General features: G+C 44.7%; 5 protein-coding genes and 3 long non-coding RNA genes across 10 annotated transcripts in view; all 8 read left to right on the forward strand.

Annotated features, from left to right (window-relative positions):
* Nucleotides 1-1,575: 1,575 nt before the first annotated feature.
* Nucleotides 1,576-6,655, forward strand: LOC120910128 (zinc finger protein 614-like). The gene is made up of 4 exons (XM_040322001.1): nucleotides 1,576-1,688; nucleotides 1,794-1,937; nucleotides 3,023-3,167; nucleotides 5,163-6,655. The coding sequence occupies exons 1-4, from the start codon at nucleotides 1,656-1,658 to the stop codon at nucleotides 6,140-6,142; spliced, it is 1,302 nt and encodes a 433-aa protein (XP_040177935.1). The 5' UTR covers nucleotides 1,576-1,655; the 3' UTR covers nucleotides 6,143-6,655.
* A 2,824-nt stretch (nucleotides 6,656-9,479) lies between these two features.
* On the forward strand, nucleotides 9,480-81,406 carry LOC120910545 (zinc finger protein 850-like). Its single transcript, XM_040322300.1, is given in 15 exon segments — nucleotides 9,480-9,504; nucleotides 9,608-9,751; nucleotides 9,853-9,973; nucleotides 10,193-10,290; nucleotides 10,404-10,538; nucleotides 39,362-39,503; nucleotides 42,184-42,266; nucleotides 59,296-60,852; nucleotides 60,854-60,892; nucleotides 63,903-63,949; nucleotides 73,053-73,095; nucleotides 73,198-73,272; nucleotides 73,381-73,521; nucleotides 73,834-73,978; nucleotides 79,760-81,406. Coding segments are annotated over 14 exon segments (4,335 nt in total). The 5' UTR covers nucleotides 9,480-9,504; nucleotides 9,608-9,658; the 3' UTR covers nucleotides 81,376-81,406.
* LOC120910278 lies at nucleotides 36,234-37,451 on the forward strand. Its single transcript, XR_005741483.1, has 3 exons — nucleotides 36,234-36,376; nucleotides 37,245-37,336; nucleotides 37,423-37,451. It is a non-coding gene; the product is annotated as an uncharacterized LOC120910278 (long non-coding RNA).
* A 5,955-nt stretch (nucleotides 81,407-87,361) lies between the features above and the next one.
* LOC120910077 (zinc finger protein OZF-like) lies at nucleotides 87,362-109,999 on the forward strand. Of its 2 annotated transcripts, XM_040321934.1 has the most exons (4): nucleotides 87,362-87,508; nucleotides 88,052-88,196; nucleotides 92,376-92,511; nucleotides 108,696-109,999. In XM_040321934.1, the coding sequence occupies exons 1-4, from the start codon at nucleotides 87,485-87,487 to the stop codon at nucleotides 109,939-109,941; spliced, it is 1,551 nt and encodes a 516-aa protein (XP_040177868.1). In that variant the 5' UTR covers nucleotides 87,362-87,484; the 3' UTR covers nucleotides 109,942-109,999. The 2 variants fall into 2 exon arrangements, with proteins under 2 accessions (XP_040177868.1, XP_040177867.1); XM_040321933.1 differs by lacking the exon at nucleotides 92,376-92,511 and having other exon boundaries at nucleotides 87,470-87,508; nucleotides 108,551-109,999.
* On the forward strand, nucleotides 92,516-93,889 carry LOC120909791 (zinc finger protein 551-like; the record flags this gene model as incomplete). The annotated part of the gene is made up of 1 exon (XM_040321523.1): nucleotides 92,516-93,889. A coding segment is annotated over one exon (1,224 nt), but the record flags the coding sequence as incomplete, so codon positions are not given.
* Nucleotides 110,000-113,628: 3,629 nt separating the features above from the next.
* The window catches only part of LOC120909992 (gastrula zinc finger protein XlCGF57.1-like), a 33,559-nt gene continuing 3,008 nt past the window's right edge, over nucleotides 113,629-144,179 (forward strand). The window contains exons 1-6 of one of the 2 annotated variants that reach the window (XM_040321809.1): nucleotides 113,629-113,669; nucleotides 115,016-115,150; nucleotides 116,450-116,614; nucleotides 116,724-116,873; nucleotides 121,172-121,343; nucleotides 125,557-127,722. In XM_040321809.1, the coding sequence (XP_040177743.1) occupies nucleotides 116,501-116,614; nucleotides 116,724-116,873; nucleotides 121,172-121,343; nucleotides 125,557-127,400 (2,280 nt within the window). In that variant the 5' untranslated portion in view covers nucleotides 113,629-113,669; nucleotides 115,016-115,150; nucleotides 116,450-116,500 and the 3' untranslated portion in view covers nucleotides 127,401-127,722. Of the gene's footprint in view, nucleotides 113,670-115,015; nucleotides 115,151-116,449; nucleotides 116,615-116,723; nucleotides 116,874-121,171; nucleotides 121,344-125,556; nucleotides 127,723-144,179 lie in introns of those variants that run through there. The other variant, XM_040321810.1, reaches the window with a different exon arrangement.
* LOC120910309 lies at nucleotides 134,429-136,951 on the forward strand. Its single transcript, XR_005741516.1, has 3 exons — nucleotides 134,429-134,523; nucleotides 136,696-136,830; nucleotides 136,921-136,951. It is a non-coding gene; the product is annotated as an uncharacterized LOC120910309 (long non-coding RNA).
* On the forward strand, nucleotides 137,931-138,111 carry LOC120910313. Its single transcript, XR_005741520.1, has 2 exons — nucleotides 137,931-137,971; nucleotides 138,071-138,111. It is a non-coding gene; the product is annotated as an uncharacterized LOC120910313 (long non-coding RNA).

The raw sequence follows: 144,179 nt of genomic DNA on the forward strand, positions 1-144,179 counted from the left end.
AAGAAACCTATACCTGCCTTCGCTACTAAACTACTTTCATCCTCTGCAAAACGGATAAGTCGCCATTGTGTCACTTGTAGTGCTTTAGAATTCTCTACTACATGTATTGCATCTAATCAAATTGCTGTAATCAACTCTGGCTTACTATGTACAACTATACACCGTGAGATTGTCTGTCTGTTATATTCTCGGCTGCTTGCTGTGCTTATCTTAAAGGGACATCTACTTTCAAATTATCTAACCTATAGTTGCCTCTCATATGCAACTATTATTACCTGAGCTATATTGCCTCTCATATGCAACTATTAATTGTCTTAACAACTCCTATTTACTACGTGCTTGACATAAGTTCTTACTTGGTAACGGGCCAAGCCCTAAGTTACTGAACATGTTCCCTCTAAACTTTTCTATGCTAAGGGTTGTAGCTATTACCATACCTGCACCCTTAGTGGCGTAATACACTACTGTATGTTTAACTGTTAATCGCTTGCATACAGCTGTGCATTGGAATTTCTTGGCCAATCATATAATTTTAAACGCTAAGCTCTGGTCGCATGTTGTAATGCGTCCATCCTTAGTAGCTCAATGCCTTACTTTATTTGAGAGAGAGATGATGTAGAGAACCCCCAAACTCCTGTTTGCGGGGAGTGACGGCTGGGGACCAATACTGAATTCTCACATAAGGAAGTACATTGAAAACCTTGCTAACCGCAGTTGTGGTTCACTTCCGTTTCACCAGAGCCGTTACAGTTAGGGAGTAATATACTGGAAAGAAAAATGGACATGGGTTAATGATAATGCCCTTGGAATAAGAGAATGTCTATTTTCTATTTGTATTGCATGCTATGAGCATAAGTCTTGTGACTACCTATCAATCTGATACAAAATATCTGATATGTATTCAAGATTGTAATAAATAAATCATCTACTCTACCTTAATTTCTATTGAAACAAGAAAAGCTGCTCCAGGTGAGTGAGTTTCTGGTTAATCCCAACACACGCTAGTCAAGTGCTAGCCCAACTCGCATGCTGTGCAACGTAAAGAAATTATTCCGGACGGCTGCACTTCCAAAAATCCTTTTATTGAGGCTTCATATGACAAGTGTTTGACAGATGGAGCAGGGAACAAAGAGGTAGACGCATTTCACGCAAATATCCACGCTTAGTCATTACCAGCATCTACCTCTTTGTCCCCTGCTCCATCTGTCAACCACTTGTCATATGAAGCTTCAATAAAAGGATTTTTGGAAGTGCAGCCGTCTGGAATTATTTCCTCACCTTAATTTCTATGTTATTATTCTCTCCTGACATGGCCTTCCCTCATTTAAAGTCCCACAAACTCCTCTTTCCTACATAGAAACAATGTATTCAGTCAGTGTGTGTGTTCCCTACAGATGGATCCAGTAATGGGAACCCACCAGAGAGATGTCCCCGTCCTCTGTATTCCCAGCTAACAGTGGGGCCCAAACTGTAGGGTGGTGCACATTATTGTAAAGGAGAGATCAGTACAGAGGGGCCACCTAGATCCCCCCCATCATCTGATAAACACATAGAAACAATGTATTCAGTCAGTGTGTGTGTTTCCTACAGATGGATCCAGTAATGGGAACCCACCAGAGAGATGTCCCCGTCCTCTGTATTCCCGGGATTCTACAATGGAAGATCATAACTATGTACATCATGATCAGGTAGATCGAACTGGAACTCAAATAGAATTCTGCACTTTGAGATAACATTCTTCTATCATCTCGTGTTTCTTTTTACAAATCCATTCTTTCATATTTGGGCTTCAGGGTGAAGATCCGAAAGACATCAAAGTTGAGGTTAAAGTGGAAAAAGAAGACAAGTCCGGGGATCAGCAGTCTATGGAGGAGGGAGATCCTCTGTATTCCCGGGATTCTACACAGGAAGATTACACCATCCCTCACCATCATCAGGTAGGTGGGCATGTAGACCTAAATACTGTATGTATTCAGTTTTAATTTAATTGAAATTAAAGGTTCAAAAGAATACATAAACAGGTGAAGGAACATTGGTTTAGCACAAAATCATTGATAGTATGCCAATTAAAACACCATCTCTCACCATGATCAGGTAGGTGGGCTCAGTGGTTCTGAATTTGTTGGATGACATTCTTCTACTCGGTCTTTTGTTTTTTTATTGCTTAACTTTTTGCTGCCCAGCTGCTGTGAATTTACGCCTGGTACACACGACCGGATTTTCAGCAGACAAAGCGTAGGACTTCTATCCGAATGGTGTTGGCCAGGAATTTTTCAAACGGCACACAATTGTCGTTCAACAAACGCGAGAACTACGTGTTTTTTTAGCTCTTTAGCGCCACCCTTTGGGTACCTTCTGCAAATGTCGTGTTTGGTGAGCATTGATTCTGAGCATGCGTGTTTGTACTTTGGACTTTTGTCTGCACTGTCACACACGATCGGAAAATCCGACAACAGACAATTGTTCGCCAAAAATTTTAAAGCCTGCCATCCAAAATGTGGCCGCTGAAAATCTGACAATTGTCCGATGAAGCGTACAAATGGTCGGATTTTCCACCAACCGCCTGCCATCACACAATTCCCGTCGGAAAATCTGATTGTGTGTACGAGGCTTTATTTGTCAGGACAACATGTTTCAGAGGGCGTGGCCTCCTTCCTCAGATCCGCTCCCTGTTATTCAGAGAGCCCTTTTGTAGCTGAAATTAATTGGCCTGGGTTTTTTAACTTTATAATCAAAATGTATCAAACTTCAACTAAAAAACATATGGATGATTTATTTTTTTCCCATCAGATTATAATTACATATAATAATCATAAATTTCAATAAAATTGGATCGGTAAAAAATAGTACTAGGGTTCTATAAAAATGTTTTAGGTTCTTTCTATATACATGCATATATATGTACACACACACACGTTAATTATTTTATCATATTTCCCATAGTTTTTAGAATATATAACTTTCACACAAACCAATTAAAATACACTTATTGGGATTAATTTTTTCTTTTATTTTGGTGTAGAGTGAAGAATGGAGTAATATAAAAGCTGAAGTTAAAGAAGAAGAAGTAGTAGAGACGTATGTGGAGGGTGATCAGCCGTGCATGGAGGAGGTTGTGATGATTATGAAGAGTGAAGAGGAAGAAATTTCTCTCCCTGTCAACACAGGTAAGTATAGGCACTATGGAAGAATCGGGTCACAATCTAATTTTATGTCTGAGTATAAGGATTGTAGTTTAACCAGATTGGCTCTGGAGCACATTTTTCGTTTCTTGCACACAGGTGAATATCTTAATTTTTTGGGCAATAAAATAACTTAAACTCCCAAAGTTTAAAACAGAAAAAAAAGGAAGATGGTTACAAATTTTTCTGTCGCATAATATTTGAGCAACTGTTTATTAAACGCAAAGTTTGCAGTAAAATTTATTTTATTTTATTTTTTCTGAAACACACACACAATATAATACACATTTTATTGGTAAAATAAAAAAGACGGGGTTGTGTTGAGTGAATAGATATCAAACATGTCCAAAAATTGCTTCCCCCGTGATATCCCTAAAAAAACTACGGTACCCAAAAATAGTGGACTATTTCAAAGCATTTCTAACTGATCAGTATTGAGATAACCGGGAGCTCTTGTGTTAGAATTATTGCTTTCTCTCCGACATTTGCGGTAGTAAACCGTCGTTTACATATGTCTGCACACCCTGGGCATGTATTTCTACATGTATGTGAGGCGGGGGGGTTAATGCAATTATTATTTTTTTCAATACATTTTATTTTTTTTACTTATTTGCTATTACAGGGGGTTAATAAATCCTCCATGTAATAGCATTGGGTAAGTGACGGGTCCAAAACCCCAATCCCCCCCCGCCCTGAAAACCATGTACCTGAGCACAGATCGGCTTGGTTTGATGTGTGCCCTGGCTGTACCGGCCAGGAAATGGTGGATCTAAAACATCATCGCTTACATTTTTTTTTGTGTACAGGTGAGATTGAGGTATGAATTTCCCTCACTCTCTCATCCCATCCTGGAGCTGGCTGTTGTATACCTGGGCTCCCAGTAAATCGGGAGATCCCGGGAACCATAGGAGGGTGGTGGGGTGCCAGCAGGGAGGAGCACTGCACCGCCTGCTCTGTGAAAGTGTTTGGTGGCTCTAAAGCCGCTGAATCATCTTCACTTTCAAGTCAGGGTTTGGCTCTACAAACGAAGCAAAAGCTGATGGCTTCAGTAGGCTGGAAACTCAAAGCTTTGCCTGTAGGAGTGGGCATACCCTAGTGGGGTCTTCAAAGTCTAGGCACCATAAGAATGGACCACTACCTCTGGACCTGTATAGCAGAGGTGAGCGCCCATGCAGGACCAAGTGCCCAAAGCCACATTACAGGCAGTCCCTACACAGCATGGTTCCCAAAGTTTAACAGAGGCTGAACCAATATAGATGCGCTGCCTCCATTGTTGTGTTAGAAGATAGTAAATGTTGATTGAAAAATCACAAGATAAAACAACAGTTAAAAAGCAACCTCAGTCCCCTTTTTAGTGGCTCCGCTCCCCCTGATTTGCAGTGCCGCTCTTGCTCAGATGTGCCAGGAGGAGATACTGTACACCATATGAAAGGTCCATCTCCATTCCTCAATATAACGTCATGTTCCCAACAAATGCGTTCAGTAAGGAAAAAAATTGAGGAGACTTAGAGGATGACCATAACAACATCATCGATGTATCTACTCCACAGCTAAATGTTCCATATAAAGGAACTATCTCCATTCCTCAATATAACGTCATGTTCCCAACAAATGAGGAGGAGATACTGTACACCATATAAAAGGTTCATCTCCATTCCTCAATATAACGTCATGTTCCCAACAAATGAGGAGGAGATACTGTACACCATATGAAAGGTCCATCTCCATTCCTCAATATAACATCATGATTCCAACAAATTATGTGACATCTCTTTTACTTCAAAATAGCTTGTATTAATGCACAAAGAAACATTACCCAGCATGTCGTAGTTGTTTTGGATGTTTAGTTTCCATGAACTGTTTTTTATTTTCATATTTTTATGTTACAATTGTACCCAGTTAAAGCTAAGAACTCCAGTTATTTGTGAACTACTGACATTTGTTACCTTTTTTTTATTTTTTTATAACTCTTTCCAACAGATGGATGTGATGTGAGGAATTCCTTGGAGAGACATCTTCTATTATCTGCTGATTGTAAGTCAGAAGATAATGTCATCACACAGGATCCTCCAGGAGGAAATCCAAATACACAAAATATACATCACAGACCTTCCTGTCCGGAGACATCAATGGATCCCTCTGATCAGGGGGAATCTTCTCATCAATCACATACTATGATTGCATATATCTATTTAAAATCTCACACCGCAGATAGATCAATAGATTCTTCTAATCCCAAGAAATCTTTACCCAATGAAGGAGATCACCGAAATGACAATCTATTCTCATGTTCGGAGTGTGGGGCATCATTCACTGTAAAGAAATTCCTTCTTTTACACCAGAGAATTCACACGGGTGTGCTTCCTTATTCATGTTCAGAGTGTGGGAAATGTTTTGCTTTTAAAGGAGACTTTTTAAAACATCAGAAAATTCACAGGGTTGAGTGTTCAGAGTGCGGGAAGTATTTCATAAAAAAAGCTGATCTTGTTATTCATCAGAGAATTCACACGGGGGAGCGTCCTTATTCATGTTCAGAGTGCGGGAAATCTTTCACTAACAAAGCAGGTCTTGATCAACACCAGAGAAGTCACACAGAAAAGCGTCCTTACTCATGTTCAGAGTGCGGGAAATCTTTCACTCGCAAACGAGACCTTGTTCAACACCAGAGAATTCACACAGGTGAGCGTCCGTATTCATGTTCGGAGTGCGGGAAATCTTTCACATATAAAGGAGTCCTTGTTAAACATCAGAGAATTCACACAGGTGAGTGTCCTTATTCATGTTCAGAGTGCGGGGAATCTTTCACTCAAAAATGGATCCTTACAAAACACCAGAGAGTTCACACGGAGGAGCATCCTTATTTGTGTACAGAGTGCGGGAAATCTTTTACTCATAAAGGAGATCTTGTTATACATCAGAGAACGCACACAGAACAGCGTCCTCCATTGCCTTCGGATTAAGGGAAAAGGTTTATAGATAAAATAAATCTACTTGGACAACAGAGGAAATGCAGCTGCCGATTCTTTGGACAAATGTTTTTACTAGTGGAACTTATTGATCCATAACACAACTGTTTAATTTACAAAGGGGTGCGTCATGGAAAAAGTGGTATTCAGTTTATAGGTGGAGATGGTTGGCCGGGTCTTCGGCAATGCTTGTATTTTTTTCAGACTCCAATGATGTGCCTGCCACAGTTCCTGATCCCCAAATTTTTTTTTTTACATTTTGCAAATTTAAAGAGTGGTAGCCCTTCATAATCAGTTACTGGCGTACACAAAGATATAAGCATGTCACATATTTTAAAGCCTCAGATTTTCCAAGAGGGGCAGCTAGGCCAAGTAGTGTACAGAGCACATCACCATACATTGGGGTCATAGTGAAAATATTTGAGCTTTTAGGGTGATGGTTTAATATTTCTAGGTCTTTACACACACACACATGAACTTTAATGGCATCTTAGTCCGTAGAGTTCAATATGAAGTTGGCCCTCCCTTTGCAGCTATAACAGCTTCAACTCTTGTGGGAAGGCTGTCCACAAGGTTTAGGAGGGTGTCTATGGGAATGTTTGACCATTCTTCCAGAAGTGCATTTGTGAGGTCAGGCACTGATGTTGGACAAGAAGGCCTGGCTCGCAGTCTCCATTCTAATTCATCCCAAAGATGTTCTATCGGGTTGAGGTCAGGGCTCTGTGCAGGCCAGTGAAGTTCCTCTACCCCAAACTCGCTAATCCTAGTCTTTATGGACCTTGCTTTGTGCACGGGTGCGCAGTCAAGTTGGATCGGGAAGGGGTCATCCCCAAACTGTTCCCACAATGTTGGAATCATGAAGTTGTCCAAAATGTCTTGGTAAGCTGATGCCTTAAGTGTTTCCTTAACTGGAACTCAGGGGCCAAGCCCAACCCCTGAAAAACAACCAAACACCATAATCCCCCCTCCACCTAATGATTTGGACCAATGCAAAAAGCAAGGTCCATAAAGACATGGATGAGCAAGCCTGCACAGGTCCTAACCTCAACCGAATATAACACGTTTGGGATGAATTATAGCGCAGACTGCAAGCCAGGCCTTCTCGTCCAACATCAGTGTCTGACCTCATAAATGTGCTTCTGGAAGAATGGTCAAACAATTCCATAGACACACTTCTAAACCTTGTGGACGGCCTTCCCAGAAGAGTTGAAGCTGTTTATAGCTGCAAAGGGTGAGCCAACTCTATATTGAACCCTACGGACTAAGACTGTGATACCATTAAAGTTCATGTGCGTGTAAAGGCAGGCGTCCCAATACCATGTAAATTGTCTAATCTGTGGATAACAAACTAGCAATTGTGACAATTGAAGGACAATTTTATCAATGCATGACAAGAATAAAGCAATTGTAGCAATAAAATGCAGGTACAATAACTGAAGTTCCGTCTCTTTTCTTTGTGTCTTCTGCTGAATGTACTGTATATGAATCTAGAATGTAATGTGGATGGTAGAGGAGAGCTGTTGGAGAATGTAGTATTTATGTGGAAGAGAACTGTCTGAGAATGTAGTGTGGATGGTGGAGAGCTGTCGGGAGAATAGAGTGTGGATGGTGGATGGGAGGTGTCGGAGAATATAGTGTGGATGGTGGATGAGAGCTGTCGGAGAATGTAGTGTGGATGGCGGAGGAGAGCTGTCGGAGAATGTAGTGTGGATGGTGGGGAAAGCTGCCGGAGAATGTAGTGTGGATGGCGGAGGAGAGCTGTCGGAGAATGTAGTGTGGATGGTGGGGAAAGCTGCCGGAGAATGTAGTGTGGATGGTGGGAGGAGAGCTGTCGGAGAATGTAGTGTGGATGGTGGAGGAGAGCTGTCGGAGCATGTAGTGTGGATGGTGGGAGGAGAGCTGTCGGAGAATGTAGTGTGGATGGTGGGAGGAGAGCTGTCGGAGAATGTAGTGTGGATGGTGGAGGAGAGCTGTCGGAGAATGTAGTGTGGATAGTGGGAGGAGAGCTGTCGGAGAATGTAGTGTGGATGGTGGGGGAGAGCTGTCAGAGAATGTAGTGTGGATGGTGGGGGGAGAGCTGTCGGAGAATGTAGTGTGGAGGGTGGGAGGAGAGCTGTCGGAGAATGTAGTGTGGATGGTGGAGGAGAGCTGTCGGAGAATGTAGTGTGGATGGTGGAGGAGAGCTGTCGGAGAATGTAGTGTGGATGGTGGAGGAGAGCTGTAGGAGAATGTAGTGTGGATGGTGGAGGAGAGCTGTCGGAGAATGTAGTGTGGATGGTGGAGGAGAGCATTCTATGCATTAAGATAAAAAACCTTCTGTGTGCAGCCACCCCCCTCACCCCCTAATACTTACCTGAGCCCCATCTTGACCAGCTGTCCAGGACTCTCCCTCCTGATTGACTGAGGAACAAATGAGAGTCTGACAGACACATAAACACACAATGCAAGGGAGGGAAAAAATGATGGAAAGGAAAAACACAGCAAGTGACATACCTAATTAAGTGTTTTTAGCTACAATTTTTAAAGATGGCTACAGGATTTTTTTATTTTTTTTGTCACTGCAGTGTTATCTTATAATATTCACATACTCAAAATAGACGGGACTTTACTTTAATGACATTACTCTCAAGGTAGAAATCTTCTCCTATTTTGTTCAGTGGAAGAAAAACAAAATTCTCTGTGAGCTATGGAGACAGTAAGAGTGTGATTGTACAGACACAGGAAGTGATACCACAAATGTGGAGGAAGTGATGTCCGGTGCAGACAGGAAGTGATAAATAGACAGGAAGTGATGTAGGAAACTAAAAAGGAACTTCAGGGTGAGAGGTGAGTTATAAGGATATAGAGAGCCGACTTTGGAGCTCTCCATGAGAAACAATTAGAAGAAGATTCTAGAAGTCATCAATAAGATCATTGGGCTGTTGACAGAAAGATGAGCGGTGGTGGGAATTCTGGGACATTATCCAGTAACAGACAAGGGATGTGTCTGGATGGTGACGGTATCATTGTGTGTGTCAGGTTCCTATAAGGTGTCAGGATGTCACTGTCTATTTCTCCATGGAGGAGTGGGAGTATTTAGAAGGACACAAGGATCTCTACAAGGACGTCATGATGGAGAATCAGCCGCCCCTCACATCACCGGGTAAGAGGAGACTTTATTGCAAAAGAGAGAGCAGTACGGAGGGTCCACCTAGATCCCCCATCATCTGATAAACACATAGAAACAATGTATTCAGTCAGTGTGTGTGTTTCCTACAGATGGATCCAGTAATGGGAACCCACCAGAGAGATGTCCCCGTCCTCTGTATTGCAGGGATTCCACACAGGAAGGTCACACCATTCCCCACCATCATCAGGTAGATGGGACTGAGCAACTAGAACTCAAGTATAATCCTAGTCTATGAGATGATATTTCTTGCTCCTTTTTTACATTTGTATTCTATCATCTTTGGGGTTTAGGATGAAGAACTAAAAGACATCAAATGTGAGATTAAAGAGGAAGAAGAAGAAATGTTGATAAGTGGACCTCTGCAGTCTGTGGGAGGGCCTCTGTATTCCCAGAATTCCATGCAGGAAGATCACACCACCCCTCACCATGATCAGGTAGATGAAAAAAACATAAAAGTGGCTTCAGACTGTATGAGATTATACTCTTCTCAGAGTCTATTGGTCCTCACAAGATTTCTTTCTGTTTGTTGGTTTAGCATGAAGAACATATGTATGTGAAAGTTGAGGAAGATGTGATGGGTTATCAGGAGTATACAGAGGAAGTTGGGATGATGGTGACAACTAAAGAGGAGAAATACTCTCTAGATATCGGCATAGGTGAGTAATGGACACTAAATACAATAATAGGTTGAAGAATGAGGGTATTACGATCTCTACAAGGACGTCATGATGGAGAATCAGCCGCCCCTCACATCACCGGGTAAGAGGAGACTTTATTGTAAAGGAGAGAGCAGTACGGAGGGTCCACCTAGATCCCCCCCATCATCTGATAAACACATAGAAACAATGTATTCAGTCAGTGTGTGTTTCCTACAGATGAATCCAGTAATCGGAACCCACCAGAGGGATGTCCCCGTTCTCTGTATTCCTGGGATTTCAAATGGGAAGATCATAACTATGCACACTATGATCAGGTAGATGGGACTGAACAACTAGAACTGAAGGAGAATTCAATGCTTTGAGATAAAAACATTCTGTCATCTCTTGTTTCCTTTTACAAATCCATTTTATCGTATTTGGGGTTTAGGGTGATGAACTGAAAAACATCAGAGTTGAGGTTAAAGTGCAAAAAGAAGAGAAGTCCGGGGATCAGCAGTCTATGGAGGGAGCTTCTCTGCATTCCGGGAATTTCGCACTGGAAGATCACACCATCCCTCACCAGGTAGGTGGGCATGTAGACCTAAATATGTATTTTGTTTTAGTGTTTTTCATTGAAATAAAAGGTTCAGAAGAACAGGTGGAGGAACATTAGTTTACCATTACGATTACTGATGTATACCAGTCGTTGATCGGGTGGGTGGATTTGGAATATAGAATGCAGAAACAGTTCTGAATTTGTAAGATGAGATTCTTTTACTTAGCCTCTTGTTTTATTGCTTCTATATCATTCAATGTTGTATTAATAATTACAGAACTGCTTGTCATTTGTGTCTTTTATATCTGTCTGGAGTTCAGCTTTAATAGAAAGTTTCTTTTGGGGTTTAGGGTGAAGAACGGATTAATATAAAAGCTGAGGTTAAAGAAGAAGAAGTAGAGACGTATGTGGGGGGTGATCAGCCATCCACAGAAGAGGTTGGGAGGATTATGAAAAGTGAACAGGAAGAAGTGTCTCTACCTACTCACACAAGTAAGTATAGGCACTATGAAAGAAATAGTTCACAGTCTCATTTTACTCCTGAGTATAATGCCGCGTACAAAAAACGAAATTTTTTTGTGAAGTAAAAAACAACGTTTTTGAAACTTCAATTTTCAAAAACGACGTTGCCTACACACCATCGTTTCTTCACAATGCTCTAGCAAAGCGAGGTTACGTTCAGCACTCTTTTCCATTGAAGCTCGCTTCATAACTAGCTTCTGGGCATGCGCGGGTTTAAAAACGTCGTTTTAAACGTCGTTTTTTGCTACACACAGTGAATTTTTGTGAAACAAAAAACGACGTTTTGAAAAACGACACAAAAAATTTAAGCAATGACGTTTTCCCACACACACGGTCATTTAAATTGACGTTTTTAAAAACGTCGGTTTTTTTAACACATAAAGTGATGGTGTGTACGCGGCATTAGGATCATAGTTTAACCAGTTCCAGACCACCCACCACACATTTACTGCGGCAGGGCAGCCCGTCTGTTCAAAACCACATACCTGTTAGTTGTTTGCGACTTCTGGGTCTTGGGCGCGTGTGCGCTCCGCCAGAGACCCACTCCCGCTGTGATTAGACACAGTGGAAGCCAATCAGCGGGTGCAGCAACCACAATGGCCACTGGCCACCCACGATCCTTTGGGGGAATGACAGAACGGCAGTCTGCCTATGTAAACAGGGCAGACCATCATTCTGTCACAGAGGAAAAGAGAGATCTGTGATTCCTTCTAATTAGGAACACCGATCTCTCTCTTCCTGCAGTCAGTCCATCCCCCACGCAGTTAGAAAGCATTCCCTAGGAGCACACTTAACCCTTTGGTTGCTCCTGATGTTAAACCCTTCCCTGCCAGTGTCATTATACAGTATCGGCCCATATATGATCTGAAAATTGCTTATTTTAAATCCAGGTAAATATAGCCAATCCAGTGTAGTCACAAACCACTAACGCGTTTTGGCTGAAGAAATCTTAGTATTAAAGAATTTGTAGACTATATGCAGTATGAATGTTTTTTTGATTGATTTTGGAGGGAGAACAAGGGCCCAGCTGTGAGATCGTCATTTCCACTTATTCCACCGTCGGGGGGGGGGGGGGGAGCTAAAACTCCAGTTATTTGTCATCTACTGAGATTTTTTATATTTTTTTTCCTTCTTTCCAACAGATGGATGTGATGTGAGGAATTCCTCAGAGAGACATCTTCTATTATCTGCTGATTGTAAGTCAGAAGATAATGTCATCACACAGGATCCTCCAGGAGGAAATCCAAATACACAAAATATACATCACAGACCTTCCTGTCCGGAGACATCAATGGATCCCTCTGATCAGGGGGAATCTTCTCATCAATCACATACTATGATTGCATATATCTATTTAAAATCTCACACTGCAGATAGATCAACAGATCCTTCTAATCCAGAGGAATCTTCTTCACCCCATGAAGGGGATCACCGAGGTCAGAATCTATTCTCGTGTTCAGAGTGCGGGGCATCCTTCACGGAAAACAATATCCTTCTTTTACACCAGAGAATTCACATGGGTGTGCTTCCTTATTCATGTTCAGAGTGCGGGAAAAGCTTTGCTTTTAAAGGAGACTTTGTTAAACATCAGAGAGTTCACAAGGTTGAGTGTCCTTATTTATGTTCAGAGTGTGGGAAATCTTTCATAAAGAAAGATAATCTTGTCAGTCATCAGAGAATTCACACGGGTGAGCGCCCTTATTCGTGTTCAGAGTGCGGGAAATCTTTTACTAAAAAAGGTGGTCTTGAAACACATCAGAGAATTCACACAGGTGAGCGTCCATTTTCATGTTTAGAGTGCGGGAAATCTTTCATTTATAAAGGAGACCTTGGTAAACACCAGAAAATTCACACGAATAAGCATTTATGTACAGAGTGTGGGAAACATTTCACTTCTAAAGGAAGCCTTGTGTATCACCAGAGCGTTCACATGGGGGAGCGTCCTTATACATGTTCAGAGTGCGGGAAATCTTTCACTCAAAAAGGAGATCTTGATACACACAAGAGAATTCACACGGGTGAGTGTCCTTATTCATGTTCCGAGTGTGGGAAATCTTTCTCTTTTAAAGAAGAACTTGTCAAACACCAGAGAATCCACACAGTTGAGTGTCCTTTTTCATGTTCAGAGTGCGGGAAATGTTTCACTCAAAAAGGAGTCCTCGTTAAACATCTGAGAAGTCACACGGGTGAGCGTCCTTATTCATGTTCAGAGTGTGGGAAATGTTTCACTCAGAAAGGGAACCTTGCAAAGCACCAGAGAATTCACACGGGTGAGCGTCCTTATTCATGTATTGCGTGCGGGAAATCTTTCACTCAGAAAGAAACTCTTGTTACACATCAGAGAACACACACTGCACAGCGTCCTCAATTCCTTTCAGACTGCGGAAAAAGTTTTACAGATAAAAGAAGTCTAATTAGACATCAGAGGAAATGCACGTGCTGATTATTTTGACAAATGTTGATGGTTTTTGCCAACTCATTAATCCATAACACGACTATAGGAAAAATATTTATTTTACAAAAATGTGCATTTTTGATAACGTGGTATTCGGTTTATAGGTGGAGATGGAAGGGCCGGGTCGTCTTCACTTTTTGTATTTTTTGGAGACCCCGAAGATGGGATGTTCCTGCCACAGTTTCTGCCCCCCCACATTTTGGTATCCCCATTCTTCCTTTTTTCCATTTTACACATTTAATATAAATATAACACGGAGAGTGGTAGCCACTCCTAAAAGGTTATACAATAATATAAGCTTAAAAGGGATACATTTTAATTTCTTGAGCCACAGATTCTGCAAGGAGGCAGATAGGCCAAGTGTTGTATAGCTAGCCATGTAAATTGCCCAATCTGTGGATAACAAACTAGAAATTGTGACAATACAAGGACAATTTAATCAATACATGACGAAAAACAAGCAATTTATTGTAGGAATACATTGACAATAAAATACAAAAACTGAAGCTCAGCCTGCCTTTTGTCTTTGTGTTCTACTGAAAAGCCTGGATTTAGATCGAAAGCCTCTTACACACGACCGGTTTTCCCGACAGGAAAACTGCCAGGAGAGCCTTTGGCCGGGAATCCCAGCCGTGTGTATGCTCCCTAGCAGTCTTCCCGTCAGGAAAACAGCCGGGAATCCCGACGGGAAAATAGAGAACCTGCTTTCTATTTTCTCGTCAGGATTCCCGGCAGAGGGCTTAACTCACTGAATGCATAAAGGATCACTGTAACAAAAAAATGTACCAATGCACACTTAGATTGGTAGAACGTGAAGGATCTTCTTACACAGGTGGTCACTGCAGATGGACTTTCTTGAATTTTTACTCATTGAAGAGAATGTTACTTCCACTGGTGGTCTGATGGGTAAGACGATTCTAAAGAATGCTGCAGTAAAAGCATTGGGATAAGTTGGCAAGAGAAGTTACTGCAGATAATTGGCAGTGAGCTGTTGAGAAATTAATATGGGTAAGTGCTTTTAAAGAACTTTGCATGGATAATTGGAGGAGAGCTGTTGGAGAAGGTATTGTGGATGGTGGAGGAGAGCTGTCGGAGAATGTTGTATGGATGGTGGAGGAGAGCTGTCGGAGAATGTAATGTGGATGGTGGAGGAGAGCTACTGAGAATGTAGTGTGGAAGGTGGGAGGAGAGATGTCAGAGGATGTGGTGTGGATGGTGGAGGAGAGCTGTCGGAGAATGTAGTGTGAATGATGGAGGAGAGCTGTTGGAGAATGTAGTGTGGATGGTGGGGTGAGAGCTGTCGGTGATTGTAGTGAGGATGATGGAAGACAGCTGTTGGATAATGGAGGAGAGCTGTCAAAGAATATAGTGTGGATGGTGGGGCGAGAGCTGTCAGGGATTGTAGTATGGATGGTGGAGGAGAGCTGTCCGAGAATGTAGTGTAGATGGTGGAGGAGAGCTGTTGGAGAATGTAGTGTGGATGATGAGGGGAGAGCTGTCAAAGAATGTAGTGTGGATGGTGGGAGGAGAGCTGTCAGAGAATGTAGTGTGGATGGTGGAGGAGAGCTGTCGGAGAATATAGTGTGGATGGTGGAGGAGAGCTGTCGGAGAATGTAGTGTGGATGGTGGAGGAGAGCTGTCAGAGAATATAGTTTCGATAGTCCAGAGAATGTAGTGTGGATAGTGGAGGAGAGCTGTCCTGCTCAGCCAAATATGGCACAGTGGCTGGAGAGTATCGAAGCATATGGATTTGGGATTTCGGCAGCAATCTAAGAGGTAGAGGTAGAGGTTATTCTATTTGCATTCCCGAAATAACAAGTAAGGAGTGCTTTTTCAAAGACAGCAGACATAAATATTGTATAGACATGCTGCCTAGCATGCTTGCATTTCTACTTGACCACTATGAACCATATTTTAAGTCAAGACCCAGAAAATTTGCACAGACTAGCGGCACACCACGTTAAGTGTTTTTACTAGGCCACAATGAAAGAAGGAGAGACTATGCTGGTGTTATATGTAACTTAATTAAAGTGGAATTTTCCTGAGCTAAAAGCAAGAAAAACAAAGTGTTTTTTTGGCAGTATGCTCACCTTTTTCTCTGTCAATCACAGTCAGACAGCCAATGAGAACTGGCAGGACGGGTCACGGCTCCATGCCTGAATGGGCACACAGAGCTGTGAACCGAGAAGAGGAGGATCTAGGCCATTTCACTGAGCAGGTATGTATAACATGTTTGTCATTTTTAACTAAAAAAAACAAGACTCTAAAATCACTTTAACTCCGGTTACTGTGTGTTCATGGTCTCTGTAGACAACGAGGACTCAGGCTTTTAAACAGTTGCTGGAGATCAGGTGAAAGTGTCTGAGGTATAGCTGTATCTTGCTGGTACAGACCTTCCTGGGTGTTAAGGCATTATGGAGTCCTCATCTATCAGTCTCTGTTGTTGGCTTTTATTTGGGAAGTTTCAGGTTGTCAAGCCAAAGACATGCTGGTAGGTTAATTGGATTTGTCCAAATTGGCCCAATGACCGCACCAGCCAGCAAGACACTGGCTGCAATAAGCGCCTTGAGGCGATTCAGTTCGCATCTGTAGCGCTATACAAGTCATTCACTGCATCCTGGCCAGTAAAGGAGCTAGATTAAGAACATCAGAATCTCCCTGCTCACTATGGTCATACGCATCGAAGGCCCATGGTAAGACTGCGTTTATAAGAATTGTTTAATAATAATAAGAAGAAGCTAATGTTGACCACGGTTACAAACCAATAGACTGGATCAACTGTAAATGGACAGCCCGTGTAATTGTTATCAAGGCATTTGTTTGACCCCAGTAAACATTCAAAAGTAACCTGATTTTTGTTTCTAAGCAGATTGTTGTCTGATGGAAAAAATCATACATATAATATATATATATTTATATCAAACACAACACACCCCCTCCTGACATCAACCAGGTTTTCAGAGGCGCCTCTGGCTTCCTTCATTTTGCTGGCTGTTTGGCACCCTGGTGTCCAGTGTTGCTGCATAAACATCTCCCTATTGTGCTGTCTTCCAAACAAACAATTTGCACCTCTGCCCATTGCTCATAAATTCTTCAATGTATTAAACATTTTTTACAGTGTACATGTCCAATATAGCAAGTTTACGCGTTTCAGCCTAACCGGCTTTAGTCATATGAGTATAGCCTGTTATAGGCTGAACGTGTTAACTTGCTGTATTGGACATGTACACTGTGGACATTGTTTGCAGCTGTGTGATGGAGGATCGTCCACTCTGTTATTCCATGGGGTAGTAGCAACACTTTGCTATATATTATTGTCATGAATCTGCCGGAATGTTTCATGCCCTGTCTGTCTGCTTACCTCTGGTCTGTGTATCAGCTTAGGCATCACGCTCTCACACCTGCATGTTTATGTAATCTTCTCTCAACATGGTTCCACCCAAGCCTCTAACAATAAACACTATTTAACGCTGTGTACTGCAAGCCAGCCTTGCACAAGCAATAGTGTGTTTAGGCTCCCTTGTGTGTTTCTTGCCGTGTGCTCTACGTTTGATTCCTTGTACCGACTTTGGCTTGTTCTCCTGACCATCCCTGTCTGCTTGTTCCCCTGACCTTTGGCGTGTTCTCTTGACCATTCCTGTCTGCTTGTTACTCTGACCCTTGGCTTGTCATGACTATTCCTTGATGCCCTGCACTGCTGCTTGCTCTTCATCCACCAGAGTCTGCCGTGAGCAGGAGCTGGGAGACCTGGAGTTAGCTGCAGCGAAGTCCATCCTTGCCATCAGAGGCTCTGGTGAAAACCTGCTGGCTCTTAGACTCTGTGCCCTGGGGAATCTTATGCTCTAGCTCCCTGTTCAATCCGTGTCGGGTCCACAAGCTAAGCAGTGTGCTCCTGACTCCAGCTGTGTGCATTTGTCAACTGGCCTGAGGTGACCTGACAATTATGCTGTCTGGTGCCTCATGCCCTAGATGTCCACAATAGTGCTGCTCCCCTATACTGTCAAGAGGATTGGTGCATTTTTACATATACGTGTGCTTCATTGCAATAAAGGTGTTATTATTTGGTATTAACCCCATTGTCTTGTTTTTTTTTGTGTGTATTCTTTTCACCTGAATGAGTATATTGTGCATTTTGCCCTCTGTCCATCTTCTTACAACCCTAAAGAGACTGATCTTCAGTCTGTGGATGTGATATAAGCGTTCCAGGTTTTCTGTCCAAGCAAATTCCAGCATTCTGTGAAACTATTGCACTCTGGAACAAGGTGTATCCTTTCTGCATTAGACATTCGTCTTCTATGTATGCAAGGTGGTCTCCTGGCCTTCAAGGTCCACACTGACGTTTAGGTGACTGTAACAGCAGCCAGCCTTCAATGTCATTGGACGTAAGCTTCTTTAGACAGTAGTGAGATTCAGTAACACAATGATACTGAGGGTTATCTATTGGTTTAAAATTTCTTAACTTTCTGTTTAAAGGTACAGCTATTTCCCAAGAGGTCAGGTGCTGTGTCCCCTGAAAAAACATACTTTCTTCTTTCAGTATTTTTTTCCCTAGTATTTATTGGGGGTGATAGATCCCAACTATACATAGTGCGTGTACAGCTTGTATACCAGTGTAAATTTGCTGTCCCCTCAAAATAACTCAACATACTGTACAGCCATTAATGTCTCTTAACCGCTGGCGACAAAAATGAGTACACCCCTTAGTGAAAATGTCCAAATTGGCAATTAGCCATTTTCCCTCCCTGTTTTTTTCGTGACTCGTTAGCGTTACAAGGTCTCAGTTTTGAATGGGGAGCAGGTGTGTTAAATTTGGTGTTATCACTCTCACTCATACTGGTCACTGGAAGTTCAAAATGGCACCTCATGGCAAAGAACTCTGAGGATCTGAAAAAAAGAACTGTTGGTCTACATAAAGATGGCCTAGGCTATAAGAATATTGCCAAGACCCTGAAACTGAGCACGGTGGCCAAGACCATATAGGACAGGTTCCACTCACAACAGGCATCGCCATGGTCGACCAAATAAGTTGAGTGCACGTACTCAGCATCATATACAGAGGTTGTCTTTGGGAAATAGACGTATGAGTGCTGCCAGCATTGCTACAGCGGTTGAAGGAGTGGGTTCTCAGTCTATCAGTGCTCAGACCATACACCGCACCAAATTGGTCTGCATGGCTGTCATCCCAGAAGGAAGCCTCTTCTAAAGGTGATGCCCAAAATAATAAAGGAGAACTTGGACAGCCGCACTCCAAAAACGTTCCTTTTAATAAAACTGGTCACAAAAAATACATGTCGCAGCAAAAAATAGGATAGAAGCTGATGCGTTTCACACCGTAACTCAGTGCTTAGTCATAGCTAGTGATGCCCGCAAACAGTTTGCTGAAGACAAGCAGATTAATGACATGGATTACTGGAACCATGTCCTGTGGTCTGAGTCCAAGATAAACGTATTTCTTTTAGATGTTGTCAAGCGTGTGTGGCGGCAACCAGGTGAGGAGAACAAAGACAAGTGTGTCTTGTCTACAGTCAAGCATGGTGGTGGGAGTGTCATGGTCTGGGGCTGCATCAGTGCTGCCAGCACTGGGGAGCTACAGTTCATTGAGGGAACCATGAATGCCAACATGTACTGTGACATACTGAAACAGAGCATGATCCCCTCCCTTCAGAGACTGGGCCACAGGGCAGTATTCCAACATGACAACGACCCCAAACACACCTCCAAGATGACCACAGCCTTGCTAAAGAAGCTGAGGGTAAAGGTGATGGACTGACCAAGCATGTCTCCAGACCTAAACCCTATTGAGCATCTGTGGGGCATCCTCAAATGGTGGAGGAGCGCAAGGTCTCTAACATCCACCAGCTCCATGATATCCTCCTGCAGGAGTATGCGAACATAGTAGTCAGCCATATTTGTATTCAAGTGGAAATCTCACACAAACAGGAAGTGGTGTAAGTTACAGACAGGAAGTGATGTAGGCACACAAGCAGGGAGTTTCGGGTGAGAGGTGAGTCGGGAGGAAGTAGAGAGGAGACATTGCTGGAACTGGCAGCAGAAGAGGTAATAAGATAATATTTTATATTTACACCCAGTAACCCCCGTCATGTCTGTTCTCTTCCTCCATAGTCACTGTGTTGTTTGTTATGGTTTATAGACCATTTACATCCTAAATAGAAAACCATGTATCCAACTGTCCATCCAGAGCCTCTGGTTTATAGACCAGATCAGTGGCGGCTGGTGGTTCGTTCTTTGGGGGCAGCAAACAACCAGCCCCCCAGACGGCTGTCCGGCAGCACCTCCCCCACTGTCTGCTGGTCGATCAGGCACTTACCCCATCTAGGTGGCGGGCGGCAGCTCCTGCATCCTCTTCTCCATTATTACAAAACAGATTAAAGCGCACACATACAAAAATGATATTTATCCTGCAAGGCTATTTAAAAACACCTGAGCATATTCATAAAAATATGTTGGTTTGGTCACACTATATAGTCATATAGTGCCAAGCCCACTTACTGCGACAAAGTCCCCCAAATTAGTGGGTCCTACCCTAGTAATAGAATTAAAGATCATGCGTCTCAACCAAGGGAGACAAACTCCTCTATATGGGAAAACTGAAGGGATTTCTCCTATGCACTGGTGGCCACTAATAAGAGGTAATGAGGGGGGGAGGTGAGGGGTTCTCCGGCCCAAGCAATCTGGTCAGGGTCCATACAATATACATACAAAATCATATTTGGGGGGGCACACCCTAGCTTTTCTCCATCATAGCAGCTTCCGCTGTGCGTCTCCTCCCCTCCTCCTAGGCGTCCAATAAGATCGTCTGTCCTTTCAGCCAATCTGGTGATGGGTCTCAAGACCATTTATCCAACTGTCCATCTAGGGCCTCTGGTTTATAGACCAGATATCGTATTTTTCAGACCATAAGACGCACTTTTTTACCCCAAAAATATGAGGCAAAATGTCTCTGCGTCTTATGGTTTGAATGTATATCAGGCACCGCCCCCCGCCGCTGGTAACTCCTCCCCCCCACAAGAAAGCCCCCCACAAGTTCCGACGGACGCACAAATAGAGTCCCCTATAAATCGGCATAAAGTAAATGTCCTGAGGCGGTCCCCACTCAGCTGGGATTGGCTATGCTCGAGAAGAGGAACGGTCCCTGCTCAGCTGGGCTTGGCTATGCTCGGGCGGGAGGGGGAGGTCCCCGCTCATCTGGGCTCGGGTGGGAGGGGGCGGTCCCCACTCAGCTGGGCTTGGCTATACTCGGGCGGGAGGGGGCGGTCCCCGCTCAGTTCACTTCAGCTGTGCTCGGGTTGAAGGGGGTGGTCCCTACTCAGCTCACTTCAGCTGTTCTCGGCTATGCTCGGGCGGTTGGTCTTGACGTTGGCTTGGCTCAGCAGAGGGACAGTCACAGTGATGTAACATGTAAGCAATAATGTATTAGAAGAAGGATGACTATGTCGGCAGTCCATGTCCATGTCTGCAGCAAATATTTTAGTACACCATTTGGTTCAGAATATTTTTTTTTCTTGTTTTCCTCCTCTAAAACCTAGGTGCGTCTTATAGAGCAAAAAATATGGTACATCCTAAATATAGAGCCCTTTATCCAACTGTCCATCCAGAGCCTCTGGTTTATAGACCAGATACATCCTAAATATAGAGTCATTTATCCAACTGTTCATACAGAGCCTTTGTTTTTTTAGACCAGATACATCCTAAATATAGAGCCATGTATACAACTGTCCATCATCCAGAGCCTCTGGTCTATAGACCGTATACATGAAATTGCTGTTGGGCGCCACCCAGGGCTCAAGTCCTGCGGGAACGCGTGGGAACGGAGTTCCTGCACTTTTTTCACAGGAGGAACTCGGTTCCCTTTGCAGGACTAGAGCAGCCGAGAGCAGCCGAGCCGCCCGAGCCAATCCTTCACTAAGCGGCGATGCCCAGCTCCAGTCACTGTCAGGGGCAGGCGAACCTTAGTAATCCTTTATGTTACTGGCCGCTTCCTGTATATGGATTCATCGGGTAGTGTGCGGGTATTCCGTCACTTCCTCGATGCCGCAATGTCTCCTGGGAGCTTTTGTCATTGTTCCCAGGAGACATTGCGGAGGTCTGCCGCGAGTTATCGCGGGATTTAGAAAGATTTTGCGGTTTAGTAATTATGCATATGAGCGTATCATTTTTTTTTTGGTGGGGGAGTGGATCTTGGGTGGGAGTTCCCACACTTTTTTCCCCAGGACTTGACCCCTGGCGCCACCACTTGTCTAGGAGTTCTAAAAATCAGCGAAGCCGCTATATTATCTGTCTACAGAGATCAGAGTCTTGTATGGATCACATCAGTGAGGATAGAGGAAGACTGGGAGGATAGAAAAATAGAATTCCAGCTACTAGTCTTAAAAATGTTCCTTCCCCTCTCTTAATACATATACTAGCTAATGATTTAGAGGAGAGGAAGTACTGCAAACAATGTCTGCAACATGGCAGCCTATGGGTGATGGAATTACTCCTGGCTTTCAAAGCCGTTGTTGGACACTCTCCCCATTTTCTTGCATCATGTGACTGGACTGGAGCGAGCTGAAAATAAGGAAGTACATACATCTTTTTTACACAGGTGAGTAAGTATAGGTGTTAAGAGGGGGAAGTGTTTTTATACTAGTTAGGCTTTAGCTGGAATTCTAGCGTGCTGAGCAGGGAGGTAAAGAGGATTCTGGCAGGTCCCGGGACATAACTCAATATCTCTATTAATAAAACACAGACCTGACCAGAGAGGTGAGGAGGATTCTGGGAGGTCACGTGACACTACTCTTATCTCTAATAATAAAAAACAGACCTGAATGGAGAAGAAGAAGATTCTAGAAGTCACCAAGAACATCACTGATCTTCTGACAGGAGAGGTGAGCGGTGCCGGGAATTCTGGGACATTATCCAGTAACAGACAAGGGATGTGTCTGGATGGTGACTGTATCATTGTGCGCGTCAGGTTCCTATAAGGTGTCAATATATCACTGTCTTTTCTACAGGAAGAGTGGGAGTATTTAGAAGGACACAAGGATCTCTACAAGGACGTCATGATGGACAATCAGCCGCCCCTCACATCACCGGGTAAGAGAACACTTTATTGTAAAGGAGAGAGCAGTACGGAGGGTCCACCTAGATCCCCCATCATCTGATAAACACATAGAAACAGTGGCCCAGATTCATGTAGCAATTGCGCCTGCGTAACCATAGTTACGCAGCGCAATTGCTGACTTGCGCCGGCGTAAAGAGTTCTCCTGATTCAGAGAACTCGTTACGCCGACTGCAGCCTAAAATCTGCGTGGCATAAGGCTCTTATGCCACGCAGATTTTAGGCTGCATTCTAGCGATGACTGCTAGGGGGCGCTCCCATTGTGATCTGTGTCACAACGTTGCGCGAGCCCTGCGTACGCAAATTACGTAGTTTGCGTACGTTGGGTTTCGCGTAACGTTACACATCCTAATAGCAGGCGCAGCCAATGCTATAGGATACCCGGCGTTCCCGCGTCGCCACGTTCAAATTTTACGTCGTTTGCGTAAGTGAATCGTGAATGCCGCTGGACGCCATTCACGTTCACTTTGAAGCAAATGACGTCCTTGCGACGTCATTTGCCGCAATGCACGTCGGGAAAGTTTCCCGACGGAGCATGCGCTGTACGCTCGGCGCGGGAGCACGCCTAATTTAATTGATTCCCGCCCCCGGCGGGATCATTTACATTGCGCGCGCTTACGCCGGGCAATTTTGCCGGCGCGCCCGCGCAATTTACGGAGCTACTGCTCCGTGAATCGAGGGCAGCGCAAAATATTTGCGTGGGCGCAGGGCAAATCGATTTTGCCCTGTGCCTCCGCAAATAAAGCGCAAGTCCTACCTGAATCTGGACCAATGTATTCAGTCAGTGTGTGTGTTTCCTACAGATGGAACCAGTGATGGGAACCCACCAGAGAGATGTCCCCGTCCTCTGTATTCCCAGCTAACAGTGGGGCCCAATCTGTAGGGTGGTGCACCTTTTTGTAAATGAGAGAGCAGAACAGAGGGTCCACCTAGATCTCCCATCATCTGATAAACACATAGAAACAATGTATTCAGTCAGTGTGTGTGTTTCCTACAGATGGATCCAGTGATGGGAACCCACCAGAAAGATGTCCCCGCCCTCTGTATTCCCAGGATTCCACACAGGAAGATCACACCATCCCCCACCATCATCAGGTAGATGGGACTGACCAACTATAATTCAAATACAATTCTACGCTTTGAGATAATATTCTTCTGTCATCTCTTGTTTCATTTTACAAACCCGTTCTATCACATTTGCACTTTAGGATGAAGAACTGAAATATATCAAAGTTGAGGTTAAAGTGGAAGAAGAAGAAGAAGAAGAGATGTTTGAAGATCAGTCTATGGAGGAAGGAGATCCTCTGTATTCCCAGGATTCCACATGGGAAGATCACAAAATCCCTCACCATCATCAGGTAGGTGGGACTGGGCATGTAGAACTAAATATGTATTCTAAGCTATGGGAGGACATTTCTATGTAGTCTCTTGTTTTAATGATTACTTCTACATCTGAAGTGTGGCCTTTGCTTCCTGCACTTCCCATTCCACGTTTCTAGCCCCTTTGAGCACCCTACATTTTCACCCCTATTTTTATTGCTGTTTTTTTCTTTAAAGCAATATACATTCCTTTCTTCTGTGGGTCTTAAGTCCAGTCACATGTCATCATGGGTCCTCTTCCTCCATGTGTTCCTCCATAGAGGTGGGGTGCATACCGAATAAGGTGGTGCTGTTTTTTGCTCCTGTAAGTCCAGGCTGATGTGATGATATTCCACTAGGGGATGGGTCCCGGGCTTCCTGGGCTCACAGAAAATGGGCAGTAGACCTGATTTATCTCTGCTTCCCGATCAGTAACACCTGCTGGTCTTGTCCCTCCCCCAGCCTGTGACTGGACAGTGAAAAGAGAAGCAGCAGAGTGATGAGCTTATCTCTCTGCTATCTGCATGTCACTGTCAGCTGATTGGCTCCTTGTTCTGCTTCTCTCTCTCCCAGTCTGAGTTGTTGTGTACGGGTAATGCAATAGCCTGATAACAGGTCATATTCAGGTACTTACACTGCTTACACTTTTTAAAAACACAGTTAATTTTATTTTAGGGAAAACAGAGCTGCTGTCATTTGTGTATTTTATATCTGCCTGGAGTTCAGCTTTAATAGAGGTTTTCAATTATTTTGGGGTTTAGGGTGAGAAACGGATTATTATAAAATCTGAGGTTAAAGAGGAAGAAGAAGAAGAGACGTATGTGGGGGTTGATCAGCCATTCACGGAGGAGGTTGGGATGATTAAGAAAAGTGAACAGGAAGAAATGTCTCTACTTATCGACACAAGTAAGTAACAGACACTATGGAGGAAACAGGTCACAGTCTCATTTTACTTCTCAGTATAAGGATTGTAGTTTATGGAAAATGTTAGATAATTATCAGATCTTCACATCGTCCTGTAAGCAATTGCTAAATGGTTAAATATGTGTTTGTCTAATAAAGGGTTAATTTGTGGTGTGTGAAGAGTTAACACTTGGTGCTGTGATGTGCCTTCCCCTGCATGTGTGACTTCCTGTTTCTGTGCCTTCCCTTGCATGTGTCAGTTCCTGCTTCTGTGCCTTCCCCTGCATGTGTCACTTCCTGCTTCTGTGCCTTCCCCTGCATGTGTCACTTCCTGCTTCTGTGCCTTTCCCAGCATTTGTCACTTCCTGCTTCTGTGCCTTCCCCTGTATGTTTCACTTCCTGCTTCTGTGCTTTCCCCTGCGTGTGTCGCTTCCTGCTTCTGTGCCTTCCCCTGCATGTGTCACTACCGACTTCTGTGCCTTTCCCTGCATGTGTCACTTCCTGCTTCTGTGCCTTCCCCTGCATGTGTCACTTCCTGCTTCTGTGTCATCCCCTGCATGTGTCCCTTCCTGCTTCTGTGTCATCCCCTGCATGTGTCACTTCCTGCTTCTGTGCCTTCTCTTGCATGTGTCACTTCCTGCTTCTGTGCCTTCCCTTGCACGTGTCACTTCCTGCTTCTGTGCCTTCCCTTGCACGTGTCACTTCCTGCTTCTGTGCCTTCCCTTGCATGTGTCACTTCCTGCTTCTGTGCCTTCCCTTGCATGTGCCATGTGGACATCACAGTAATGCGCAAGAGAGTTTGTTTGCTGTTATCTTGAACCACATGTGTGAGGCCTTCTGAAGTATGTGCAGTGGTTCCCCTTTTTGCCTTTGGGTTGGACATGGGGAAGTGTACCGTGCACAGTGTTGTGGAAAGCTGGTAGAGGACAATCAGTGCTCAGCACCATTTTCTTTAAAATGTCTCTGTAGCCAGTGTCACTGGCAGGTGAAAAGATGTAATACATTTGATGTGGGGCCTGAAGTAATTTAGCCTTCAGTCATGAGTGGTCACTAACACACATATGACCCTCTGATGAAGCCATTTTAATGGTGTAACGCGTAAGCAGAGCAGTTGACGTCACACAACTCGAAGGAAGTGAGTTATTGTGAGTCCGGAGCATGGCTGCATGGATATCTTAAAGTGGCCAGTTATTTAAATACTAATTATGTTTCACATTTCTTTCCCACAGATGGAAGTTATGCAAGGAATTCCTCAGAGAAGTATCTTCTATTATCTGCTGTTTGTAAGTCAAAAGATAATGACATCACACAGGATCCTCCAGGAGGAAATCCAAATACACAAAATATACATCACAGACCTTCCTGTCCAGAGACATCAATGGATCCCTCTGATCAGGGGGAATCTTCTCATCAATCACATACTATGATTGTAAATTTCCATGTAAGATCTCACACTGCAGATAGATCAACAGATCCTTCTAATCCCGAGGAATCTTCCTCACCCCAGGAAGGTGACAATCTCTACCCATGTTCAGAGTGCGGAAAATGTTTCACTCATAAAGAATACCTTGCCAAACATCAGCGAATTCATACAGGCGAGCGCCCTTTTTCATGCTCAGAGTGCGGGAAATCTTTCACTATAAAAGGAAGCCTTGTTGCACACCAAAAAGTTCACACGGGGGAGCATTCATGTTTACAGTGTGGTAAATCTTTCGCTCAGAAAGGAAACCTTTTGCAACACCAGAGAATACACACGGGGGAGCGTCCTTATTCATGTTCAGAGTGCGAAAAATCTTTTGCTCAAAAAGGAAACCTTGCAAAACACCAGAGAATTCACACAGGCGAGCGACCGTATTCATGTTCAGAGTGCGGGAAATCTTTCTCTAGAAAAGAAAACCTACATGAACACCAGAGAAATTATAAGGGTGAGCGAAACTATTCATGTACAGAGTGCGGGAAATCATTCTTTAAGAAAGATAATCTTGTTAAACACCAGAAAATCCACACGGGTGAGCGTCCCTATTCATGTTCAGAGTGCGGGAAATCTTTCTTTAAGAAAAATAATCTTTTGAGACATCAGAGATTTCACACTGGTGAGCGTCCGTATTCGTGTTCCGAGTGCAAGAAAGCTTTCAGTCATAAAGGAGACCTTGTTATACATCAAAGAATTCACACAGGGGAGCGCCCTTTTTCATGTTCAGAGTGTGGGAAAGCTTTCAGTCATAAAGGAGACTTTGTTAAACATCAGAGAACTCACACAGGGGAGCGTCCATTTTCTTGTTCAGAGTGCGGGAAATCCTACACTCATAAAGGAGACCTTGTTAAACATCAGAGAATTCACTCAGGTGAATATTCTTGTTCAACGTGCGGGAAATCTTTCAGTCATAATGGAGACCTTGTTAAACATCAGAAAACTCACACGGGTGAACATCCTTATTCATGTTAAGCGTGCGGGAAATCATTGACTTATAAAGGAGTCTTTAGCCTCCTACACACGATCGGATTTTCCTACGGGAAAAGTGTGATGGCAAGATGTTGTCAGATAATCCGACCGTTTGTACGCTCCATCGGACAATTGTTGTCGGAATTTCCGACAACAAGTGTGGGACAGCATGCTTTAAAATTTTCCGAAAACTAACGTGTCTTGTCGGATTTTCCGATCGTGTGTACACAAGTCCGTCTGAAAAAAAGTACAAACACGCATGCTCAGAATCAATGCTAACCATAAGACAACATTAGCAGAAGTTGCCCAAAGGGTTGTGCTAAAGAGCTGAAAAACCACGTGATATGATGAAAGTTGGCTGAAAAAGTCCTGCCGTGTGTATGCATACCGAGTTCACGGCCAACGCCCATTCGGAGCAAAATCCATGAAAAAGTTAGTTGGAAGTCCGATCATGTGTACGAGGCTGAAAAAACATGTTGTTTCATGTTTGTTGGACGACAATTCTTTGCCTGTTGTATGCAATACAAGTTCACGGCCAACGCCTTTCGGACAAAAGACCTACGCTTTGTCCGATGGAAATCCGATCGTGGCTTTAGATTAACACCAGAAAATTCACTGCAGTGAGCGTCCTTATTTATGTTCAGAGTGTGAGAAATCTTTCTGTAAGAAGGATAACCTTGATGATCACCAGTGAAAACACGCAGATGAGCATTCATGTTAAAGCGGTTCTCCACCCTAAAGTGGAGTCCCGCTGATCGGAACCCTCCCCCCCTCCGGTGTCACATTTGACACCTTTCAGGGGGGAGGGGGGTGCAGATACCTGTCTAAAGACAGGTATTTGCACCCACTTCCGGCCACACGCTACGGGCAAAAGACGGGTTTTTCTGACTTCCCGTCTGTCGCCCGTTGTGTGCTGGGAACACTCGGCTCCCAGCACACAGCGTGTGAGCCAATTGGCGGGCGCAGCGCGACTTGCGCATGCGCCGTAGGGAACCGGGCAGTGAAGCCGCAGCGCTTCACTTCCTGGTTCCCTCAGCGTGGATGGCAGGGAGCAGCAGAGAGACGAGCGATCGCTCGTGCTCTGCTGCGATAAGCGCTGGACTCCAGGACAGGTAAGTGTCCTAATATTAAAAGTCAGCAGCTGCAGTATTTGTAGCTGCTGGCTTTTAATATTTTTTCCCCGTGGCACATCCGCTTTAAGTGCAGGTTCAAACTACAGCGACTTGGGATCCGACTTGTCAGATCTTAAGTTGCCCCAAGTGGCTGGACATGAGAAATTCCATTGCAGTGAATGAGAGCCGTCTTAATGTACACTACTGAAGTCGCTTCGACTTCAGAAAAGGCTCCTGCACTACTTCTAGGCAACTTTTACCCATAGATTTCAATGGAAGTTGCCTCCAAAGTCGGATCTCCATCTTAACTAAAGCAACTGTACAGGAACAGAAAAAATTGTTTACCCAGGCAAACCCCTCCCTCCCACAGAGCTGATTATTCTGTGATTGGCCACAGCCAAAGTCACCTGTCTTGGAGGCAACTTTAACCACTTAAGGACCGCCGCACGACGATATACTCGATAGAATTTCACGGCTGGGCACAAGGGCGTACGTGTACGTCCCCTTTAAGAACCCAGCCGTGGGTCATGATCGTGGCGCCGGCGGTGCGCTAGCGACCTGGTCCGAAGCTCCGTGGCCGCGGGTCCCGCGGACCCGATCGTCGTCGGTGTCCCGCAATCGAGTCACAGGAGCTGAAGAACGGGGAGAGGTGAGTGTAAACAAACCTTCCCGTTCTCTGTGGCTTGTCACTGATCGTCTGTTCCCTGTCATAGGGAACGACGATCAGTGACGTCACACGTCCAGCCACGCCCCCTACAGTAAGAATCACAAACTAGGACACACTAAACCCCTACAGCGCCCCCTAGTGGTTAACCCCTTCACTGCCATTGTCACGAAAAAAAAAAAAAAACGCTGATCGCCACCATTAGTAGTAAAAAAAAATATTAATAAAATGCCATAAAACTATCCCCTATTTTGTAAACGCTATAAATTTTGCGCAAACCAATCGATAAACACTTAGCGATTTTTTTTTTCACCAAAAATATGTAGAAGAATACGTATCGGCCTAAACTGAGGAAAAAAAAAAGTTTTTTATATATTTTTGGGGGATATTTATTATAGCAAAAAGTAAAAAATATTGTTTTTTTTTTTCAAAATTGTCGCTCTATTTTTGTTTATAGCGCAAAAAATAAAAACCGCAGAGGTGATCAAATACCACCAAAAGAAAGCTCTATTTGTGGGGGAAAAAAGGACGTCAATTTTGTTTGGGAGCCACGTCGAACGACCGCGCAATTTTCAGTTAAAGCAAAGCAGTGCCGAATCGCAAAAAGGGGCCAGGTCCTTTACCTGCATAATGGTCTGGGGCTTAAGCGGTTAAATCGCGTTGTAAGTTGCTCAAAGTCGCGCTGATGTCACTTCCAAAATCGCCTTGCAAAGTCTCGCTGTAAGTTGGGTTGACCCTGTGTGAACCGGCACTTAGAGTGCGGGAAATCTTTCACTACAAAGGGAAACCTTGTTATACATCAGATAACTCACACGGGTGAGCGTCCTCGTTTCATGTAAAGAGTGCGGAAAATCTTTCAATCAGCAAGAAACCCTTGTTACACATCCCAGAAGACACACCGCACAGCATCCTCAGTGCATTAAGACTGCGGGAAATGTTTCACAGATATCAGAGGTCTAAGAGCCGGTTCACACTGCGGCGGCACGACTTCGGGAGCGACTCTGCAAGTCGTCCTGAAGACGACTTTAGAGGCGATTAGCAAAATGACTTCTGTATAGAAGTCAATGCAAATCGCCCCGAGCCACCCCCGACTTGCGTCGCTCCTACTAGAACGGTTCTATTGCATAGAATGGGACGCGACTCGAGTCACCCCAGTGTGAACCGGCTCTAATTATACATCGGAGGAAAAGGAACCGGTGATTGTTTTGACAAATGTATGATGGTTTTTACTAGTGGAACTTATTAATTCTTTGTACATATTTTGTTTATAAAGGGGTGCATGCTGGCAAAAGTGATGTTACATTTTAAGGTGCAGATGGGTGAGCCGAGTCTTCTCTTGGCTTCTTGTATCTCTTGGAGACTCCAATGGTTGGATGTGCTTACTACAGTTCTTGCACCCGCATTTTGGTAATCCCGTTTCTCCGTTTTCCATTTTGCACATTTAAAAATAAAGATTTAAAAGTTAATCGCCCCTCAAAATAGGTTATGGGGGTGCACAAAAAAAGATTTAAATTCTTGAGCCACAGATTGTCCAAGGGGGCAGAGGCATATCACCATACATTGGGGGCATAGTGAACATTTTTGAGTTTTTAGGGTGGTGGTTTGATATTTCTATATCCATAAGGAATAACTTATAGTACAGCCTTTATATGAACCAGGACTGAGCTACAGTGGAACCTCGTATTACGAGCATAATCCGTTCCAGGAGAATAATTGTAATCCAAAGCACTCGCATATAAAAGCGAGTTTCCCCATAGAAGTAAATAGAAACAAAATAAATTTGTTCCTCATCGACTTCTATGGCATGCAATACCGCATGTCGCCTGAGGTGGGGGGTGCCGGGGAGCCTCGGTAATACTCGGAAAGGCTCAGGGACAACTCGGGAAACCTCAGAAAGGCTCAGGAATGGAGTATTTCAGCGTTTTTCTGAGTATTTCTGTTCGGCTCCGGCCAAATGCAGTACTGCACGCCGCTGTGGCTTGAATCCTTCTTGTTTTGCGAGACAACACTAGCAAACTGAGTCAGGATTTTCCAAATAATAGTGCTCGTATTTTGCGAAACGCTCGTTAACAGCGTTACTAGCAATCCAAAGTTTCACCGTACTCTGATACTTGTATAGCTAGCCATGGAAACTGTCCAATCTGTGGGTAACAATCTAACAATTGTGGCAATACAAGTACAATGTTATTAATGTATGGCAATGGTAGCAATAAATAGGCAATAAAATGCAGTTACAATAACTGAAGTTCTGTCTGTCTTTTATTTTTGTGTCCTGCTGAAAGGCATGTATATGGATCTAACCTACTGAATGCAGAAAGGATACCTTACATTGGTAGAAAGTGAAGGCTCTTGAAGGACATATGTGCTCAATGTGGAAGGACTTCCTTAAATTTGTGTTCACTGGTGGTCAGCTGGGTAAAAGCACACTTAAAGCGGGGGTTCACCCGAAAAACACATTTTTAACATTAGATTGAGGCTAATTGTGGGAAGCACAATCGGGTGTTTTTTTTTTTAAATCAATGCAGTACTTACCGTTTTAGAGATAGATGTTCTCCGCCGCTTCCGGGTATGGTCTTCGGGACTGGGCGTTCCTATTTGATTGACAGCCTTCCGACCGTCGCATACAGCGCGTCACGAGTTGCCAAAAGTAGCCGAACGTCGGTGCGCAGGCGCCCGATAGAGCCGCACCTGAGTTCAGCTTCTTTCGGCAACTTGTGACCCGCTGTATGCGGCGGTCGGAAGGCTGTCAATCAAATAGGAACGCCCAGTCCCGCAGACCATACCCGGAAGCGGCGGAGAACATCTATCTCTAAAACGGTAAGTACTGCTTCGATTTAAAAAAAAACACCCGATTGTGCTTCCCACAATTAGCCTCAATCTAATGTTAAAAAAAAATTTTTTCGGGTGAACTCCCGCTTTAAGGCCCATACACACAATCAGACTTTTTGACAACAAATGTCAGACAGACCTGTTTTAGCGGACAATCTGACCGTGTGTACGCTCCATCGGACAAACATTTTCGTTTTTTTCATCGGACAAATGTTCGATGTGAAAACAGACACACTTTCCGGCAACAAATGTCCGATGGTGCAAAATCCTCCAGTGTGTGCACAAGTCCATCGAGACTAAAGTCCAAAGTACACACACCCATGCTCAGAACCAATGCTAAGGATCAGACAGCAATAGCAGAAGTTGCCCACAGGGTGGCGGTAAAGAGCTGAAAAACCATGTGATTTGGTAAAAGTGGGCTAAAAAAGTACTGCCGAGTGTATGCATACCAAGTTCACAGTTAATTGCCCATTCAGAGCAAAATCCATGTAAAAGTTTGTTGGAAGTCCATTTGCTCGCGCTGCTGTCAATCACATCCAACAGCGTGGCGCGCCGAGGGCGGGGCCGAGTGATACAGTGAGCAGCTATAGCCGCGCCCACAAGAACTATCCACCATGCGAGCTAGCTCGCATGAAGGTGGTTAGTTCTCGCAGGGAGGAACCGAGACAGCTGCTGAGGGACCCCAGAAGACCAGGTTCGGGGCCACTCTGTGCAAAACGAGCTGCACAGTGGAGGTAAGTATAACATGTTTGTTATTTAAAAAAAAAAAAAAAAAAAAATTATCTTTAGTTTTCCTTTAACCACTTAAGACCCGGACCTTTATGCAGGTAAAGGACCTGGCCATTTTTTTGCGATTCGGCACTGCGTCGTTTTAACTGACAATTCGCGCGGTTGTGCGATGTGGCTCCCAAACAAAATTGGCTTTTTTTTCCCACAAATAGAGCTTTCTTTTGGTGGTATTTGATCGCCTCTGCGGTTTTTATTTTTTGCGCTATAAACAAAAATAGAGCGACAATTTTGAAAAAAATATGTGACCTCATATGTTTTTCCTAACTGTAAGGGGGCGGGGCTGGATGTGTGACGTCATTGATCGTGTTTCCTTATATTAGGGAACACACGATCAATGAAGCTGCCACTGTGAAGAACAGGGAAGCTGTGTTTACACACAGCTCTCCCCGTTCTTCAGCTCCGGGGACCGATCGCAGGACTCCAGCGGCCCTTCAGACCGGGTTGCGCGCGCGCGCCCATAACTGGGCACTTAAAGAGGACGTACAGGTACGTGCTTGTGCCCAGCTGTGCCATTCTGCCGACGTATACCTGCAGGAGGTGGTCCTTAAGTGGTTAACTAGAGTAATACAGAATAGCCACATGTATTGTCCCCCCCCTCACATATAGTTACTGCCCATTTACCATGTATAGCAGCAGAGGCGGTAATAAGATAGTTCAAATTTACACCCAGTAAGTCATGTCTGTCCTCTTTCTCCATAGACACTGTGATGTCTTTTATCTCCAGCAGATACTACATATACAATTAGAGGGATAGAAAAATGTAACTCTGATATTATTTTACCTTTACCACGTTTCCTGTGACAGAAAACAGAACCCATTCCACCGTCACTTCTGTCACCGATGTAAAACAAAATGGAGAATTCAGTCATAGAAGAGCTGAGGAGAGACAGACACCTCACAGCCTTCACCTCAGAGTTCCCGCTTCACACCACCTCCACTGCCATTGGCTATACTCCCTCCACAGCAACCCATCACAGGGTGAGATCACAGTCACCGGGCAGAATTTGCTCTCCACAGAGACTCTCCTCAGATCTAACCACTGCAATTAGCTGCACTCTCTTCACAGGGAGGGATCAGAGTTACCTGACACCTCACCACAGTGACACATTATTATTATTATACATTTATATAGCTCTGACATATAACAAAGTGCTGTACAGAGAACACTGAACAAGTGACATCAGTCACTGTACCAGAGGAGCTTACACTCTAATGTCCCCTCCGGGCCCTCCCCCACAGTCACACACTATTATTAATATACATTTATTACATTTATATAGCTCTGACATATACCGCAGAGCTGTACAGAGATCACTGAGCCAGTCACATCAGTCTCTGTACCAGAGGAGCTTACACTCTAATGTCCCCTCCACTACAGTAGGGTGACCAGACATCCCCAGTTTCAGGGGACAGTCCCCTGATTGAGGACACTGTCCCCGGACCAAGTCTGTCCCTGGTTTTGTCCCCAGATTGGATTTAGGGGGCGGGGGCAATTTCAAAGACAATCAGTGCAGAATTAAAATAAAAAAAAATAGAATTACACACCCCCACTCCGCCGTGCCTACTAGCATAGGGGGGTTGTATTTTTCCCATTATCTGTGCCCCTTTCTGATGATCATTTGCTGGTCGGAGGGGAAGGAATATTTCTTCAGTTTCGGGCACATGCCCATTCAGCTTCGCTCGCATGTTCTTCTGCCTTGGCTCAAATCCTGGCCAGCCACCTACCCATCTCCTTGCCTTTCCTGGCGGAGTGATCTTCCTCCGCTCCCCATCCAGTAGTAGCCGGGGCCCGGAGAGTAAGAATTGTGAGGCCGGCAGCGACGGGCAGAGAGTCGCTGATTGTTGCCCCAGATTTCATTTAAAAAATCTGGTCACCTTAGCTTACACTCTAATCACACACTAGTATTAATATACATTTAAATAGCTCTGACATATACCGCAGTGCTGTACAGAGAACACTGAGCCAGTCACATCAGTCTCTGTACCAGAGGAGCTTACACTGTAATGTCCCCTCCCCCACAGTCACACACTATTATTAATATACATTTATATAGCTCTGACGTATACCGCAGCGCTGTACAGAGATTACTGAGCCAGTCACATCCGTCTCTGTAGCAGAGGAGCTTACACTCTAATGCCCCCTCCCCCACATACTATTATTATTATACATTTAGACTTATATAACACCATCAATTTACACAGTGCTTTACATATATATATATATATATATATAAAACATTCAGATCAGTCCCTACCCTCAAGGAGTTTACAATTTAGCTCTGACATATACCGCAGTGCTGTACAGAGAACACTGAGCCAGCCACATCAGTCTCCTTACCAGAGGAGCTTACAATGTAATGCCCTCTCCCCCATTGTTACATACTATTATTATTAGTATACATTTCTATAGCTCTGACATATACCGCAGTGCTGTACAGAGATCACTGAGCCAGTCACATCAGTCTCTGTACCAAGGATGAGCTCCGGCGTGTTCGCACAGTCCATGTGCAGAGCCCGCCAGGAAGTCGGCAGCGAGCTGCGCTAATCACAGGCAGGGCATTCCCGATCTCTGCAGCCGAGCATCGGGAAACGTCTACCTGCCTGTGATTAGCGCAGCGCGGTGCCGACTTCCTGGCAGGCTCTGCATATGGACTGTGCGAACATGCTGGAGCTCCTCCTTACTCTGTACCAGAGGAGCTTACACTCATGTCTCCTCCCCCACAGTCACACACTATTATTATTATACTTATATAACGCCGTCAATTTACGCAACGCTTTACGTATCTATATAATACATTCAGATCAGTCCCTACCCTCAAGGAGCTTACAATCTAGCTCTGACATATTACCGCAGTGCTGTACAGAGAACACTGAGCCATGCTGAGTGCTGCCGTATAATATTCCCATACTGAAAATAGATGGGACTCTAGATCGTTTCCAATTTTATTGAGGGGTGGCACATGGAGAAAAGAAGCTTAAAGCGGGGGTTCACCCTTAGAGGGCACTTTTCCCCCTTAGATTCCTGCTCGTTATTACTAGGGGAATCGGCTATTTATTTTAAAATATGAGCAGTACTTACCCGTTTACGAGACGCATCCTCTCCGTCGCTTCCGGGTATGGGCTTCGGGAATGGGCGTTCCTTCTTGATTGACAGGTTTCCGAGAGGCTTCCGACGGTCGCATCCATCGCGTCACGATTTTCCGAAAGAAGCCGAACGTCGGTGCGCAGGCGCAGTATAGAGCCGCACCGACGTTCGGCTTCTTTCGGCTACGAGTGACGCGATGGATGCGACCGTCGGAAGCCTCTCGGAAGAATGTCAATCAAGAAGGAACGCCCGCTCCCGAAGACCCATACCCGGAAGCGACGGAAGAAGATGCAGCTCGAAAACGGGTAAGTACTGCACATATTTTAATATAAATAGCCGATTCCCCTACACCGAACGAGCAGGAAGCTAAGGGGAGATTTTTTTTTTTTTTTAAATGGGTGAACTCCCGCTTTAAGATCGTACAGACACAGGAAGTCAGAGACAGGAAGTGATGTCAGGTGCAGACAGGAAGTGAGGTTCTAAATAAACAGGAAGTGATGTGTAGTCTAAATAGGAAGTTCCGTGTGAGAGCAGTGAGTTGGGAAGGAATATAGAGAAGACGTTGAAGCTGGCAGGGGAGGAGGTAATAGGATATTTTATAATCAGTACAGAAATATTACCTATAAAGAGAAGAGGGCCATATATTCCATGAAATAAATGTATGATATGTAAATGTATGATGAGGGGTTGTAAAGGTTTGTTTTTTATTTTCTAAATAGGTTCCTTTAAACTTGTGCATTGTTGGTTCACTTACCCTTTCCTTCGATTTCCCTTCTAAATGTTTTTTTTTCTTTGTTTTCTTTGCCTGAATTTCTCACTTCCTGTTCCTCCTCAGTAAGGTGTTCAGTAAGCTGTTCTAAATGACTTTCCACCACTCGGATGATGGTGTAAAGCTTACTGAGGAGAAACAGTTGGCAGAATGACAATCGGCTGTTTTTTTTTTATTTTATCCCCGTACATACCGTATTTTCACCGCCGCTTCCAGGTATGTCTTCTGCGTGACTGGGCGTTCCTAATTGATTGACAGGCTTCCGACCGTCGCATACTGTGTGTCACGAGTTGCCGAAAGAAGCCGAACGTCGGTGCGCAAGCGCCGTAAAGAGCCGACTCGCAGTCCGGCTTCTTTCGGCAACTCGTGACGCGCTGTATGCGAAAGTCGGAAGCCTCTCAATCAATTAGGAACGCCCAGTCCCGCAGAAGACTTTCCGGAAGCGACGGTGAAAAAACGGTATGTACGGGGATAAAATTAAAATAAAAAAGCAGCCGATTTTCATTCTGATAACTCGGCTGAATGTAATGTTAAAAAAAAATTTGGGGGTGAACCCCCGCTTTAATAAAACACAGACCTGACTGGAGAGGTGAGGAGGATTCTGGGAGGTCACATGACCTTAGTGTTCTTTCAATGCAGAGTTTTCCTCCGGTAAAGTCTGATGACCATTTTGCCATTACAGTGCCTTCACCTCATTCCCTGAAACATGAGAGAATCAATGAGAAGAAGATTCTAGAAGTCACCAACAAGATCATTGATCTGCTGACAGGAGAGGTGAGCGGTGCCGGGAATTCTGGGACATTATCCAGTAACAGACAAGGGATGTGTCTGGATGGTGACTGTATCATTGTGTGTGTCAGGTTCCTATAAGGTGTCAGGATGTCACTGTCTATTTCTCCATGGAGGAGTGGGAGTATTTAGAAGGACACAAGGATCTCTACAAGGACGTCATGATGGAGAATCAGCCGCCCCTCACATCACCGGGTAAGAGGAGACTTTATTGTAAAGGAGAGAGCAGTACGGAGGATCCACCTAGATCCCCCATCATCTGATAAACACATAGAAACAATGTATTCAGTCATTGTGTGTGTTTCCTACAGATGGATCCAGTAATGGGAACCCACCAGAGAGGTGTCCCCGTCCTCTGTATTCCCAGGATTCCACACAGGAAGGTCACACCATCCCTCACCATCATCAGGTAGGTGGGACTGAGCAACTAGAACTCAAATAGACATTATTTTATGTCATCTTTTGTTTCTTTTTACAAATCTGTTCTATCATATTTGGGGTTTAGGGTGAAGAACTGAAAGGCATCAAAGTTGAGGTTAAAGTGGAGAAGGAAGAGATGTTTGATGATCAGCAGTCTATGGAGGAGGGATGTCCTCTGTATTCCTGGGATTCTATACAAGAAGATCACACCATCCCTCACCATCATCAGGTAGGTGGGACTGAGCAATTAGAACGTAAAAGTATTTTAAGCTATGAGATGATATTTTTCTGTGTAATCTATTGCTCCATTTTATAAACGTATTTTATCATCTTTTGGGTTTATGGTGAGAGATTTCCCCCTCCTCCGTGTTCCAAGGATACCATACAGGAGGATCACACCATCCCTCACCAGGTTCCAGTTGGTGGGTCGGGGCAGGTAGACCTATATATATATATATATTCTAAGCCATGAGATGACATTCTTCTGTGTATTCAGATATAGAAATAAGCATTAAAACAAGAGAAGTGCAATTTTGCACCCCCCCCATCCCCGTTTCCAGCTTTGTAGAGCACCCTACATTTTTCACCCCTATTTTATTTATCTACTTTTAAGCAATATACGTTTATTTCTTCTGTGGGTCAAGTCCAGTCACATGTTGTCATGGGTCCTCTTCCTCCCTGTGTTCAGTACTGAATGAGGTGTTGCTGTTCTTCGCTCCTGCTGTAACTCCAGGCTGATGTCCACACCATCGGTCCAAACCGATGAAAACGGACTGAAGTTCAGATTCATCGGTCCAAACCGTCCGTGTGTACGCCCCATCTGTCTTTTGTCCTTCAGACAAAAATTAAAGAACTTGCTTTAAAATCTAACCGATGGACCGCTGACCGATAGGTCCAAACCGATGGTTAGTACACAAAAGCATCGGTTCAAAACCTGCGCATGCTCAGAATCAAGTCGACGCATGCTTGCAAGCATTGAACTTCGTTTTTTTCAGCACGTCGTGTGTTTTACGTCACCGCGTTCTGACCCGATCGGTTTTTGGAACGATGGTGTGTACGCACATCAGACCATCAGTCTGCTTCAACAGTGAACCGATGAAAACGGTCCATCGGACCATTCTCATGGGATGGATCGACCGTGTGTACGCGGCCTCAGGGAATGGGTCCCGAGATTCCTAGGCTCACAGGAAATGGACAGTAGACCTGATTTATCACAGCTTCAGGTCATTAGCACTTGCCAGTCTTGTCCCTCCCCCCGCCTGTGACTGGACAGTAAAAGATGAAGCAGCAGACTGATGAGCTCATCTCCCTTGTTTCTGCTCTTTCCTGATATCGGCATGTCTATTGCTAGAACTGCAGTACAGCTGATTGGCTCATTGTTCTTCTTCTTCCTCTCCCAGTCTGAGCTCTTATGTACAGGTACTGCAGGAGCCTGATACCAGGTCATATTCAGGTTCTTATATTGCTTATATTTATTAACAGAAACATATTTAATGATGTTTTAGGGAATGCAGAGCTGATATCCTTTGTATCTTTTATATCTGCCCGGCGTTCTGAATTAATAGATGTTTTCTATTATTTTTGGTGTAGGGTGAAGAACGGATTAATATAAAAGCTGAGGTTAAAGAAGAAGAAGTAGAGACGTATGTGGGGAGTGATCAGCCATTCACAGAGGAGGTTGGGAGGACTATGAAGAGTGAACAGGAGAAAATGTTACTACTTAGCGACACAGGTAAGTGCAGGTCATGGAGTGAAGTATGATGAGAAGGAGGAACTGCCATTAGGGTAGAGGGAAGAGTGGTTGCTGGTGTTTGGGGTTCTGCAGGTAGGGGTGGCTTGGTACTTGGCGAACTGTACTAAGAAGCTGGGTTTCTAAATGAGGGCCCACTGTAACACGAAACCCTCCTGGCACCGTGCTTTTAACCACTTCAGCCCCGGAGGATTTGGCTGCCAAATGACCAGGCCACTTTTTGCGATTCGGCACTGCATCGCTTTAACTGACAATTGCGCGGTCGTGTGACGTGGCTCCCAAATAAAATTGACGTCCTTTTTTTCCCACAAATAGAGCTTTCTTTTGGTGGTATTTGATTACCTCTGCAATTTTTTTCCGCTATAAACAAAAATAGAGCGACAATTTTGAAAAAAAATGTAATATTTTTTTACGTTTTGCTATAATAAATATTCCCAAAAATCTTTAAAAAAAAAAATTCCACAGTTTAGGCCGATTCGTACTCTTCTACATATTTTTGGTAAAAAAAAACACAATTAGTGTTTATTATTTATTAATTGGTTTGCGCCAAAGTTATAGCGTCTATAAAATAGGGGATAGTTATATGACATTTTTTTTATGTTTTATTTTTTTACTAGTAATGGCGGCGATCAGCATCATGACTGTGACTTTATGGTTAACACAACGGACACTTTTGACACATTTTTGGTACCATTGTCACTTTTACAGCGATCAGTGCTATAAATATGCACTGATTACTGTGAAAATTGCGATGGCAGTGAAGGGGTTAACCACTAGGTGGCACTGAAGGGGTTAAGTGTGTCTTAGGGAGTAAATCTAACTGTTAGGGGGCGTGGCTACGAGTGACATGACACTGATCGCTGCTACCGATGATGCTTGTTTACACTGACCTCTCACCGTTCTGCAGCACTGTGACCCGATCGCAGGACACCGGTGGACGTCGAGGGTCCCGCGGGCACAGAGCTTGCGGCAGGGGCACGCGCCCGCACGGTAGCAATGTCAAAGTGACGTAAATATACGTTACTTTGCCGAGCGGTGCCATTCTGCCAACGTATATGTACAGGAGCCGGTCCTTAACCGATTAACAATGGCATGGCGCCTCGCATTGGTGGTTCACCTCTTCGCCTTTTGGGTTGGACACAGTGAGGTTCCGAGAATCCGCCACAGAGATGTTTGACATGATTTGGCAAGTTTACGGCGATGCTGCAATGGGTCCTTCGAGGTGTTTTTAGTGGCACTTGTGCTTCAAGGGCTAGAGAACATCACTGGAAGACAAGAGATCAAGAAGACCTTCTGATTTCTTTATTATTTCTTGTGATCTCCTGAAGAGATCAAACTAAAGAGCAGTAACGGACTGAAAAGCACAAGGCTCAAAAGTGTGAATCGTCTCTCACAAAACTTCTACTAACACAAGATTAGCAGAATGAGCCCAAAGGGTGGTGCACTTGGTATTGAACTTCCCTTTTATAGTGTCGTCATACGTCTTGTACATCACTGCATTCTTGGCGATCGGAATTTCCAACATTTGTGCGATCGTGTGTATGCAAGACAAGTTTGAGCCAACATCCATAGGAAAAAAATCCACGGTTTTGTTGTCGGAATGTCCGATCGTGTGTACGCGGCATAAGAGTAAGGCCGCGTAAACGCGATCGGAAATGACATCAAGAAAACCGTGGATTTTTCCAGACGGAATGTTGGCTCAAAGTTGTGTTGCATACACACGGTCACACAAAATTCCGAACGTCAAGAAAACTGTGACGTACAACACTACAACAAGCCGAGAAAAATTAGGTTCAAAGACTCCGAGCATGTGTCGAATTGATTCTGAGCATGCGTGCCGGAATTGCATACAGACGATCGGAATTCCCGTCGGAAAATCTTGAATTTTTGCTGTCGGAAATTCTGACAGAAAAAGTCTGATGGGGCCTACACACGGTCAGAATTTCCGACCAAAAGCTCACATCGAACTTTTCTTGGCGGAATTTCTGATCGTGTGTACGTGGCATTTCTGTCTGTGTTACTTTGGAAAGGAAGATACATTGTAAAGCATCGGGAAGAACTAGGGAACAATATGTACAATGCAGTTAACCGAATGAGGTTATGGAGTAAAGCATGATAATGAGGAAGAGCAGTCGGTTTGGGAGAGGGAAAGGTGGTGGCCGGTTCTTTTCTGTAGATGGAGATAGCTTGGCACTTGGCGAACTCTACTGAGCGGCTGGCCTTCTAATTTAGGGCCCTCCTTGGCACAAAACCCTTCATGGGACCATGCCTCAAAATGTCTTTCCAGTGCCAGGACAGGTGTCACTGGCAGGTGATGAGACATAATCCTTTTAGTGTGGGGCCTGGTGAAGTACTGTAGTTTGGACTTCAACCATGAGGTGACGGTAACCCACATGTGAGACAATATAAATGCTTCAGCATAAACTGCCTACAATCCGATTCCATGTACAGTGGAACCTCGGATTGAGAGTAATACTGTTAACGAGCGTTTCGCAATGTGAGCACTGTTTCTTGAAGAATCCTAACTCGGTTTTTGAGTGTTGTCTCGCAAAACTAGCAGGATTCAGGCCAAAGCGGTGTGCAGTACAAACTGGAGCTAAAACTCCAGTTATTTGTCATCTACTGAGATTATTTATATATTTTTCTTCCTTCTTTCCAACAGATGGATGTGATGTGAGGAATTCCTCGGAGAGACATCTTCTATTATCTGCTGATTGCAAGTCAGAAGATAATGTCATCACACAGGATCCTCCAGGAGGAAATCCAAATACACAACATATACATCACAGACCTTCCTGTCCGGAGACATCAATGGATCCCTCTGATCAGGGGGAATCTTCTCATCAATCACATACTATGATTGTAAATATCCATGTAAGATCTCACACTGCAGATAGATCAACAGATCCTTCTAATCCCGAGGAATCTTCCTCACCCCATGAAGGAGATCACCGAGGTGACCATCTATTCCCATGTTCAGAGTGCGGGAAATGTTTTACCCATAAAGAATACCTTGCCAAACATCAAAGAATTCACACGGGGGAGCGTCCTTATTCGTGCTCAGAGTGCGGGAAATCTTTCACTGTAAAAGGAAGCCTTGTTGCACACCAGAAAGTTCACACGGGGGAGCATTCATGTTCAGAGTGTGGAAAATCATTTGCTCAGAAAGGAAACCTTTTGCAACACCAGAGAATTCACACGGGTGAGCGTCCTTATTCATGTTCAGAGTGCGGGAAATCTTTTGCTCAGAAAGGAAACCTTGCAAAACACCAGAGATTTCACACCGGTGAGCGACCGTATTCATGTTCGGAGTGCGGGAAATCTTTCTCTAGAAAAGAGAACTTGTATGAACACCAGAGAAATTACAAGGGTGAGCGAAACTATTCATGTTCAGAGTGCGGGAAATCATTCTTTAAGAAAGATAATCTTTTTAAACACCAGAAAATTCACACAGGAGAGCGACCCTATTCATGTTTAGAATGCGGGAAGTCTTTCTTTAAGAAAGATAATCTTATTAAGCACCAGAGAATTCACACGGGTGAGCGTCCCTATTTGTGCTCGGAGTGCGGGAAATCTTTCACTCATAAAGTAGACCTTGGTATACATCAAAGAATTCATACAGGCGAGCATCCCTATGCATGTTCTGAGTGTGGGAAATCTTTCAATTATAAAGGAGACCTTGTTAAACATAACAGAATTCACACAGGTGAACGTCCTTATTCATGTTCAGAGTGCGGGAAATCATTCACTCATAAAGGCGACTTTGTTAAACATCAAAGAATTCATACTGGTGAGCGTCCTTATTTATGTTCAGAGTGCGGGAAATCTTTTGCTTATAAAGGAGACCTTGTTAAACATCAGAGAATTCACACAGGTGAGCAGCCTTATTCATGTTCAGAGTGTGGGAAATGTTTCAGTCATAAAGGAGACCTTGCAAAACACCAGAGAAGTCACACGGGTGAGCGTCCTTATTCATGTTCAGAATGTGGGAAATCTTTCAGTCACAAAGGCATCCTTGCCAAACATCAGAAAATTCACACAGGTGAGCGTCCTTATTCATGTTTACTCTGCGGAAAATCTTTCACTGAGAAAAATGTACTTCTTAGACACCAGAGAATGCACACGGGTGAGCGTCCTTTTTTATGTTCAGAGTGCGGGAGGTCTTTCTCTAAAAAAGAGAACCTGGATGATCACCAGAGAAAACACACAGGAAAGAATTCATGTTCAGAGTGCGGGAAATCTTTTACTACTAAAGGAAGCCTTGTTATACATCAGATAATTCACACAGGCGAGCGTCCTTTTTCATGTTCAGAGTGCGGGAAATCTTTCACTAAAAAAGGAGGGCTTGTTAGACACAAGCTAACTCACACGGGTGAGCGTCCTTATTCATGTATTGAGTGCGGGAAGTCTTTCAATCAGAAAGAAACCCTTGTTACACATCACAAGCTTTCACACCGCATTGTGTCCTCAATGAATTCAGACTGCGGGAAATCCTCCACAGAAAGAAGAACTCGGAGCGAAAGAACCTGACGATTATTTTGGCAAATGTACGATGGTTTTTACTGCTGGAATGTATTAATCCATAGCACAACTGTATAAAGAAAATTTTTCATTTATAAAGGGGATGCATCCTATCAAAAAGTGATATTAAATTGGTATGTGGAGTTTTGGCTTCTTGTATTTCTTGGAGTCTTCAATGTTGGAATGTGTCTGGTACAGTTTCTATCCCTACTTTGTGATATCCCCGAGAATGTAGTGTGGATGGTGGAGGAGAGCTGTCGGAGAATGTAGTGTGGATGGTGGAGGAGAGCTGTCGGAGAATGTAGTGTGGATGGTGGGGGAGAGCTGTCGAAAAATGTAGTGTGGACGATGGAGGAGAGCTGTCGGAGAATGTAGTGTGGAGGAGAGCTGTTGGAGAATGTAGTGTGGATGGTGGGAGAAGAGCTGTTGGAGAATGTAGTGTGGATGGTAGAGGAGAGCTGTCGGAGAATGTAGTGTGGATGGTGGAGGAGAGCTGTCGGAGAATGTAGTGTGGATGGTGGAGGAGAGCTGTCGAAAAATGTAGTGTGGACGATGGAGGAGAGCTGTCGGAGAATGTAGTGTGGAGGAGAGCTGTTGGAGAATGTAGTGTGGATGGTGGGAGAAGAGCTGTTGGAGAATGTAGTGTGGATGGTGGAGGAGAGCTGTCGGAGAATGTAGTGTGGATGGTGGAGGAGAGCTGTCGAAAAATGTAGTGTGGACGATGGAGGAGAGCTGTCGGAGAATGTAGTGTGGAGGAGAGCTGTTGGAGAATGTAGTGTGGATGGTGGGAGAAGAGCTGTCGGAGAATGTAGTGTGGATGGTGGGAGGAGAGCTGTCGGAGAATGTAGTGTGGATGGTGGAGGAGAGCTGTTGGAGAATGTAGTGTGGATGGTGGGAGGAGATCTGTCGGAGAATGTAGTGTGGATGGTGGGGAAGGGCTGTTGAAGAATGTAGTGTGGATGTGGAGGAGAGCTGTCTGAGAATGTAGTGTGGATGTGGAGGAGAGCTGTTGGAGAATGTAGTGTGGATGGTGGGAGGAGATCTGTCGGAGAATGTAGTGTGGATAGTGGGGAAGAGCTGTCGGAGAATGTAATGTGGATGTAGGAGGAGAGCTGTCTGAGAATGTAGTGTGGATGTGGAGGAGAGCTGTCGGAGAATGTAGTGTGGATGGTGGAGGAGAGATGTCGGAGAATGTAGTGTGGATGGTGGGGGAGATCTGTCGGAGAATGTAGTGTGGATAGTGGAGGAGAGCTGTCGGAGAATGTAGTGTGGACGGTGGAGGAGAGCTGTCAGAAAATGTAGTGTGGATGATGGAGGAGAGTTGTCGGAGAATGTAGTGTGGATGGTGGAGGAGAGCTGTCGGAGAATGTAGTGTGGATGGTGGAGGAGAGCCATCAGAGAATGTAGTGTGGATGATGGAGGAGAGCCATCGGAGAATGTAGTGTGGATGGAGGAGAGCTGTCGGAGAATGTAGTGTGGATGGTGGGGGAGAGCTGTCGGAGAATGTAGTGTGGATGGTGGAGGAGAGCCGTCTGAGAATGTAATGTGGATGGAGGAGAGCTGTCGGAGAATGTAGTGTGGATGGTGGGAGGAGAGCCGTCTGAGAATGTAGTGTGGATTGTGGAAGAGAGCTGTTGAAAAATGTTGTGTGGAGGATGGTGAGGGGCGAGTTTCACCCATGAACTTCTTGTTCACTCCCTACTTAAAGTGACCCCCTGTGTTCCTGTGCAACTCCACCCATCCCTAATTCTTCTGCATGTTTGTACTCTCCTGTCTGCTTAGACTGCATTATCCACTGACGAGTCCTGAGTCCCAGCTCTGCTGCAGACTTCTTCCAGCATACCTATTCTTAGTTCCAGTGGGAGGGCAGAGATCAGAGGCCTCCTTACCTTAGGAGCCAGATGACAAGGATCCGGTGAAGGGCTGCTACTCCTTACTCCGGGGCAGTTGCTTCTTCTCCCGGCTGAATTGGCCAGGAGTCCTAAGACTACCTGGTCAATCGGGACCCAGGACCCGCATCCTGATTTCCCCCGGAGGGGAATCAGGAAAACAATAGCAAATATTAATTTGCTATTGTCACTCAACTGGGTGGACTCAGGGCACAGTGCAGTCCATTGAGAGCCGGTCATACTCTCCTGTTATGCAAATTAGATGCATGAATCTAATTTGCATTAGTGTGAACCTAGCATACTAAGACCAGGGTTATGGTAAGAGAGCGATACAGTACCCACAGCTTCTGTCACAAGCTCATCACTTGTGAGACTTTCCATCTATGGGAGAGGTCTGCGGAGTGCAGACACGCTTCAGTGACTCTTAGCTCTGTGTCTATTGGTTCGTAGGATCACTTACAAGCGGTCAGCTCACACTGTACTGTGTTGTATCACAGAACTGACAACCTGGAGACTTTTGCTTTTGAGACTTATACAAGTTTTAAATAAACCTTTCATTTTTTATGATTGTGGGACTCCTATAATCTTCTTTGTTTTAGCGCTACTTCAAAGGATTTTCTCAGATTTGTTTTTTCTTTCACACCACTCCTGGTGTGCATGTCCTTTTAGCTGCCAATCAATGTTGATTTTTTAATACATGATATGTTTGCATCTTTTAGTTACACTTGCTTTTAGGTGCAATCTTACATTCGGACATTTTTGGCGCTGACTTTGTTTTGTTTGTCATTAAAAAAAATGCTAACCTTTACAATCACTTTAATAGGGTGACCAGACATCCCCGGTTTCTGGGGACAGTTCCCGGATTGAGGAAACTGTCCCTAGACCAAGTCTGTCCCCGGTTTTGTCTCTGGATTGGATTTGAACAGGAACTGGGGCAATTTAAAAAAAAAGTCAGTGCAGAATAAAAAAAATCTTAATTACGCCGCTCCTACTAGCTTAGGGGGGTGTATTTTTTTCCATTATCTGTGCCCCTTTCTGATTATCATGTGCTGGTCGGAGCGGAGGGAATATTTCTTCAGTTTCGGGTGCCCATTCAATTTGCATGTTCTTCTGCCTTGACTCAAGTCCCGGCCAGCCGCCTGCCTATCTCCTTGCCTTCCCTGGCGGAGTGATCCTCCTCGGCTCCCCACCTAGTAGTAGCCGGGAGCCCGGGGAGTAAGACTTGACAGGCTGTGAGGTGGGTGGCGACAGGCAGAGAGTCGCTGATTGCCACCATTACTAGTAAAAAAAAAAAAATTGTCCCTGGATTTCATTTAAAAAATCTGGTCAACTTACACTTTAACATACTTAATTTGTCTGGGCCAGATTCTCAGAAGAGTTACGACGGTGTATCTCAGGAAACACCGTCGTATCTCTGTTTTTTGACCCGGGTATCTATGCGAGTGATTCCTAGAATCATTTTCGCATAGATACGGCCAAGATCCGACAGGTGTAAGTGACTTACACTGTCGGATCTTAAATGTAATTCGCCGCTGGCCGCTAGGTGGCGTTTACGTTCAGGTCTCATTTGACTATGCAAATGAGCGTGATACGCCGATTCCCGAACGAATTTGCGTCGCGTAGTCGTCGCTTACGTCGTTTCCGTAGGCGTAAGGTTACCCCTGCTATATGAGGGGTAACCTCTCGCCAGTCCGCCATGTTAAGTATGGCGTCGGGTCCGCGTCGTCTTTTCCCGTCGGGTACGTCGTTTTCCTAAGTCGTTCTTGAATACGACTTTACGTCAATGACGCACACGTCGGTGTCATTGACGTTTTCCGTCGTGAGCTGGAGCATGCGCACTGGGCTTTTTTTCAGCCCGGCGCATGCGCAGTTCAATCGAAGCGGGAGCGCGCTTAATTTAAATACAAGCCGCCCCTTCTGAATTACGAGGGGATACGCCGGGCCATTTACACTATGCCGCCGCAAATTACAGAGCAAGTGCTTGAGGAATACGGCACTTGCTCCAGTAAGTTGCGGTGGCGTAGTGTAAATGGCTTACGCTACGCCAATGCACAATCTACCAGAATCTGGCCCATTGTGAGTGGGAAAGTGGCCACCGTACAATACGATGGGTGGCCCTCCGGCCAGGAACAAAAATTCCTCTGGTCCTAGCCAAAAGGCTCGGCCCTGAAGGCAGGTGTCAAAAAGTGTGTGTGGAGATCAGTGACCTAAGGTGCCACACGATGAGTGCCCCTTTCAAACACTCGTGCAATGTATGGCACCCCTGGACTGCCACTCCAGGGGCACTATCTCCACAGGCTTTTCAATGGTCCCTGACCCCAGGTCCGGACCGGCAGCACCCTTCCCAGCCAGGAAGGTAGGAGAAGAGGTCGGGGAGAGCCCACTTAAGCAGGCTACTACCCACAACCTCCAACTCTCCAACCTAATTACATTCGGGAAATACTACCCGCCCCTCCCGGGAAAAGGAGGAGCAAGGGTTCTCTCCCGAACAACTGACTGGGGCAGACACCACCAAAACCAGGCCAAAGGCCAGGGACCCGGCCCTTCAGCTTCGACCTCATGCCTCTCTGTCCCGATCAGAAGGCTTCCACCTCCACACCAACAGGCTTAGCGTCCACAAACTGCCATCCCTTTCCCTCTGCCCAGGTACTGGGGACAGTCAGTTTAGCACCACCTATTGGCAACTGATAAGAACAGATTTTTTTTGAAAAGCCTATGGCGTGTGAACACACCCAAAAACTCCACCCGTTTGTTCACAAAAACGTGCAGACGGGTGCAACGTCAAGTGGTCCTCCTGTGAAGAGGGACCCAAACCCTGATCCCCCGGGGCGTTAGGCTCCAGACGGGGACTGAGGTACTGTGGTCCGAGCAACCGAAGTCGACACGGACCCAACTTCCTCGGAGGGACTACCGAAACAGAACCCTCCCAGTACTAGGTGGGGCTCCCCCGAAGGGAGACCCCATGAGAGCAGGGGAACTAAGCCAGAAGGCCATGTCCACCCACTCCCAAGACTGATAAGAACAGATACTACACTTGATCTTAGCCATGTTGGGCCGAGAATAAAGCATTCAGAAAATACTACTGGCTGATTGGACATTCGTTTACTGCTCTGCTCACTACAAACACCCTAGACAACGATAAGAAGGTAACTCAATACGCCGATCCCAAATCAACCAGCGGCTCCTTCGGGGGTAGCGCTACACATATCAAAACATTTTACAATGTGTTTACTTTGTTATTGTTCCTGTAAATTCCTACATTTCCCAGTCTGCTTTGCTGAATGATGCAGTGCTTCCTCTGTCCTCTAGAACTCTCTCTGCTCTCAAAATGGTCACTAAACAATACACACAGGCTTTGCAGAGATGCATTGTGGGTAAATGGGAGTTACTAATACAGAGAGGTGGTTTCTAGCTAAAAAAACGCTAACACCAAAATATGCTAAAAAACGTTGAAAAAGGCTGAAAACTATTGAAAAACTCACTGCCAAGCTAATGACGTTTTAATAACGTTATTTTAACGTCCAGTGTGCATGAGGCCTGAAAATAGACGTGAATTCCCCTTTAAATAAACATTACTTTTACAATGGAGATCTTTTCCTATTATATTGCGTAGAACAAGGAGACGGGAAGAGTGTGATTGTACGGACACAGGGAGTGATACCACAGCTGGGGAGGAAGTGATGTCAGGAGCAGACAGGAAGTGAGTTAGCTTATGAACAGGAAGTGATGTAGGGGGCCAGAAAAACTTCCGGGTGAGGTGTGAGGCCGTAGAGAGAAGACTGTACATGTGGCAGCAGAGGAGGTAATAAGATCTTATTTTATTTTTACACTGAATAACCCCCCCGTCATGTCCGTCCTCTTCCTCTTTTCTTCCTAACTGTGATGTTTCATGTTGAATTTATTTGGTATTTATTAACACAACACAGACACAAAACCTCCCTCACTTTTGGACAAAGGATTTACAATGAACCTCTACTTGCCTATGAGTTCTAATGACCAGCGAGGCCGCTATATTATCTGTCTACAGAGATCAGAGTCTTGTATGGATCACATTAATGAGGATGGATGAGAATCCAAGTCACATGACTGAAAGGAAAACAAACCATCTCCAGTCCAGACCATTTCTGACATTTCTCGTCTACATATAAAAATCTATTTTTATTTATTTTTTTTGCTAGAAAATGACTTAGAACCCCCAATTGTTATACATTTTAAGCAGAGGCCCTCCTGGAGAATAAAATGGTTGTTGTCACAATTTTTTTTATGACATTTGCGCTGTGATTTATCAAACGTAAATTTTCTGAAAAAATACAGGGGTAGATTCAGAGCAGAGTCCGGCCGGTCGTATCTATGTGCCTGATTCATAGAATCAGTTACGCATAGATTTCCCTAAGATCCGACCGGCGTAAGTGTTTTACACCGTCGTATCTTAGGTTGCATATTTACGCTGGCCGCTAGGTGGCGCTTCCATAGATTTACGCCAGGAATATGCAAATGAGCTAGATACGCCGATTCAGAAACGTACGTCCGGCCGGCGCATTTTTTTTACGTCGTTTACGTTAGGCTTTTTTCGGCGGAATAGTTACCCCTGCTATATGAGGCGTATCCTATGTTAAGTATGGCCGTCGTTCCCGCGCCGAGTTTTGAAAATTTTGCGTAAGTCGTTCGCGAATAGGGCTGGACGTAATTTACGTTCACGTCGAAAGCAATGACGATTTGCGGCGGAATTTTGAGCATGCGCCGTTCGTAAAAAAAAAACGTCAAATGGGCGGGGTCACAGTTAATATACATAAAACACGCCCACATCATCCACATTTGAATTAGGCGGGCTTACGCCGACACAGATACTTTACGCCGCCGTAACTAAGGGCGCAAGTTGTTTCTGAATACAGAACTTGCGCCCTAAATTACAGCGGCGTAACGTATCTGAGATGCGTTACGCCGGGCGGACAGATAGACCATTCTATCTGAATCTACCCCACACGTTAATAAATTTTAGTGCACACAAATACAATATAATACCCATTTGTTGTGGTAAAACATAAAGATGATGTTATGGCACGTTAATAGATACCTTCCATGTCACAGGACGGGAGGTAATTTAACATAGAATTTCACCTAAAGACTAACTATTCATAAAAATGCTCCCCCCCCCCCCCTTCAGACACCTATACTAACTGTTCTGGGTAGAACAACTGTATATACTTACCTAGTTTAACCTCTTGCCGCCCGCCGCAAGCAGATATACGTCTGCAGCATGGCATGGGCAGGCAAAGGGACGTACCTGTACGTCCCCTTTAAGAAGCGGTTGTTGCGGCTGAGATCTCTGTGAGCGCGTCCCTCGGACTCGATCACTATGGGCATACCCGCGATCGTCTCACAGAGACATAGAACGGGAAGATGTTAGTGTAAACACATCTCCCCGTTCTGCCTAGCTGACGCTGTCACTGATCGTGTTCCCTGTCATCGGGAACACGATCAGTGACGTGTCACAGCAAGCCACGCCCCCTACAGTAAGAATCATGCTTTAGGGAACACTTGACCCCTACAGTGCCACCTAGTGGTTAACCCCTTCCCTGCCATTTTATTTTCACAGTAATCAGTGCATTTTTATAGCACTGATCGCTGTAAAAATGACTGGTCCCAAAAATGTGTCCGATGTGTCCGCCACAATGTCGCAGTCATGATAAAAATCGCAGATCGAATAAAACTGTTATAAATATATCCCCTATTTTGTAGATGCTATAACTTTTGCGCAAACCGATCAATAAACGCTTATTGCGTTACAGAGGAGGTCTAGGGCTAGAATTATTGCTCTCGCTCTACCAATCGCAAAGATACCTCACATGTGTGGTTTGTACACCGTTTACATATGCGGGCGCTGCTCACGTATGTGTTTGCTTCTGCGCGCAAGCTTGTCGGGACGGGGTGCGTTTTCTGGCTCCTAACTTTTTTAGCTGGCTCCTAGATTCCAAGCAAATTTGTCAACCCCTGAGGTAGGCATTGAGTGAGTGAGAAATTTGTAAAGCGCAACACATGCGAACTGAATCGCCTCTGGGCGCTGTAACCATTCCTAGGGTAAGGAACCCCTTGACCTCAGAAGAGATGGGTTTTAATCTTTCTCCTGAAGGCCAAGTAGTCCGACTCCAGTCGGATGGTGGTTGGTAGTGCATTCCACAGCCGAGGTCCTTGGACTGCAAATCTTCGATCTCCTTTGGACTTGTATCGAGTAGGTTTTGATTGGTGGATCGCAGAATGCGATTGGGGTTATGGGCTTTTATTTTTTCGCGTAGATATTGGGGGGCGTTGCCTTGAATACACTTATGTATTAGGCAGAGTGCCTTGAAAGTGATTCTGTCTTTTACTGGCAACCAATGAAGGGATCTCGGTGAAGGTGAGATTGATTCCCATGTTTTTTTTCCCAGTCACTAGTCGAGCGGCCGTATTTTGAACGACTTGCTGACGAGTGATTTGGTATTTGGGGAGTCCTAGATAGAGGGCATTTGCGTAGTCGAGTCTGGAATTGATGATTGTTCCCACCACGACTGCAATGTCCTCTTTCGGGATAAAGGGGGTAAGTCTGCCTAGTAGGCGCAGCAGATGGTGGGATCCGGACTACTGACCCTATTTGTGCATCCATTGTTATGTAGGTGTCAAAAATGACTCAGAGACTTTTGACTTTGGTGCTAGGGGTGATAGTTTTGCCCAGAATGGGCGGGGGAGTCCATGTTGACGCGGGGTGATTTTTTCAGTTGGCGTGAAACAGGAGAAGTTCTGTTTTCGAGCCGTTGAGTTTGAGATAACTGTTTGTCATCCAGTCATCTATTAGAGTAAGGCATTTCTCTAGTCCAAGAGAATGATCCTTTTTGTTGCAGATGCGGAAATACAGTTGTGTGTCGTCTACATAGGAGTGGTAAAGTAACTTCTGGTTACTGATGATTTCAAAGAGAGGGCGAAGATAGATATTGAACAATACGGGCGACAAAGGGAATCCCTGAGGGACTCCGCATTATACCGTACGTTTAGCATTAGCTAGAATTCTACTTTAAACCTGGAGGTAATCTAGCTGCTTATGGGGGGGGGGGGGGGATTCTGAGAGGATCACATGACATCAGTAAATTTTAATAATAAAACACCATTGTGACCAGAAAGGTGAGGAGGATCCTGTGAGCTCACATGACATTAGCGTTTTCTTTTAATACAGTGTGTCCCATCAGTGAAGTCTGGTGACCCTTTAACCATCACAGCACCTTCACCTCATTTGGTCACACCATCCCTCACCATCATCAGGTAGGTGGGACTGAGCAATTAAAATGCAAAACCTATGAGATGACATTTATATAACCTCTTGGTCCATTTTATAAATGAATTTTATCACCTTTTGTGTTTTAGGTTGAGAGATTTCCCCCTCCTCTGTATTGTTGGGATTCCATACAGGAGGATCACGCCATCCCTTACCAGGTTCAGGTAGGTAGGACTGGGCATGTAGACCTAAATCTATATTTTAAGCTACGAGATTATATTTTTCTCTGCAATCTCTTACTTCATTTTATAAATGTATTTTATCTCCTTTAGGGTGAGGAACTGAAAGACATCAAAGTTGAGGTTAAAGTAGAAAAAGAAGAGATGTTTGGGGATCAGCAGTCTATGGAGGAGGGAGGTCCTCTGTATTCCCGGGATTCCACACAGGAAGGTCACACCATCTCTCACCATCATCAGGTAGGTGTAAGAGCATTTTTTTTTTTCACGATCGTGTGTATGCAAGGCAGGCTTGACAAGAATCACGTCGAGAAAAACGTTGTTTTTCCCTTGACTTGAAAAATGGTCGTGTGTACGCGGCTTTATGTACAGGTACTGCAAGAGCCTGATACCAGGTCCCATTCAGGTACTTGCACTGCTTAGATTTATTTAAAAATAAAAAAACCCACACATGTAATGGTGTAGTAGGAAATGCAGAGCTTTTGTCATTTGTGTCTTTTAAATCTGTCTGGGAATCGGCTTTAAAATATATTTTCTATTATTTTTGGTGTAGGGTGAAGAACAGATTAATATAAAAGCTGAGGTTAAAGAAGAAGAAGAAGTAGAGACGTATGTGGGGGGTGATCAGCCGTCCACGGAGGAGATTGGGATGATTATGAAAAGTGAACAGGAGGACATTTCTCCATCTATTAACACAAGTAAGTATAGGCACTGTGGAACAAATGGTTCAGTCTCATTTTACATCAGAGTATAAGAATTGTAGTTTAAGAAAACTGTTAGATAATTACCAGATCTTCACATCACCCTGTAGACAGGTGCTAAAAAGTCAAATATGTGTTTGCCTCCTAAAGGTGTGGAAAGGGTTGACACTTGGTGCTGTGATGTGCCACCTTCTGCTTCTGAAGTGATATACGTGGTCTGTCCATGTATGGGAGGTGATCAGTAAGGACGCCGTAAAGATGTGAACTGAACTGTGTGGTGGAGTTTCCCCTTAGCGGGACCCCAGGATGGGTTCTGAGGACTGGTACTGTGTTCTATAAGAGAGAGGGGGTGAAAATGCAATTATCAAGTAATGTGAAAAATATACTACAGCGCTAATTAAATAATCAATTCCACGTGCACCTAAATAAAAAAACAAATAATATAGCTGCTTTCTTGAGTGATACCAAATCCAAACAGTGAAACATATAAAATATAGATGCGCTAATATTAACTTAAAAGGTGATAAAACGTACAAAGAAAAACTAATCAGGGAGAATACTCCATAAACTGTGAATTACTAATATGTCCTTAATTAGTGCACAGTGATTAGCAGGATTCCATGCAGGGAAAAAATCACTCTCTTCAATCTGAATGCTAATCCAGCCCTCCACCGCTGTGATCAGATGATACAGGCACTCACAGACAGGGATTGCATGAAAGAAAAGAGAAAAAATCTCATTGCGCAATATTCGATGACAGATCAAAAAATGTAATCAGAGCATTGACATATGCACTCACGAATCCCGGCTTTCAGTAAAGCATGAAAACGCCACTCAGTATGTTGTTTCCTCAGCTCGATCCGATGCACTCGGATTCGATCGCAGGCTCCTCCCTACGCGTTACGTCACAGGCACGCGACTTACCCATGAGTAAGTCGCGTGCCTGTGACGTAACGCGTAGGGAGGAGCCTGCGATCGAATCCGAGTGCATCGGATCGAGCTGAGGAAACAACATACTGAGTGGCGTTTTCATGCTTTACTGAAAGCCGGGATTCGTGAGTGCATATGTCAATGCTCTGATTACATTTTTTGATCTGTCATCGAATATTGCGCAATGAGATTTTTTCTCTTTTCTTTCATGCAATCCCTGTCTGTGAGTGCCTGTATCATCTGATCACAGCGGTGGAGGGCTGGATTAGCATTCAGATTGAAGAGAGTGATTTTTTCCCTGCATGGAATCCTGCTAATCACTGTGCACTAATTAAGGACATATTAGTAATTCACAGTTTATGGAGTATTCTCCCTGATTAGTTTTTCTTTGTACGTTTTATCACCTTTTAAGTTAATATTAGCGCATCTATATTTTATATGTGAAAATGCAATTATGATTCCGTATATTGCACAAATGTTCCTAATAAGCATGTACATAACTGTGAATATACAGTTGTGCTCAAAAGTTTGGATCGCGTGGAAATATTTTTAAAATTTTGGCATTGACATTTAAAATATGACTGATCATGCCAAAAAAAAAATGAAAATTTTCCTATCAAATACTTACCGTAATTTTCTTTTGGATGGACGGTGTACTGAGCTGTATGTGTGCTGCACTGTATTTCCTGATATGTAAACAAATAATGCATTCTGGATGCAGGCCAACTGATCGGCTGGCCGATTAATCGATTATGAAAATAGTTGACAACTACAGTGGAACCTTGGTTAAGAGCAACTTGGTTTGAGAGCATTTTGATTTGCGAGCAACTTTTTAAAAAAAATTCTGACTCGGTTTGCGAGTGTTGACTCGCAAGACGAGCAGAATTCAGGCTAAATAGGCCCGCAGTACCTCATTTGGCCTGAGGTATAGGGGCGCAGGACCCGAACAGAGCTGAAAATAGGCCTGCAGTACCTCATTTGGCCTGAGGTACGGGGGCGCAGGAGCCGAACATTGGCCTGCAGTACCTCATTTGGCCTGAGGTACGGGGCGCAGGACCCGAGCCAAAGTGTCCTCGTTTTCGGCACTCTGGCCGAATTCGATATTGCATCCCATTGAAGTCAATGCGGAACAAATTATTTTAGTTTCCATTGACTTCAATGGGAAAACTCCCTTTGATATGCGAGTTCTTTGGATTACAAGCATTCTCCTGGAACGGATTATGCTTGTAATCCGAGGTTCAACTGTATTTTCAAAATTGATAGTTTTTTGGCCCCAGTACTGTTCATTCACTTATTAAGAAGTGCAAAATTCGGGGATCTCTTGAAGCCAAGGTCAGGTAGACCGAGAAAGATTGCAGCCACAACTGTCAGAAGAATTGTTCGGAATACAAAGAAAAACCCACAAGTAACCTCAGGAAAAATACAGGCTGCTCTGGAAAAAAGAAGGTGTGATTGTTTTCAAGGAGCACATTACGATGATACTTGGTCAAAAATGAGCTACATGGTTGAGTTGCTAGAAAGTAGCCATTATAGCGCCAGTGCCAAAAAAAGCCCAGTTACGATGTGCCCGACAACACCTTGACACGCCTCACAGCTTCTGGCACACTGTAATCTGGAGTGACAAGGCCAAAATAAAGTATTATGGTCACAAAGTGCTTTGTATTCTATAGCAACAAGAATACCATCCCCACTGTGAAGCATGGTGGTGGCTCACTGATGTTTTGAGGGTGTGTGAGCTATAAAGGTACGGGGAATCTTGTGAATTTGATGACAAGAGGAACGCAGCATATAAAAAAAAGAAAATACTGGCAGACAATTTGCATTCTTCTGCATGAAAGCGGGACATGGGACACACTTGAACTTTTCAGCATGACAATGACCCTAAGCACAAGGCCAAGTTGACACACTAGTGGTTACAGCAGAAAACTAGTGTACACTAGTGGTTACAGCAGAAAAAGGTGAGGGTTCTGGAGTGGCCATCGCAGTCTCCTGACTTTACAGTGTACTGTGATATAAGAAAGGGTGAGGTACTGTTGAATTCAGATGGTGATGGACTCTGATATAAGGGGGGGGTTGGGTTGTTTGGACATCTGCTTATAATTATGAGAATAATACAATTCTATGCCAGTTGAGGAGCGTCGCATACCGCTGGTATCATCCACAAGAAACTTTACTGGAGGCTCGAGCCCTGTACACCCGGGCCAGAATCTCGTCAGGAAAAAAAACGTTGTTTTTCCTGACGAGATTCTTGGCAAGAACCTCTTGCCGCCCGAGTGTACAGACACTCCTTTCAAAAGAACCGCGGTCAGAACCATGTCAGAACCATCAGAGCAGTCTCCAAAAAAGTTTCTTGTGGATTATACCAACCGTGCAACCCTCCTTTTCAGACTTGCATCATCTGCTGCAAGAGTGTGAGTGGTCTGTACCTGCCCATCACAGCTTAGAGTGGTACTAAACCCAGGACTCTGCATTCACTATATCTGGCCTCCCACAGAACATGGAAATGCAATAATTTTTGTAAATCTAAACTGCTAAATACCTTTTCTCATCAGCAGTATATAGCAGTGACTTCTCTCAGTGTCTGGTTAAAGCTTGTAAAGAGGAGTTTTCATACTCCACTGGTTGTCCTTCCAGTATCCACAGTAGAACCCCTGACCCTCTGTCTGTACAGTGCTGATTGGCCCTATCCTGATCACATGCACTCTCCCAAGAAAAAAAAAAAAACTCTAGCAATACACACCAAACTGAGCATGTGCAGCCTGACTCCAGTAACTCGGTCTTATCTGGACCTGTTTTGGAGTCAGTAGAGGAAGAGTAGGATCTGTGCATACAGGATCAAACAGCCTTTTTACACAATGCAGAGGATTAGCCCCTTAGGTTCCACAGTGAGAATAACTAACATGCTTTACTGAATATACAGACTGATTTTACTGATGTGGGTTTAGCAACACTTTAATGCCGCGTACACACGATCGGATTTTCCGTCGGAAAAACCTTGGATGTTTTTTCCGACGGAATTCCGCTCAAGCTTGGATGCATACACAAAAGTTCTCTGAACTTTCGATCGTCAAGAACGCGGTGACGTACAACACTACGATGAGCCGAGAAAATTAAGTTCAGTGCTTCCGAGCATGCATCGAATTGTTTTCCGAGCATGCGTCTGGTGGAAATTCTGACAGCAAAAGTCCGATGGAGCGTACACACGGTCGGAATTTCCGTCCAAAAAGCTCACATCTGACCTTTCTTGTTGTAATTTCCGATCGTGTGTACGCGGCATTAGTCTAAAGTTATTACTAAGTCCAGTAACAATCAAATGCAGAGGCAGTAATTTAACATGATACAGACTAGATACATTTATATAGTCTTACAGATACAAATGGTCCTTTTGAGGCCAACCATAATGTTGATGTAGCCCCTGGTGAAATTGAGCTTGACACCCCTCCTGTACACCATATGAAAGGTCCATCTCCATTCCTCAATATAACGTCATGTTCCCAACAAATGAGGAGGAGATACTGTACACCATATGAAAGGTCCATCTCCATTCCTCAATATAATGTCATGTTCCCAACAAATGAGGAGGAGATACTGTACACCATATGAAAGGTCCATCTCCATTCCTCAATATAACGTCATGTTTCCACAAACTGACCTGGCATCCCCATTATTCCCTATAGCTGTCATTAATGCACAATGGAATGTTACCCAGTGTGTCATAGTTGTTTTGGGTGTTTTATATCTTTTAACTGGTTTGTTTTCATATTTTGATGTTACAATTGTACCAAAATCCATACCAGAGCTCTGTGAACCTGTTGAATGTTAGACCAACATGACTCTTCTATTAATGAATTTTACAAAAGTGTTCACACTGGAGTCCATAAAGGATATGAAAATTCTTTATAATTTAAAATCCAAACAAATAGTGGCAATCTGATGTCGTAACAAATCAAAAATGCATTTTAGCTAGTGAAGACTCAGGGCTGGCTGACACCATGCCCACACATGAACCACGCATGGATTCGGTGTGAAGACTTTTTGGAGGGAGAACAGGAGCCCAGCTGTGAGATCGGCATCTCCATTTATTCCACTGACGGGGGGGAGGAGCTAAAACTCCAGTTATTTGTCATCTACTGAGATTTTTTTATATATATATATATTTTTTTTTACTTCTTTCCAACAGATGGAGGTGATGTCAGGAATTCCTCGGAGAGACCTCTTCTATTATTATTGTGCTATAGTAATTTCATCACACAGGATCCTCCAGGAGGAAATCCAAATACACAAAATATACATCACAGACCTTCCTGTCCGGAGACATCAATGGATCCCTCGGATCACACGGGTAAACGTCCTCATTCATGTGCAGAGTGTGGGGAATCTTTCACTGGTATAAGAGGCCTTGTTATTCATCAGAGAATTCACAAGGGGGCGCGTCTTCATTCATGTTCAGAGTGTGGGAAATCTTACACTCGTAGAAGACGCCTTGTTATTCATCAGAGAATTCACACGGGTGCGCGTCTTCATTCATGTGCAGAGTGTGGGAAATCTTTCACTAGTAGAAGTGGCCTTGTTATTCATCAGGGAATTCACACGGGTGAGCGTCCTTATTCATGTTCAGAGTGTGGGAAATCTTTCATTGGGAAAAAGGATCTTGTTGAACATCAGAGAATTCACACGGGTGAGCGTCCCTATTCATGTTCAGAGTGCGAAAAAGCATTCACTTGTAGAAGCAATCTTGTTCAACATCAGAGAATTCACACGGGTGAGCGTCCCTATTCATGTTCAGAGTGTGGAAAATCTTTCATTTGGAAAAGGGATCTTGTTGAACATCAGAGAATTCACACTGGTGAGCGTCCTTATTCATGTTCAGAGTGCGGGAAATCTTTCATTCACAAACAGGATCTTGTTGAACATCAGAGAATTCACACGGGTGAGCGTCCCTATTCATGTTCAGAGTGCGAAAAAGCATTCACTTGTAGAAGAAAGCTTGTTCAACATCAGAGAATTCACACGGGTGAGCGTCCCTATTCATGTTCAGAGTGCGAAAAAGCATTCACTTGTAGAAGAAAGCTTGTTCAACATCAGAGAATTCACACGGGTGAGCGTCCTTATTCATGTTCAGAGTGCGGGAAATCTTTCATTCACAAACAGGATCTTGTTGAACATCAGAGAATTCACACGGGTGAGCGTCCCTATTCATGTTCAGAGTGCGAAGAAGCATTCACTTGTAGAAGAAAGCTTGTTCAACATCAGAGAATTCACATGGGTGAGCGTCCTTATTCATGTTCAGAGTGTGGAAAATCTTTCATTAGGAAACCCTCCCTTGTTCAACATCAGAGAATTCACACGGGTGAGCGTCCTTATTCATGTTCAGAGTGCGGGAAATCTTTCACTCAGAAAAAATACCTTGTTACACACCAGAAAATTCACACTGGTGAGCGTCCTTTTTCATGTTCAGAGTGCAGTAAATCTTTCACTGAGAAAATAACCCTTGTTAAACACCAGAGAATTCACACTGGTGAGCGTCCTTATTCATGTTCAGAGTGCGGAAAATCTTTCACTCAAAAAGCACACCTTGTTACACACCAGAAAATTCACACTGGTGAGCTTCTTTATTCATGTTCAGAGTGCAGTAAATCTTTCACTCGGAAAGGAACCCTTGTTAAACACCAGAAAATTCACACAGGTGAGCGTCCCTATTCATGTTCAGAGTGCAGTAAATCTTTCACTGAGAAAATAACCCTTGTTAAACACCAGAAAATTCACACAGGTGAGCATCCTTTTTCATGTTCATAGTGCAAAAAATCTTTTTGTAAAAAAAAAAAAAAATAATCTTGTCCAACACCAGAAAGTACAATGTAGTGTATGGCAGAAGGAGAGTTGTCGGAGAATGTAGTGTGGACGGTGGGGGAGAGCTGTCGGAGAATGTAGTGTGGATGGTGGAGGTGAGCTGTCGGAGAATGTAGTGTGGATGGTGGAGGAGAGCTGTCAGAGAATGTAGTGTGGATGGTGGAGGAGAGCTGTCGGAGAATGTAGTGTGGATAGTGGAGGAGAGCTGTCTGAGAATGTAGTGTGGATGGTGGGAGGAGAGCTGTCGGAGAATGTAGTGTGGATGGTAGAGGAGAGCTGTCAGAGAATGTAGTGTGGATGGTGGGAGGAGATCTGTCAGGGAATGTAGTGTGGATGGTGGAGGAGAGCTGTCGGAGAATGTAGTGTGGATGGTGGAGGAGAGCTGTCGGAGAATGTAGTGTGGATGGTGGAGGAGAGCTGTCGGAGAATGTAGTGTGGATGGTGGGAGGAGAGCTGTCGGAGAATGTAGTGTGGATGGTGGAGGAGAGCTGTCGGAGAATGTAGTGTGGATGGTGGAGGAGAGCTGTCGGAGAATGTAGTGTATATGGCAGAAGGAGAGCTGTCGGAGAATGTAGTGTGGGCGGTGGGGGAGATCTGTCGGAGAATGTAGTGTGGATGGTGGGAGGAGATCTGTCGAAAAATGTAGTATGGATGGTGGAGGAGAGCTGTCGGAGAATGTAGTGTGGATGGTGGAGGAGAGCTGTCGGAGAATGTAGTGTGGATGGTGGAGGAGATCTGTCGAAAAATGTAGTGTGGATGGTGGGGGAGATCTGTCGGAGAATGTAGTGTGGATGGTGGAGGAGAGCTGTCTGAGAATGTAGTGTGGATGGTGGGAGGAGAGCTGTCGGAGAATGTAGTGTGGATGGTGGAGGAGAGCTGTCGGAGAATGTAGTGTGGATGGTGGGAGGAGAGCTGTCGGAGAATGTAGTGTGGATGGTGGAGGAGAGCTGTCGGAGAATGTAGTGTGGATGGGGGGAGCTTCCAGAGAATGTAGTACAGACATTGAGAAAAGAGATACAACACGGGGTGCATAGTTAGTGATGTGGACAGTGCTGAGGGAACAATGTGTGGTGAGGATGTAGATACTGATAATAATGGAATGTTCCTACCAGCGTGCCACGTTGAGATCTTTTCTGCATTGCCGTGTAATACTCCAGAAGAGACTGGATCTGGTAAGAGCTGCAAATCCTGTAGTAGTACATTCATTTCTGGTGATAGAATTCTCCAGCACTGTAGGTCGGGCTAATTAATCAGATCTGGTTTCTACGCACTGAACACTGTCAGGAAACATATGGTAGAATCCCAGACGAAAAACTGAATTTTTTTTTATTATCTTTTGATAAAAATGGAAAATAAATTATCCACCAAATAGAGCGACTATAGAAGAAGAATTTACAGTGATGTCAAATCTGTAGGTTTACAATGAAGGGGCTTGAAGGATATTCATGAAATAAGTACTGTTTTTATATTGATTACAATTTAGAAACGCTGTTAAAAATATAATATCTTCATACGATTAAAAATATAATATCTTCATACAATTAAAAATATAATATCTTCATACAATTAATGTGTGTACTATAAGAATTTGTGCATCACTTACCGTTTGTTTTTCATTCTTTTGCCATAATTATAAATAGGGATGAGCCAAACGTAGACCTGGGTTTGATTCAGCGCAGGTTCAGCAAATGTTACTGACGTTTGCATCCTGAAGCCGAACCTAATGCCACGCACACACCATCGTTTTTCGTCATGAAAAAAACACAAAGTTTTTCAGCATGTAGAAAAAAACGAAGTTTTTCCCAACTTCATCATTAAAACGACGTTGCCCACACACGGTCGTTTTAAAAAAAAGCTCTAGCAAAGGGCGGTGACGTACAACACATACGACGACACTATAAAGGGGAAGTTCCATGCAGATGACGCCACCCTTGGGGCTGCTTTAGCCGATTCCGTGTCAGTAAAAGACGATTCGCGCTTTTCAGTCTGTTACAGCGTGATGAATGTGCTTACCCCATTACGAACGCTAGTTTTACCAGAACGAGCGCTCCCGTCTCATAACTTGCTTCTGAGAATGCGCTGGGTTTTTCACGTCGTTTTAGCCCACACACGATCATTTTTTACAACCCGAAACACGACAACGTTTAGAACGTCGTGAAAAAAATAGAGCATGTTCGGAAAAAAAATTGTCCGTTTTTCAGAACCCGAAAAATGCTCTGAAGCCCACACACGGTCATTTGAAATGACATTTTTAAAAAACCCGAAAGACGATCGTGTACGCGGCATGATATCTCGGTAATGGCCATTTTCTGGGCTATTAGGCAAGGGATTGTCGAAGAACAGAGAGCTGGGTAGTGGCCTGAGAGATATGAACCAAAGCTAAAAAAATATAAAAAACTATCTTGCAGCTGGAAGAGGGTCTTTTTATGCATCTTTAGGGTCAATATTAAAAAAATAAATACAAATTCCTTCACGCTGCTTGCTTAGGGATGCCCAAAAACTGTACATGATTTCTCAGTGACCTCATATTGTGGCATCAAATTGCTTGTGTAATTAATTTTATTTGGCCTTCAGGTTTTGGCCGAGCTGAGATGGTTGTAATTGTAATCTCATAGTTATTGTACTTTATTTCTGATTATTTTTTATAATAAATTTTGCCTGAAGGAGACTTCTTCAGTCACAAAGCTTTGCTGACATGACTAGGCGACTATGCTGTGGTTTTTGGACCATGGTCGCCCTATCCACCCAGAGACTTTTGGATGGGTAAACCTTGGTTCTTTGTTTTTCCATTTCGTTGTATGGGACATTAGGTTTGTTACCAGGGTGTGTGATACGGGTCTCTTTGTGTCGTTTTGTATTATCGTTTTTCCATCACCTTGTTTGTCTACTGTACGATGTAACCATCTAAAGAAATTGTCGTTATATGCTGGATTTTATGCCAATAAAACTTTTTGTAAAATAAATTGCTTATGTAATAATTGACTTTCATTTTCCCATTGGCTCACATTCAGCAGCAGCCCAATATGGTTGATTTCCAATCCAAAAAGGTCTTCATTGGGTAGGTTTTTCAAGGACAGCGATATTTAGTTGTATCAAAACTAGTGAAAAGGAAATATATATACCAAAGGTGCATATGCAGTGCCTTGCAAAAGTATTCACCCCCCCCCCCCTTGGCTTTTTACCTATTTTGTTACATTACAGCCTTTTAGTTCAATGTTTTTTTTTATCTGAATTATATGTGATGGATCAGAACACAATAGTCTAAGTTGGTGAAGTAAAATTATAAAAATATACATACATAAACTATTTTTCAGAAATAAAAAAACTGATAATTGGCATGTGCGTATGTATTCTCCCCCTTTGTTATGAAGCCCATAAAAAGCTCTGGTGCCACCAATTACCTTCAGAAGTCACATAATTAGTGAAATGATGTCCACCTGTGTGCAATCTAAGTGTCACATGATCTGTCATTATATAGACACGCCTATTTGAAAGGCCCCAGAGGCTGCAACACCTAAGTAAGAGGCACCACTGACCAAACTCTGCCATGAAGACAAAAGAACTCTCCAAACAAGTATGGCTACTTTCACACTGCCGGGGGCATCGGCGGTAAATCGCCACTATTTTTAGCGTCGCTTTACCGTTGTTTTTGCGGCGTTATTTGGTCACTAGCGTGGCGTTTTAAACCATACCTCCCAACCGTCCCGGATTTTGCGGCAAAGTCCCGCGAGCACTACTATTTTCCTTAATTTTCGCGGCCCCCCCTATGATTGCCGCGGTAAATCCCGTGGCTCCGCGATTCACGAACCCCCCCCCCCCGCTCAACAACTCTGATCCACAAAACTCCCTCCCCGCTCAACAACTCTGATCCACGAAATTCCTCCCCCCCGCTCAACAACTTTGATCCGCGGAACCCCCCCCGCTCAACAACTCCGATCCGTTCCCCCCCCCCGCTCAACAACTTTGATCAACTTCGTTGGGGGGGGTATGCACATTTGTCCCTCATTCTGAAGTTGAAAAGTTGGGAGGTATGCTTTTAACCCCCGCTAGCGGCTGAAAAAGGGTTAAAACTGCCGGCGGCAGTTCGGCGGCACTGCCCATTGATTTCAATGGGCTGGGGCAGTGTATACACCGCTCCTATAGTGCCTCAAAGATGCGGCTAGCGCAGGAGAGGCTCTTTCAAGGCGCTTTTAGCGCCTGTGTGAAAGTAGCCTTAGGTACAATGGGCCAGATCCACAAAAGGGATACGCAGGCGTATCTGCTGATACACCGTTGTATCCCTGTTTCTATCTATGCGGCGGATTCATAGAATCAGTTACGCATAGATATTCCTAAGATCCGGCAGGTGTAATAGTTTTACACTGTCGGATCTTAGGATGCAGTACCGCGGCCGCCGCTGGGGGTATTTCTCGTCGAAATTCCACGTCGGGTATGCAAATTAGCACTTACGGAGATCCACGAAGGTTTTTCCCTTCGTTAATTCTCCGTAAGTGTTAGTTTGCCGTCGCAAAATTAGGGCTGCTTTTACAAAGTGTAAACTTAGTACACCATGTAAAAGTATACCTTCCTTTCCCGCGTTGCTGTCAATTTTTTTTTTTTAAAAATGTTTTTCCCGCCGCATCTCTTTTTTACCCATCGCGATTCACAAAACTCGGCGCAACGTAATGTAACGCAAAGCACGTCGGGAGCATGCGCAGTACGTCCGGCGCGGGAGCGCGCCTAATTTAAATGGGACTCGCCCCATTAGATTGGGCCCGCCTTGCGCCGGACAGATTTAAGTTACACAGCTGCAAGTTTCTAGGTAAGTGCTTTGTGGATCGGGCCCTTAGGTAGAAATTTTGCGGCGGTGTAACTTAAATCGGAACATTTAAGTTAAGCCCGCTGGTTGTGGATCTGGCCCAATGTTGTTAAGTGCAAGTCAGGGTTAGGTTATAAAAAAATATCCAAATCTTTGATGATCCCTAGGAGCCCCATCAAATCTATCATAACCAAATGGAAAGAACATGGCACAACAGCAAACCTGCCAAGAGACGGCCGCACACCAACACTCACGGACCGGGCAAGGAGGGCATTAATCAGAGAGGCGGCACAGAGACCTAAGGTAACCCTGGAGGAGCTGCAGAGTTCCACAGCAGAGACTGGAGTATCTGTACATAGGACGGCAATAAGCCGTACGCTCCATAGAGTTGGGCTTTATGGCAGAGTGGCCAGAAGAAAGACATTACTTTCAGCAAAAAACAAAATGGCACGTTTTGAGTTTCAGTTTTGCGAAAAGGCATGTGGGAGACTCCCAAAATTTATGGAGGAAGGTGCTCTGGTCTGATGACTAAAATGTAACTTTTTGGCCATCAAAGAAAATGCTATGTCTGGCGCAAACCCAACACACCACATCACCCAAAGAACACCATCCCCACTGTGAAACATGGCGGTGGCAGCATCATGCTGTGAGGATGTTTTTCAGCAGTTGGGACTGGGAAACTGGTCAGAGTTGAGAGGAAGATGGGTGGTGTTAAATACAGGGATATTCTTTAGCAAAACCTGTACCACTCTGTAGTACAAGTTCCCAAAAGTGGGAAACTTCCGCTTTAAGCACTCCTCGCCCCCTTACATGCCACATTTGGCATGTCATTTTTTTGGGGGGGGGGGAGTGGGGGCTTCATTAGGAGTAGGACTTCCTGTCCCACTTCCGCCTAGACCAGGGTTTGACAAATTTGCTTGGAATCTAGGAGCCAGCTAAAAAAGTTAGGAGCCAGAAAATGCACCCCGTCCCGACGAGCTTGTGCGCAGAAGCGAACACATACGTGAGTAGCGCCCGCATATGTAAACGGTGTTCAAACCACACATGTGAGGTATCGCCGCGATTAATAGAGTGAGAGCAATAATTCTAGACCTCCTCTGTAACTCAAAACATGCAACCTGTAGATTTTTTTAAACGTCGCCTATGAAGATTTTTAAGGGTAAAAGTTTGTCGCCATTCCACGAGCGGACGCAATTTTGAAGCGTGACATGTTGGGTATCAATTTACTCGGCGTAACATTATCTTTCATGATATTAAAAAAAATGGGGATAACTTTACTGTTGTCTTATTTTTTAATTAAAAAAAGTGTAATTTTTTCCCAAAAAAGTGCGCTTGTAAGACCGCTGCGCAAATACAGCATGACAGAAAGTATTGCAACGATCGCCATTTTATTCTCTAGGATGTTAGGATAAAAAATATATATAATGTTTGGGGGTTCTAATTAGAGGGAAGAAGATGGCAGTGAAAATAGTGAAAAATTACATTAGAATTGCTGTTTAACTTGTAATGCTTAACTTGTAATACCAACGGCCACCACCAGATGGCGCCAGCTCACACAAAGAAGAGCTGGGGACTTCACAAATAAAAAAAAAAATTTTTTTTTTGCCCACCTTCCAAGCCAAGTCGCCAGGAAGCTATTTCTAGTCGCCATGGCGACCTGGCGACCGGCATTTGTCAAGCCCTGCCATTGGCCACACTGAGGTGTTGGATCTCAAGAATGAGAATAGGAGTGTAGCGCTACCCCCTCAGGAGCCGCTGGTTGTTTTGGGATCGGCGTATTAAGTTACCTCTTACCGTTGTCTAGGGGGTAAAGTTGTTGAGTAGATGAGTAAGCGAATGTCCAGTCATCAAATAAAGGTTTTCTGAATGCTTTATTCTCGGCCCAACATGACCAACATCAACATGAGGTAGAGAGAAAAGGTTGATGAAGCAAGAGAACTTTGCAGTATCAGGCCTGGATATGAGAAAGAGCAATCCTGCTCTCAGTAGTAGTCGATACAGTTCGTCGCCACTCTAGCCAGAGTGGGTGAAGTGGCCCCGGACAGACTCCTGCCACGAGCCTGGCAGCCGAAGTGTCACTTTAGGTTGCTGGGAGGAACAGATCTCTGCCACAGACCCGGCTCTAAGGACCTCTGCCACAGGCCTAGTACTTGGATGAGCTAAACGGATTGAGCGAATCCTCCCTGTAGATTAAGTTGGGTCACCGGGTGACAGTTAAAGTGTACCTGTCAATGTTCCGGTCACCAGATCCCCGATGGTTTGTTCAAGCCCTTTTGGATAACCTGCCTCCGGGTTCTCCTCAAGCCGATCCCCCATCCCACTCCAGGGGCACTATCTCCACAGGCTTTTTAATGGTCCCTGACCCCAGGTCCGGACCGGCAGCACCCTTCCCAGCCAGGAAGGTAGGAGAAGAGGTCGGGGAGAGCCCACTTAAGCAGGCTACTACCCACAACCTCCAACTCTCCAACCTAATTACATTCGGGAAATACTACCCGCCCCTCCCGGGAAAAGGAGGAGCAAGGGTTCTCTCCCGAACAACTGACTGGGGCAGACACCACCAAAACCAGGCCAAAGGCCAGGGACCCGGCCCTTCAGCTTCGACCTCATGCCTCTCTGTCCCGATCAGAAGGCTTCCACCTCCACACCAACAGGCTTAGCGTCCACAAACTGCCATCCCTTTCCCTCTGCCCAGGTACTGGGGACAGTCAGCTTAGCACCACCTATTGGCAACTGATAAGAACAGATTTTTTTTGAAAAGCCTATGGCGTGTGAACACACCCAAAAACTCCACCCGTTTGTTCACAAAAACGTGCAGACGGGTGCAACGTCAAGTGGTCCTCCTGTGAAGAGGGACCCAAACCCTGATCCCCCGGAGCGTTAGGCTCCAGACGGGGACTGAGGTACTGTGATCCGAGCAACCGAAGTCGACACGGACCCAACTTCCTCGGAGGGACTACCGAAACAGAACCCTCCCATTACTAGGTGGGGCTCCCCCGAAGGGAGACCCCATGAGAGCAGGGGAACTAAGCCAGAAGGCCATGTCCACCCACTCCCAAGACTGATAAGAACAGATACTACACTTGATCTTAGCCATGTTGGGCCGAGAATAAAGCATTCAGAAAATACTACTGGCTGATTGGACATTCGTTTACTGCTCCGCTCACTACAAACACCCTAGACAACGATAAGAAGGTAACTCAATACGCCGATCCCAAATCAACCAGCGGCTCGTTCGGGGGTAGCGCTACACATATCAAAACATTTTACAATGTCTTTACTTTGTTATTGTTCCTGTAAATTCCTACATTTCCCAGTCTGCTTTGCTGAATGATGCAGTGCTTCCTCTGTCCTCTAGAACTCTCTCTGCTCTCAAAATGGTCACTAAACAATACACACAGGCTTTGCAGAGATGCATTGTGGGTAAATGGGAGTTACTAATACAGAGAGGTGGTTTCTAGCTAAAAAAACGCTAACGCCAAAATATGCTAAAAAACGTTGAAAAAGGCTGAAAACAGTTGAAAAACTCACTGCAAAGCTAATGACGTTTTAATAACGTTATTTTAACGTCCAGTGTGCATGAGGCCTGAAAATAGACGTGAATTCCCCTTTAAATAAACATTACTTTTACAATGGAGATCTTTTCCTATTATATTGCGTAGAACAAGGAGACGGGAAGAGTGTGATTGTACGGACACAGGGAGTGATACCACAGCTGGGGAGGAAGTGATGTCAGGAGCAGACAGGAAGTGAGTTAGCTTATGAACAGGAAGTGATGTAGGGGGCCAGAAAAACTTCCGGGTGAGGTGTGAGGCCGTAGAGAGAAGACTGTACATGTGGCAGCAGAGGAGGTAATAAGATCTTATTTTATTTTTACACTGAATAACCCCCCCGTCATGTCCGTCCTCTTCCTCTTTTCTTCCTAACTGTGATGTTTCATGTTGAATTTATTTGGTATTTATTAACACAACACAGACACAAAACCTCCCTCACTTTTGGACAAAGGATTTACAATGAACCTCTACTTGCCTATGAGTTCTAATGACCAGCGAGGCCGCTATATTATCTGTCTACAGAGATCAGAGTCTTGTATGGATCACATTAATGAGGATGGATGAGAATCCAAGTCACATGACTGAAAGGAAAACAAACCATCTCCAGTCCAGACCATTTCTGACATTTCTCGTCTACATATAAAAATCTATTTTTATTTTTTTTTTTTGCTAGAAAATGACTTAGAACCCCCAATTGTTATACATTTTAAGCAGAGGCCCTCCTGGAGAATAAAATGGTTGTTGTCACAATTTTTTTTATGACATTTGCGCTGTGATTTATCAAACGTAAATTTTCTGAAAAAATACAGGGGTAGATTCTGAGAGACGATACGACGGCGTATCTCCAGATACGCCGTCGTATCTCTGAGTCCGGCCGGTCGTATCTATGTACCTGATTCATAGAATCAGTTACGCATAGATTTCCCTAAGATCCGACCGGCGTAAGTGTTTTACACCGTCGTATCTTAGGCTGCATATTTACGCTGGCCGCTAGGTGGCGCTTCCATAGATTTACGCCAGGAATATGCAAATGAGCTAGATACGCCGATTCAGAAACGTACGTCCGGCCGGCGCATTTTTTTACGTCGTTTACGTTAGGCTTTTTTCGGCGGAATAGTTACCCCTGCTATATGAGGCGTATCCTATGTTAAGTATGGCCGTCGTTCCCGCGCCGAGTTTTGAAAATTTTACGTCGTTTGCGTAAGTCGTTCGCGAATAGGGCTGGACGTAATTTACGTTCACGTCGAAAGCAATGACGATTTTGAGCATGCGCCGTTCGTAAAAAAACCGTCAAATGGGCTGGGTCACAGTTAATATACATAAAACACGCCCACATCATCCACATTTGAATTAGGCGGGCTTACGCCGACACAGATACTTTACGCCGCCGTAACTAAGGGCGCAAGTTGTTTCTGAATACAGAACTTGCGCCCTAAATTACGGCGGCGTAACGTATCTGAGATGCGTTACGCCGGGCGGACAGATAGACCATTCTATCTGAATCTACCCCACACGTTAATAAATTTTAGTGCACACAAATACAATATAATACCCATTTGTTGTGGTAAAACATAAAGATGATGTTATGGCACGTTAATAGATACCTTCCATGTCACAGGACGGGAGGTAATTTAACATAGAATTTCACCTAAAGACTAACTATTCATAAAAATGCTCCCCCCCCCCCCTTCAGACACCTATACTAACTGTTCTGGGTAGAACAACTGTATATACTTACCTAGTTTAACCTCTTGCCGCCCGCCGCAAGCAGATATACGTCTGCAGCATGGCATGGGCAGGCAAAGGGACGTACCTGTACGTCCCCTTTAAGAAACGGTTGTTGCGGCCGAGGTCTCCGTGAGCGCTTTCGCGGACTCGATCACCACGGACATGCCCGCGATCGTCTCACAGAGACATAGAACGGGAAGATGTTAGTCTAAACACAACATCTCCCCGTTCTGCCTAGCTGACGCTGTCACTGATCGTGTTCCCTGTCATCGGGAACACGATCAGTGATGTGTCACAGAAAGCCACGCCCCCTACAGTAAGAATCATGCTTTAGGGAACACTTAACCCCCTACAGCGCCACCTAGTGGTTAACCCCTTCCCTGCCAGTGTCATTTTCACAGTAATCAGTGCATTTTTATAGCACTGATCGCTGTAAAAATGACTGGTCCCAAAAATGTGTCCGATGTGTCCGCCACAATGTCGCAGTCATGATAAAAATCGCAGATTGCCGCCATTGCTAGTAAAAAAAAAAAAAAAAATTAATAAAACTGTTATAGATATATCCCCTATTTTGTAGATGCTATAACTTTTGCGCAAACCGATCAATAAACGCTTATTGCGTTACAGAGGAGGTCTAGGGCTAGAATTATTGCTCTCGCTCTACCAATCGCAAAGATACCTCACATGTGTGGTTTGTACACCGTTTACATATGCGGGCGCTGCTCACGTATGTGTTTGCTTCTGCGCGCAAGCTTGTCGGGACGGGGTGCGTTTTCTGGCTCCTAACTTTTTTAGCTGGCTCCTAGATTCCAAGCAAATTTGTCAACCCCTGAGGTAGGCATTGAGTGAGTGAGAAATTTGTAAAGCGCAACACATGCGAACTGAATCGCCTCTGGGCGCTGTAACCATTCCTAGGGTAAGGAACCCCTTGACCTCAGAAGAGATGGGTTTTAATCTTTCTCCTGAAGGCCAAGTAGTCCGACTCCAGTCGGATGGTGGTTGGTAGTGCATTCCACAGCCGAGGTCCTTGGACTGCAAATCTTCGATCTCCTTTGGACTTGTATCGAGTAGGTTTTGATTGGTGGATCGCAGAATGCGATTGGGGTTATGGGCTTTTATTTTTTCGCGTAGATATTGGGGGGCGTTGCCTTGAATACACTTATGTATTAGGCAGAGTGCCTTGAAAGTGATTCTGTCTTTTACTGGCAACCAATGAAGGGATCTCAGTGAAGGTGAGATTGATTCCCATGTTTTTTTTTCCGGTCACTAGTCGAGCGGCCGTATTTTGAACGACTTGCAGACGAGTGATTTGGTATTTGGGGAGTCCTAGATAGAGGGCATTTGCGTAGTCGAGTCTGGAATTGATGATTGTTCCCACCACGACTGCAATGTCCTCTTTCGGGATAAAGGGGGTAAGTCTGCCTAGTAGGCGCAGCAGATAGTGGGATCCGGACTACTGACCCTATTTGTGCATCCATTGTTATGTAGGTGTCAAAAATGACTCAGAGACTTTTGACTTTGGTGCTAGGGGCGATAGTTTTGCCCAGAATGGGCGGGGGAGTCCATGTTGACGCGGGGTGATTTTTTCAGTTGGCGTGAAACAGGAGAAGTTCTGTTTTCGAGCCGTTGAGTTTGAGATAACTGTTTGTCATCCAGTCATCTATTAGAGTAAGGCATTTCTCTAGTCCAAGAGAATGATCCTTTTTGTTGCAGATGCGGAAATACAGTTGTGTGTCGTCTACATAGGAGTGGTAAAGTAACTTCTGGTTACTGATGATTTCAAAGAGAGGGCGGAGATAGATGTTAAACAATACGGGCGACAAGGGAGATCCCTGAGGGACTCCGCATGACACCGTGCGTTTAGCATTAGCTAGAATTCTACTTTAAACCTGGAGGTAATCTAGCTGCTTATGGGGGGGGGGGGGGATTCTGAGAGGATCACATGACATCAGTAAATTTTAATAATAAAACACCATTGTGACCAGAAAGGTGAGGAGGATCCTGTGAGCTCACATGACATTAGCGTTTTCTTTTAATACAGTGTGTCCCATCAGTGAAGTCTGGTGACCCTTTAACCATCACAGCACCTTCACCTCATTTGGTCACACCATCCCTCACCATCATCAGGTAGGTGGGACTGAGCAATTAAAATGCAAAACCTATGAGATGACATTTATATAACCTCTTGGTCCATTTTATAAATGAATTTTATCACCTTTTGTGTTTTAGGTTGAGAGATTTCCCCCTCCTCTGTATTTTTGGGATTCCATACAAGAGGATCACGCCATCCCTTACCAGGTTCAGGTAGGTAGGACTGGGCATGTAGACCTAAATCTATATTTTAAGCTACGAGATTATATTTTTCTCTGCAATCTCTTACTTCATTTTATAAATGTATTTTATCTCCTTTAGGGTGAGGAACTGAAAGACATCAAAGTTGAGGTTAAAGTAGAAAAAGAAGAGATGTTTGGGGATCAGCAGTCTATGGAGGAGGGAGGTCCTCTGTATTCCCGGGATTCCACACAGGAAGGTCACACCATCTCTCACCATCAGGTAGGTGTAAGAGCATTTTTTTTTTCACGATCGTGTGTATGCAAGGCAGGCTTGACAAGAATCACGTCGAGAAAAACGTTGTTTTTCCCATGACTTGAAAAATGGTCGTGTGTACGCGGCTTTATGTACAGGTACTGCAAGAGCCTGATACCAGGTCCCATTCAGGTACTTGCACTGCTTACATTTATTTAAAAATAAAAAAACCCACACATGTAATGGTGTAGTAGGAAATGCAGAGCTTTTATCATTTATGTCTTTTAAATCTGTCTGGGAATCGGCTTTAAAATATATTTTCTATTATTTTTGGTGTAGGGTGAAGAACAGATTAATATAAAAGCTGAGGTTAAAGAAGAAGAAGAAGTAGAGACGTATGTGGGGGGTGATCAGCCGTCCACGGAGGAGATTGGGATGATTATGAAAAGTGAACAGGAGGACATTTCTCCATCTATTAACACAAGTAAGTATAGGCACTGTGGAACAAATGGTTCAGTCTCATTTTACATCAGAGTATAAGAATTGTAGTTTAAGAAAACTGTTAGATAATTACCAGATCTTCACATCACCCTGTAGACAGGTGCTAAAAAGTCAAATATGTGTTTGCCTCCTAAAGGTGTGGAAAGGGTTGACACTTGGTGCTGTGATGTGCCACCTTCTGCTTCTGAAGTGATATACGTGGTCTGTCCATGTATGGGAGGTGATCAGTAAGGACGCCGTAAAGATGTGAACTGAACTGTGTGGTGGAGTTTCCCCTTAGCGGGACCCCAGGATGGGTTCTGAGGACTGGTACTGTGTTCTATAAGAGAGAGGGGGTGAAAATGCAATTATCAAGTAATGTGAAAAATATACTACAGCGCTAATTAAATAATCAATTCCACGTGCACCTAAATAAAAAAACAAATAATATAGCTGCTATCTTGAGTGATACCAAATCCAAACAGTGAAACATATAAAATATAGATGCGCTAATATTAACTTAAAAGGTGATAAAACGTACAAAGAAAAACTAATCAGGGAGAATACTCCATAAACTGTGAATTACTAATATGTCCTTAATTAGTGCACAGTGATTAGCAGGATTCCATGCAGGGAAAAAATCACTCTCTTCAATCTGAATGCTAATCCAGCCCTCCACCGCTGTGATCAGATGATACAGGCACTCACAGACAGGGATTGCATGAAAGAAAAGAGAAAAAATCTCATTGCGCAATATTCGATGACAGATCAAAAAATGTAATCAGAGCATTGACATATGCACTCACGAATCCCGGCTTTCAGTAAAGCATGAAAACGCCACTCAGTATGTTGTTTCCTCAGCTCGATCCGATGCACTCGGATTCGATCGCAAGCTCCTCCCTACGCGTTACGTCACAGGCACGCGACTTACCCATGAGTAAGTCGCGTGCCTGTGACGTAACGCGTAGGGAGGAGCCTGCGATCGAATCCGAGTGCATCGGATCGAGCTGAGGAAACAACATACTGAGTGGCGTTTTCATGCTTTACTGAAAGCCGGGATTCGTGAGTGCATATGTCAATGCTCTGATTACATTTTTTGATCTGTCATCGAATATTGCGCAATGAGATTTTTTCTCTTTTCTTTCATGCAATCCCTGTCTGTGAGTGCCTGTATCATCTGATCACAGCGGTGGAGGGCTGGATTAGCATTCAGATTGAAGAGAGTGATTTTTTCCCTGCATGGAATCCTGCTAATCACTGTGCACTAATTAAGGACATATTAGTAATTCACAGTTTATGGAGTATTCTCCCTGATTAGTTTTTCTTTGTACGTTTTATCACCTTTTAAGTTAATATTAGCGCATCTATATTTTATATGTGAAAATGCAATTATGATTCCGTATATTGCACAAATGTTCCTAATAAGCATGTACATAACTGTGAATATACAGTTGTGCTCAAAAGTTTGGATCGCGTGGAAAAAAATTTAAAATTTTGGCATTGACATTTAAAATATGACTGATCATGCCAAAAAAAATGAAAATTTCCTATCAAATACTTACCGTAATTTTCTTTTGGATGGACGGTGTACTGAGCTGTATGTGTGCTGCACTGTATTTCCTGATATGTAAACAAATAATGCATTCTGGATGCAGGCCAACTGATCGGCTGGCCGATTAATCGATTATGAAAATAGTTGACAACTACAGTGGAACCTTGGTTAAGAGCAACTTGGTTTGAGAGCATTTTGATTTGCGAGCAACTTTTTAAAAAAAAATCTGACTCGGTTTGCGAGTGTTGACTCGCAAGACGAGCAGAATTCAGGCTAAATAGGCCCGCAGTACCTCATTTGGCCTGAGGTATAGGGGCGCAGGACCCGAACAGAGCTGAAAATAGGCCTGCAGTACCTCATTTGGCCTGAGGTACGGGGGCGCAGGAGCCGAACATTGGCCTGCAGTACCTCATTTGGCCTGAGGTACGGGGCGCAGGACCCGAGCCAAAGTGTCCTCGTTTTCGGCACTCTGGCCGAATTCGATATTGCATCCCATTGAAGTCAATGCGGAACAAATTATTTTAGTTTCCATTGACTTCAATGGGAAAACTCCCTTTGATATGCAAGTTCTTTGGATTACAAGCATTCTCCTGGAACGGATTATGCTTGTAATCCGAGGTTCAACTGTATTTTCAAAATTGATAGTTTTTTGGCCCCAGTACTGTTCATTCACTTATTAAGAAGTGCAAAATTCGGGGATCTCTTGAAGCCAAGGTCAGGTAGACCGAGAAAGATTGCAGCCACAACTGTCAGAAGAATTGTTCGGAATACAAAGAAAAACCCACAAGTAACCTCAGGAAAAATACAGGCTGCTCTGGAAAAAAGAAGGTGTGATTGTTTTCAAGGAGCACATTACGATGATACTTGGTCAAAAATGAGCTACATGGTTGAGTTGCTAGAAAGTAGCCATTATAGCGCCAGTGCCAAAAAAAGCCCAGTTACGATGTGCCCGACAACACCTTGACACGCCTCACAGCTTCTGGCACACTGTAATCTGGAGTGACAAGGCCAAAATAAAGTATTATGGTCACAAAGTGCTTTGTATTCTATAGCAACAAGAATACCATCCCCACTGTGAAGCATGGTGGTGGCTCACTGATGTTTTGAGGGTGTGTGAGCTATAAAGGTACGGGGAATCTTGTGAATTTGATGACAAGAGGAACGCAGCATATAAAAAAAAAGAAAATACTGGCAGACAATTTGCATTCTTCTGCATGAAAGCGGGACATGGGACACACTTGAACTTTCCAGCATGACAATGACCCTAAGCACAAGGCCAAGTTGACACTCTAGTGGTTACAGCAGAAAACTAGTGTACACTAGTGGTTACAGCAGAAAAAGGTGAAGGTTCTGGAGTGGCCATCGCAGTCTCCTGACTTTACAGTGTACTGTGATATAAGAAAGGGTGGGGTACTGTTGACTTCAGATGGTGATGACTCTGATATAAGGGGGGGTTGGGTTGTTTGGACATCTGCTTATAATTATGAGAATAATACAATTCTATGCCAGTTGAGGAGCGTCGCATACCGCTGGTATCATCCACAAGAAACTTTACTGGAGACTCGGGCCAGAATCTCGTCAGGAAAAAAAACGTTGTTTTTCCTGATGAGATTCTTGGCAAGAATCTCTTGCCGCCCGAGTGTACAGACACTCCTTTCAAAAGAACCGCGGTTCTTTTGAAAGGCAAGAACGCGGTGACGTCATCGTGTACGACGAGCATACGCTCATCACATTCGATGCCGTTGCCGCCATCTTGCTACACCCTACCTACGCCTAGGAAGCTACCGCGCATGCGTCAAAGTCATTCCGAGCATGCGCGAGTTTCCACGGCGACAGGTAAGTATACACACTCTCGGATTTCTCGGCAGAGAATCACGACGAGAAAATAGAAAGCAGGTTCTCTATTTTTCTCGTCGAGATTTTAGGCAGTTTTCTTGACGAGAAACCTGAAAGCCTCGTACACACGCTCGGTTTACTCTGCAAGAAAGCTCTGCCAGCAGTTTTCTTGCTGGTTCTTGCCAAGTAAACCGAGCGTGTGTACGAGGCTTAAGGCCGAAAACCATGTCAGAACCATCAGAGCAGTCTCCAAAAAAGTTTCTTGTGGATTATACCAACCGTGCCACCTTCCTTTTCAGACTTGCATCATCTGCTGCAAGAGTGTGAGTGGTCTGTACCTGCCCATCACAGCTTAGAGTGGTACTAAACCCAGGACTCTGCATTCACTATATCTGGCCTCCCACAGAACATGGAAATGCAATCATTTTTGTAAATCTAAACTGCTAAATACCTTTTCTCATCAGCAGTATATAGCAGTGACTTCTCTCAGTGTCTGGTTAAAGCTTGTAAAGAGGAGTTTTCATACTCCACTGGTTGTCCTTCCAGTATCCACAGTAGAACCCCTGACCCTCTGTCTGTACAGTGCTGATTGGCCCTATCCTGATCACATGCACTCTCCCAAGAAAAAAACAAAACTCTAGCAATACACACCAAACTGAGCATGTGCAGCCTGACTCCAGTAACTCTGTCTTATCTGGACCTGTTTAGGTGTCAGTAGAGGAAGAGTAGGATCTGTGCATACAGGATCAAACAGCCTTTTTACACAATGCAGAGGATTAGCCCCTTAGGTTCCACAGTGAGAATAACTAACATGCTTTACTGAATATACAGACTGATTTTACTGATGTGGGTTTAGCAACACTTTAATGCCGCGTACACACGATTGGATTTTCCGTCGGAAAAACCTTGGATGTTTTTTCTGAGGGAATTCCGCTCAAGCTTGGATGCATACACAAAAGTTCTCTGAACTTTCGATCGTCAAGAACGCGGTGACGTACAACACTACGATGAGCCGAGAAAATTAAGTTCAGTGCTTCCGAGCATGCATCGAATTGTTTTCCGAGCATGCGTCTGGTGGAAATTCTGACAGCAAAAGTCCGATGGAGCGTACACACGGTCGGAATTTCCGTCCAAAAAGCTCACATCTGACCTTTCTTGTTGTAATTTCCGATCGTGTGTACGCGGCATTAGTCTAAAGTTATTACTAAGTCCAGTAACAATCAAATGCAGAGGCAGTAATTTAACATGATACAGACTAGATACATTTATATAGTCTTACAGATACAAATGGTCCTTTTGAGGCCAACCATAATGTTGATGTAGCCCCTGGTGAAATTGAGCTTGACACCCCTCCTGTACACCATATGAAAGGTCCATCTCCATTCCTCAATATAACGTCATGTCCCCAACAAATGAGGGGGAGATACTGTACACCATATGAAAGGTCCATCTCCATTCCTCAATATAACGTCATGTTCCCAACAAATGAGGGGGAGATACTGTACACCATATGAAAGGTCCATCTCCATTCCTCAATATAATGTCATGTTCCCAACAAATGGGGAGGAGATACTGTACACCATATGAAAGGCTCATCTCCATTCCTCAATATAATGTCATGTTCCCAACAAATGAGGAGGAGATACTGTACACCATATGAAAGGTCCATCTCCATTCCTCAATATAACGTCATGTTCCCAACAAATGAGGAGGAGATCCTGTACACCATATGAAAGGTCCATCTCCATTCCTCAATATTACGTCATGTTCCCAACAAATGAGGAGGAGATACTGTACACCATATGAAAGGTCCATCTCCATTCCTCAATATTACGTCATGTTTCCACAAACTGACCTGGCATCCCCATTTTTCCCTATAGCTGTCATTAATGCACAATGGAATGTTACCCAGTGTGTCATAGTTGTTTTGGGTGTTTTATATCTTTTAACTGGTTTGTTTTCATATTTTGATGTTACAATTGTACCAAAATCCATACCAGAGCTCTGTGAACCTGTTGAATGTTAGACCAACATGACTCTTCTATTAATGAACTTTTTACAAAAGTGTTCACACTGGAGTCCATAAAGGATATGAAAATTCTTTATAATTTAAAATCCAAACAAATAGTGGCAATCTGATGTCGTAACAAATCAAAAATGCATTTTAGCTAGTGAAGACTCAGGGCTGGCTGACACCATGCCCACACATGAACCACGCATGGATTCGGTGTGAAGACTTTTTGGAGGGAGAACAGGAGCCCAGCTGTGAGATCGGCATCTCCATTTATTCCACTGACGGGGGGGAGGAGCTAAAACTCCAGTTATTTGTCATCTACTGAGATTTTTTTATATATATATATATATATATATTTTTTTTTTTTTACTTCTTTCCAACAGATGGAGGTGATGTCAGGAATTCCTCGGAGAGACCTCTTCTATTATTATTGTGCTATAGTAGTTTCATCACACAGGATCCTCCAGGAGGAAATCCAAATACACAAAATATACATCACAGACCTTCCTGTCCGGAGACATCAATGGATCCCTCGGATCACACGGGTAAACGTCCTCATTCATGTGCAGAGTGTGGGGAATCTTTCACTGGTATAAGAGGCCTTGTTATTCATCAGAGAATTCACAAGGGGGCGCGTCTTCATTCATGTTCAGAGTGTGGGAAATCTTACACTCGTAGAAGACGCCTTGTTATTCATCAGAGAATTCACACGGGTGCGCGTCTTCATTCATGTGCAGAGTGTGGGAAATCTTTCACTAGTAGAAGTGGCCTTGTTATTCATCAGGGAATTCACACGGGTGAGCGTCCTTATTCATGTGCAGAGTGTGGGAAATCTTTCACTAGTAGAAGTGGCCTTGTTATTCATCAGAGAATTCACACTGGTGAGCGTCCCTATTCATGTTCAGAGTGCGAAAAAGCATTCACTTGTAGAAGAAAGCTTGTTCAACATCAGAGAATTCACACGGGTGAGCGTCCTTATTCATGTGCAGAGTGTGGGAAATCTTTCATTGGGAAAAGGAATCTTGTTGAACATCAGAGAATTCACACTGGTGAGCGTCCCTATTCATGTTCAGAGTGCGAAAAAGCATTCACTTGTAGAAGAAAGCTTGTTCAACATCAGAGAATTCACACGGGTGAGCGTCCTTATTCATGTTCAGAGTGCGGGAAATCTTTCATTCACAAACAGGATCTTGTTGAACATCAGAGAATTCACACGGGTGAGTGTCCCTATTCATGTTCAGAGTGTGGAAAATCTTTCACTCAGAAAAAATACCTTGTTACACACCAGAAAATTCACACTGGTGAGCGTTCTTATTCATGTTCAGAGTGCGGAAAATCTTTCACTCAAAAAGAACACCTTGTTAAACACCAGAGAATTCACACTGGTGAGCGTCCCTATTCATGTTCAGAGTGTGGAAAATCTTTCACTCAGAAAAAATACCTTGTTACACACCAGAAAATTCACACTGGTGAGCGTTCTTATTCATGTTCAGAGTGCGGAAAATCTTTCACTCAAAAAGAACACCTTGTTAAACACCAGAGAATTCACACTGGTGAGCGTCCTTATTCATGTTCAGAGTGCGGAAAATCTTTCACTCAAAAAGCAGCCCTTGTTACACACCAGAGAATTCACACAGGTGAGCTTCTTTATTCATGTTCAGAGTGCAGTAAATCTTTCACTCGGAAAGGAACCCTTGTTACACACCAGAAAATTCACACAGGTGAGCGTCCTTTTTCATGTTCAGAGTGCAGTAAATCTTTCACTGAGAAAATAACCCTTGTTAAACACCAGAGAATTCACACTGGTGAGCGTCCTTATTCATGTTCAGAGTGCGGAAAATCTTTCACTCAAAAAGCAACCCTTGTTACACACCAGACAATTCACACTGGTGAGCTTCTTTATTCATGTTCAGAGTGCAGTAAATCTTTCACTCGGAAAGGAACCCTTGTTAAACACCAGAAAATTCACACAGGTGAGCGTTCTTTTTCATGTTCATAGTGCAAAAAATCTTTTTGTAAAAAAAAAAAAATAATAATCTTGTCCAACACCAGAAAGTACAATGTAGTGTGTATGGCAGAAGGAGAGCTGTCGGAGAATGTAGTGTGGACGGTGGGGGAGAGCTGTCGGAGAATGTAGTGTGGATGGTGGAGGAGAGCTGTCGGAGAATGTAGTGTGGATGGTGGAGGAGATCTGTCGGAGAATGTAGTGTGGATGGTGGAGGAGAGCTGTCGGAGAATGTAGTGTGTATGGCAGAAGGAGAGCTGTCGGAGAATGTAGTGTGGGCGGTGGGGGAGAGCTGTCGGAGAATGTAGTGTGGATGGTGGAGGAGATCTGTCGGAGAATGTAGTGTGGATGGTGGGAGGAGATCTGTCGAAAAATGTAGTATGGATGGTGGAGGAGAGCTGTCGGAGAATGTAGTGTGGATGGTGGAGGAGAGCTGTCGGAGAATGTAGTGTATATGGCAGAAGGAGAGCTGTCGGAGAATGTAGTGTGGGCGGTGGCGGAGATCTGTCGGAGAATGTAGTGTGGATGGTGGGGGGAGATCTGTCGGAGAATGTAGTGTGGATGGTGGAGGAGAGCTGTCGGAGAATGTAGTGTGTATGGCAGAAGGAGAGCTGTCGGAAGAATGTAGTGTGGACGGTGGGGGAGAGCTGTCGGAGAATGTAGTGTGGATGGTGGGGGGGGGGAGCTGTCGGAGAATGTAGTGTGGATGGTGGAGGAGATCTGTCGGAGAATGTAGTGTGGATGGTGGGAGGAGATCTGTCGAAAAATGTAGTATGGATGGTGGAGGAGAGCTGTCGGAGAATGTAGTGTGGATGGTGGAGGAGAGCTGTCTGAGAATGTAGTGTGGATGGTGGAGGAGAGCTGTCTGAGAAATGTAGTGTGGATGGTGGAGGAGAGCTGTCGGAGAATGTAGTGTGGATGGTGGGGGAGATCTGTCGGAGAATGTAGTGTGGATGGGGGGAGCTTCCAGAGAATGTAGTACAGACATTGAGAAAAGAGATACAACACAGGGTGCATAGTTAGTGATGTGGACAGTGCTGAGGGAACAATGTGTGGTGAGGATGTAGATACTGATAATAATGGAATGTTCCTACCAGCGTGCCACGTTGAGATCTTTTCTGCATTGCCGTGTAATACTCCAGAAGAGACTGGATCTGGTAAGAGCTGCAAATCCTGTAGTAGTACATTCATTTCTGGTGATAGAATTCTCCAGCACTGTAGGTCGGGCTAATTAATCAGATCTGGTTTCTACGCACTGAACACTGTCAGGAAACATATGGTAGAATCCCAGACGAAAAACTGAATTTTTTTTTTATTATCTTTTGATAAAAATGGAAAACAAATTATCCACCAAATAGAGCGACTATAGAAGAAGAATTTACAGTGATGTCAAATCTGTAGGTTTACAATGAAGGGGCTTGAAGGATATTCATGAAATAAGTACTGTTTTTATATTGATTACAATTTAGAAACGCTGTTAAAAATATAATATCTTCATACAATTAAAAATATAATATCTTCATACAATTAAAAATATAATATCTTCATACAGTTAATGTGTGTACTTTAAGAATTTGTGCATCACTTACCGTTTGTTTTTCATTCTTTTGCCATAATTATAAATAGGGATGAGCCAAACGTACCTGGGTTTGATTCAGCGCAGGTTCAGCAAATGTTACTGAAGTTTGCATCCTGAAGCCGAATCTAATGCCACGCACACACCATCGTTTTTCGGCATGAAAAAAAAAAGACAACGTTTTTCAGCATGTAGAAAAAACGAAGTTTTTTCCAACTTCATCATTAAAACGACGTTGCCCACACACGGTCATTTAAAAAAAAGCTCTAGCAAAGGGCGGTGACGTACAACACGTACGACGACACTATAAAGGGGAAGTTCCATGCAGATGACGCCACCCTTGGGGCTGCTTTAGCTGATTCCGTGTTGGTAAAAGACGATTCGCGCTTTTCAGTCTGTTACAGCGCGATGATTGTCCTTGCTCCATTATGAACGGTAGTTTTACCAGAACGAGCGCTCCCGTCTTATAACTTGCTTCTGAGCATGCGCGGGGTTTTCACGTCGTTTTAGCCCACACACGATCATTTTTTACAACCCGAAACACGACAACGTTTAGAACGTCATGAAAATAATAGAGCATGTTCGAAAAAAAATTTGCCCGTTTTTCAGAACCCGAAAAATGCTCTGAAGCCCACACACGGTCGTTTGAAATGACATTTTTAAAAAACCCGAAAGACGATCGTGTACGCGGCATGATATCTCGGTAATGGCCATTTTCTGGGCTATTAGGCAAGGGATTGTCGAAGAACAGAGAGCTGGGTAGTGGCCTGAGAGATATGAACCAAAGCTAAAAAAATATAAAAAACTATCTTGCAGCTGGAAGAGGGTCTTTTTATGCATCTTTAGGGTCAATATTAAAAAAAAAAAATACAAATTCCTTCACGCTGCTTGCTTAGGGATGCCCAAAAACTGTACATGATTTCTCAGTGACCTCATATTGTGGCATCAAATTGCTTATGTAATTAATTTTATTTGGCCTTCAGGTTTTGGCCGAGCTGAGATGGTTGTAATTGTAATCTCATAGTTATTGTACTTTATTTCTGATAATTTTTTATAATAAATTTTGCCTGAAGGAGACTTCTTCAGTCACAAAGCTTTGCTGACATGACTAGGCGACTATGCTGTGGTTTTTGGACCATGGTCGCCCTATCCACCCAGAGACTTTTGGATGGGTAAACCTTGGTTCTTTGTTTTTCCATTTCGTTGTATGGGACATTAGGTTTGTTACCAGGGTGTGTGATACGGGTCTCTTTGTGTCGTTTTGTATTATCATTTTTCCATCACCTTGTTTGTCTACTGTACGATGTAACCATCTAAAGAAATTGTCGTTATATGCTGGATTTTATGCCAATAAAACTTTTTGTAAAAGAAATTTGCTTATGTAATAATTTACTTTCATTTTCCCATTGGCTCACATTCAGCAGCAGCCCAATATGGTTGATTTCCAATCCAAAAAGGTCTTCATTGGGTAGGTTTTTCAAGGACAGCGATATTTAGTTGTATCAAAACTAGTGAAAAGGAAATATATATACCAAAGGTGCATATGCAGTGCCTTGCAAAAGTATTCACCCCCCCTTGGCTTTTTACCTATTTTGATACGTTACAGCCTTTTAGTTCAATGTTTTTTTTATCTGAATTATATGTGATGGATCAGAACACAATAGTCTAAGTTGGTGAAGTAAAATTAGAAAAATATACATACATAAACTATTTTTCAGAAATAAAAAAACTGATAATTGGCATGTGCGTATGTATTCTCCCCCATTGTTATGAAGACCATAAAAAGCTCTGGTGCCACCAATTACCTTCAGAAGTCACATAATTAGTGAAATGATGTCCACCTGTGTGCAATCTAAGTGTCACATGATCTGTCATTAGATAGACACGCCTATTTGAAAGGACCCAGAGGCTGCAACACCTAAGTAAGAGGCACCACTGACCAAACTCTGCCATGAAGACAAAAGTACTCTCCAAACAAGTAAGTCTACTTTCACACAGCCGGGGGCATCGGCGGTAAATCGCCACTATTTTTAGCGTCGCTTTACCGTTGGTTTTGCGGCGTTATTTGGTTTAAAGCGGCGCTTTAAACCATACCTCCCAACCGTCCCTGATTTTGCGGGAAAGTCCCGCGAGCACTACTATTTTCCTTCATTTTCGCGGCCCCCCCATGAATCCCGTGGCTCCGCGATTCACGTACCCCCCCCCGCTCAACAACTCTGATCCACAAAACTCCCTCCCCGCTCAACAACTCTGACCCACGAAATTCCTCCCCCCCGCTCAACAACTTTGATCCGCGGAACCCCCCCGCTCAACAACTCCGATCCGTTCCCCCCCCCCCCCCCGCTCAACAACTTTGATCCGCGCCCCCCCCCCCCGCCCAACAACTTTGTTGGGGGGGTATGCACATTTGTCCCTCATTCTGAAGTTGAAAAGTTGGGAGGTATGCTTTTAACCCCCGCTAGCGGCTGAAAAAGTGTTAAAACTGCCGGCGGCAGTTCGGCGGCACTGCCCATTGATTTCAACAAATTTATGAATGGGAGCAAAATAACTCTCCCATTCCCCCACTAACTTTAGCGTAGTGCCCATACTGAAAGTAAGGGGGTGCTACAGGAGGTTCTCGGATCTGAGACTGTACTTGCGGATATCGTGGCCTGCAGGTCACCGGGCAATTGTTGTCCTCCTCACCACTGAACGAATGCAGACCCTGATAAGGATCCTGGAGACAATTAGGTTTGTTCAATATAAATATTGGCTAATCTGCAGACCCAGCTGGATGTCAGTGGTTTCACTGCTTCCACCTCTGGGAAGCCACCAAGGTTACTGTCAGATCAATATCCCGATAGCCTTATTTGTTGCCGATCCCTTGAACGGCTTGTTGGTTTGGAGACCATCCCTTGACATCCAATGGCTTTGTACCTTATGCCGTCTGGCATGAAGTTCTAGAAAAGCTGAACCTAAAGGGCTGGCAGACCTGACTGGGAGATACCTCTGACAGATGTTGACTAGTCTTGCATTCTCGACAGTGAAGATAGGACTTCCCCATTTTGCTGAGTCTTTGCAGCATAGCTGAGGCTCGCTTGTTGCATTTTCGGAAGGACTTCAGTCTGCGACCACTGCAATTCTGACTTTGGACACCTTGTCCTCCATTGGCACAAATACCCGACAAGTAATAGATTGTGATATTTGGTATGCCTAGCAGGGCTGTCTTAATGAGAAGGCACACCTGGGCACTGCCCAGGGGCCCCAGCTGCATGGGGGGCCCCTGCCCTTTCCCCAAAGCAGCTGGCCCTTAAACCCGTGCTGCCCCCAGAAATTGGGGCTGCCCCTCTACACCCCAGATATCCCCCCAGCACTCTGACCCCTCTACACCCCAGATATCCCCCCAGCACTCTGACCCCTCTACACCCCAGATATCCCCCCAGCACTCTGACCCCTCTACACCCCAGATATCCCCCCAGCACTCTGACCCCTCTTCACCCCAGATATCCCCCCAGCACTCTGACCCCTCTACACCCCAGATATCCCCCCCAGCGCTCGGACCCCTCTACACCCCAGATATCCCCCCAGCACTCTGACCCCCTCTACACCCCAGATATCCCCCCAGCACTCTGACCCCTCTACACCCCAGATATCCCCCCAGCGCTCTGACCCCTCTACACCCCAGATATCCCCCCAGCACTCTGACCCCCTCTACACCCCAGATGTCCCCCCCAGCGCTCTGACCCCTCTACACCCCAGATATCCCCCCCAGCGCTCTGACCCCTCTACACCCCAGATATCCCCCCAGCACTCTGACCCCTCTACACCCCAGATATTCCCCCAGCACTCTGACCCCTCTACACCCCAGATATCCCCCCAGCACTCTGACCCCTCTACACACCAGATATCCCCCCAGCACTCTGACCCCTCTACACCCCAGATATCCCCCCCAGCGCTCTGACCCCTCTACACCCCAGATATCCCCCCAGCGCTCTGACCCCTCTACACCCCAGATATCCCCCCCAGCGCTCTGACCCCTCTACACCCCAGATATCCCCCCAGCACTCTGACCCCTCTACACCCTAGATATCCCCCAGCACTCTGACCCCTCTACACCCCAGATATCCCCCCAGCACTCTGACCCCTCTACACCCTAGATAAAGGGTAAAGGGAAAAACACGCCAAGTAAGAAACTAACATACTTAATTTTCTGTGCTTTTATCTGCAATTGTTTATGATGGTTACAGGATCTGGTAGTTCTTATTTTTTTTTTTTAACCATTGCAGTGTTATCTTATAATATTCACATAGACGGGACTTCCCCTTTAATGACATTATTTTCAAGGCATAGATCTTTTCCAATTATATTGAGTGGAACAAAGACAAGAAGAGTGTGATTACTACAGACACAGCAAGAGTGATACCAGAATTGGGGGAGGAAGTGATGTCAGGCGCAGACAGGAAGTGAGGTAACTTAGGAACAGGAAGTGATGTAGGAGACTAAAGAGGAAGTTCTGGGATAGAGCCGTTGTGAGGAAGTAAAGGGAAGATGTTGGAACTGGCAGCAGAGGAGGTAATAAGAGATTATTTTTTAAACCACACCCTGGAGATCATCTAGTTGCTGACCGGGAAGGTGAGGGGGATTCTGGGAGGGTCAAATGCCATCACTTCTCTCTATTACGTGCTTGTCTCTTGGTCACAGTAAATCTACAGTTAGGGTTGCCGCCTTATCCCTTTAAACCCAAATACATATGAATTACACAGGTTCTGAGGCTTATTTAATGCAGATAAGGCAACAAGTGAGTTTAATTAGCACCTTAACCACTTAAGGACCGCCTCCTGCACATATACGTCGGCAGAATGGCACAAGCACGTACAGGTACGTCCTCTTTATGTGCCCAGCCGTGGGTCGCGGGCGCGCGACCCGGTCCGAAGCTCCGCAAGAGCCTGATACCAGGTCCCATTCAGGTATTTGCACTGCTTACATTTATTTAAAAATAAATAAAACCCACACATGTAATGGTGTAGTAGGAAATGCAGAGCTTTTGTCATTTGTGTCTTTTAAATCTGTCTGGGAATCGGCTTTAAAATATATTTTCTATTATTTTTGGTGTAGGGTGAAGAACAGATTAATATAAAAGCTGAGGTTAAAGAAGAAGAAGAAGTAGGGACGTATGTGGGGGGTGATCAGCCGTCCACGGAGGAGATTGGGATGATTATGAAAAGTGAACAGGAGGACATTTCTCCATCTATTAACACAAGTAAGTATAGGCACTGTGGAACAAATGGTTCAGTCTCATTTTACATCAGAGTATAAGAATTGTAGTTTAGGAAAACTGTTAGATAATTACCAGATCTTCACATCACCCTGTAGGCAGGTGCTAAAAAGTCAAATATGTGTTTGCCTCCTAAAGGTGTGGGAAGGGTTGACACTTGGTGCTGTGATGTGGCACCTTCTGCTTCTGAAGTGATATACGTGGTCTGTCCATGTATGGGAGGTGATCAGTAAGGACGCCGTAAAGATGTGAACTGAACTGTGTGGTGGAGTTTCCCCTTAGCGGGACCCCAGGATGGGTTCTGAGGACTGGTACTGTGTTCTATAAGAGAGAGGGGGTGAAAATGGAATTATGATTCCGTATATTGCACAAATGTTCCTAATAAGCATGTACATAACTGTGAATATACAGTTGTGCTCAAAAGTTTGGATCGCGTGGAAATTTTTTTAAAATTTTGGCATTGACATTTAAAATATGACTGATCATGCCAAAAAAAATGAAAATTTCCTATCAAATACTTACCGTAATTTTCTTTTGGATGGACGGTGTACTGAGCTGTATGTGTGCTGCACTGTATTTCCTGATATGTAAACAAATAATGCATTCTGGATGCAGGCCAACTGATCGGCTGGCCGATTAATCGATTATGAAAATAGTTGACAAGTACAGTGGAACCTTGGTTAAGAGCAACTTGGTTTGAGAGCGTTTTGATTTGCGAGCAACTTTTTAAAAAAAATTCTGACTCAGTTTGCGAGTGTTGACTCGCAAGACGAGCAGAATTCAGGCTAAATAGGCCCGCAGTACCTCATTTGGCCTGAGGTATAGGGGCGCAGGACCCGAACAGAGCTGAAAATAGGCCTGCAGTACCTCATTTGGCCTGAGGTACGGGGGCGCAGGAGCCGAACATTGGCCTGCAGTACCTCATTTGGCCTGAGGTACGGGGCGCAGGACCCGAGCCAAAGTGTCCTCGTTTTCGGCACTCTGGCCGAATTCGATATTGCATCCCATTGAAGTCAATGCGGAACAAATTATTTTAGTTTCCATTGACTTCAATGGGAAAACTCCCTTTGATATGCAAGTTCTTTGGATTACAAGCATTCTCCTGGAACGGATTATGCTTGTAATCCGAGGTTCAACTGTATTTTCAAAATTGATAGTTTTTTGGCCCCAGTACTGTTCATTCACTTATTAAGAAGTGCAAAATTCGGGGATCTCTTGAAGCCAAGGTCAGGTAGACCGAGAAAGATTGCAGCCACAACTGTCAGAAGAATTGTTCGGAATACAAAGAAAAACCCACAAGTAACCTCAGGAAAAATACAGGCTGCTCTGGAAAAAAGAAGGTGTGATTGTTTTCAAGGAGCACATTACGATGATACTTGGTCAAAAATGAGCTACATGGTTGAGTTGCTAGAAAGTAGCCATTATAGCGCCAGTGCCAAAAAAAGCCCAGTTACGATGTGCCCGACAACACCTTGACACGCCTCACAGCTTCTGGCACACTGTAATCTGGAGTGACAAGGCCAAAATAAAGTATTATGGTCACAAAGTGCTTTGTATTCTATAGCAACAAGAATACCATCCCCACTGTGAAGCATGGTGGTGGCTCACTGATGTTTTGAGGGTGTGTGAGCTATAAAGGTACGGGGAATCTTGTGAATTTGATGACAAGAGGAACGCAGCATATAAAAAAAAAGAAAATACTGGCAGACAATTTGCATTCTTCTGCATGAAAGCGGGACATGGGACACACTTGAACTTTTCAGCATGACAATGACCCTAAGCACAAGGCCAAGTTGACACACTAGTGGTTACAGCAGAAAACTAGTGTACACTAGTGGTTACAGCAGAAAAAGGTGAAGGTTCTGGAGTGGCCATCGCAGTCTCCTGACTTTACAGTGTACTGTGATATAAGAAAGGGTGGGGTACTGTTGAATTCAGATGGTGATGGACTCTGATATAAGGGGGGGGTTGGGTTGTTTGGACATCTGCTTATAATTATGAGAATAATACAATTCTATGCCAGTTGAGGAGCGTCGCATACCGCTGGTATCATCCACAAGAAACTTTACTGGAGGCTCGAGCCCTGTACACCCGGGCCAGAATCTCGTCAGGAAAAAAAACGTTGTTTTTCCTGACGAGATTCTTGGCAAGAACCTCTTGCCGCCCGAGTGTACAGACACTCCTTTCAAAAGAACCGCGGTCAGAACCATGTCAGAACCATCAGAGCAGTCTCCAAAAAAGTTTCTTGTGGATTATACCAACCGTGCAACCCTCCTTTTCAGACTTGCATCATCTGCTGCAAGAGTGTGAGTGGTCTGTACCTGCCCATCACAGCTTAGAGTGGTACTAAACCCAGGACTCTGCATTCACTATATCTGGCCTCCCACAGAACATGGAAATGCAATAATTTTTGTAAATCTAAACTGCTAAATACCTTTTCTCATCAGCAGTATATAGCAGTGACTTCTCTCAGTGTCTGGTTAAAGCTTGTAAAGAGGAGTTTTCATACTCCACTGGTTGTCCTTCCAGTATCCACAGTAGAACCCCTGACCCTCTGTCTGTACAGTGCTGATTGGCCCTATCCTGATCACATGCACTCTCCCAAGAAAAAAAAAAAAAACTCTAGCAATACACACCAAACTGAGCATGTGCAGCCTGACTCCAGTAACTCGGTCTTATCTGGACCTGTTTTGGAGTCAGTAGAGGAAGAGTAGGATCTGTGCATACAGGATCAAACAGCCTTTTTACACAATGCAGAGGATTAGCCCCTTAGGTTCCACAGTGAGAATAACTAACATGCTTTACTGAATATACAGACTGATTTTACTGATGTGGGTTTAGCAACACTTTAATGCCGCGTACACACGATCGGATTTTCCGTCGGAAAAACCTTGGATGTTTTTTCCGACGGAATTCCGCTCAAGCTTGGATGCATACACAAAAGTTCTCTGAACTTTCGATCGTCAAGAACGCGGTGACGTACAACACTACGATGAGCCGAGAAAATTAAGTTCAGTGCTTCCGAGCATGCATCGAATTGTTTTCCGAGCATGCGTCTGGTGGAAATTCTGACAGCAAAAGTCCGATGGAGCGTACACACGGTCGGAATTTCCGTCCAAAAAGCTCACATCTGACCTTTCTTGTTGTAATTTCCGATCGTGTGTACGCGGCATTAGTCTAAAGTTATTACTAAGTCCAGTAACAATCAAATGCAGAGGCAGTAATTTAACATGATACAGACTAGATACATTTATATAGTCTTACAGATACAAATGGTCCTTTTGAGGCCAACCATAATGTTGATGTATCCCCTGGTGAAATTTAGCTTGACACCCCTCCTGTACACCATATGAAAGGTCCATCTCCATTCCTCAATATAACGTCATGTTCCCAACAAATGAGGAGGAGATACTGTACACCATATGAAAGGTCCATCTCCATTCCTCAATATAATGTCATGTTCCCAACAAATGAGGAGAAGATACTGTACACCATATGAAAGGTCCATCTCCATTCCTCAATATAATGTCATGTTCCCAACAAATGAGGAGGAGATACTGTACACCATATGAAAGGTCCATCTCCATTCCTCAATATTACGTCATGTTTCCACAAACTGACCTGGCATCCCCATTATTCCCTATAGCTGTCATTAATGCACAATGGAATGTTACCCAGTGTGTCATAGTTGTTTTGGGTGTTTTATATCTTTTAACTGGTTTGTTTTCATATTTTGATGTTACAATTGTACCAAAATCCATACCAGAGCTCTGTGAACCTGTTGAATGTTAGACCAACATGACTCTTCTATTAATGAATTTTACAAAAGTGTTCACACTGGAGTCCATAAAGGATATGAAAATTCTTTATAATTTAAAATCCAAACAAATAGTGGCAATCTGATGTCGTAACAAATCAAAAATGCATTTTAGCTAGTGAAGACTCAGGGCTGGCTGACACCATGCCCACACATGAACCACGCATGGATTCGGTGTGAAGACTTTTTGGAGGGAGAACAGGAGCCCAGCTGTGAGATCGGCATCTCCATTTATTCCACTGACGGGGGGGAGGAGCTAAAACTCCAGTTATTTGTCATCTACTGAGATTTTTTTATATATATATATATATATATATATTTTTTTTTTTTTTACTTCTTTCCAACAGATGGAGGTGATGTCAGGAATTCCTCGGAGAGACCTCTTCTATTATTATTGTGCTATAGTAATTTCATCACACAGGATCCTCCAGGAGGAAATCCAAATACACAAAATATACATCACAGACCTTCCTGTCCGGAGACATCAATGGATCCCTCGGATCACACGGGTAAACGTCCTCATTCATGTGCAGAGTGTGGGAAATCTTTCACTAGTAGAAGTGGCCTTGTTATTCATCAGGGAATTCACACGGGTGAGCGTCCTTATTCATGTTCAGAGTGTGGGAAATCTTTCATTGGGAAAAAGGATCTTGTTGAACATCAGAGAATTCACACGGGTGAGCGTCCCTATTCATGTTCAGAGTGCAAAAAAGCATTCACTTGTAGAAGAAATCTTGTTCAACATCAGAGAATTCACACGGGTGAGCGTCCCTATTCATGTTCAGAGTGTGGAAAATCTTTCATTTGGAAAAGGGATCTTGTTGAACATCAGAGAATTCACACTGGTGAGCGTCCTTATTCATGTTCAGAGTGCGGGAAATCTTTCATTCACAAACAGGATCTTGTTGAACATCAGAGAATTCACACGGGTGAGCGTCCCTATTCATGTTCAGAGTGCGAAAAAGCATTCACTTGTAGAAGAAAGCTTGTTCAACATCAGAGAATTCACACGGGTGAGCGTCCCTATTCATGTTCAGAGTGCGAAAAAGCATTCACTTGTAGAAGAAATCTTGTTCAACATCAGAGAATTCACACGGGTGAGCGTCCTTATTCATGTTCAGAGTGCGGGAAATCTTTCATTCACAAACAGGATCTTGTTGAACATCAGAGAATTCACACGGGTGAGCGTCCCTATTCATGTTCAGAGTGCGAAGAAGCATTCACTTGTAGAAGAAAGCTTGTTCAACATCAGAGAATTCACATGGGTGAGCGTCCTTATTCATGTTCAGAGTGTGGAAAATCTTTCATTAGGAAACCCTCCCTTGTTCAACATCAGAGAATTCACACGGGTGAGCGTCCTTATTCATGTTCAGAGTGCGGGAAATCTTTCACTCAGAAAAAATACCTTGTTACACACCAGAAAATTCACACTGGTGAGCGTCCTTTTTCATGTTCAGAGTGCAGTAAATCTTTCACTGAGAAAATAACCCTTGTTAAACACCAGAGAATTCACACTGGTGAGCGTCCTTATTCATGTTCAGAGTGCGGAAAATCTTTCACTCAAAAAGCACACCTTGTTACACACCAGAAAATTCACACTGGTGAGCTTCTTTATTCATGTTCAGAGTGCAGTAAATCTTTCACTCGGAAAATAACCCTTGTTAAACACCAGAAAATTCACACAGGTGAGCGTCCTTTTTCATGTTCATAGTGCAAAAAATCGTTTTGTAAAAAAAAAAAAAAATAATCTTGTCCAACACCAGAAAGTACAATGTAGTGTATGGCAGAAGGAGAGCTGTCGGAGAATGTAGTGTGGACGGTGGGGGAGAGCTGTCGGAGAATGTAGTGTGGATGGTGGAGGTGAGCTGTCGGAGAATGTAGTGTGGATGGTGGAGGAGAGCTGTCAGAGAATGTAGTGTGGATGGTGGAGGAGAGCTGTCGGAGAATGTAGTGTGGATAGTGGAGGAGAGCTGTCTGAGAATGTAGTGTGGATGGTGGGAGGAGAGCTGTCGGAGAATGTAGTGTGGATGGTAGAGGAGAGCTGTCAGAGAATGTAGTGTGGATGGTGGGAGGAGATCTGTTGGAGATGCTGTTGATGCTGGAGATCTGTTGGAGAATGTAGTGTGGATGGTGGAGGAGAGCTGTCGGAGAATGTAGTGTGGATGGTGGAGGAGAGCTGTCTGAGAATGTAGTGTGGATGGTGGAGGAGAGCTGTCGGAGAATGTAGTGTGGATGGTGGGAGGAGAGCTGTCGGAGAATGTAGTGTGGATGGTGGGAGGAGAGCTGTCGGAGAATGTAGTGTGGATGGTAGAGGAGAGCTGTCAGAGAATGTAGTGTGGATGGTGGGAGGAGATCTGTCAGGGAATGTAGTGTGGATGGTGGAGGAGAGCTGTCGGAGAATGTAGTGTGGATGGTGGAGGAGAGCTGTTGGAGAATGTAGTGTGGATGGTGGAGGAGAGCTGTCGGAGAATGTAGTGTGGATGGTGGGAGGAGAGCTGTCGGAGAATGTAGTGTGGATGGTGGAGGAGAGCTGTCGGAGAATGTAGTGTGGATGGTGGAGGAGAGCTGTCGGAGAATGTAGTGTATATGGCAGAAGGAGAGCTGTCGGAGAATGTAGTGTGGGCGGTGGGGGAGATCTGTCGGAGAATGTAGTGTGGATGGTGGGAGGAGATCTGTCGAAAAATGTAGTATGGATGGTGGAGGAGAGCTGTCGGAGAATGTAGTGTGGATGGTGGAGGAGAGCTGTCGGAGAATGTAGTGTGGATGGTGGAGGAGATCTGTCGAAAAATGTAGTATGGATGGTGGAGGAGAGCTGTCGGAGAATGTAGTGTGGATGGTGGAGGAGAGCTGTCTGAGAATGTAGTGTGGATGGTGGAGGAGAGCTGTCTGAGAATGTAGTGTGGATGGTGGAGGAGAGCTGTCGGAGAATGTAGTGTGGATGGTGGGGGAGATCTGTCGGAGAATGTAGTGTGGATGGTGGGGGAGAGCTGTCTGAGAATGTAGTGTGGATGGTGGAGGAGAGCTGTCGGAGAATGTAGTGTGGATGGTGGGAGGAGAGCTGTCGGAGAATGTAGTGTGGATGGTGGAGGAGAGCTGTCGGAGAATGTAGTGTGGATGGGGGGAGCTTCCAGAGAATGTAGTACAGACATTGAGAAAAGAGATACAACACGGGGTGCATAGTTAGTGATGTGGACAGTGCTGAGGGAACAATGTGTGGTGAGGATGTAGATACTGAGAATAATGGAATGTTCCTACCAGCGTGCCACGTTGAGATCTTTTCTGCATTGCCGTGTAATACTCCAGAAGAGACTGGATCTGGTAAGAGCTGCAAATCCTGTAGTAGTACATTCATTTCTGGTGATAGAATTCTCCAGCACTGTAGGTCGGGCTAATTAATCAGATCTGGTTTCTACGCACTGAACACTGTCAGGAAACATATGGTAGAATCCCAGATGAAAAACTGAATTTTTTTTTTATTATCTTTTGATAAAAATGGAAAACAAATTATCCACCAAATAGAGCGACTATAGAAGAAGAATTTACAGTGATGTCAAATCTGTAGGTTTACAATGAAGGGGCTTGAAGGATATTCATGAAATAAGTACTGTTTTTATATTGATTACAATTTAGAAACGCTGTTAAAAATATAATATCTTCATACGATTAAAAATATAATATCTTCATACAATTAAAAATATAATATCTTCATACAATTAATGTGTGTACTATAAGAATTTGTGCATCACTTACCGTTTGTTTTTCATTCTTTTGCCATAATTATAAATAGGGATGAGCCAAACGTAGACCTGGGTTTGATTCAGCGCAGGTTCAGCAAATGTTACTGAAGTTTGCATCCTGAAGCCGAACCTAATGCCACGCACACACCATCGTTTTTCGTCATGAAAAAAACACAAAGTTTTTCAGCATGTAGAAAAAAACGAAGTTTTTCCCAACTTCATCATTAAAACGACGTTGCCCACACACGGTCGTTTTAAAAAAAAGCTCTAGCAAAGGGCGGTGACGTACAACACATACGACGACACTATAAAGGGGAAGTTCCATGCAGATGACGCCACCCTTGGGGCTGCTTTAGCCGATTCCGTGTCAGTAAAAGACGATTCGCGCTTTTCAGTCTGTTACAGCGTGATGAATGTGCTTACCCCATTACGAACGCTAGTTTTACCAGAACGAGCGCTCCCGTCTCATAACTTGCTTCTGAGAATGCGCTGGGTTTTTCACGTCGTTTTAGCCCACACACGATCATTTTTTACAACCCGAAACACGACAACGTTTAGAACGTCGTGAAAAAAATAGAGCATGTTCGGAAAAAAAATTGTCCGTTTTTCAGAACCCGAAAAATGCTCTGAAGCCCACACACGGTCATTTGAAATGACATTTTTAAAAAACCCGAAAGACGATCGTGTACGCGGCATGATATCTCGGTAATGGCCATTTTCTGGGCTATTAGGCAAGGGATTGTCGAAGAACAGAGAGCTGGGTAGTGGCCTGTGAGATATGAACCAAAGCTAAAAAAATATAAAAAACTATCTTGCAGCTGGAAGAGGGTATTGTTATGCATCTTTAGGGTCAATATTAAAAAAATAAATACAAATTCCTTCACGCTGCTTGCTTAGGGATGCCCAAAAACTGTACATGATTTCTCAGTGACCTCATATTGTGGCATCAAATTGCTTATGTAATTAATTTTATTTGGCCTTCAGGTTTTGGCCGAGCTGAGATGGTTGTAATTGTAATCTCATAGTTATTGTACTTTATTTCTGATAATTTTTTATAATAAATTTTGCCTGAAGGAGACTTCTTCAGTCACAAAGCTTTGCTGACATGACTAGGCGACTATGCTGTGGTTTTTGGACCATGGTCGCCCTATCCACCCAGAGACTTTTGGATGGGTAAACCTTGGTTCTTTGTTTTTCCATTTCGTTGTATGGGACATTAGGTTTGTTACCAGGGTGTGCGATACGGGTCTCTTTGTGTCGTTTTGTATTATCATTTTTCCATCACCTTGTTTATCTACTGTACGATGTAACCATCTAAAGAAATTGTTGTTATATGCTGGATTTTATGCCAATAAAACTTTTTGTAAAATAAATTGCTTATGTAATAATTGACTTTCATTTTCCCATTGGCTCACATTCAGCAGCAGCCCAATATGGTTGATTTCCAATCCAAAAAGGTCTTCATTGGGTAGGTTTTTCAAGGACAGTGATATTTAGTTGAATCAAAACTAGTGAAAAGGAAATATATATACCAAGGTGCATATGCAGTGCCTTGCAAAAGTATTCACCCCCCCCCCCCCTTGGCTTTTTACCTATTTTGTTACATTACAGCCTTTTAGTTCAATGTTTTTTTTAATCTGAATTATATGTGATGGATCAGAACACAATAGTCTAAGTTGGTGAAGTAAAATTAGAAAAATATACATACATAAACTATTTTTCAGAAATAAAAAAACTGATAATTGGCATGTGCGTATGTATTCTCCCCCTTTGTTATGAAGCCCATAAAAAGCTCCAATTACCTTCAGAAGTCACATAATTAGTGAAATGATGTCCACCTGTGTGCAATCTAAGTGTCACATGATCTATCATTATATAGACACGCCTATTTGAAAGGCCCCAGAGGCTGCAACACCTAAGCAAGAGGCACCACTGACCAAACTCTGCCATGAAGACAAAAGAACTCTCCAAACAAGTAAGGCTACTTTCACACTGCCGGGGGCATCGGCGATAAATCGTCACTATTTTTAGCGTCGCTTTACCGTTGTTTTTGCGGCGTTATTTGGTCACTAGCGTGGCGCTTTAAACCATACCTCCCAACCGCCCCGGATTTTGCGGGAATGTCCCGCGAGCACTACTACTTTCCTTCATTTTCGCGGCCCCCCCATGATTGCCGCGGTAAATCCCGTGGCTCCGCGATTCACGAACCCCCCCCGATCAACAACTCTGATCCACAAAACCCCCTCCCCGCTCAACAACTTTGATCCGCGACCCCAACCCCCCCCCCCCCCCCCCGCTCAACAACTTCGTTTGGGGGGTATGCACATTTGTCCCTCATTCTGAAGTTGAAAAGTTGGGAGGTATGCTTTTAACCCCCGCTTGCGGCTGAAAAAGTGTTAAAACTGCCGGCGGCAGTTCGGCGGCACTGCCCATTGATTTCAACAAATTTATGAATGGGAGCAAAATAACTCTCCCATTCCCCCACTAACTTTAGCGTAGTGCCCATACTGAAAGTAAGGGGGCGCTACAGGAGGTTCTCGGATCTGAGACTGTACTTGCGGATATCGTGGCCTGCAGGTCACCGGGCAATTGTTGTCCTCCTCACCACTGAACGAATGCAGACCCTGATAAGGATCCTGGAGACAATTAGGTTTGTTCAATATAAATATTGGCTAATCTGCAGACCCAGCTGGATGTCAGTGGTTTCACTGCTTCCACCTCTGGGAAGCCACCAAGGTTACTGTCAGATCAATATCCCGATAGCCTTATTTGTTGCCGATCCCTTGAACGGCTTGTTGGTTTGGAGACCATCCCTTGACATCCAATGGCTTTGTACCTTATGCCGTCTGGCATGAAGTTCTAGAAAAGCTGAACCTAAAGGGCTGGCAGACCTGACTGGGAGATACCTCTGACAGATGTTGACTAGTCTTGCATTCTCGACAGTGGAGATAGGACTTCCCCATTTTGCTGAGTCTTTGCAGCATAGCTGAGGCTCGCTTGTTGCATTTTCGGAAGGACTTCAGTCTGCGACCACTGCAATTCTGACTTTGGACACCTTGTCCTCCATTGGCACAAATACCCGACAAGTAATAGATTGTGATATTTGGTATGCCTAGCAGGGCTGTCTTAATGAGAAGGCACACCTGGGCACTGCCCAGGGGCCCCAGCTGCATGGGGGGCCCCTGCCCTTTCCCCAAAGCAGCTGGCCCTTAAACCCGTGCTGCCCCCAGAAATTGGGGCTGCCCCTCTACACCCCAGATATCCCCCCAGCACTCTGACCCCTCTACACCCCAGATATCCCCCCAGCACTCTGACCCCTCTACACCCCAGATATCCCCCCAGCACTCTGACCCCTCTATACCCCAGATATCCCCCCAGCACTCTGACCCCTCTACACCCCAGATATCCCCCCAGCACTCTGACCCCTCTTCACCCCAGATATCCCCCCAGCACTCTGACCCCTCTACACCCCAGATATCCCCCCCAGCGCTCGGACCCCTCTACACCCCAGATATCCCCCCAGCACTCTGACCCCCTCTACACCCCAGATATCCCCCCAGCACTCTGACCCCTCTACACCCCAGATATCCCCCCAGCGCTCTGACCCCTCTACACCCCAGATATCCCCCCAGCACTCTGACCCCCTCTACACCCCAGACGGCCCCCCCAGCGCTCTGACCCCTCTACACCCCAGATATCCCCCCCAGCGCTCTGACCCCTCTACACCCCAGATATCCCCCCAGCACTCTGACCCCTCTACACCCCAGATATTCCCCCAGCACTCTGACCCCTCTACACCCCAGATATCCCCCCAGCACTCTGACCCCTCTACACACCAGATATCCCCCCCAGCACTCTGACCCCTCTACACCCCAGATATCCCCCCAGCACTCTGACCCCTCTACACCCAGATATCCCCCCAGCGCTCTGACCCCTCTACACCCCAGATATCCCCCCCAGCGCTCTGACCCCTCTACACCCCAGATATCCCCCCAGCGCTCTGACCCCTCTACACCCCAGATATCCCCCCCAGCGCTCTGACCCCTCTACACCCCAGATATCCCCCCCAGCGCTCTGACCCCTCTACACCCCAGATATCCCCCCAGCACTCTGACCCCTCTACACCCTAGATATCCCCCAGCACTCTGACCCCTCTACACCCTAGATATCCCCCCAGCACTCTGACCCCTCTACACCCCAGATATCCCCCCAGCACTCTGACCCCTCTACACCCTAGATAAAGGGTAAAGGGAAAAACACGCCAAGTAAGAAACTAACATACTTAATTTTCTGTGCTTTTATCTGCAATTGTTTATGATGGTTACAGGATCTGGTAGTTCTTATTTTTTTTTTTTAACCATTGCAGTGTTATCTTATAATATTCACATAGACGGGACTTCCCCTTTAATGACATTATTTTCAAGGCAGAGATCTTTTCCAATTATATTGAGTGGAACAAAGACAAGAAGAGTGTGATTACTACAGACACAGCAAGAGTGATACCAGAATTGGGGGAGGAAGTGATGTCAGGCGCAGACAGGAAGTGAGGTAACTTAGGAACAGGAAGTGATGTAGGAGACTAAAGAGGAAGTTCTGGGATAGAGCCGTTGTGAGGAAGTAAAGGGAAGATGTTGGAACTGGCAGCAGAGGAGGTAATAAGAGATTATTTTTTAAACCACACCCTGGAGATCATCTAGTTGCTGACCGGGAAGGTGAGGGGGATTCTGGGAGGGTCAAATGCCATCACTTCTCTCTATTAAGTGCTTGTCTCTTGGTCACAGTAAATCTACAGTTAGGGTTGCCGCCTTATCCCTTTAAACCCAAATACATATGAATTACACAGGTTCTGAGGCTTATTTAATGCAGATAAGGCAACAAGTGACTTTAATTAGCACCTTAACCACTTAAGGACCGCCTCCTGCACATATACGTCGGCAGAATGGCACAAGCACGTACAGGTACGTCCTCTTTATGTGCCCAGCCGTGGGTCGCAGGCGCGCGACCCGGTCCGAAGCTCCGCGGCCGTGGACCCGATTGCCGCTGGAGTCCCGCGATCGGTCCCCGGAGCTGAATAACGGGGAGAGCTGTGTGTAAACACAGCTTCCCCGTTCTTCACTGTGGCGCCGTCATCGATCGTGTGATCCCCAATATAGGAAAACACAATCAATGATGTCACACCTACAGCCACACCCCCCTACAGTTAGAAACACAGATGAGGTCACACTTAACCCCTTCAGCGCCCCCTTGTGGTTAACTCCCAAACTGCAATTGTCATTTTCACAGTAAACAATGCATTTTTAATGCATTTTTTGCTGTGAAAATGACAATGGTCCCAAAAATGTGTCAAAATTGTCCGAAGTGTCCACCATAATGTCGTAGTCACAAAAAAAAAATCGCTGATCGCCGCCATTAGTAGTAAAAAATTAATAATTTATAAAAATGCAATAAAACTATCCCCTATTTTGTAAACGCTATACATTTTGCACAAGCCAATCGATATACGCTTATTGTGATTTTTTTTTTTTACCAAAAATATGTAGAAGAATACGTATCGGCCTAAACTGAGGAAATTTTTTTTTAAATATGTTTTTGGGGATATTTATTACAGCAAAAAGTAAAAAATATTGCAATTTTTCAAAATTGTCGCTCTATTTTTGTTTATAGCTCAAAAATTAAAAAACGCAGAGGTGATCAAATACCACCAACAGAAAGTTATATTTGTGGGGAAAAAAAGGACGCCAGTTTTGTTTGGGAGCCACGTCGCACGACCGCGCAATTGTCAGTTAAAGCGACGCAGTGCCGAATCACAAAAACTGTCTGGGTCCTTTACCTGCCTAAAAGTCCGGGTCTTAAGTGGTTAATCAGCCACAGAACCGGTCTAATTAATATGTGTTGGGGGTTTAAAGGGATGAGGTGGCAACCCTATCTACAGTACATTAAATCTGCCGGCATGCTTCCTGGTTTAAGGAACGTAACACCCCCCCCTCCCCTCCCCCGCTGAACTGTACTGTGATTCACTACTGCACAAATTTGGCAGCAAATTCTGTCCAATGATTTTGGCCGTGAAAAAGGCTGATCGGCTGTAGCCAATCACACATGGAGTTCTATGTTTACAAACACACAGAACTCTGTGTACAGAGAACAGCAATCTGGTTGTTTCTTCTCCCTGAAAAGCAGGGAGTAGAAACAGACAGATTAGTAAAAGCAGTACACATTACATTTGTTAGGCACACAGTTTGCCCCTAGATGTTAACCCCTTCCCAGCCAGTGTTATTAGTACAGTGACAGTGTATAGTATTATCACTGATCACCGTATTATGCCCTGTACACACAATCGGATTTTCGGGGAGTCAATGTGCGTGCCCGATTACAGAGCAGAATCGTGGATCTGTGTGTGTAAACGCACAAAAACCACGTCCTGTCAGGTGAGTGGAGACCGATGGTGTGTTCCCATTACAGAGGAACACCGATCGGTCTCCTCCCCTTGTGAGTCCCCTCCCCTACAGTTAGAATCGCTCCCTAGGTAACACAATTAACCCCTTGATCGCCCCCTAGTGTTAACCCCTTCCCTGCCAGTAACATTTACACAGTAATCAGTGCATTTTTATAGCACTGATCGCTGTATAAATGCGAAGGGTCCCAAAAATGTGTCAAAAGTGTGCGATATGTCCGCCACAATGTCACAGTCACAATAAAAATCACTGATAGCCGCCATTACTAGTATAACAAAAAAAAAAAATGCCATAAATCTATCCACTATTTTTTAGACACTATGGGCCAGATTCACAAAAGAGATACGACGGCGTATCTCCTGATACGCCGTCGTATCTCTGTGATCCGCCCGTCCTAACTACGCGGCTGATTCATAGAATTAGGTTACGCATAGATAGCCCTAAGATCCGACAGGTGTAATTGACTCACACTGTCGGATCTTAGGATGCAATTCTATGCCGGCCGCTAGGTGGCGAGGCCATTGCGGTCGGCGTAGAATATGCAAATGACTAGTTACGGCGATCCACGAACGTCCGCGTTACCCGTCGCTCTAACTTTACGTCGTTTTCCGTCGAGATACGCGTCGTAAAATTAGGGCTGAGCCCTAGGTGTTCTAAGCAATGTTAAGTATGGCCGTCGTTCCCGCGTCGAAATTTAAAAAATCACATCGTTTGCGTAAGTCGTCCGTGAATGGCGCTGGACGCCATTTACGTTAACGTCTAAACAAATGACGTCTGTGCGACGTCATTTAGCTCAATGCACGTCGGGTAATTTTCCCGACGGAGCATGCGCAGTACGTTCGGCACGGGAACGCGCCTAATTTAAATGGTGCCCGCCCCATTTGAATTAGGCAAATTTACGTTACACCGCCGCAAGTTTACAGGTAAGAGCTTTGTGAATCAGGCACTTACGCTGTAAACCTGCGGCAGTGTAACGTAAATGGGATATGTTACGCTGCCGTGGAGCAACGTAAATGTATCTGAATCTGGCCCTATAACTTTTGCGCAAACCAATCAATATACACTTGTTGCGATTTTTTTTTTTTACGAAAAATATGTAGAAAAATACATATTGGCCTAAACTGAGGAAAAAAAGAGTTTTCGTATTTTTTAAAAAAAATTGGGATATCTATTATAGCAAAAAGTAAAAAATATTGTGTTTTTTTTTTTCAAACTTGTCACTCTTCTTTTGTTTATAGTGCAAAAAATAAGAACCGCAGAGGTGATCAAATCCCACCAAAAGAAAGCTCTATTTGGCTTCAGTGTTGCATGACCGCGCAATTGTCATTCAAAGTGCGACAGCGCTGAAAACTAAAAATTGGCCTGGGCAGGAAGGGGGTGAAAATGCCCGGTATTGAAGTGGTTAATCATTAAAGTTCATTCACCTCATTCCTTGAAACCCAAGAGAAACAATTGCAAGAAGATTGTAGAAGTCACCAACAAGATCATTGATCTGCTGACAGGAGAGGTGAGCGGTGCCGGGAATTCTGGGACATTATCCAGTAACAGACAAGGGATGTGTCTGGATGGTGACTGTATCATTGTGTGTGTCAGGTTCCTATAAGGTGTCAGGATGTCACTGTCTATTTCTCCATGGAGGAGTGGGAGTATTTAGAAGGACACAAGGATCTCTACAAGGACGTCATGATGGAGAATCAGCCGCCCCTCACATCGCCGGGTAAGAGGAGACTTTATTGTAAAGGAGAGAGCAGTACGGAGGCTCCACCTAGATCCCCCATCATCTGATAAACACATAGAAACAATGTATTCAGTCAGTGTGTGTGTTTCCTACAGATGGACCCAGTAATGGGAACCCACCAGAGAGATTTCCCCGTCCTCTGTATTCCCAGCTAACAGTGGGGCCCAAACTGTACGGTGGTGCACATTATTGTAAAGGAGAGAGCAGTACGGAGGCTCCACCTAGATCCCCCATCATCTGATAAACACATAGAAACAATGTATTCAGTCAGTGTGTGCGTTTCCTACAGATGGATCCAGTAATGGGAACCCACCAGAGAGATGTCCCCGTCCTCTGTATTCCCTGGATTCCTCACAGAAAGATCACACCATCCCTCACCATCATCAGGTAGGTGGGACTGAGCAAATAGAACTCAAATAGAATTCTACTCGTTCATCTGTTATCTCTTGTTCCCTTTCACAAATCCATTCTATTGTATCTGCGATTTAGGGTGAAGAACTGAAACGCATCAAAGTTGAGGTTAAAGTGGAAAAAGAAGAAATGTTTGGAGATCAGCAGTCTATGGAGGAGGGAGGTCCTCTGTATTCCACACAGGAAGATCCCACCATCCCCCACCATCAGGTAGATGGGACTGAGCAATTAGAACTCAAAGTTTTCTAAGCTATAAGATGATATTCTTCTACATAGTCTCTTGTTTTAATGCTTACTTCTCCATCTGAAGTTCAACTTTTGCACCCCTCACCCCCCATCTCCATTAAAAGGAAAAAGAGCCGCTGCTCTAGGTGTATGATGAGAACCTGAAGTGGAATGTCTCGTAGAGTGCCAGCCCCGGCCCGCCTCCGTGTGAAACTTGTAAGAAAATAAATGGCTGCACATTCAGGTATTCTGATTGCCTTTCATTGTTCAAAGTGATAACACCAAAGACACCAACACAAGCTCATGTAGACGCGTTTCACATACATCTTGTGCTTAATCATCATGATTAAGCACAAGCTGTATGTGTGAAACGCGTCTACATGACCTTGTGTTGGTGTCTTTGGTGTTATCACTTTGAACACTAAAAGGCAATCGGAATTCCTGAATGTGCAGCCATTTATTTTCTTACATCTCCATTAACCACTTGAGCCCCGGACCATATTGCTGCTCAATGACCGGGCCCCTTTTTGCGATTCGGCACTGCGTCTCTTTAACTGACAATTGCATGGTCGTGCGACGTGGCTCCCAAACAAAATTGGCGTCCTTTTTTCCCCACAAATAGAGCTTTCTTTTGGTGGTATTTGATCACCTCTGCGTTTTTTATTTTTTGCGCTATAAACAAAAATAGAGCGACAATTTTGAAATAAAATGAATATTTTTTACTTTTTGCTATAATAAATATCCCCAAAAATATCTAAAAAAAAATATTTTTTTCCTCCGTTTAAGCTGATACGTATTCTTCTACCTATTTTTCGTAAGAAAGATATCGAATAAGCGTTTATTGATTGGTTTGCGCAAAAGTTATAGCGTCTACAAAATAGGGGATAGTTTTATGGCATTTTTATTAATATTTTTTTTTTTTCTAGTAATAGCGGCGATCAGCGTTTTTTATCGGTACTGTGACATTATGGCGGACACTTGACACATTTTTGGGACCATTGGCATTTTTATAGCGATCAGTGCTATAAAAATGCATTGATTACTATAAAAATGCCACTGGCAGGAAAGAGGTTAACACTAGGGGGCGAGGAAGGGGTTAAGTATGTTCCCTGGGTGTGTTCTAACTGTAGGGGGGGGGTGGTATCACTAGGGGAAATGACTGTTTGCTGTTCATACATTGTATGAACAGACGATCTGGCATTTCTCCCCCTGACAGAACCATAACGAGCGATTGCCGGTGCCCAGCGGACTATAGCGCCCCCCAGGCACACGCGTCGGGACCGGGGGCGAGCGGCGCGCACGCGCCACTATTGGCTGATTCGCGAGATGACGTCATATTACGTGTTCTCACGCAGCCGAGCCGACCTGCCGCCGTAAAACTGCGGCGGCTGGTCGGCAAACGGTTAAAAGCTCTTTTTAGCACCCTACATTTTCATGTCTCTCCCCCCAAATCTCCAAATGTATTCCTTTTTCTTTTTTATCAATATACATTCCTTTCCTCTGTGGGTCTAAAACTTCAATCACGTCATCATGTGCCATCTTCCTCTACTGAGGGGTGCATACTGAATGACCCGCTGCTGTTCTTTGCTCCTGTAAGTCCAGGCTGATGTGTTGACTTGCCACTAGGGGGCGGGTCCCGGGCTTTCTAGGCTCCCATGAAATGGGCAGTAGACCTGATTTATCTCTGCCTTAGGTTGGTCTGCAAAAAGTGGCAAATCTGAGACTGAGCAAAAGACCGAGCAGACATTGACAGGAGAACCTAACAATCGTTGGATAGCTGTCAATGAAGTACAATTGGTAGAAGTCACAAAATAAATGTCAAGATGTTTCAATGTCCAAAAGTTGACCATGGTGCTTGTTAGTAGTACCTGACTCAAACTCCAGATCTCTCAGGATAGGCATCAAAGAAGAGGGGTGCAAGGGAAATGTCTGGTAAAGAGATTGTGGAAGATATCGCCTTAAGCGTAGCTCCTATGGTCGGTGGCGTACTGAGAGACGGCGGTTATGAAGGGAGACAATAGAGAGCTGCTGTCATTTGCGTCTGTAATATCTGCCTTGAGTAGACTTTAATACTAATATTTTTTTTCTATTATTTTGGGGTTCAGAGTGAAGAACTGATTAATATAAAATCTGAGGTTAAAGAAGAAGAAGTAGAGACGTATGTGGGGGGTGATCTGCAGTTGACGGAGGAGGTTGGGATGATTATGAATAGTGAACAGGATGGAATTTCGCAACTTATTAACACAAGTAAGTAGCAGACACTATGAAATCTCTCTCTCTTTCGTTTTCTCTTTTTTTCTCTCTTTTTCTCTCTTTCTTTCTTTTTCTCTTTCTCTTTCTTTCTTTTTCTCTTTCTTTCTTTTTCTCTCTCTTTCTTTCTTTCTTTTTCTCTTTTTCTTTCTTTCTTTTTCTCTCTCTCTCTTTCTTTCTTTTTCTCTTTCTCTTTCTCTTTCTCTTTCTCTTTCTCTTTCTCTCTTTCTCTCTTTCTCTCTTTCTCTCTTTCTCTCTTTCTCTCTTTCTCTCTTTCTCTCTTTCTCTCTTTCTCTCTTTCTCTCTTTCTCTCTTTCTCTCTTTCTCTCTTTCTCTCTTTCTCTCTTTCTCTCTTTCTCTCTTTCTCTCTACACAGCCCTCAAATTTTCCACTCACCTACTCGAATTTTGCAAGTGGAAAATGAGAGCTCACGAGGAGCTGGGCTGCCTGGGAGCAGGCACCGCCAGCGGGCGGGGTTGATCGAGAGATGTTCTCCCAGTGTGATCGCCCCTGTGGAAGAGGGCATATAAGAAGAGGAGTATAAGCCAAGAGGGGTATTTTCAGCTTTAAAAAAAGGGCTGAAAAACTCTGCTTATACTTGAGTTAGGGTTATACCGATACCAGTATCGGTATCGGGACCGATACCGAGTATTTGCGGGAGTACTCGTACTCCCGCAAATACCCCCGATACTGAAATAGAATACTTGCCCCCCCCGCCGCCGCAAACCGCAAAGCCGCTGCCGCCGTTAATCAGCGTGCGGGGAACATTACAGCTTTCGTTTGAATAGCTGTATCCCCGCCGCGTATAGATACTCCCCCTTGCACGGGATTGGACGGATGATCTGTCCAATCCCGAGCAAGGGGGAGTGTCTATACACGGTGCGGCGGGGATACAGCTATTCAAACGAAAACTGTAATGTTCCCTGCAGGCTGATTAACGCGGCACGTGCGGCATCATCAAGGTATGTAGGACATGGCTGCATTATGTGGGGGACATGGCTGGAATATGTGGGGGACATGGCTGGAATATGTGGGGGACATGGCTGCATTATGTGGGGGACATGGCTGCATTATGTGGGGGACATGGCTGCATTATGTGGGGGGACATGGCTGCATTATGTGGGGGGACATGGCTGCATTTGGGGACACATTTAAAAAAAAGTATCGGTATTCGGTATCGGCGAGTACATGGAAAAAAGTATCGGTATTTGTACTCAGTCCTAAAAAAATGGTATCGGGACAACCCTAACTTGAGTATATACGGTATATAAAATGTACTTTTTATCTATCAAAAAGTGTTTCCCAGTGCTAAACCTTTCATCTGATTTCTAAATTGCTGCATTTGTAAATTTCAAAAGCCAATATAAAGGAATACTGTAGTAGTGGTAAAAAAGCACTTGTGGGTTTAACCAATCGTGTTGTTTTTTTTCCGTACAATTCTCCTTTTAAGGGGGCGTGGCAAGGAGTGTGTCCTATGCCTGCATACTTTTGCTGATAGGTGTCCCTCATTCCCATCTCAAAAAGTTGTAAGGTATGGCATTAGCGTGCTTCACTTTGTCAGACAGCTTCTATTTATGTGATTTCTTGATTCAACGGGTCTGGCAGTAGTCAGGCCTGGGTGTGGCAAATTAAATTTAACTCAGCTTTCCAACCAGCTTGTGTGTGTATAAGTATATATTATTTTATTTTTATATATTTCTTCCCAACAGATGGATGTGATGTGAGGAATTCCTCGGAGAGACATCTTCTATTATCTGCTGATTGTAAGTCAGAAGATAATGTCATCACACAGGATCCTCCAGGAGGAAATCCAAATACACAAAATATACATCACAGACCTTCCTGTCCGGAGACATCAATGGATCCCTCTGATCAGGGGGAATCTTCTCATCAATCACATACTATGATTGTAAATATCCATGTAAGATCTCACACTGCAGATAGATCAACAGATCCTTCTAATCCAGAGGAATCTTCCTCACCCCAGGAAGGAGATCACCGAGGTGACCATCTATTCTCATGTTCAGAGTGCGGGAAATCTTTCACTCGGAAAGGAAAACTCATTCAGCACCAGCGAGTTCACACGAGTGACCGTCCTTTCTCTTGTTCAGAGTGCGGGAAATGTTTTAAACATAAACAAAACTTTGTTTCACACCAGAAAATTCACACAGGAGACCTTCCCTATTCATGTTCAGAGTGCGGGAAATCTTTCAGTCATGAACGAGACTTTGTTAAGCATCAAAGAATTCACACAGGGGAGCGTCCCTTTTCATGCACAGAGTGCGGGAAATCTTTCATTTCTAAAGGAGATCTTGTTAGACACCAGGTAATTCACACCGGTGAGCATCCATATTCGTGTTCAGAGTGCGGGAAATCTTTCCAGAAGAAATCTTATCTTGCTAGACACCAGAAAATTCACACAGGTGAGCGTCCCTATTCATGTTCAGAGTGTGGGAAATCTTTCATTTATAAAAAAGACCTTGATATACACCAGAGAATTCACACAGGTTTGCGTCCTTATTCATGTTCAGAGTGTGGGAAATCATTCACTCAGAAAGGAGGGCTTGTTGAACACCAGAGAATTCACACAGGTGAGCATCCTTATTCATGTTCAGAGTGCGGGAAATCTTTCACTCTTAAAAGAGAGTTTGTTAAACATCAGGGAATTCACACAGGTGAGTGGCCTTATGTATGTCCAGAGTGCGAAAAATCTTTCACTACAAAAGGAGGCCTTGTTGCCCACCTGAGAATTCATACGGGCGAGCGTCCTTATTCTTGTTCTGAGTGCGGGAAATCTTTTACGAAAAGAGGAGGCCTTGTTACACACCAGTTAACTCACACGGGTGATCGTCCTTATTTGTGTTCAGAGTGCGGGAAATCTTTCATTCATAAGGGAGACCTTGTTAAACATCAGAGGGTTCACAGGGGTGAGCGTCCTTATTCATGTTCAGAGTGTGGAAAATCTTTCACTTATAAAGGAGACCTTGTTAAACATCGGAGAGTTCACACGGGCGAGCGTCCTTATTCATGTTCAGAGTGCGGGAAAACTTCCATTTATAAAGGAGACCTTGTCAAACATCGGAGAGTTCACACGAGTTAGTGTCCTTAGTCATAAACTGGGTGCGGGAAATGTTTAAAGCGGAAAGAAATGCTTGTTACACATCAAGGAAGACACTCCCAAGTATGCATCGTGAGTTTTCCTGTACCCACCTGTAAATGGACATATGACTGCTGCCAGCATTGCTGCAGAGGATGAAGGGGTGGGGGGGTCAGCCTGTCAGTGCTCAGACCATGCGCCGCACACTGCATGAAATTGGTCTTCATGACCCAGAAGGAAGCCTCTTCTAAATATGATGCACAAGAAAGCCCGCAAACAGTTTGCTGAAGACATGGATTGATGGAACCATATACTGTGGTCTGATGAAACCAAGATAAACTTATTTGGTTCAGATGGTGTCAGGTGTGTGTGGGGGCAACCAGGTGAGGAGGACAAAGACAAGTGTGTCTTCCCTACAGTCAAGCATGGTGGTGGGAGTCTCATGTCTGGGGCTGCATGAGTGCTGCCGGCACTGGGGAGCTACAGTTTATTGAGGGAACCATGAATGCCAACATGTACAGTGACATACTGAAGCAGAGCATGATCCCCTCCCTTCAGAGCCTGGGCCGCAGGATAGTATTCCAACATGATAACGACCCCAAACTCCTCCAAGACGACCACTGCCTTACAAAAGAAGCTGAGGTTAAAGGTGATTAACTGGCCAAGCATGTCTCCAGACCTAAACCCTATTGAGCATCTGTGGGACATCATCAGGCGGAAGCTGGAGTAGCCCAAGGTCTCTAACATCCACCAGCTCTGTGATGTCATCATGGAGGAGGGGAAGAGTGGTAACCTGTGAAGCTCTGGTGAACTCCATGTCCAGGAGGGTTAAGACAGTGCTGGAAAATAATGGTGGCCATACAAAATATTGACACTTTGGGCCCATTTTTGACATTTTCACTTAGGGGTGTACTCACTTTTGTTGCCAGCGGTTTAGACATGAATGGCCGTGTGTTGCGTTATTTTGTGGGGACAGCAAATTTACACTGTTATACAAGCTGTACACTCACTACACAACATTGTAGCAAAGTGTCATTTCCTCAGTGTTGTCACATGAAAAGATATAATAAAATATTTACAAAAATGTGAGAGGTGTACTTACTTTTGTGATCTACTGTATGGCTGTCGAGGAGAGGTTAACCATGTCAGCTCCAGAAGGGTTTACCCACTTCCTGACCAGGCTGTCATGCCCAAATAAAATTGATGTCCTTTTTTCCCCACAAATAGAGCTTTCTTTTGGTGGTATATGCTCATCTCCTGCGGTTTTTATTTTTTGCGCTATAAACAAAAAAAGAGCGAAAATTAAAAAAAAAAAAAACACAATATTTTTTTGCTATAATAAATATCCCAATTTTTTTTTTCTCAGTTTAGGCCGATATGTATTCTTCTACATATTTTTGGTTAAAAAAAAAAATCACAATAAGCGCATAGTGATTGGTTTGCGCAAAAGTTATAGCGCCTACAAAATAGGAGATAGATTTATGATTTTTTTTTTTTTTACTAGTTATTATTATTTAGGTACTTATACAGCGCCGTCAATTTACGCAGCGCTTTACATATACAATGTACATTCACATCAGTCCCTACCCTCAACGAGCTTACAATCTAAGGTCCCTAACTCACATTAACCTACCAGCATGTCTTTTTGGAGTTGGAGGAAACTGAAGTACCCGGAAGAAAACCCACGCAGGCACAGGGAGAACATGCAAACTCCAGGCAGGTGGTGTCGTGGTCAGGATAGTAATGGTGGTTATCTGCAATTTTTTCAGGACTGCGATATTGCGGCAGACAGATTGGACACTTTTGACACTATTTTGGGACCATTTACATTTATACAGCGAACAGTGCTATAAATATGCACTGATTAGTGTATAAATGTGACTGGCAGGGAAGGGGTTAAAACTAGGGGGCGATCAAGGGGTTAAATGTGTTCCCTATGGAGTGATTTTAACTGTGGGGGGAGGTGACCGATCAGTGTCCCTATGTACAAGGGACACACCATCGGTCTCCTCTACCTGAGAGATCCACGTCCCTGGCTCTGTAACTGCCGATTGCAGGTACCTTGGGCCGACATTGCGGCTGCCACGCACCCGCGGGACATGGCAGGCACGTGCCCCCCCTGGCGGCCGGGAGGCCCGAGGACGCCATATGACATCCACCCAGGATGGCAGAGCCACCTTGTGGACGTCATATTACTATAGGGAGGATGTGAAGTGATTAAGAATTCTAATAAGAGGGGCAGAAGATGATCTGTGGTGCACCTGTGGCGAAAAGTGGGGGTGTTTAGGTTACACTGAATACTGGGTGTGGTATAATAGAGTCTGAGCCTACTTGTGTATACACTAGGGTGACCAGACGTCCCCGGTTTCAGGGGACAGTCCCCGGATTGAGGACACTGTCCCCGGATTGGATTTGAACAGGGGCTGGGGCAATTTCAAAGACAATCAGTGCAGAATTAAGAAAAAAAATATTCTGAATTCCACTCCCGCTCCGTTGCTCCTACTAGCTTGAGGGGTGTATTTTGTTTTCCATTATCTGTGCCCCTTTCTGATGATCATGTGCTGGTCGGAGCGGAGGGAATTTTTCTTCAGTTTCGGGTGCCCATTCAGCTCCGCTTGCATGTTCTTCTGCCTTGGCTCAAGTCCCGGCCAGCCGTCTGCCTGCTTATCTTCTTGCCTTCCCTGGTGGAGTGATCTTCCTCCACTCCCCACCCAGTAGTAGCCGTGGCCCGGACAGTAAGGCCCCTTTCACATGGGGCGGATCAGTAATGATCCACCCCATAATGATCCGTTGATCCCCGCTGAGCCGGCTGATGACAGGGCGGTTCCCACACACTGTGCAGGGACCGCCCTGTCTTTTCTCCACTCTCCCCTATGGGGGGATCGGATGAACACGGACCGTCTGTCCGTGTTCACCCGATCCGATAGATGGATGGAAAAGTAGGTTATCCTCCGTCACACTTTGGCTGATCGGAGCGGGTCGGATGTCAGCGGGCATGACACCGCTGACATCCATGGCTCCATAGAGGAGCACCCGTTCAGGTCCGCATAAAAAACTGGCAGGCGGACCTAAACGGTCCGCCCGTGTGAAAGAGCCCTAAGTCTTGACAGGCTGTGAGGCGGGCAGCGAGTCGCTGATTGCCGCCATTACTAGTAAAAAAAAAAAAAAAAATTCCCCAGATTCCATTTAGAAAATCTGGTCACCTTAGTATACACCACACATGTATACCGTATTCCTTCTACTCACAGAATACTCCTTTATTACAGAGGAACAAATGAGAGTCTTACAGACACATAAACACACAATGCAAGGAAGGAAAACATATTGAAAAGGAAAAACACTGCAAGTAAATAATGAACATACTTAATTTTTCTGTGCTTTTACCAGCAATTCTTTTAAGATCTTTCTTCTTGCTTTTTTAACTATTGCAGTGTTATCTTATATATAATCACATAGTGAAAATAGACAGGACTCCACCCTTAATAAAATTACTCTCGTTTCCAATTATATGGAGTGGAACACAGAGACAGGAAGACTGATTGTACAGACACAGGAAGTGATACCACAACTGGGGAGCAAGTGATGTCAGGTAGTAACAGGAAGTAATAGCAGACAGGAAGTGAGGTGTCTTATGTAGAGGAAGTGATGTAGGGGTATAAACAGGAAGTTCCGGGTGAGAGGTGAGTCAGACGGAAGTAGAGAGAAGACGTTTTGAAGTGGCAGCAGAGGAGGTAATAAGATTTTATATTTACACCCAGTAACCCCCGTCATGTCCGTCCTCTACTGATGAACACAGGTTCATTAGTATAGGTGTTAGGAGGGGGAGGGAGCATTTTTAAGACTGGTTAGCCTGTAGCTGAAATTCTACTTTAAACCTCACCCTGGAAATCATCTACCTCAGGGGTGGCAAACTCAAATTCATCGGGGGCCCCATTAGCAGTATGGTTGCCCTCAAAGGGCCGGTTGTATCTGTAAGACTATGTGTCCACTATTTATTATCATAAATAATTGTCACTGCAATTGTTTATTACTGGTTTTATTGAGCGCAGGGTTCAGGAGTTTTCTGCATACGAAATGCAGTATACAGGAGTATGCTATGGACCGTGTGCAATATCTGACCTCTGCACCCTCCACTCTCCTTCCATCCTCCCATCCACCCTGGGATGGGGTGGAGTGGGGTAGGATGGGATGAGGTGGGGTGAGATGGAGTGGGGTAGGATGGCATGAAGTGGGGTAGGATGGCATGAAGTGGGGTGGGATGGCATGGAGTGGGGAAGGATGGGATGGGGTAGGGAGGGGTAGGATGGGATGGGGTATGGTGGGATGGGATGGGCCATTTGACATACATGGACCTACCTGACATACACAGTGACTTCACCTACCTGACATACATGTAACATGGACCTACCTCACATACACAATGATTTCACCTACCTGACATACACCCATCATGTGTCACGCCAGCCAGCCAGAAAGGAGGAGAGGAGAGCCACCCGCCCGAGCCGGGATCTTTACAGTGCATGGTGTGGAGGAGGCTTGCAATTGCCGCCTTCTGGAGTCTGCGGCGCCTATGATGGACGTCACACGTCCCGCGGTCCCGGGATTGGCTCTGTGGGACGTCCATCATAGGAGCTGCAGGCTCCAGAAGGCGGGACTTTGCGGGCGCTCAGGGCTGTCAATTGGATGCAGCTTTCCTGACACTCTGGGCTTTTCAGGGACCCATTCGGAGCTTCATCCCCCCTAGCCACACACTCCCGACGCCCCTGCATGACTCAAAAACCGGACAAGGTGGCAACGGACTGCCTGTTGCGTGGGCCACATGGCAAGGTCTGGCGGGCCTTGTGTTTGCCACCCCTGATCTACCTGCTCACCAGAGAGGTGAGGAGGATTCTGGGAGGTCACATGACATCACTCTTATCTCTATTAATAAAACACAGAGCTGACCGGAGAGGTGAGGAGGATTCTGGGAGCTCACATGACATCACTCTTATCTCTATTAATAAAACACAGAGCTGACCGGAGAGGTGAGGAGGATTCTGGGAGCTCACATGACATTCGTTTTGTTCTTTCAATGCAGAGTTTTCCTCGGGTAAAGTCTGATGACCATTTCGCCATTACAGTGCCTTCACCTCATTCCCTGAAACACGAAAGAATCAATGACCAGAAGATTCTAGAAGTCACCAACAAGATCATTGAGCTGCTGACAGGAGAGGTGAGTGGTGCCGGGAATTCTGGGACATTATTCAGTAACAGACAAGGGATGTGTCTGGATGGTGACTGTATCATTGTGTGTGTCCGGTTCCTATAAGGCAGGGGTGCCCAACCTTTTAAAGAGCAAGGGCCACTTAAGCGACTTAGTAACCAGTCGCGGGCCACAATGAGCAGATGACAGGTCTGCGTCCACACAGACACAGCCCTCTCTACTCTATGGGCCCTCTCATCTGATCAAGTGGAAAGGGACGGATCCACTTCTGTTTTTTTAGCAGACCGGATTGGAAATAGGCAGGTGTAAATGGACACAAGTCTGTGTACATCTGCCACTCCATAGAGGTGAATTAAGGGTCCGATTGGGTCAGACAGATCATGTTAAAGGGACCTAAGGCTACGTTTACACTGATGGGCTGCGGTCTACCCACACTGTGGATGCAACGGAGTGCACCTTTGGCTTTCCTGCAGATTAGCTGTACTTTGCCATAGAATTCTAATATATCCTGCAGGTGTGGTGCACCAAACCCACAGGTAAAACCAGAAGTCTATGGCTCAGTGCAGGAACCTGCAGGTGCACTGTACTACACCTGCGTATCAGTTTGAAAGCAGCCCAGTAACCACTGCAGAACAGATATGTCCATATATACAATGTGATTTTAGTAATAAACTTGCTGTCCCAAGCAGAGTACATTTAGTATCACTCCACCTATGACAGGAGCCGGTGCTATACAGGAAGCATTGGATTATGCGGCTCTGCTCTGCAGCTGCTTTCTTTTTCTACCACTGGCTTCATTCACAACTCTGACCAACCCGACATCCCAGAGCAGGAGGTCGAGGGCCACATCAGAGGGCTCCGTGGGCCACATGTGGCCCCCGGGCCACTGGTTGGGCACCCCTGCTATAAGGTGTCAGGATGTCACTGTCTCTTTCTCCATGGAGGAGTGGAAGAATTTAGAAGGACACAAGGATTTCCACAAGGACATCATGATGGAGAATCAGCCGCCCCTCACATCACCGGGTAAGAGGAGACTTTATTGTAAAGGAGAGAGCAGTACGGAGGGTCCACCTAGATCCCCCATCATCTGATAAACACATAGAAACAATGTATTCAGTCAGTGTGTGTGTTTCCTACTAATGGGAATTCCACACAGGAAGATCCCACCATCCCTCCCCATCATCGGGTAGGTGGGACTGAGCAACTAGAACTCAAATACGTTGTAGAATTCTACACTTTGAGATAACATTCTTCTATATCGTCTCTTGTTTCCTTTTACAAATCTATTTTATCATATTTGGGGTTTAGGGTGAAGAACTAAAAGACATCAAAGTTGAGGTTAAAGTCGAAAAATAAGAGATGTTTGGGGATCAGCAATCTATGGAGAAGGGTGACCCACCAGAGAGATGTCCCCATCCTCTGTATTCCCGGGATTCCATACAAGAAGATCGCACCATCCCTCACCATCATCAGGTAGGTGGGACTGAGCAACTAGAACAGAATTCTAAGCTATGATAGGATATTCTTCTACGTAATTTATTGTTCCATTTTACACATATATTCTATAATCTTTGGGGTTTAGGATGAGGAACTAAAAGTCATTAAAGTTGAGATTAAAACGGAAGAAGAAGAGATGTTGATTAATGGAGCTCAGCAGTCTGTGAAGGAGGGTGATGCTCTGTATTCCTGGGATTCCACATGGGAAGATCACACCATCCCCCACCATCATCAGGTAGGTGGGACTGATCAATTGGAACTCAAATATATTCTAATCTATGAGGTGATATTTTTCTGTGCAATCTCTTGCTCCATTTTATAAATGTATTTTATCATCTTTGGGGTTTAGGGTGAGAGATTTCCCCCTCCTCTGTATTCCCTGGATTCTATACAGGAGGATCACACCATCTCTTACCAGGATCAGGTAGATGGGGCCGGGCATGTAGACCTAAATACGTATTTTAAGCTATATGAGGACGTTTTTTTTTAGGTTCTTGTTTTAATGCATACTTCTTCATATTTGGTTCCTAGCTCGTTTTCTCTTTTCTTTTTAATCAATATACGTTCCTTTTTCTGTGGCTGTTCAGTCATTGTGGGTCCTCTTCCTCCTTGTGTTCTTTCAATGGGGGTGCATATTGAATGACATGGTGCTTTTCTTCGCTCCTGTAAGTCCAGGCTGATGTGATGATGTCCCACTAGGGAATGGGTCCCGGGCTTCCTAGGCTCACAGGAAATGGGCAGTAGACTTTATTTTTTCTCTACTTCTGATCAGTAATATCTGCTGGTCATGTCCCTCCCCCAGCCTGTGACTGGACAGTGAAAGGAGAAACTGCAGACTGATTAGCTCATCTCTCTGTCACTCTGCTCCCTCCTGCTATCAGTTCTTGTTAAAATTGCAGCACAGCTGATTGGCCCCTTGTTCTGTTTCACCCTCGCCCAGTCTAAGCTCTTATGTTTAGGGAGTGCAAGAGCCTGATACCAGGTCATGTTCAGGTACTTACACCACTTACATTTATTAAAAAATAAATAAAATTGACTTACCGATAATGGTATTTTTAGGAGTCTTTCAGCACCTGGAGATAGCGCGGATCCACCCACTTTCCCAGGAAACGCTGCAATCAACATAATTTAAGGCAGGACACTTCCACCATGGCCTCAGTCATAATCGAGAAACCTCCAGCCATGCTGAAAGACAGAATCAGAAAAACAGACAAACAGACAAACGCAACACTCAGGCTTTCACATTGAGATTGCAGATGAGGCTTCTCTCGAATAACGCTCGAAAAATGCCCCAGTGTGAAACGGGACTTACAGATGTGTTTGAGTGAGGTGCCAGCCCTCTCAATATGCTATTGGGCCAATAGGGGGCTACAAGTATTAGATTTGTGGATTCTTCCTGAAACGTTTTGAGGACCAGCGGTATGTCAGAAACTGTAAATCAGACTGAGACAGAAGTACACTTAAATCACACTTGTTTAATAATAAAAAAGATAAACAGAGTAAGTGTAGTCAAAACATAGCCAGAGTTCAGGAATCAGATTTGATAGTCAGCCAGGCCAAATGTCAGAGAGCCAGAGAAGAATGTGTAGAACAGCAAGCGGGATCAGGAGCCAGAAGGGACGTCAGCCAAGCAAGTCTTCAACAGGAACATAGGAGTCTCTGTGACATTGACCAAGGTGAAGGCAGAAAGCAACTGAACTGGAAGCCTTAAATAGGCAGGACTGATGAGCAGGATCATTAACAGGTTAGTCACTGTGGAGAGATAGGAGCTGGCAATTAGCCGACAGCTGAGCGTCCAGTTTAGAGAAGGAAGGGCTGAGCACAGTCCTGACACGGTATTAACTGGAAGGGGGAAAAGCATAACACGAAAGGAAGTCGCAAGGATGGGCGAGAGAATCCAAGTCCCTTGACCGATCCAGTCTGTTCAGGAAAAAGTAAGCCGGAAACTTTCCGTTTGAGTAAGTCACAAACAGATCGATCTGCAGAATTCCCCACTTGTTCACCACCATCTTTTCTTTCTGCTCAGGAAATCTGACATCCAATTTAAACTGCCCTGCAAATGCAGGGCCGACAGAAACCCCAGATTTTTCTCCGCCCAAACTAGGACCTCCCGCATTGGTCAGTAGAACCCTGCTTCTGGTACCTCCCTGCTTTGTCACATAGGCGACCGCCGTATCATTGTCACACAAGATCTAAACATGCTGGCCCCTGATCCTCTCCTGGAACCAAAGAAACCCTATCAGAATTGCCTTGATTTCCTTCCAATTGGATGATCTTTTTGCTTCTAAACTTGACCAGGTCCCCTGGGCAAAACAACCCTCCAGATATGCACCCAACCCCTAGGAACTTGCATCTGTCATTCGTCTTCTCGAGGCAGGAAACACCCAAAGTAGGCCCTTGATCAGATTTGACTGGTTACTCCACCACCACAATTTCCTCCTCACCCATAAGGGAATCGTGAATCATTTCTCTAAGGCCGCGTACACACGGTCGGACAAAACCGATGAGAATGGTCCGACGGGCCATTTCCATCGGTTCACCGCTGAAGTGGCCTGATGGTCTGATGTGCGTACACACCATCGTTCCAAAAACCGATCGGGACAGAACGCGGTGATGTCAAACACGCGACGTGCTGAATAAAACGAAGTTCAATGCTTCCAAGCATGCGTCGACTTGATTCTGAGCATGCGCGGGTTTTGAACCGATGCTTTTCTGTACTAACCATCGGTTTGGACCGATCGGGCAGCGGTCCATCGGTTTGGTTTTGAAGCATGTTTTAAAATTTTGGACCGAAGGAAAACAGACCGATGGGCTATACACACGGTCGGTTTGGACCGATGAAACTGAACCTCGGTCCATTCTCATCGGTTTTGTCCAACCGTGTGTACGGGGCCTTAGGGTTCTTTATGCTTCCAATTTTGCAGAATTATCTGCTGTAGCTCCCTTGAGTGGAGGTGGGCCAATTGAACAGCCAGAATAGAGGCTGTTAGAAGACCCAATGTTGACATAGCCAACCGAACCGTAACTGGCGAGCTTGTCTAAATTTGTTTTACTTCTCCCAGGATCTTCTCCCTCTTCTCTTCTAGTAGGAAGAACTTTTGCTGAACTGAGTCTATGTTGTAGGCCAAAAACCTTATCACTTGGGAAGGAACCAGATTTGACTTCTTGTTTAGCAGCCAACCCAAGCTTTTCAAGTGATGTTCTGTTCAAATTTGTTAGCAGCTGTTCTTTTAAGTTGGCAAGCAGAAGGAGATCTTCCAGATATGGAACTATCATAATTCCCTGAATCCTCAAAGGCGCCAAGGCTTCCGCCATGATCTTGGTGAAGATCCTCGAGGCTGAGGATAACCCAAATGGTTGGACTCTGAACTGCAGATTGGAGATTGTGCCCTCTGAGCTGATTGCCAAATGCAAAAACCTTTGTGAATCCACTGCTATTAAGACGTGAAGGTAAGATGGAGATGAATGGAGGCCATGGAACAGCCCACCGTGAGAAGCTTCCTTACGAAATAAATCGTATCCATACAAAAGTTTTTGTAGCGAATGAGTCAATTTAGCAATTTTGGGTTCAACATTAACCAAAACTTTCCCAATGGTTTCTTTACCAAAGAATAAAGAATGTGAGAATAAAACCTTAGCCCTTCCTCCGCCTGAGGAACTGGGATAATCACTCCCTGCTGCCTCAGGTCTTGCAAAAGGGACGTCACTGGTTGGGCCTTGTCTTGCACTCCGGGGATTTGGATTACAAAAAACGATTTGGAGGATTTTCTGAAAATTCCAGTCTGTACCCCTGGGAGATGACATTGAGGACAAACAGAGGAAGGGAGTATAGGAGTCTTCCTCCCACAGCAAGACCACCATCATTGGCTTTTAGTTGGCTCTTCAAGCTGCCTAAACAGAACTCTGCCTCGCCCCCATTGCACATTCCAGGGCTTTTTATGGCTAGATTCCTTGGAAGCTTGGGTTTGCTGAAAAGGACGAAAATTATTTTTTACTAAGGGCGCTTATATTTTTCGTAGCTGGAAAAGCCTTTTTCTTATTTGCAGTCCTATCCAAGATGGTCTCAAGTCAGGGCCAAAAAACAAATCCGCATTAAAAGGGAGCCCACAGAGCTTCACTTTGGAAGTGGAGTCCCCAGACCAAGTCTTTAACCAGAGGGCCCATCGTGCCGAGTTCACTAAAGCCAAAGTTTTGGTGGACATCCTGATTGACTTCACAGAGGCGTCTGCTACATACCCCTATGCACAGGACCTCTGCCTGGAGAGAGCGCAGCACACCTGTAGTTCCTCGCATCGCTTCTACCATGGCGGGGGAAACGCAACTGAGGCCATGGTGGAAGTGTCCTGCTTTAAAAGACATTGATCGCAGTGTTTCCTGGGAAAGTGGGTGGCGCTGCGCTCTCTCCAGGTGCTGTCCTGAAACACATTTTGACAAAAACTTTTATTGATGTATTAGGTAATGGAAAAGGTGCTGTCATTTTTCTTTTCTTTTAGTTGACTTTTTTAGATTTTTTTTTATTATTTTGGGGTTTAGGGTGAAGAACAGATTGATATAAAAGCTGAGGTTAAAGAAGAAGAATGGGAGACGTATGTGGTGGGTGATCAGCTGTCCATGGAGGAGGTCGGGATGATTGTGAAAAGTGAAGAAGAAGAAGAAGAAGAAGAAGAAGAAGAAGAAGAAGAAATGTCTCCACCTACCGGCACAAGTAAGTATAGGCACTATGGAATAAACGGGTCGCAGTCTCATTTTACTTCTCAAACACCTGCTTTTAATGCCATTTTTAGGTGTCCGTTTAATAAACTGAGAAGTTTTTTTCTCAGTTCTCGGCAGTTCTAAGAGGAAAATTATCTCCTCTGCAGCCGGTTTAATAAACGGAGAACTTCAGTTCTCAGAGGGAGAACAAAGGAGAAGTGTTTTCTCTGAAAACAGATGAGATCTGTGTAAAAGTGGGTGGGCTGCCTGTAATCTCGTGAGATTCCAGTGCAGCCGAGTTCAACAAGTGAAACTAAAGTTTAAAAGAACGTGTAATTGCATGTTTTCAGACATGTGATAATTATATATACACACACACACACACACACAGTATTTATATGTGTATATATACACAAATACATGAATATATATATTTATGTGTGTATATATATATATAATCACACACACACGTATATATAATATATACGTGTGTGTGTGTATGTATATTTTATATATCCGTGTGTGTGTGTGTGTGTATTTATTGTTGTTAATATTCATTTTTAACCCACTGGTGCTGATATTAGGAAGAAATAAACCTTCTTCCTTTTATCACGCCAGATTCCTTCCCAGATTCTCCACCTCTGAGCTGGTGAATCTGGAAGGGAGACATTTCAGTGGAAGGGCTGTGAGATCTTCAGATCTCAGTTTATTAAACTGGCCGTTTGTGACAAAACAGCCATGTGCTGTGATGAGAAGCGGAGAACATGTTCTCTGCTCCTTATCTCAGTTTATTAAACCGGCAGTGCTCTGAGATAAGCCGTTATCCTCATGATCTCGGGTTATCACGGTTTATTAAACGTACACCTTAATCCCTTGATCATCCTAGATTTTAATCCCTGTCCCAGACAGCATCATTAGTACAGTGACAGTGCATATTTTTAGCACTCCATCTCCATTCCTCAATATAATGTTCCCACCAAATGAGGAGGAGATACTGTACTCCATATGAAAGGTCCATCTCCATTCCTCAATATAACGTCATGTTCCCAACAAATGAGGAGGAGATACTGTACTCCATATGAAAGGTCCATCTCCATTCCTCAATATAACGTCATGTTCCCAACAAATGAGGTGGAGATACTGCACACCAAATGAAAGGTCCATCTCCATTCCTCAATATAACGTCATGTTCCCAACAAATGAGGAGGAGATACTGTACTCCATATGAAAGGTCCATCTCCATTCCTCAATATAACGTCATGTTCCCAACAAATGAGGAGGAGATATTTTACACCATATGAAAGGTCCATCTCCATTCCTCAATATAAATTCATGTTCCCAACAAATGAGGAGGAGATACTGTACACCATATGAAAGGTCCATCTCCATTCCTCAATATAACGTCATGTTCCCGACAAATGAGGAGGAGATACTGTACACCATATGAAAGATCCATCTCCATTCCTCAATAAAACGTCATTTTAGCCATTATTAATGCAAAAAGACATTTTACCCATTGTGTCTTAGTTGCTTTTGGGTGTTTAATATCCTTTAACCAGAAAGAAGTTACGAGCAATCAGCAGAGGATCAGCAAAGCTGGGGGGGTTACTACTGAGTGTGGGATCAGCAGATCTAGGGGGTACTTCTGGGTGATGAATCAACAGAGCTGGGGGGGTAGTACTGAGTGATGGATCAACGGAGCTGGGGGGTACTACTGAGTGATGGATCAGCTGAGCTGGAGGGTTTTACTGAGTGGGGGGATCAGCAGAGCTGGGGGTACTACTTAGTGATAGATCAGCAGAGCTGGGGGGTACTACTGAGTGATGGATCAGCAGAGCTGGAGGGTTCTACTGAGTGGGGGATCAGCAGAGCTGGAGGGTTCTACTGAACATGGGATCTGCTAAACAAGGGACATTTTCACTTAGGGGGGTGTACTCACTTGTGTTGCCAGTGGTTTAGACATTAATGGCTGTGTGAGTTATTTTGAGGGGACAGCAAATGTACACTGTTATACAAGCTGTACACTGACTACTTTACATTGTAGCAAAGCGTCATCTCTTCAGTGTTGTCACATGAAAAGATAGAATAAAGTGTTTACAAAAATGTGAGGGGTGTACTTACTTTTGTGAGATACTGTTAATATAAAAAAAACGAGGTTGAATATCTGTAACGACCCCCCCCCCCCCCCCCCCCCGAGTATGAAAGGGGTTAAAGTCGTTTAGGACATTCCATTCCCGAACACAAAGGCTGCTACCGAACATTCCAACCAGCTGAACAAGAACCCCATACGAATAATTCTCCCCCAAATACTAGACGAGGCTCTGTGTTGAGGGTCAAGCAGGAATGAGATCTTTATTGAAAGCAATACAAGTTTTATACACAGTCGAAAGAGGAGGTGCATACTTCCTGCTCATATTACTCTGGAAATACACCTGTGACCAGAAACCTAATTAACATGAGCTCATTAACCTTTTGACAGCCTAGATGACTCCGAAACATGACCTTTAGGCCAGACTTGCCGTCTTGTAGCTCCGAAGACACAATCAACATTATCACAAATCAACACAGAACTCCTTCACACAATAGCAGAGTTAATTAACACAAACAGCAATGGGGATCTAATGACTCTTACATTGAACTTCCTGGAATGCCCATATTAGGCGTTATACTTCCTGGTCATATGCCTCACAGTGTACAGGGGATAAAATCTTCATATTTCTTGAGAGATATTGTTAATGAATATTACTGTCCCATTTGAAGTAATCCAATCATATGTTCAGGGTCCGTTATTTTTTTGCTCACCCTGTGCCCCTAATAGACACAGGGCGACTTAGACATAAGAGGTGCATGGGGAGCTGAAACAAGGGTATTCCATACTTTCCAAGGGATTCTGGGTTGCACGGGCCCTCCGTCACAATATCCATCTTGTATATCGCCATTCTAGCCCTGAGTTGAAGTTGACTAATCACGGAGTTCAGCATAGGCAGATAGTTCAGTTCATATATCTTTTCCTTTTGTTGAGGCGATGTTGACGACTAAGTATTTAACCACTTCAGCCCCAGACCATTTGGCTGGCCAAAGACCAGAGCACTTTTTGCGATACGGCACTGCATCGCTTTAACTGACAATTACGCGATCGTGCGACGTGGCTCCCAAACAAAATTGACGTCCTTTTTTCCCCACAAATAGAGCTTTCTTTTGGTGGTTTTTGATCACCTCTGCAGTTTTTATTATTTGCGCTACAAAACAAAAAAAAAGAGCGACAATTTTGAAAAAAAATAACAATATTTTTTGCTATAATAAATATCTCCAAAAAATATATATAAAAAAACTTTTTTTTCCCTCAGTTTAGGCCGATACGTATTCTTCTACATATTTTTAGTAAAGAAAATCGCAATGAGCGCTTATTGATTGGTTTGCGCAAAAGTTATAGAGTCTACAAAATAGGGGATAGTTTTATGGCATTTTTATTAATATATTTTTTTTTACTAGTAATGGCGGCGATCAGCGATTTATTTTTTTTTTATTTTTTTTTTTGTGACTGCGACATTATGGCGGTCACTTTTGATGCCATTTTGGGACCATTCACATTTACTGTATACAGCGATCAGTGCTGTAAAAATGCACTGATCACTGTAAAAATTACACTGGTAGTGAAGACTTAACCAGTAGGGGGCGCTGAGGGGGGTTAAGTGTGTTCTAGGGAGTGATTCTAACTGTGGGGATGATGGGCTACGCGTGAGACGACATTGATCACCGAGAGCTGTGATCAGTGTCCTGTCACTAGGAAGAACGGGGAAATGCTTCTTTACATCAGCATTTCCCTGTTCTTTCTCTCCGTGAGACGATCGCGGGTATCCCCACGGACATCAAGTCCGTGGGACCCGTTGTCAGACTCACGGAGCTCGCGGCACAATGTCACATCTTAAAGTGGACGTATATATACGTCGATCTGCCCAGCCGAGCCATTGTGTCGATGTATATCGTCGTGTGCTGGTCGGCATGTGGTTAATGAAGCCTCGGTCATAACTATTTATTATTCTAGAATTAGCAGATCATATATGGACTCGGTGTGAAGACTTTTCTGATTGATTTCGGAGGAAGAACAGGAGCCCAGCTGTGAGATTGGCATTTCCACTTATTCCGCCGACGGGGGGAGGAGCTAAAACTCCAGTTATTTGTCATCTACTGAGATTTTTTATATTTCTTTTCTTTCTTTCCAACAGATGGATGTGATGTGAGGAATTCCTCGGAGAGACATCTTTTATTATCTGCTGATTGTAAGTCAGAAGATATTGTCATCACACAGGATCCTCCAGGAGGAAATCCAAATACACAAAATATACATCACAGACCTTCCTGTCCGGAGACATCAATGGATACCTCTGATCAGGGGGAATCTTCTCATCAATCACATACTATGATTGCAAATATCCATTTAAGAGCTCACACTGCAGATAGATCAACAGATCCTTCTGATCCCGAGGAATCTTCCTCACCCCATGAAGGAGATCACCGAGGTGACCATCTATTCCCATGTTCAGAGTGCGGGAAATCTTTCCATAAGAAATCTAATCTTGTTAGACATCAGAGAAATCACACGAGTGAGCGTCCTTTCCCTTGTTTGGAGTGCGGGAAATGTTTCAAACGTAAACAAAACTTTGTTGCACACCAGAAAATTCACACAGGTGAGCGACCTTATTCATGTTCAGAGTGCGGGAAATCATTCGCTGAAAAAGGAACACTCGTTGGACACCAGAGTGTTCACACTGGTGATTATCCTTATTCATGTTTGGAGTGCGGGAAATCTTTCACAAAGAGAGGAAGACTTACTGACCACCAGAGAGTTCACACGGGTGAGCGTCCCTATTCGTGTTCGGAGTGCGGGAAATCTTTCACAAAGAGAGGAAGACTTACTGAGCACCAGAGAGTTCACACAGATGACCTTCGCTATACATGTTCAGAGTGCGGGAAATCTTTCCTTAGGAAAAATCATCTTGTTCGACATCAGAGAATTCACACCGGAGAATGTCCCTATTCATGTTTAGAGTGTGGAAAAGCTTTCAAAGACAAAGGAGATCTTACTAAACATTATAGAATTCACACAGGTGAGCGTCCTCATTCATGTTCAGAGTGCGGGAAATCTTTCACTGAGAAAAGATATCTTTTTCAACATCAGAAATATCACAAAGGTGACCTTCCCTATACATGTTCAGAGTGCGGGAAATCTTTCCTTAAGAAATATCGTCTTGTTAGACATCAGAGGATTCACATGGTTGAGCGTCCATATTCATGTTCAGAGTGTGGGAAAGCTTTCAAAGACGAAGGAGAACTTACTAAACATCACAAAATTCACACTGGCGAGTGTCCCTATTCATGTTCAGAGTGCGGGAAATCTTTCACTGAGAAAGGAAATCTTTTGCAACATCAGAAATATCACACAGGTGACCTTCCCTATACATGTTCAGATTGCGGGAAATCTTTCCTTAAGAAATATCATCTCGTTACACATCAGAGAATTCACACGGGTGAGCGTCCATATTCATGTTCAGAGTGTGGGAAATCTTTCACTCGTAAAGGTGGTCTTGCTATACATCAGAGATTTCACACGGGTGAGCGACTATATTCATGTTCAGAGTGCGGGAAATCGTTCGCTCACAAAGGTGATCTTGCTATACATCAGAGAATTCACACTGATGAGCGCCCTTATTCATGTTCAGAGTGTGGGAAAGCTTTCAAAGACAAAAGAGATCTTTCTAAACATCATAAAATTCACAGCGGTGAGCGTCCTTATTCATGTTCAGAATGCGGGAAATCTTTTACTCATAAAAGAGGCCTTGTTAGACATCAGAAAATTCACATGGGTGAGCGTCCTTATTCATGTTTAGTGTGCGGAAAATCTTTCACTCAGAAAGGAGACCTTGTTCTACATCAGAGAATTCACATGGGTGAGCGTCCTTATTCGTGTTCAGAGTGCGGGAAATCTTTCATTGATAAAGGAAACCTTGTTATACACCAGAGAATTCACACGGGTGAATGTCCTTTTTATATAAATGAGGGAAATTTTTAACTCATAAAGGACACCTTCCCAAACACCAAAGAATTCACATGGTTGAGCATCCTTATATATGTTTAGAGTGTGGGAAATCTATCTTTAGGAAAAATAATCGTGTTAACCACCACAAGTGTAGTGTGGCTAGTGGAAAGAGAGCTGCTAGAGAATGTAGTGCAGATGGGGGGGGCACAACTGTCAGAAAAAGAAGTGTAGACGATAGGGGGACCTGTCATAGAATGGGTGAATAGTGGGAGAATATCTGAAGAGCTGTCGGAGAATGTAGTGTAGATAGTGGAGGAGAGCTGTCGGAAAATGTAGTGTGGATGGTGGGAGGAGAGCTGTCGTAGAATGTAGTGTGGATGGTGGAGGAGATCTGTCGGAGAATGTAGTGTGGATGGTGGAGGAGAGCTGTCGGAGAATGTAGTGTGGATGGTGGAGGAGAGCTGTTGGAGAATGTAGTGTGGATGGTGGAGGAGATCTGTCGGAGAATGTAGTGTGGATGGTGGGAGGAGAGCTGTCGGAGAATGTAGTGTGGATGGTGGAGGAGAGCTGTCGGAGAATGTAGTGTGGATGGTGGAAAAGAGCTGTCGGAGAATGTAGTGTGGATGGTGGAGGAGAGCTGTCGGAGAATGTAGTGTGGATGGTGGGAGGAGAGCTGTCGGAGAATGTAGTGTGGATGGTGGAGGAGAGCTGTCGGAGAATGTAGTGTGGATGGTGGGAGGAGAGCTGTCGGAGAATATAGTGTGGATGGTGGAGGAGAGCTGTCGGAGAATGTAGTGTGGATGGTGGAGGAGAGCTGTCGGAGAATATAGTGTGGATGGTGGAGGAGAGCTGTCGGAGAATGTAGTGTGGACGGTGGAGGAGAGCTGTCGGAGAATGTAGTGTGGATGGTGGGAGGAGAGCTGTCGGAGAATGTAGTGTGGATGGTGGAGGAGATCTGTCGGAGAATGTAGTGTGGATTGTGGGAGGAGAGCTGTCGGAGAATGTAGTGTGGATGGTGGGAGGAAAGCTGTCGGAGAATGTAGTGTGGATGGTGGAGGAGAGCTGTCGGAGAATGTAGTGTGGATGGTGGAGGAGAGCTGTCGGAGAATGTAGTGTGGATGGTGGAGGAGAGCTGTTGGAGAATGTAGTGTGGATGGTGGAGGAGAGCAGTCGGAGAATGTAGTGTGGATGGTGGAGAAGAGCTGTCGGAGAATGTAGTGTGGATGGTGGGGGAGAGCTGTCGGAGAATGTAGTGTGGATGGTGGAGGAGAGCTGTCGGAGAATGTAGTGTGGATGGTGGGAGGAGAGCTGTCGGAGAATGTAGTGTGGATGGTGGAGGAGGGCTGTCGGAGAATGTAGTGTGGATGGTGGAGGAGAGCTGTCGGAGAATGTAGTGTGGATGGTGGAGGAGAGCTGTCGGAGAATGTAGTGTGGATGGTGGGGGAGAGCTGTCGGAGAATGTAGTGTGGATGGTGGAGGAGAGCTGTCGGAGAATGTAGTGTGGATGGTGGGAGGAGATCTGTCGGAGAATGAAGTGTGGATGATGGAGGAGAGCTGTCGGAGAATGTAGTGTGGATGGTGGAGGAGAGCTGTCGTGTGTGTGTGTAAGAAAATAAATACATTAAATAATCATAAAAAAAAAAACTAGATGAAGGTTTGATCTAGGTCAGTAACAGGGCTTTTGTTTGTGTCAGTATATTTTTTGAAGGGGGGGGGGGGGGGCAGAAAATATATTTTTTTTGTGTGTTTTAGGTAGGATAAGAAAAAAAGCGGCATAGGAAGTCAATTGTGATCTTATTTTTAGTACCACGCTGTATTCTGTACAAATGCAAAAAAATGTTATTCCGTGTTTCAGAGACAACAGCCAAACAAGGCGCAGTGGCTGGAGAGTATGATGGAAGTAAAATGATTTGGGCCTTGATCAGCAATCTAAGTGGGAGACATTATTATATTTAATGTTTGTTCCTAAAAATAAAACAAGAGAGTGTTATTTCAAACACAGCAGACAATAATATTGTATAGACTTGCTTGCCTTTATGAAATCATTTCTACTCCCCTGGGATGACTGCGAGTAGGCCGTGGCCTTTTTTTCCTTTATGTTCTCTTTTTTCTTTCCATTTTTGCATTTATTATCCTTTGATATCATTCCAATAGCATAAAGGTGTTTAATTACGATTGTCCTGTTCGTATTCCTTTTGGATTTCACTGTAATACCTGATCATTCTTCAGCCCCTGCGCGGGTGACCTATAAGCTTGCTTCTGATTTCTTATGTTGTGTCAAAAAAATAATAATCAATAAATACATTGAAACAGCATTTGTACTTGGTAACCATAAGGTATATGTTATTCTGGAGAAAAAAAAGTCCAGATACATCCTAAATATAGAGCAATTCATCCAACTGTCCATCCAGAGCCTCTAATTTATAGACCAGATATACTGGACTGATGCTGGGTACAGCAATCTTGGATGTGATATTAGCCGACTCAGAGCTGTCACTCAACTGAAATTCTATATCAGTCATTCCCTTAGTGCTCAGTTACCCCCAACAGGCCATATTTTTTATATTTTCCCTTAGATATAACAGCTGTCATAAATACAAAGCCATTGTCATGAATTAAAAGCACCCGTGCAATGTGAAGGAAATCCTAAAAACATGACCTGTTGGAGGGAATAGAGTACTGAGGTTGGGCAGCACTGCTCTACAGTATTCCCCATGTGCTCCTCCCCACTAGGGGTATACCTCCTGAAAGGGCCGCCATCAGGAATTTTAAGGGCCCCTTACACAGCTTCAGGCATTGGCCTCCTGGTGGAGCAGAGAACGGGGGGGGGGGGGGGTTCTGCCGCAAGTGTAGGACCGGGGGGGCCACGAATTGAGAAGCGGGGGGCATGCAAATTAAGGTCGGGGGGCTTTGGGTGCTGACGTACAAAAAAAGATTGAAAAAAAAAGGGGGGATTGCCATCCGGGCCCCTTACAGGTCGGGGGGGCTTTGGGTGCTGACAAACAAAAAAAAAAATAGGGGGTTGCCATCCAGGCCCCTGGGGACCACTGGGCCTCTTACAGGTCGGGGGGGGCTTTGGGTGCTGACAAACAAAAAATAGAGGGTTGCTATCTGGGCCCCGTACATGTGTACTGCCTGTACCCCCCTGATGGCGGCTCTGCCTCCTGACTTAAAGCAGTGTTCCACCCAAAAAATAAAATAAAAACTAGCAGCTACACATACAGCAGCTGCTGGCTTTTAATAAATGGACACTTACCTGTCCTGAAGTCCAGCGATGTCTGCACCCGCAGCTAGGGGTGTAACGGATCGTCACCGATCCGTGATCCGAACGGGCCACCCCGTTCGGATCGGCACACCCCGCGATCCGCGGAGCGCTCCGGAGCCTAGGCCTAGGAAAGTCCCCGGCTTCGGCCTAGCTCCGGAGCGGCGGCCAGTCTGCTTGCCAGAGCCCAGCGTGACACGCCTCCCCGCCTCCCCGGGGAGGCGTGTCACGCTGTGCACTGGGCTCTAGAAAGCTGAATGGGAATGTTAGCAGTGAAGCACTGGTGTGAGAGGAGGGGGGGGAAAGGGGGAAAAAAGAGCACAATAGCAATTCACAGGGGTGGATTAAAGAGGAAGCAGGTGAGGCTGTTTGGGACTTAAAGTACAATCTTGATGTTTTTAAAGCAAAAAAAAAAAAAAAATATATGTATATATATATATATATATATATATATATATATATATATATATTGCTGTAAAAACATCAAGATTGTACTTTAAGTCCCAAACAGCCTCACCTGCTTCCTCTTTAATCCACCCCTGTGAATTGCTATTGTGCTCTTTTTTCGGATCAGCAAAAAAAAAAAGGTTCCTTTTTTTTAATTGGTCCAAAAAAAAATATATATATATATATATATATATATATATATATATATATATTTTTGGACCAATGAAAAAACGGACCCTTTTTTATTTTTATTTTTTTTGCTGATCCGAAAATGATCCGATCCGTGACTCCTGATCCGAGGATCGATCCGATCCGTGAGTTTTTTGATCCGTTGCACCCCTACCCGCAGCTGATGTTTCCATCAGCTGTCGGGTGCTGCCGCTGCCATTGCGGGTAAGTGTACCCTGCAGTGTAGCCTTTCGGTTTCACACCAGGAACCCTACTGGGCATGCGCGAGGCCCACTCCTCTCTTCTGGCCTGGGGGAGGAGGAGGAAGCCTTGCGCTGACGTCACAGGCCACGACCCGGACTCCTGGAAATGGGAAAGGATACCTGTCAAGGACAGGTATATTGTCCCTCCTCCCCCCGAAAGGTGCCAACTGTGGCACCGGAGGGGGGAAGGAATCCGATTCACTTTTGCGTGGAACTCTGCTTTAAGAATATAGTTAGGATCGGCGTGTTTAAAACCCTATGTGCCCGATCCCACCAGGAAGCCGACACTGCACACGGCTAATCACAGGCAGTGAGACATTTCCTGCACATGTCAAGAAATGTCTCTGCCTGTGATTAGCCATGTCCACTGTCGGCTTCCTGTTCCTGGTGGAATCGGGCATGTGGGGTTTCAAACACGCCCAAGTCGATCTCTACATAAGAATTCTAGTAAGAGGGGCACCCAAGGGAAAAGAGGACCTGTGGTGATCCTGTATCCAAAAGTAGGGGTGCATACTTTCCAACCATCCCAGATTCGCCGGGACTGTCCCGGGATTTGATGCAAGTTCCAGAATCCTGATGAATCAAGGCTCGGTCCCAGAGCGGAGCTAAGTGCCGGAATAAGCTCCGGGGCTTGGCTCCAGCAGGAGCGCACTATCGCGAGCACAAGTTATATCTGCCCGCAGCTTGTGGGGTCCCGCACGGCACATCACAGTGGTGGAATCCTGTAGTGGAGTCCCGATGATCGGTGTGTCTGTGCAGTGACTCACCTGATTTCGATGGGGACGCGTCCTCCTGTGTGATCGAGACAGAGGAGGCCGGCGCCGGCCACAAGTTACATCTACCTGCGGCTTGTGGGGTTTCATCTGCACATTGCAGTGGTGGAACCCCTACCGATGATTGGTGTGCGCAGTGAGTGGTTAGTCCCCCGGTCTCAATGTAGACACGTCTTGATGTGTACACAGACTGGTGGTAGCAGTCAGTGTGTGATTAGCACAGAGGAGGACAAAGCCAAGACATCCAATCCCGTGTACACACAGCCAGCACCCTGTAAGTCATGCTAGACCCTGTATGTGTGCAGGGTACTACACACCGAGATCTGGCTCTCCATCTCTTCTCATGTATTCATACATGCTGTATTGTATCAGCAATTAACTCTATTGGAAGCCTACGCATGATTTTGGGGGGGGGAGATTATGTGTGCTATGGGGCACTACGGGAGGGGGGAGCGTTTGTGCTGGAAGGGGTGTTTGATATGTCCTTCCCCACCCCCCAAAGTGTCCCTAGCACATATCCTCTTCGCCCCTTCCCCAATCAAAAATGCTGGCAGAGGGGGTGATTGTGTTGCCTACCCCAGGCACTCTGCAATAGATGAGTGGAAATTGTCCCAGGTGCCCAAGCTAGTGCCCCCCCTGCCCCGCAAGGTAATTAAACTTTTTCCGGCACTGGGCTCCAGGACTCAGGGCTGGTTTACACCATATACCGCACAGGAAAGCGCTGTGCGTTTCACATGCGATCCAGGTGCAGCGTAATTTCAGCCCATTCATGTGAATGAGTTGAAATTGCACCAGACTGGACCAAAAGTACTGCATGCACTACTTTAACCACTAGAGTACCGGGCCATCGTCAAATGACGGCTCCACGGTGACTCTGAATATTCAAGAGGACGTCATATGACGTCCTGTATTCCTGCGGCCACTGGGGGGTGCGCGCGCGCCCGATGCGTCCCCGAGATGCCGATGCGCGTGCCTGGCGGTCGCAATGTCCGCCAGGTACCCGCGATCGGTAACGACAGAGCAGGGACGTGGAGCTCTGTGTGTAAACACAGAGCTCCACGTCCTGTCAGGGGAGAGAGGAGACCGATCTGTGTCCCTTGTACACCCCCCTTCCCCCACAGTTAGAACACAATACAGGTATACATATTAACCCCTCCCTCACCCCCTAGTGTTAACCCCTTGAATGCCAGTCACATTTATACAGTAATTAGTGCATTTTTATCGCATTCATCGCTGTATAAATGTGAATGGCGCCAAAAACGTGTCAAAAGTGTCCGATGTGTTCGCCGCAATGTCACGGTGACAGTAAAAAAATCGCAAATCGCCGCCAATACTAGTAAAAAAATTAATAAAATAAAAATGCCATAAATCTATCAGCTATTTTGTAAACGCTATAACTTTTGCGCAAACCAATCAATATATGATCATTGCGATTTTTTTTACCAAAAATATGTAGAAGAATACGTATCGGCCTAAACTGAGGGAAAAAAAAGTTTTTTTAAAAAAAATTGTGATATTTATTAAATAAAAAAGTAAAAAATAGTGGTTTTTTTTTAAATTGTCACTCTTCTTTTGTTTATAGTGCAAAAAATAAAAACCGCAGAGGTGATCAAATACCACCAAAAGAAAGCTCTATTTGTGGGAACAAAATGATAAATAAATTGTTTGGGTACAGTGTAGCACGACCGCACAATTGTCATTCAAAGTGCGACAGTGCTGAAAGCTGAAAATTGTCTTCGGCAGGAAGGGGCGTAAGTGCCCGGTATGGAAGTGGTTAAAAAAAAAAACACAGCAATTGGATCACATGGTATTATTGTACCATGTGAGACAACAAACACTTTGGTGAACAAATTTGGCCACACCCATATTTTGCAGTGGAACGCTCCCGCAGGTCACTTCCTCCCTCAAGTCCAAAAGTTGGGAGGCATGGGGGTGTGTAAGTTACACTGAATACAATAAATAGACAGGACTCCCCTCTCGTGATATTACTCTGAAGGTGAAGATATTTTCCTATTATATTGAGTGGAACACGGAAACAGGAAGTGTGTGATTGTACAGACACAGGAAGTGATGCCACAGCTGGGGAGGAAGTGATGTCAGGTGATAATAGGCAGTGAACTACAGACAGGAAGTGAGGTATCTTATGTACAGGAAGTGATGTAGGGAGGGTAAACAGGAAGTTCCGGGTGAGAGGTGAGTCAGGAGGACGTAGAAAGAAGACATTGGTAGTGGCAGCAGAGGAGGTAATAAGATATTATTTTGTATTTACATCCAGTTCCCCCCCCTCGTATTTCATGTCCATCCTCTTCATGGTCATTGTGATGTCTTTTATCTCCAGCAGATGATGATACACACATATATAGTGTATATTATAATCAATACAGTAACTGTACTTAGGGTGACCACATGTCCCGGATTGCCTGGGACAGTCCTGCATTTTGCAGGTCTGTCCCGGGCACCTTCGGACAATACAGTGTCCCAGAAACTGACACAGCCACACCCCCCCCCCCCCGGGCCAATCTGATGCCCCCAAAAAAGGCCACCACTCACCCCTGTTTGTGATTGGAGAAATCATAAATCCCGCCTCTTGTGTCCAATCACTGTGCTGTGATTCGTTATAGCACAAGATGATTTTTGGGAAGGAGGTGTCCCTGAATGGTAATTTGGAAATGTGGTCACCCTAACTGTACTGTCTGTAAACGGTTATGCTTAATAAATCATGTATAATAATAATAATACAGAAATATTACCTATATACTGTATAGAGCCATATATTCCACCAAACAGAACTTACTAATAACATTAACCACTTGACCTCCCAGAAGATTTACCCCTCTTCAAGACCAGGCCATTTTTTAAGATATTTTAACTGACAATTGTGCGGTTGTGCGATGCTGTACCCAAAAAAAATTAATGTCCTTTTTTTCCCCCACAAATAGAGCTTTCTTTTGGTGGTATTTGATCACCTCTGCGTTTTTTTTTTTTTTTACGCTATAAACAAAAATAGAGCGACAATTTTGAAAAAAATCAATATTTTTTACTTTTTGCTATAATAAATATCCCCAAAAAATCGATAAAAAAACTATTTTTTTCCTCAGTTTAGGCCGATATGTATTCTTCTACATATTTTTGGTAAAAAAAAAAAGCAATAAGCGTATATTGATTGGTGTGGGCAAAAGTTATAGCGTCTACAAAATAGGGGATATTTTTTTATTTTTTGACTAGTAATGGCGGAGATCTGCGATTTTTATTGTGACCGTGGCATTGCGACGGACACATCGGACACTTTTGACAAATTTTTAGGACCATTCACATTTATACAGCGATTAGTCCTATAAAACTGCACTGATTACTGTGTAAATGTGACTGGCAGGAAAGGGGTTAACACTAGGGGGCACTGAAGGGGTTAAATATGTTCCTAGTGAGTGATTCTAACTGTAGGGGGAGGAGACTCACAAGTGGAGAAGATCGATGTGTGTTCCTCTGTACTGGGAACACAACATCGGTCTCCTCACCTCTGACAGGACGCGGATCTGTGTTGGGTCCTGCGTGATTCCATGGGCACGCGTGCCCCCTAGACGGCCGGGAAGCCCAGGACTTCATATGACGTCCACCCAGGATGGGAGATCACATCTGTGGATGTCATATGACTATGGGTGGGTAGGAAAGTGGTTAATAAAACACAGACCTGATCGGAGAGGTTAAAGCGGGAGTTCACCCATTTGTTAAATTTTTTTTTTCTCCCCTTAGCTTCCTGCTCGTTCGGTCTAGGGGAATCGGCTATTTGTATTAAAATATGAGCAGTACTTACCCGTTTTCGAGCTGCATCTTCTTCCGTCGCTTCTGGGTATGGGTCTTCGGGAGCGGGCGTTCCTTCTTGATTGACATTCTTCCGAGAGGCTTCCGACGGTCGCATCCATCGCGTCACTCGTAGCCGAAAGAAGCACAACGTCGGTGCGGCTCTATACTGCGCCTGCGCACCGACGTTCGGCTTCTTTCGGAAAATCGTGACGCGATGGATGCGACCGTCGGAAGCCTCTCGGAAGACTGTCAATCAAGAAGGAACGCCCATTCCCGAAGCCCATACCCGGAAGCGACGGAGAGGATGCATCTCGTAAACGGGTAAGTACTGCACATATTTTAAAACAAATAGCCGATTCCCCTAGAGAAAACGAGCAGGAATCTAAGGGGGAAAAGTGCCCTCTAAGGGTGAACCCCCGCTTTAAGAGGATTCTGGGAGGTCACAAGACATCACTCTTATCTCTATTAATAAAACACAGAACTGACCGGAGAGGGGGATTCTGGGAGGTCACATGACATCACTCTCATCTCTATTAATAAAACACAGACCTGACAGGAGAGGTGAGGAGGATTCTGGGAGGTCACATGACATTAGTGTTGTTCTTTCAATGCAGAGTTTTCCTCTGGTAAGGTCTGGTGACCATTTTGCCATCACAGTGCCTTCACCTCATTCCCTGAAACATGAGAGAATCAATGAGAAGAAGATTCTAGAAGTCACCAACAAGATCATCGATCTGCTGACAGGAGAGGTGAGGAGGATTCTGGGAATTCTGGGACATTATCCAGTAACAGACAAGGGGGGTGTCTGGATGGTGACTGTATCATTGTGTGTGTGTCAGGTTCCTATAAGGTGTCAGGATGTCACTGTCTATTTCTCCATGGAGGAGTGGGAGTATTTAGAAGGACACAAGGATCTCTACAAGGACGTCATGATGGAGAATCAGCCGCCCCTCACATCACCGGGTAAGAGGAGACTTTATTGTAAAGGAGAGAGCAGTACGGAGGCTCCACCTAGATTCCCCATCATCTAATAAACACCTAGAAACAATGGGCCAGATTCAGAAAGAATCGTGTATCTTTAGGCGGGCGTAGCGCATTTCATATACGCTACGCCGCCGTAACTTAGAGAGGCGAGTTCCGCATTCAGAAAGAACTTGCGCCCTAAGTTACGGCGGCGTAGCGTAAATGGGCCGGCGTAAATGATCAATGCAGTGGGCGTGTTGTATTAAAATGAGCCGTGACCCCATGCAAATGAGGGGCCGAACGAACAGCGCATGCGCGCGCATGCTCAGAGTCACGTCGCAAATACTCCCTAAGATACGTCGGCTCAATGCTTTGTCGACGTGAACGTAACATACGCTCAGCCCCATTCACGTACGACTTACGCAAACGACGTAAAATACAAAGCTGTTTCCGACATCCATATCTTAACATGACTTACCCCTGCTTTATGAGGGGTAAAGTTACGCCGGACCGACGCCTTACGTAAACAGCGTAGCTAAATCCGACGGGCGCAAGTACGTTTCTGAATCGGCGTATCTACCTCATTTGCATATTCGACGCGGAAATATACGGAAGCGGCCAGCGGAAATTTGCACCCAAGATACGACGGCGTAGTAGACTTACGTCAGTCGTATCTTGGCCGAATTCAAGCGCAGCTGATTCTAAGAATCAGTCGCATAGATACGACGGCGCTCATTCAGACATACGACGGCGTATCTGGAGATACGCCGTCGTATGTCCTTTCTGAATCCGGGCCAATGTATTCAGTCCGTGTGTGTGTTTCCTACAGATGGATCCAGTAATAGGAACCCACCAGAGAGATGTCCCCGTCCTCTGTATTCCCGGGATTCCACACAGGAAGATCACACCATCCCTCACCATCATCAGGTAGGTGGGACTGAGCAACTAGAACAGAATTCTAAGCTGTGAGAGGACATTTCTTTTATGTAATCTCTTCATTTTTCAAATACATTCTATGGCGTTTAGGATGAGGAACTAAAAGACATCAAAGCTGAGATTAAAAAAGAGGAAGAAGAGATTTTGGTGAGTGGAGATCAGCAGTCTATGGAGGAGGGAGATCCTCTGTATTCCCGGGATTCCACACAGGAAGATCACACCATCCCTCACCATCATCAGGTAGATGAGCAATTAGCAGTCATGTGTATTCTAAGCTATGAGATGATATTTTTCTATGTAATCTCTTGCTCCATTTTTTTTAAATGTATTTCATCACCTTTGGGGTTGTGGGTGAGATATATCCTCCTCCTCCTCTGTATGCTCAGGATTCCATACAGGAGGATCACAACATCCCTCATCAGGATCAGGTAGGTGGGGCTGGACATGTAGACCTAAATATAAATTCTAAGTTATGAGAGGACATTCTTCTATGCAGATTCTTGTTTTAATTCTTTCTCTTACATCCTTGGTGTAACGGAATGACCCGTGACACCCAAAGACTTTGTGAGGATGGAGGATACTCCTGTGTCAGCGTCACTGATAACTCTTGGGTCTGAGTCCACTCTGTGCCCTTTGGGCATGGAGTGGCAAGTGAATCGTAATTCATGGATTACATGAGATTTGACATCACGGACAGTTCATATTGCAGGATCTTGAGAGACTACAAGATGTTGGTTAATTGTGACCCCAACCAGTCAATATTCTATGACTCATTTCTATGATTAGTCTAGTGACATGCTAATTGCATCAGGGCTTGGAGGACATTCCATTGTCCTTGTGTAAAGGTGTTGTAACGGACAGGTGTTAATCCCAGGTCTGCTCCCAGAACTATAATTATGCATACTAAAGACTGCTTATGTGTGATAACCCTGTCTACAATCTATTGATGCTCAGAGGTGTCAAGCGGTATGCAGAGACGGAGTGGGTGAAGGCTTTTGTTGTTAGTAATTGAGGAATGTTTAGTAATTAGCCTTAGTGTGTGATTGGGGGGGGGGGGCAGTTTGATTGTTCCTGTAAATTCTGTGACCTGTTGTACTATATAAAAAGACTGAGAGAAATCATTAAAGTATCTTTACATTTGGAACAAGCACAGAGCTGTGTGTCTCGTCTTGATTCTGGGCAAATGAAATGGGAATCGGGTCCTGTCGGTTGGAGTGTCGATAAGCTGTCGTGACTGGGATGGAAGGTCGTCAACGGTGGTGACCGTTACAGTGGTGGCATAGCAGTGGGATAATTCCATCGCTTAAAGGACGGCGACAAGGACACAGGACGATGGAGACGCTGTATGAACGGCTGAAGCTCTCTTCCCTCAAGGACTTACTGGAGAGCCGGGGCAGATCGGCCTGCAACCGTAAGAGAAGGGACATTATCGCACAACTTGTCGAAATGGATAGAGCTGAGAGGCCCAGCGTAACAGACAGGACACCCGATGAAGAGTTTTGGGACCGGGCTGTTAGACGTGGACTGGCACAGTATGGACCTAATCCTCCACCGGAGATCATAGACCGGGTTATAGCGGCTGTGGATGCCACTTGGCTAGAGCAAAGAGGTGCTGCAGCAGCAGAAGTCACAGCAGCACCAACTGAAGAGAGGGGAGAGGTACAGATGCCAGTCACCATGGAAGTGGAGTTCCAGGGAGCCGGGGGAATTGGCCCCTCTCCCCAGCAACAAGCTGTGGTGGTAAAGCATTTACTCCCAGCTGAATCTCTGGCGGCAGGGCAGGATGCTACTGGCTGCGGCACACAACTGCAGCTTGAGCTGACATCGGGGGATGGGACTGTGGTCTCCCCCCAAAGCGACCCAGCAGAAGAGCTGGCAACAGAGCAGAGCGCCACAAGCCTCTGCTCTCACCTAGCAGGAGAGGGAGTTCCTGTGGGAGTGGATGGGACTGTGGTCTCCACTCCAAGCGACCCAGCAGAAGAGCTGGCAACAGAGCAGAGTGCCACAAGCCTCTGCTCTCTACTAATGGAAGAGGGAGTTCCTGGGGCAGTGGATGGGACTGTGGTCTCCACTGACACAACCCCAGAAAATGGTGCGTCACCGAGACAGGAGGATGTCGGCTTGGCTTTGCAAGCATCAGGGGATTTTCTACCACCAGTGGATGGGACTTCAGTCTCCACTGGTATACCCCAGGGATGGGGGGCAGTTGGCCCAGATCCCCAGCAGCATGATGAACTGAGCCCAGTCACCCTGTCTTCTCTCCAGCGGCTGAAAGGACTCCAGGGAGAAGGGCCAGTCCAGGCCTCTCCCCAGCGGCAGGCAGATTCTCTGAGAGAGACAGAGGTTGGCAGGGTGAGTAATGCTCTGTTTGGAGCAATTTATTTGGGGTACTGTATGGATACCAGCATTGGAGGACTGGATCTACTAACTGACTTCGGAATCAACCCGTTCGGGGTCTCCTCCTGTGTCAGTCTCCCACCGAAAGGGGAGAGATGTAACGGAATGACCCGTGACACCCAAAGACTTTGTGAGGATGGAGGATACTCCTGTGTCAGCGTCACTGATAACTCTTGGGTTTGAGTCCACTCTGTGCCCTTTGGGCATGGAGTGGCAAGTGAATCGTAATTCATGGATTACATGAGATTTGACATCACGGACAGTTCATATTGCAGGATCTTGAGAGACTACAAGATGTTGGTTAATTGTGAACCCAACCAGTCAATATTCTATGACTCATTTCTATGATTAGTCTAGTGACATGCTAATTGCATCAGGGCTTGGAGGACATTCCATTGTCCTTGTGTAAAGGTGTTGTAACGGACAGGTGTTAATCCCAGGTCTGCTCCCAGAACTCTAATTATGCATACTAAAGACTGCTTATGTGTGATAACCCTGTCTACAATCTATTGATGCTCAGAGGTGTCAAGCGGTATGCAGAGACGGAGTGGGTGAAGGCTTTTGTTGTTAGTAATTGAGGAATGTTTAGTAATTAGCCTTAGTGTGTGATTGGGGGGGGGCAGTTTGATTGTTCCTGTAAATTCTGTGACCTGTTGTACTATATAAAAAGACTGAGAGAAATCATTAAAGTATCTTTACATTTGGAACAAGCACAGAGCTGCGTGTCTCGTCTTGATTCTGGGCAAATGAAATGGGAATCGGGTCCTGTCGGTTGGCGTGTCGATAAGCTGTCGTGACTGGGATGGAAGGTCGTCAACGGTGGTGACCGTTACACTTGGTTTCTAGCCTCTTTGAAAAATGTTATTGTGTTTTAATGCACATGCACATAATGCACGTTTGCTGAGGCAGACACCAAAACCTGCCCCAAAGTGGATGCCTCCCTAGCAAAATACACAAATAAATCTGAGGCCCTGTACACACGGCCGGGAATCCCGTCAGGAAAAAAACGTTGGTTTTCCTGATGGGATTCCTGGCAAACTTGCCATGCATACAGACGGCCATTCAAAAGAACTGCCGTTCTTTTGAATTGCAAGAACGCGGTGATGTCATCGACTACGACGAGCTTGTCACATTCGATGCCGTCGCAGCGCCGCCATCTTGCTACACCCCACACTAAACTTGTATGCTACCGCACATTCGTCGAACTCTTATCTAGCATGCGCGGGTTTACCTGGGACAGGTAAGCATACAGACGACCGGTTTTCTCGGCAGGAAACACTCTGCCGGAAACCCGACAAGAAAATAGAGAGCAAGGTTCTCTATTTTCCCGTCGGGATTCTTGGCTGTTTTCCTGATGGGAAAACTGCTAGGGAGCATACACACGGCCAGGATTCCGGGACAAATGCTCTCCTGGCAGTTTTCCTGATGGGAAAACCGGTCGTGTACAAGGCTTTACTTGGCTTTCGATGACGCAGGTACACTAAATGATCCCATGGACAAGAAAATAGACAAAATAGTTCTCTCTACAGACCAGGCCTTCCTACCCAAGGTCTCTTCTAGGTTCCATAGAACCCAAAAGATCATTATCCCTTCACTCTCAAAATCTATGGACACCAAGAAAAGGGACATTTACACCAAACTCGATGTGAGAAACACGCTCAATACATACCCCGAGAGAACAAAAGACTGGCGGAGAACGACGTCTCTCCTTGTCCCCTATGCAGGGGTCAACAAAGGGAAACAAGCATCCAAAAATACCATCAGCAGATGGATAATAATGGTCATACAAATGACCTATGAAGCACAAGATCACACTCCCCCAGGGGGGATCAGAGCACATACAACCAGAGCCTGGGCAATCTGGGTCGCAGAAAAAGCAGAGCAGATCTGCAGGGCAGCGACATGGTTGAGCTTTAGTACATTTGCAAAGCACTACCGGATAGACCAGCTGTTCGACCAAGACCAGGCATTTGGTCGCAAAGTGCTCCAGTGTCTAACCCCGCCCTAGTAAGTATTGCTTGATACTTCCTCTCAGATGCTGCCCTGGAAGACGATTCGAGAAAACAGAGTTAGGTACCTGGTAACTCTTTTTCTAAGAAGTCTTCCAGGGCAGCACTAGTTCCCACCTTTAATCAACAGATACCAAATACAGAGGGGGAGCTTCAAGCTTACTGTGATTTCCTTCGGTACTTTAATACAACTGAGGCATGCAGGTGAGACTTTCCTGTTTCAGGGAGGAGGAGCTTATCTCTCGGATGCTGCCCTGGAAGACTTCTTAGAAAAAGAGTTACCAGGTACCTAACTCTGTTTTCTTTTACAGTTGAACTTCAGATTACAAGCATAATCCGTTCCAGGAGAATGCTCGCAATCCAAAGTACTCGCATATCAAAGCAAGTTTTCCCATTGAAGTCAATGGAAACTAAAATAATTAGTTCCACATTGACTTAAATGGGATGCAATACCGAATGTGGCCAGAGGTGGGGGGAGCCAGAGAGCCTCGGAACGGCCGAAAAGACCCGAGGACACTTTGGATCTGGTTCCTGCACCCACGTACCTCAGGCCAAATAAGGTACTGCAGGCCAATGTTCGACTCAGCTCGGCTCCTGTGCCCCCGTACCTCAGGCCAAATGAGGTACTAAAGGCCTATGTTCGTCTCTGCTCGGCTCCTGCGCCCCCGTACCTCAGGCCAAATGAGGTACTGCAGGCTTATTTAGCTTGAATTCTGCTCGTCTTGAGAGTCAACACTTGCAAACCGAGTCAGAATTAACAAAAAAAAATGTTGCTCGCAAATCAAAACGCTCTCAAACCAAGTTACTCTTAAACCGAGGTTCTATTGTATTTTAGTTGACTTTAATGGATTTGTTTTTATTATGTTGGGGTTTAGGGTGAAGAACGGATTAATATGAAAGCTGAGGTTAAAGAAGAAGAAGAAGAAGTAGTAGAGATGTATGTGTTGGGTGATCAGCCATTCACGGAGGAGGTTGGGATGATTATGAAAAGTGAAGAGGAAGAAATATCTCCACATATCCACACAAGTAAGTATAGGCACTATGGAAGAAACGGGTCACAATTTTTTTAAATAAATTTATTGCATAATTTGTAGACGCAAACCACACCACATGAAAGGTCCATCTCCATTCCTCAATATAACGTCATGTTCCCAACAAATGAGGGGGAGATACTGTACATCATATGAAAGGTCCATCTCCATTCCTCAATATAACGTCATGTTCCCAACAAATGAGGAGGAGATAATGTACACCAGGGGTGCCCAACCAGTGGCCCGGGGGGCTACATGTGGCCCGCGGAGCCCTCTGATGTGGCCCGCGACCTCCTGCTCTGGAATGAAATAGAATACTGTTATTAAAGGTAAGTTGATTAATAAAACCACAGTGTATCTATGGGCATATGTGTTCTGCAGGGGTTACTGGGCTGCTTTCATACTGATCTGCAGGTGCAGAGCAGTGCGGGTTATCTGCACTGAGCCATACACTTCTATTACCTGCGTGTTTGGTGAGCTTTGTGAAAGTGCACCACACCTACAGGATATAGTAGAAGTCTATGGCAAAGTACAGCAAACCTGAAGAAAAGCCACAGGTGAACTATGCTGCACCTGCGGTGCAGGTAAACAACAGTACATCAGTGTGAAAGAACCCTAATGCTGCGTACACACGATTGGAGTATGCGATAGTCTAAAATCCGATGGATTTTTTCATCGGAATTCCATTCAAGCTGTCTTGCATACACACTGTCAGACCAAATTTCGAACGTCCAAAACGCAGTGGCTTAAAACACTACGATG

This window comes from Rana temporaria, chromosome 8 (assembly GCF_905171775.1).
Source record: "Rana temporaria chromosome 8, aRanTem1.1, whole genome shotgun sequence".
Lineage (NCBI taxonomy): Eukaryota > Metazoa > Chordata > Amphibia > Anura > Ranidae > Rana > Rana temporaria.

What these genes read in the sequence shown, in the direction of transcription:
- LOC120910077 (XM_040321933.1), top strand. Translation starts at nt 87,485, where the DNA reads ATGTTGGAACTGGCAGCAGAGGAG. An exon ending in TGGAACTGGCAGCAGAGGAG is followed by an intron (nt 87,509 to 88,051) that starts GTAATAAGAGAT and finishes TTTTTGGTGTAG; the next exon opens with GGTGAAGAACAGATTAATAT. An exon ending in TTCTCCATCTATTAACACAA is followed by an intron (nt 88,197 to 108,550) that starts GTAAGTATAGGC and finishes TCTTCCCAACAG; the next exon opens with ATGGATGTGATGTGAGGAAT.
- LOC120910128 (XM_040322001.1), top strand. Translation starts at nt 1,656, where the DNA reads ATGGAAGATCATAACTATGTACATCATGATCAG. An exon ending in CCATCCCTCACCATCATCAG is followed by an intron (nt 1,938 to 3,022) that starts GTAGGTGGGCAT and finishes ATTTTGGTGTAG; the next exon opens with AGTGAAGAATGGAGTAATAT. An exon ending in TTCTCTCCCTGTCAACACAG is followed by an intron (nt 3,168 to 5,162) that starts GTAAGTATAGGC and finishes TCTTTCCAACAG; the next exon opens with ATGGATGTGATGTGAGGAAT.